The following is a 144,179-nucleotide window of genomic DNA, read 5'->3' as shown; positions in this document are numbered from 1 at the left end:
GAGCTGGTAGGAACGTTGGGTTGCTCGGTCAATGACCAGGGTCAACGGCGGCGTGGTGTATTCCGCAAATATGTCCGACTGTGAGGGCGGGCACAAGCCGGCGTGAGTAGGTTAAACGTTGAGTTTTATAAGGGCACCACGGGGTGACCAGCCCCTCCCCACCCAGCCCCCCACCCCTCCCAACCCCACCCAGCCCCACCCTCCCCACCCAGCCCCTCCCCAACCACCCCTCCCCACCCAGCCCCACCCTCCCCACCCAGCCCCTCCCCACCCTCCCCTCCCCACCCAGCCCCTCCCCACCCAGCCCCTCCCTGCACGACGGACACAATAATCCCCTGTGGGCTGGTGTAACCAGGAGGTTCCTACCAGTAAAAACATCATGACATGACACAGCTTGAATACGCTTTAACTGGGGAGAGTAAAATTATATATCGGTGCCTAGGAAAACCTAGACCTGACCCTTTCTCTACCATTGGTAAACCTATTCGTAAGAAAATATTATTGTGGGGTGTACAGGGGGGGTTGGGGTAGTCTGCCCTGGGCCCCCTACAAAAGAGGGTGCCACAGTGGGAATGGCTTCTGTCGTTCATGAATAATAGGGCCTCACGTGGAATTTGCCTCCAGAAAACCCTGCGCAAGCCCTGGCTATGTGCATGTGTGTGATATTGAGTTTGAGCAGACCTATCTTTAAGCAATGAAAATAAGTGTCCCTTTGCATGGGGATGCAACGTTCGTGTCGGGCAATGAGCACACACCCTGTGAATGTCACGTGCACTCGTCCCTGCGCAGTGTCCACTGCCACACAACATCTTCTTGGTTCTTTCGGTAAAGTCACGTAGAAGGGAAATAATAAAATAATAAAAATAAAACAAAATAAAATAATTCTCACGACGAGAAGACAGAGTCTGACTCTGTCTTCTCGACAGACCTGAAAGAACCAAGAAGATGATTCCCTGCAGTCACGAAAGCTTTAAATCGAAATGTAACTGCCACACAACATTCACACGAAGCACACATGTCGCACGAGGCCAGTCTGGTGCCACTAGCAAGTGTCGCACGTCACGTCAGTGCAACGTCAACGGGAGAGTGAAGTCAATAAGCTTCACCGTCCAGAGGTCATCCGACCCACACACCCACACACGAGGGTTTCGAGGCTGTACTAAATAATTGTGTTATCACCACTGCAGCGATAGAACTCGCTGCTGCCACCTATTGTCATGCTCGAGTTGCCCAGATAGTGTGAGCGTGATGAATGCATTGATTCACCCCCTGTGGCGATGAGACAAACTGTCACGATTATGGCTCGTGATTAAATTAATTAGTTAATCAATGCGACTTTTTTGTTGTTGTTGTTGTTGTTGTCCCATTTGTACCATCTCGTTTGTACTTGTGACAACGAACCGAGTTATAAGAGCCTGTTTTTTTCTTCTTGGTTCTTTCGGTAAAGTCACGTAGAAGGGAAGTAATAAAATAATAAAAATAAAACATAATAAAATAATTCTCACGACGTTTCGGCCACAACGCAAGCAGCCGTCCTCAGGTGAAACCAGGTCTGTCGAGGTTTCACCTGAGGACGGCTGCTTGCGTTGTGGCCGAAACGTCGTGAGAATTATTTTATTGTGTTTTATTTTTATTATTCTACGTGACTTTACCGAAAGAACCAAGAAGATGAATCCCTGCAGTCACGAAAGCTTTAAATCGAAATTTAAGAGCCTGTTGTGTTACACGATGTGAAATCTCACCACCGTCGGTGTGAAATCTGACCACCGTCGCGATCGCCTTTAAGTGGGCACGGATCTCGGCAAGACGACAAGGAGGGCGAGGAAAATGGAATGGACAGTTCGGTATACAATTTATTTGGTGGTGATGCTGCCGTTGGCTGTGGTGCACAAGCACAAATAACAGCAACAAAAACTCACACTTGTCGATCAGACTGCTTTTAAAAATGCTGTATGTGCTACGAAGGACCATTGCCGATTGTATATTTCACCTCTTAAGGCAGTGTTTTTGATGCATGTCTCACGTTTTTAGTTATGCATACAGATCTATTCGCAATTAATTACAGGGACCTCTAATGTACAATGTCATTTGATCAACCAAGCCTAATGCACATAGTCACATATCATTGTCACATACCATAAATAATGGCTTCTTACATGTTTAATTATATGGATGCATCATGAACGGAATAAAGCATTATTTTACGGATGAGTCTTACCTGCCCAATGATTATGACTGTGCGTTGAAAAGTATCCCAAACCAGTTATTGATTGAAGGGTGGGATCCAGGAAGCTGAAATCAAGGTCAATACTGATTTATTTATTTTTCTGCTAAAATTAGCAATCGGTCAACATCTTTCCCATTCTGTTTGGCTGCCCTTTTGTACGCTTTGGATATGGTTCAGTTGTTACACAGACCCGGGTAACAAAGCAAAGTACCGTCCATGAACAGAAGTTTTTGACTCAGGTGGGTTCGTTCACATGTGGTGTGTGAGCTTTACCATACAAAATCCAAATAAAAATGTAAAATACAATTATAGAAAAGTCATGCCAGTTTAAAGTATGAGACATTGCACGTGACCCGTTGGAATGCACCAAGTAGTCAATCCCCGAGGACATCCAAAGTCTCACCCCTGAGACAAAGGTGAATGACGAGGCCAGAGAAAATGGCTAGGACGGCAGCCTAGAGGTCATGGACTGGACTCGAGCAATCGAGACTGCCCCTAACGTTCCACAACCACGTGGTCTACAGCAGAGCCGGCCCAGCCACTAAGCGACCCTTGCAATTGCAAAGGGCCCCGTGGCCAGCAGAGGGCCCCCTAGAGTCACTGCTAGCTAGTTGGTGAAACAAATCATACATCAAAGGGGCCTCCAACCAAATTTTGCTTAGGGCCCCCAAAGGTCTAGGGCCGGTTCTGGTCTACAGCTAACTACCCATACGTGCAGACACAAAAGTCAAGAAAGGGCTGAATGTGCAGCTTCCTGTCAGCATCTCATAGGCGTATGACCTACACATGCACCTCCAAGAACTGCAGCCATTCAAAATCCACGTAACCGAGGCATTTTTACGTGAAATAAATGAGCATGTTATGGTGTCATTAAAAGTCAGAGTAATGAAAAAGTTACGTTTTAACTTTGCTCTCTGCTATGCTGGTATTATTTCAACTCATGTAGCTGCATAATTTTACAGGGTCATTAGAAGCACTTAACTAGCTACACATTTACTGCACTGCATGTGCACACGTCGAGAATGCAAAATGAACTGATTTACTACCAAACACGTTTGGATTTTACATCGTGTCAAAGCACAATGGTAATTGCCATTGCAATGTAAACAGCCTCTCTCTGAGATAGCCACTCTGCTGTACAGTGCTTTGACAAAATGGAAGGCTTTTATGGCCTGTGGATGCAAGAGCCAGGTTATTCGAGTTATGTAATTCGGGAGAAGAAAAAAAACCCCATGGAATCATTCTGAGGGCCTCACACCCCTCATTTGATTGGCTGAGTGAACCGCTGAGCACGCGAGGAGGTGGGGCCCGATGAAGTGATGCTTTGAAGCCTGCAAGTAGAGAGAGCAGTGTATTTTTTTATTTTCAAGTTCCATTTTATTCTTGTGCACGACTGTTATGCCTTCAGGAGCTCAATGCAAATATCGAGGTTTGCTAGCCTCGACAAGAGGGCTTCGGGAAAGAGTTTGCGTAGTTTTGCTGTTCCTCCTCCACTGAAGAGGCGCATACTAAAGTGGTTCACTATATCGTCCAAAAGTTTGGGTTGCATGGCCGCAGTCGCACGACTGTGGCCATGCCTTTAATGAACCATTCATGAAGGAGATGTGCCCATCAGCCTTTTAACATTCTTATTCCGTTGATGGTTCCACCAGTCGAGGGCGAGGAATGTCAAAAGCCACGAGATGCGGTGATGTTTGGGTCTCAAATGAGGCGTTAATTCTGGACGTCCATGTTGTTCCACTCTTTTCAAGTGGAATGTTGAGCTGAGACACCATGACACCCACACTCTCATGGATCCTTCATACACCCATCACTCTACCATGTGCTTGGGTAGTGATTCCTTATTTTTAGCCTATGAGCACAAACAGCACACTTGGGAACATAGTGAGGTAGTATATCAAGATGACCTATGCAACACTGAAAATTTGATATTTGGTAATGATACGACCCAACATACGTCAACATTGTGCATATTATAAGTCATCTGCATGCAGCAGTGGAGCAAAGGTTCGCACATTTCACTCTGAGCCTGGCAAGCTGAGATTCCATGCCCAGCCACGGCGAGCCATATCTGAACTGAGCCTCCATGGTAAAGTATGGTCAAAAAAAACCCCCCCATGACTCTGGGGGAGCCTTTAGTGGTGGATTTACAATGGGCTGTACGTTATTATTCATATTCTAAGTAATACATGTCGATACATTTTGATGTATTGCCATTACTCCTGGGTGACACCAAATACCATACGAAAATAAATGTCCACTGACACTTCAGTGATGGATTAAGAATGTGTGCATTTGTCAATACGATACAAAATGTACTTTTCCATAGGTCAATAACTGACCTAGATTTATAATGACAATGTCAGCAAGAAATGTTTAGTGCGGTCAAAGTATCAATTTTGGAGGAAATTCCTTTGCATGACTTTTACACGGTGTATGTCGACCGAATGCCACGGTGAGGCTCATGGAAACCACAGGGCAACCCCCCCCCCCCCTGCTTTCATACAATGCCCCTTGTCCCCTAAGTAAATCTCAAGTGTCCAATTAATTATTGAAAAGGCTTCACTGAAAATGCCGTATGTTTTTAGTCCATAGGCTGATAGAGTAAATAACAAAAACATTGCGTATGGACAGATCTTTCATCAATTCATTTTCATAATTATACTGCATGTGTATTGTCACCATGGTGGCGGAGTGATGCCCAATGGTAAAATGAGACCGCACAAAGTTTCTGCGCAGCGCAGAGCACATGGTGGACCGATGCCCAATTACACGGGCTCACCGCATTCTCCACTTGTCCACGTGCTCTGCTAGTGGTGTGACGTTACGCTCCCTCGCCGAGTCCAGATTCAAGAGGTTTTACTCGACAGACGGTTTGAATGCACGTCGCGAATTAGGTCTGAGGGGGACTATGCCTTGTTAGCCCTAATTAGCAGCCGCCTATGAATAAAAAATGAAGCAAGGCATTCCAGTGACTCTTGGTTGAAGTTAAACTCACTGGCAGTATTCACTTTAACCCCCTTGTCTACTTTTCAGTGTTAATAGGGACGTTGGGACACAACACTCAAAACGAATTGCACAACGTACACAGACGACTATCATGACGCTCCAATATGCATATCTCGACTCATAATGAAAACTGAAAACAGGCAGTAAGCAAGACGCTAATCAGAGAATGTGGTATAATAATTAATATAAATATATAGCTGTGTAATGTGAACGGCAATAACGGGTTGGATGCCTCATCCTATTAAAAAAAAACATTGGGTAAACACGTGAACACATACAGGCATGCATACATACGTACACACTACCCCAACATTCCATTGACTGCATACATAAAGTACTTGCCACGTATTAACAGATCAAATTCATCCGTGTAGCACGGAAATAATGTACAAATGCAGATTCAATCGATCGTCGCAGTGAATCATGAGCGTATAAACAAATATGGAGGGCAGACGGTAGTGGCGGCGGCGGCGGCGATGTTGACATCAGACCAAAAAAGGCAACAGCAACAGACCCGTGCAGTTATTATTCAAGCGGTGGGTGGTGGTTGCTAACGATCAGCTTCTCTAAAATTGTAAAAAATAAATAAAAAGGCGCTCTATTTTAACAAAGCGACGCTGTTGCAGAAGTGTGCATTTCTGCTCACTGGCCCAATTCAACGTACAATTTGTCTCACATGCTGCTGGAAGGCGACCTCTTGCTGAGAGCGTGTGCCCTGTCAACATTGACGTGGCGTGGGGGAGAGGGCAGGGGCTGGGGGAGGTGGGTTATGTTTCTCAGCGGCAAAAAATAGGCCTCGAGAAATTACGGCTCAAAAAACTCCGCGCAACTGCCGGGGGATGTGCGCCAGCGAGCGAGCGAGCGAAGCTGGTTTTATTTTATATTTGAAGCTTTCGTGACTGCAAGGATTCATACTCTTAGGTTTTTTTCGGTAAAGTCACGTAGGTAAAAAATTAAATAAAAATATTTTGTTATTTTCATAAACATTTTAATTCATTTTTTACCTACGTGACTTTACCGAAAAAACCTCAGAGTATGAATAAAAATATTTTTTTTATTTACCTACGTGACTTTACCGAAAAAAACTAAGAGTATGGTTTTATTTTCCAAGTTAATCCAATCTGCCGTGCGTCCTCGCAGCAAACGTTCAACTTGTGACCGCGTCTTCAGCCACGAAAAAAAAATCACGCCATCCATCTGCGTACATTTTCTGTTTTTAACCCCCTGATGACGCTCATCTCATTTGACACGTTTGACCATCGGAGCCCAAGTGCGCTGCGAACCCGGCGACCCGGGTTCGATTCCCGCTCACGGTCAACACCAGTGACGATTATCTGAACCGGTCCCTAGGCCTCCCCTAGGTCGACTCAGCCTCAACTTAGTACCCGGTGCGATGCGTAAACATCGCCACTGGAGAGACAAAGGAGGTCGGGCGTGGTGCTGACCACCCACCCTCTCGTGTGCTGTGCCGGCCTTCATATGTGCTCGCTAACAGCACTTGCCCCAACAGTCTGTTAAGGGCTATACGGGGGATCTTTGTCTTTGTAGCGGTTAGAGCGCTGCGCTGCGAACCCGGCGGCCCGAGTTCAATTCCCGCTCACGGACAACACCGGTGACGTTTCATCTGAACGGGTTGTGGGTCTCCCCTAGGTCGACTGGGCCTCAAATGAGTACCTGGTGAGGTGTGTAAACATCGCCACTTGGGAGACAAAGCCGGCCGGACGTGGTGCTGGCCATCCACCCCCTCGTGCGCCATACCGGCCTTCATAGGTGCTCGCTAACAGCACTTGCCCCTACAGTCTGTTCACGCTCTACGGGGGATCTTTGTCTTTGTCTGTGTGCGTCGCATGGCATGTGACACCACAGCGTCGCCAGCAGTCTCGGTACACTTTGGCCCATTCGAATTGCGATGACCCACGTTCTGCCCGTCTGTTTTCCCAGACGAACGCGAAAGAGCCCAGGGCATGAGATGGAGGAGCGAGAGCTGCTTCGCAACTGGCAATGAGGCATGGGCACTATAGGGGCTTGGCCACCCCCCGTCTAAATCTGTATTTACAGCTGCACTTGCTACACTCGAGAGGCCAGTTTAAACACAGGTGGTTGGTCAACTTCAAACCGAGGATCACAGTGGTGCAAGCTTTAGCGGTCTGACCCCTGAACCCACCCGGCCACCCTCGTGAAAGTGTTTTTTTGCAATCAGATCCTTTGTAATATGAGTATTTGAATGACAAATTGCACTGCCTTTAACTGATAGTGTTTTGCACTTGCATTGTTTTATATCTATCCTGTTTTAAAATAATTCACGCACACTTTGTCAATCCACTGCTGAATGGAGGTGTTCCTCCCCAAACAGTGTCAGTCTAACTTAGGGTTTGAACTTTGCGTTGTATTTGCTAATAACTGGGCGATTATTGATAACGGTAAATAGCGTAGAAAAATTATATCATGTGCATGATAAATTCCATGAGAATTTTAAGTTAATTTAAATTTTTACATAAAGGTAAAACAAAAAGGATGCACTGTTGTGCATTCAAGGCAAGGCCACTGTTGTTACGACGGCGACTGCCATTTTGTCGAGCAATCAATAACGGGGCGACCGTCTTAGACGAGCGCAAGCACAAGACTTTGTTACGAAAACAGAGAATCTCATTGCCGCGTGCCCTTGAAACTTGTTTTTTAACGTTATACCTAAAGTTATGAGTGGAGTTAAACAATATCTGCGATACACAATGAACCTGCTGTGGGAAGGGGGTGGCTGGCACGGCTCCACAGATCTTCGTGGGGACCCAACCGTGTGACCCACACCCCACGGAACTCGTTGCATAAGCAAAGAAAAAAATATTGCCGTGGTCACTATAAATACCGAGCGCACGAAACGGCATGTTCCATCTTCATCAAGCGTAACCCGGGGCAAGTCAAATTTCGATTTAAAGCTTTCGTGACTGCAGGGATTCATCTTCTTGGTTCTTTCGGTAAAGTCACGTAGAAGGGAAGTAATAAAATAATAAAAATAAAACATAATAAAATCATTCTCACGACGTTTCGGCCACAACGCAAGCAGCCGTCCTCAGGTGAAGACCAGGTCTGTCGGGGAGACAGACGTGACTTTACCGAAAGAACCAAGAAGACCGGGGAAAGTCCTCACAGAGCTGATCACAGCAATCCCAGGGCAATCACACACACAAACTGCCCCTCAACTTTCGGAGGGCATGCCACGTGCAAACCGATGGAGCTGCCAAGCCTCAAGTTCGGGATTAATTCAACCGGCTTAGTGGGCCCCCAGCTCCATGAGCCACACTGCTCCATAATCTGCGATGCAAAAGCCCTCTGCCGCACCGTGCTTGTTCAAACGGCCGCAAACCCGTTGGCTTGATTTATTTGTTCACGGAACACTTTAAAATTGTTTTGTGGGCTGGGAGAGATAAGCCGCTATTACTTCGAGGATTAAATCACGCCTCTGCCAATGTTCACGCTGCACACTGTACCAAAGCTGGCTCCGTGGTTATCGTCCCGTTGCGCCCCAACGGAAATCGAGGGGAGATTTTTCGACTTGAGAGAGGCCGTTGTCCTCGGAGTACCGGCCAAAGCAGCAATTGCCAACTCAAGCTGAATTTTTGTTGGGAATTGGGCGCCATGGTGGCTCGGAGATGTTGACTAGTTCGCCTGGTATGTACAGGAGGTTGTGGGTTCGATCCCGACCCTGACGCCTGTGTGTTTGGAGTTTGCGGTGTCTCTCTCCCGCGTGGTCGCGTGGGTTTTTCTTCGGGTCCTCCGGTTTTTCCCTCCACATTTAAAAACACACGTTAATTTGGCTGCTATATTTTTCCACATGATAAGCCACTTCATTGAGCTACCATTTGTGGCCAGGTCGCTTCTGAAAAAGAGCTATATAGCTCAGTGGACCTTACCTGGTAAAATAAACACATCTTAGTTTACATAGTTTAGTTTAAATTTCGATGTAAAGCTTTCGTGACTGCAGGGATTCATCTTCTTGGTTCTTTCGGTAAAGTCACGTAGAAGGGAAGTAATAAAATAATAAAAATAAAACAATAAAAAAAAATTTATTTTATTATTTTTATTATTTTATTACTTCCCTTCTACGTGACTTTACAGAAAGAACCAAGAAGATAGTTTAGTTTAATTTCTTCTCCAGTATCGTCAATACAGTAATTAACAATCGTTCCTTTTGATTTGGCACGTAACAATTTACCGTCCTTACTGAATCCTCTGTTGGATGAAGGATGCCCCGTGCCTTTGCATTCATTGATGTTGTGTCGCCATACTTCACCGTGTTGGTCAAGGGATAGACCCAGGACCAGTTCAGATATTACTCACCATTGGTGAGTCACCACTCACTGCTGAAACTCGGGTTACTGGGCTCATAGCACAGTGGCACAAGCTACTGCAACCACCACCACTCCGCGTCATCGTAAAAAAAAATACTTGGGTTGGCAGTTTACCGGTCAAACTAGAAATTTCCAATGAAAGATAATTTCTTCCACTATTAGTGTCAGTACAGTAATTAACAACCATTCCTACGAAAGATGATTTCTTCCACTATTAGTGTCAGTACAGTAATTAACAACCATTACGTTTGAATTTGCAGGTAATTTACAGTCCTCACTTAATCATATGTTGTATAAAGTTACGCCCCATGCCTTGTATTAATCGAGGTTGTGTGACCATACTTCACCACGTTGGTCAAGGGATAGTTCCAGGACCATTTCGCTCAGTGGCACAGGCCACTGAACCACTCCACCTCCACAGACACAAAGGTCATGGTTTAAAAATAATAATTTTAAAACTGGGGTTGGCAGTGACAAAAGTAGGAATTACATGTTTGCTGTTCTTCATTTTGTAGGCAGCGTTGAATGTGCACATTGTTTTCTTTTTTAGAAATTTGCAAACAGCAACCCCGCTCAATAAACCTATTCTGCTGATTGACATTTGGCAAATCCCAAGGTCAGGCGAAAGAGAACGGTACACGTTTAAACAAACCCTGGCAGTCTGTTGCACACACGAGAATACATTTTGAAAGACGGATTAAACAAAGATAAGTGTCCTTAAAACAATCTTCAGCAAGAGACCTTGAATGTGTGGAAGTCGGAGGGCAATCATTTACCCATGTAACCTTATTTGCTGTAGCGATGGAATTCGCTGCTGAAGATGCATTGCATGCTTTCCAATGATGGCAATACAGTGCCACGATTCTGCATACAATCCTGCTCTTTGATCACATTAGCCATGATACATCATCCACTGAACTACGACAATTATCTGCACTCTGCATTGACTTACATATCGATGCCAGCTGCTTCTTGTTCACATTATGCTAATTAAGCCGTGCAATTATTAAAATTAAGTCCAGTACTTTATGCAGCGAAGATCTCGGACATTCCATCTCATTGGGGGGGGGGCATGCTTCGGTGACCGGAAAAGTATCGCTGGCCGCCAATTAATTTTGTTTTAAACATGAAACTAAAACCTGTGTGCACGTGTATCCCAGTACATAGAGCAGTGTGTGCAGTTTGACTCTCCAAAACCAAACGCAGCAACAACTCACTTGATGTATTCCGTGACGAGCACTGCTTTGTAGCCATCTCTGTAAGTGGGTTCGGCATTCTGGTCCTCCATCCCCCCTCCACCCCCCCCCCCCATATCCCCCCTCCCCCATCACCAATCGCCCTCACCTCCATCTCATATCTCCCCCCTCCTCCATCTCCCCCCCTTCTCCATCCACTATCTCCCTTCTCCATCCCACTCCGCTCCCACTCCCCCATCTCCCCCCCCCATCCGTCACCACCCCGCCATTGCAAGTGCATTTAATACACTTTAAATACTAAATACTTACTGGTTTAGACATACATGATACAACACCTTCTTGGTTCTTTCGGTAAAGTCACGTAGAATGGAAATAATAAAATAATAAAAATACAACATAATAAAATAATTTCATTATGTTTTATTTTTATTATTTTAAAATAATAAAAATAAAACATAAGAAAGTAATTTTATGTTTTATTTTTATTCTTTTATTATTTTTATTATTTTATTATTTCCATTCTACGTGACTTTACCGAAAGAACCAAGAAGATGAATCCCTGCAGTCACGAAAGCTTTAAATCGAAATGATACAACACATTTTTGTGAATTTTATTATTTTTTAAAAATTACTATACAACAGGTGTTCAGTAAATAATTTTCATATAATGATACTTTAATTTTTTATATATATAATTAATTAAATATGGGCTTAAAAACTCCGGCTAGCCGGGGTTTTCGTGTGAAAAGGGCTTCGGACGAGGTAAGTACAGCTAACTCAACTTCATGGTTTATTCGCAGATAATGTGCAAACACGTCGAGACCATACTTATAGAGGCTTCACCCCAGAATGCACCCCGAACTCTCTCTCTTGGGCACCTTATATATCCCGTACCCCCCTTTCTAGCAGGTTCTCCTCTCCTCCTCCAATCGCCTTTTGCCTTGTCCAACGGTTTTCAACCGTCCCTCATTCATTAAATTAGTAATCTTCCCACCTCTTCCCTTTGCACCAATCTGATTTGAAGGCTCCGATGCCTTCCGATCAGATTGGTGTGACGGCGTCACCGACCAAGGCGGTTGTCAGTGGCTCTGCTACTTTTAAACTTGGCCTGCCTGTGAAGTCGTTAAGACTTCTGGCAGACTACCCCATACACAGACATCGGGTTGGCCGCCAGGCCTAAACCTTAAAACATGTATAGCCACTTGTGCATGGGTGATTAATTCAAATTCTAATGATGTTCTTGAAGGAAGTGCTGGAAAGCTTAAATTCGCACACTTATAGTCGAATCGATGCTCATGAGTAGAGACATCCACATGCAAAAAAATATTTATTTTACTGATTTATCCATTAAAGCCACATTTTTTCAGGAGAGTTCCAGCATTGGTTTATTTTAAGACCTTTCCGCCAATTAATGAGTGTTTATACGTGGACAGAGACTGGAGCACCCGGAGAACACCCTACGCATGCGAGGGTAGAACACTCAATGCCCGAACAGATAGAAACAGGTGGCGATTGGTTCCACTTGCTGTACTGCCTTCTCCTGGCGAGCCAGGGTATGGCAACCTCGACACCCACAGGAAGGGAGTCTCACAACATTCGTACAATTCGCCTACCAAAAAACACCACAATCCACCACAGCAACACTGTAGTTAATCACAATTACTACAATTTTTACCACGACGCAAGTCAACCACCACCATTTCCTCGGGTGACAATAGCATCACGACTATTATATGAAGTCCTATCGTGATAAATTCTTGGAGCAATTAACTGGTACGGTAGAAATTTAATTTAAAACACATTCCTGCGGAGGGAGCTGGTAGGAACGTTGGGATGCTCGGTCAATGGCCAGGGTCAACGGCGGCGTGGTGTATTCCACAAATATGGCCGACTGTGAGGACGGGCACAAGCCGGCATGAGTAGGTTAAACGTTGAGTTTTATAAGGGCACCACGGGGTGACCAGCCCCTCCCCACCCAGCCCCTCTCCACCCAGCCCCTCTCCACCCAGCCCCAACCCTCCCATTTTTGGATGCACGACGGACGGACGGACACAATAATCCCCTGTGGGCTGGTGTAACCAGGAGGTTCCTACCAGTAATATGATCAGAATTACCGCTGCCAATGGGATTAACAAGGGCGATTCTAAGCACTGTTGTATTTCCCATGAGAAAGCCAGCAAAGCAGACCACGGTTGTCGGAGTACAGGGACTCCTCTACTTGTGATCGAGTTAGATTCCAGACGTCTGTTCGTAAGTTGATTTGTTCGTAAGTCAAACTTTTTACTTCTGTCGATTCCAAACATGTTGTACGGCATTTACACTAAACACGGGGAATGGCTTTAAGATTTGTATAATCTCCTGTAGATGTACATGCCACTGGTTCTTCATATGTAGATGCCAACACTGTTATCTGTTGCGCAACGTTTGAACTTACGACTCTCGGTCCGAACAGGCAACTGGACATACGGACAGTTTTGTTCGTATCTCTGAAAATTCGAAAGTCGAATGTTCGTAAGTCTCTGTAATAACTTACACTGCTGAATGAAGGCGTCCCCATGTGGTGGTGTTGTCCGGACTGTTTGACTGTACTATGCTGGTCAGTGTGGGATAGTAAAGGGGACCGGTTCAGATTATCCGCCTGCCACTGTTAGCCGTGGCCATAAATCAAACTCGGCTCACCAGTATACAAACAACTGCAAGCAGCATTGCTCCCCTTCCAATCAGAGACCAGCAGTTTACGATTATTCTTCAAACACATGATGTACGTACAACACAAAACCAGGATATACGATAATGTGCCAATGAATTATTTTAGACAAATAAAACAATCAGAGGCTATATATCCTTTGTAAATCGGTATTTTTTTTATTGTAATTTTTTTTGTTTATGTACAGGGCAAAAAATAGTAGGCTGTAAAGTGTGCATTGAATTTCCACTCTGTTACTTACATCGGTCACATTCTTCAGTCAAAGCACCAGTATAATGTTCACGAAAGCGGAGGATGTTAACCTTAGGGCACCACTTTCAGTTTCCATTATACATCTCAACCTCTACAGCAACATACCTCTCAATTCCTCATCTTATACATGTACATTTTAATACCTGTTAAAAGACAACACCATTTAAAAACGTATCATTTTAAACCTACAAACCTATAAATGCGTAAAACTGAACGATTATTTTTTCTTTGAGTTTTTCCGATTGGTATTAATTACTTGAAGTGTCTGGTTGTGTTACATTGGAACTGTAGAAGAGGTCTCTGTTAGCAAGATACACCAATGCTAAATATCCTTCCGAGTTCTACGGATTAACAAGGCCGTGAACAAAACATTAAAATCACCAGAATGTGCTATACAAATCAATTTTATGGCCTTTTAGAGTTCAATATATGAGTAATATATTGATGTTTAATCTAAAAATGCATGTAAAAAAAAACATTGCATTAAGGGGAATATGGTGGACGTTAAACCTGACCCACTTTGCCCGACATTACTTGGTAAGTTTAACTCAATCCAAGAAGAATAGTTGATATTAGGTTAAAAAATGTAGTCGGATTTTACAAGATTTTTGTTTTAACACCACAGCAGTTATGGATTATATTTTTTGTTAAGAATAACATCTCTTGGAAGACTGTCACAGGTTAATAACCAACACTGATTCTTTACACGGTGATTGGTAACGTCTGATAACGGAGTGAATTATTATACCCAGACTATGTCATGGAAGACACAAACTATAAACATTTTACAATCTACCACTAGATAACTTTAAAACGTCATGCCGAACGTATAATGAGAATGCACTCTTTCCTGCCAAGAGTAGGCATCCCGCAGACAAACACAGGAACCAGTGACGAAAAGCCACGAAACGTGATTGCATCTGCCGCTGTGGAATTTTGTTGCAATGACTCGGGCACGGGGCGATCTGTCGCCTTCTCGCCAAAACTCTGATTTTTATCCTCCTCCAGCGCTAAACCGTCGTGTACATCGGCGTTTTCCCGCAAGAAAAACCCCTCGACACACTTTATTGCATTGTTTTCTCTTGACGGTTCCAAATCCGTGCGTGGTGGATTTTTGTTTTGTTTTATTCGTCATTGGTTACACCGAAACATGAGTTTTACGCGTTGAAATTATCCACGCACAAAACACGCGCAGACTAATACATTCAAACACACGTGATAAACCCCACATGATATACTTTCACATGTTTGGCAACGATGCAGCGATCATGAACACTTACAGACATTTGCATTTTATGCTTAACTATATTCTACATCGAACTTTAGTGGTGCAATACGAGAATATAGACGTGCCCAGGTGGACAATTAGGTTCTAAGTAATGATCCATAACATGTGGATTCTTCCATTGGTTCAGCTCACAACAATGCATAGAAATGCAGCTTCTATGGGATGGCACGTCGACTAGGATAGAATCTTCTGAACAGTCAACACTTTGTGATCGACCATAACACTGAATACAACTGTAGAAATGTGCAGTCACTAACGAGAATATCTATATATATATAACACCTGAAAGGGTACGAAGTTCCACAGCTTATTTCGAACACCAGTGCCATTGATCAATAACTGCTGCCAAATGCTGACGTGGTCGCAAATTGGGGAAGAATCCATATTGTTTTGTCATGGGAAATATTCATTCATCTTTACCGTCATTCGTATGAATATCCCCGCTCCATCATCCATCCTTTGCACAGCAGCATCCGATTACAAAGGAAAAGTTCAGCATCACGATAACACGGATCTATGTCGTACAAAATAAAAAATAAAAACCGCGACAATTATTTGTCTCATCTCGGGCACAAGAAATGCCCCCCGCACAGGAAAGGTTAATTTGTTTATTTTTTTTGTTTGCCGAGAGAAACGGCACGGGAATATCGATGCGCTCGTTACATGATGGTTTCGCAGAGCACCACCTTCTCGTCCGTGGGAGTCAGCGCGATCGGAGGGGTCGTCTCCACGTCCTGGATGCTCTGCGGGGCCGGCTCTGTCGGGGACATGTACTCCATGTGGTGGCAGCCCCAGACCGGGGTTGTCAGAATTCGCCAGCGCTGCAGACGGAATGGAGACAGAATCAGAATCTTTTATTCATCCTGGAGAAATCCGATGAGCTATGAAGCTGCTTTTCACGGATGTCCAGTAGGGGATGGGTCAGAAAGTTACAACAACAACAAACAATACAAATAAACGATAGAAGTGCCAGGTATAGGAAAGGAAAGCAAATCACTAAAAATGTAAACATCAAATAGATAAAGTATATACGTTCGAATTGGGCAAGGTAGAAAAACAACAGCAAAAGCAGTCCCAGACCACACCAAGGCAATACGCAGTCCCTCAATAAAATAGCACACTCAAATTAAAATTGGTAGAGGTTGGTAAGTAGGGGAGAGGGTGGTTGTAAGTATGTTGAACTTTCGCACTGTACGTAGCCAGCCGTACTAATCGGGAGGTGCTGGAGAAGAACAACAGAGAGGAGTGGATCGGAAGTCAATCACCAGATGTCCTCACGCCTGCACCATCTGCTCATCCTCCTTGCTGGTATTTAGTAATCGTTCATCATTGTTGTATAATTTAAATGGCCACAAGACTGTGAGGTGGCCAGAACATGCCAGTAAAGCAATGGATCGAATCCATCTATGGTGAGATTTGAGCGTTATCACCTCGTATGATAATCACCGCAGGAGCAAGAAACATCAAACGTGCAGTCTGCTTCAATGCGGACGTTAAAGATCCTCCGATATCCTTCACAAGAGTGTCTCATTATGTGCCAGCGTCAGGGTCCAAATTTCCACGTTAGAAACTACCCGCAAATTACTCAATTGCGATCATACATAGCAAATATCGCCGCTACTGGCAGACTAATGCCGCAGGTCAACTCTTACTAATGAGACTATATATCTCCATGCCCTCTCTTGCCAGTATCAATATGATGAAACAATTGAGACGATATCCTCGTCTTTTAAGCTCTCACCTGGTTAAACAAAATAAACACAACTTGCGTGGGTTGTTCTAGGTACTCTTGGCTTCCTTTATCACAGGCAAAAACACCCGCGTGAAAAACTGCCCGAGAACACCAGGTATTGTACGTACGCTTCTAAGCTGCACAGTGGTCAAGTGACTGACGTCAGTAAAGCAACGAGTTCTTGAATCTATCTATGCGGAGCTTTGAGCGTTACCCCCTCATGTGTGCAGGGCCTATCTCCAGATTATGCCAAATGTTTCCCACAGATTTAGTCAGCGCAGTGCTCTGACCCAAGCCACTTGGGCGTGTCTAATTATTACCGCACCGCTTGCTTTCAGATACGCTTCTGCGGCCGTCTGGAACGCTCTTCCCTCCGATATTAGAAAGCCACTGGAGCGATGCACTTTTAAATCATCTAGGTTGAAAACTCATTTTGTGACAACTGCTTTTTGTGCTTAGTTTGTTGTCCTTCCCCCGCACCTCCGATTAGCACGGTTGGCTACGTATGGTGTGAAAGAAGTTCAACATACATACATTGTCGCTCTTTAACCGTGTCTCGGAAATCACCGGCTCTAACATCCTGCAGGAACTTTCCACTAAACAGGTGGGAGGGGGGAGGTGGTGGGACGTTGTGGCAGCAGCAGCAGCAATGCAGGTGGGTTTGGAGCAGGGATCTCACCTCCAGTAGGTTGCCCTTGGTACGTGCCAGGCGATAGATTGCCACGACCGGGATGCACAGCATGGACGAGAGGGCCATGCACCAGCCCAGCGCCTCGCCCCACCAGGGGTACACATACTCCTTGTTGTACGTCAGCGGCTTATAATTCAGGAGGTTGAACAAGAAGATGCCCTGTCCGGTGGAAGCATTCGAAATGGGAAATACAAACAAGGAAACACCGTGGTGAATCAATACATGCAAACAGTGGTTGGGTAAATCTCAACTAGTTCAATACATTATTCTTGGATGTTAGCTCTGTGTACTCATGCACGCGTCCTTTATTTATTTATGCCAAGTGAAAGGCCACTTATACCACGAGCCTCTTTTCCATTGGTAAATATTACAATTATTTAATTGAAATTTTCTATGATCATTATTTTTTTAAGCTTAAAATTAAAACAAAAGTATGTTGTACCTTCAATGAGCACGAAACAAACATCTGAATTGATATCACGAAACATTGCTGGATAGGTTCAACACAATGAGAGGTCTTGGTGTAGGTGTGCCAGTCAATTCTGGGGGAAGAGGTTGGCCATACTTCGCCATGTGGGTCACTGCTGGTTAATGAAGGGAACAAATGTTGTCTGGCTTTTCGCTGGTATAGGTGCCGCTCTATCCAAAATAGATACTCAGGTCTACAAAGCACTGAAGCCTCTTCGCATATTGAAGAAGCTAATACAAATGATTACATATTCAAATGTAATTAAACTATTTAAATTAAACCAAAACTAGTTACTATTTTATCAGGTAAGGCCCACTGAGCTATGTAGCTCTTTGTCAGAAGCGACGTGGCCACAAATGATAGCTCAACGAAGTGGCTTATCGCGTGGAAATTTAAAGCAGCCAAATACTCTCAACGCACGTTGATTCTAAAAGTGTAGGGAAAAACCAGAAGACTCGGAGAAAAATGCATGCAACCACTGCGGGGAGAACATGCAAACTCCAAATACGTGATCCAACCCACAACCACCTGTATACCAGGCAAAGGAGTTAACATTTCGCCTGAGAGATGTTAACATCTCAAATTTCACCTACCGTGCAAACACACGGTGTCACGAAGGCCCAGCACCAACGCATCCAGGGGAATGGGCGGTAGCCAATCATCAGAGCGATGTTATCCATGAAGCGATCCCCACCTGCTCAACACACAAAGACAAAGATCCCCCGAATAGCCTTTAACAGATTGCTGGGGCAAGTGCTGTTAGTGCCCACCTATGCATGCCGACACAACACACAAGGGGCTGGGTGGCCAGTACCACACATAGCCACCTTTGTCTCCCCGGTACCGATGTTTCCACTGTACATGGTACTTATTTAAGGCTGAGTCGACCTGCAAATAGGCCTGTCGATGTGTATATTTCTAATACATTCACTAAATAATTTCAGGCAGAGCTTTATCGAGGTAAGAACCCAATGAGAAAGCATATCTTTTATATATAAAGGAGACCTAAGTTAATATAGATACACCATGTGAATGCAGATTTACGTAAAGAACATAAACAACACGAATATTACTATTATACAACAACATTCCAATTGAACAAACAATGCAACATTAAGCCAAATGAAAATAATTTTATCGTATGAAAGCAAAATAAAAGGATGAAATCCAATCAAGAAATTAATACCCTCGCAATAATATTAAATACAATTTTATACGTAAATAAGGTTTTAACATGTGGAGTGGGGTTATTGTAAATGAGAAATCGTAGAGTTCCTGATCAATAAATATATTCACCCATCTCTCTCCAGCATCGAGTGCCCTATCGGCTCACATCAGCCTCTCCATCTCAAACACTCTTCTCCCTCCCATCCAGGCTCACAAAAACATCACTGAATGAGGTGCAAACACAAATGCAAATATTTAAGGACGTTTTGGCACCGCCGTCAATCGACCACACCAAGACCGCAGGTCAGTGGCGGTTTTTTAATCTTCGTGCCTTTGCGTTCACACCGTGCGATCCCACTGAAGATTACGTAGCAGGGATAGTTTGCGGACAGATCAGATCGAATAATTGGTACCTTTGGTATCCGCGACGTTAATTCCCAGACCGCAAGGCTGTCGTGAAGGCACTGTTTCTCACAGACGCATCTCGTCTGTAGTAGGTTTAGTCTGGGGCAATGTTACTTGGTGGCTTCACCCAATTTTTGTACTTTGCGAGTGATTTTTCGAAATTGGACCATTACACCGGCACACATTTTTTTTTTTTAACGCCACACTACCTTTAACATCCGCTCATGAAGCACGCGGTGCGTATTTGTGATTCATACACCCGCGGTGTTAACACACCCACAGTAATAAACCAGGGCGGCCACTGGGCTCTAGCCGTACCGTAGACCCAGGCAACGACGATGCACTCCCATCCCGCTTGCCACAGCAGGGTCATGCCGCTCGCAGAGTAGTAGTCAAACAGCTGAAACACGTACATGCCGCCCTGCGGGACACACACACACACACACAAGGCCGACGTAAGCGTCTTGTCACGGCAAAGCGCCGCGCTGTGTGAGGTCACGTAAAACATGGCCGCTCCGCTTTGTGAAACGTCCCAGCGCGTAAACACGGGCTTTTGCAGCGTGGGTTTATGGCAGCGTAACGATTCGGAATATCCCGTTGGTGAATGTTTCTTTATTTTGCTTCTACGCTGTGTTGTTATTGCGCAGGCAAATATTGAAAACAAATATCTGCTATGGCAAGTGACCGGTTAGCACCGGTGCGATAACGCTGCGACGATGGTGGCACATTTTATCCCTTGTCGTTCCGGTCAGTGCGTTTCATTGCGTAACTTAACTAAACACACGATGTGAAGTGTGGCAAAGGCGCTTAAATGGGAAACTAATTTGAGGCTGGTGAATGTCACACACTGACAGCTGAATTGGCGCGGGGCCACACCAAAGATTGCTTTCACCGACGCTCACAATAGAGCACTTGTGTTGGCTCCAACATTCACGCACAACCGGCAACAGCAGCGAGCGTTCACACGGGCCGGGTTCGCCCGTTTGGAATTTCCACGGAGTTGACGAACATTCTGGCATGCAACGTTGACTGCTGAGGAGGGCAAGTGGGCTTGGGAAGAGACCAATGACCGAGTGGCAGCCAAAGGATGGAGCATGCCCGAAAGCCGTCCACTGGGGAGGTGGAGCAATGAAATCAGGTGGTGTGCAGGAGCTAGTCGGATTATTTCATTGGCACACCTCTAACGATTAATCATACACATATACACCGGACACAATGAATAACAACAACCCTTCAGGTGGGCTTGGTCAGGATACATCACTTTAAGGGACGATGGTTGACGGTCAAGAGTAATGATGGAGAGACAGCCAATGGAGTGAACACGCTCAAGGGGATGTCCACCGCAGAGACGGAGCGAAGAAAGCGGCTCGCGGCTCAGGAGCTGGACGGGAATGTTGCAACGTAAACGGCGCGAGAGACGGCGACGGCTTGGGGAGACGGTCATCCACCGGGTGGACAGGTCGTGGCCGCTGGTGATAGTGACGGTGGTTCACCTCGGTGACCATGGAGATGGCGATGAGGAAGGAGGTGAAGCAGCAGACGCCCACGAAGACCTCGCGGCGGTAGCCGCCCGTGAGCGCGGCGGGGAAGAGGTCGGAAATTCCCGTCACGAAGCCTTCGACGCCGACAAACTGTGGGGCAGACCGAGCGTCGGGCAAAACGCGCGTGCTGATAAGGGTACAGTAGAACATAGACCATCACGCGAACCCCGGTCATCCTCGCAGCAGCTTTCGGCTCGCCGTCGAACAAAGACGATCACCGCATCGCGCGCTTTCGGATGCGCTTCTGCGGCCGTCTGGAACACTCTTCCTTCCGATATTAGGATTGAAAGATAATTTATTTAAAACTCCTTACGTTGAGTTTGTTATCCTTCCACCCGTACCTTCAATGAGCACAGTTGGCTACGTACAGTGCGAAATAACTTCAACATACATCTATATATATAAAATCGCAAATCTGTCTGTCTGTCTGTGTGTCGCCGGACCATACGCAGTTTCATTGGACGAAATGTGAGGGATTTGCTTGACACGATTGGTCCGTTTGGTTTTCCACGGCGGTTGCCCCTGGCAACGGGTAGCGACGCATTCGCTGCGGGGTGGACGCCATTTTTAATTCCCGTTAAAAATATGCGCGCGCATTAACACGCGACTCTGAGATAAATTCATCAAAGTTTCACGTCCTCTTCACTCCCCCCCCCCCACCCCAATGTGTGCAATTACTATTATAGGGTCGGTAGATAATACAATTATAGCGATTAGACAGTATTATTGTAGCGCGGGGGGGGGGGGGGTAACGGCCCCAGTACCCAGCCTCAGCCGGGTGGGCAATTTAGGCGAGGCCGGAAGCTCTGCACGGTACTAGGCCTCGACACCCCACCACACTATAGGCCGTACATATTACTGCACAGCGGCCGAGGAGATCGTGGCTGGGGGGGGGGGGGGGGCAGGGGTAGCAGCCCATCTGTGTATATATGTAAGGTTATTAAGAAATATATTTTTCACCCGGGCAACGCCGGGTACTTCTGCTAGTAGGCTATGCAATAATTCACCACAACGGGATCAAAATTACAACTGCAGCCACTGCCACCATCTGTGCTGTCACCGTCCACCCACGCTGTGGCCCAGGCCCTCACCTGGCTGTCCAGCCCCAGCAGAATGAGCATGAAGAAGAAGAGAGCAGCCCAGAGTGGAGCCACGGGCATGAGGGACACGGCCTTGGGGTACGCGATGAAGGCCAGGCCTGGACCTGCAGTAGGCCACACACCAGCACAGCAGCCACCACCAAAAAAACACACAATTATATATCTTTTCTTTCTCCCCCCCCCCCCCCCCCCAATATTGTTGTAATCACGCTCTCGGCATGGGGTTGTGAGTTGAAGGCATTTTCATTTTCAACACTTCACCTTCCAGTGTGTGGACCTGCACGACGCCGTATAAAACAATAACCCTGCAAAATCACATCGCAGAACGAATTCTCAAGTCACTTCAATCGAAAAAAGAAACTATATTTTTTATTTTGTTTTACCAGGTAAGGCCCACTCAATTAGATAGCTCTTTTTCAGAAGCGACCTGGCCACAAATAATGATTTCTCAACGAGGTAGCTTATCAGGTGGAAAATGCATACTGATTCCAAATATGGTGGGGGATAACCAGAGGACGTGGAGAAAAATGCCACACGACCACAGAGAGAACGTGCAAACTCCAAGTCGGGATCGAATCCACGACCTCCTGCATACCGAGCGAGGTAATTAACATCTCGCCATCCATAGCTGGAATAAGCCAAATTAAGTACAATAAAAAAAATAGCTCGTGTTCTTTTTCATGCGCGAGTGACCAGGCTGAGACCATGAACTCACTGCACACCCGATGACCTAGTCTAACCACAGGTAGCTGAACAACCGACTTGAACCCAGGGACTCGGCAGTGCCCGCTCAGTGCTCTGGCCCCTTGAGGTGCCAGCCAGCCAACTCAGAACACACGCACGCTTTACTGCAGTGGCAAGAGTACATCAAGTGCCCTCTCAGTTGTGCAACCTTCCCATGAACCTCAAAGACACTGGAGTTGTGTTCCTATCAACGGAATGTTAATAAAGATTTCCCCACATGCGTTGCACGAGACATTTATTGTGAAGGCAGCTATCACCCATTTACAAGCATGTACACACATACCACGTGCTCGCACGTGTACCATACATATCAGTCTATATATGTCAGCTTACGTCACACGCACATGACTGAAATGCAAATGTATGGATTTTATTTTTTAGGGCCCATTGTCAATCTGCAGTTGAATTAATGCCTCCCCGTGCCGTGTCAGTCGCCGTAATCCCCCGTGTTGGTCAGTGCGCGTTGGTGAAGGCAGAGGCAGCCGGCACCGGTTCAGATATCACTTCGCCTCTGATGTTACCCGTCGCCGGCAAATCAAGTTGTTGGCGCGATGGCCTAATCGCCGAGACCGCCGCTCCGCCCCCTGCAGTGCGGCGAGTAATATATCTGACCGTCACAAATCCGCCCTGACCAATTTACCGCCCCCAACCCAGTTCTTGGAAAATGGTGTCCGGCACATATCCACAGCGTCCGCAATGGCTCCAAAAGGACAGCACGTTCACTAAAGACGTACAGGTGCAGCCCTGCGATCCCTTGCCCATCCCACTGCTGGCAAAAGGGCCTCAACGCGAGGAAGTGCTAGAAAAACCCCCCACTATACTGATGGGTATTTGGCCTTCTCATCCACACTAGCCAGGCATCTTGGAAGAGGTGGAAGCATCCACACTTCGCCTCGCCACGCGCAGAAGTGAATAAGGAAATGTTCCCATTGATTCAACTGTGGTGATGGGGAGTTCATATCGAACGAGCGACCTTCGGATTGCGGGTCCAGTGTGCCGATCAATACTGCTGCAAAAAACGAGATCTTTCAAATAGGAAACTATTAACTTAAGAAGCCATCACATGAGTTCCTGTTCATTAGTACCTCCTCGTTATGCATTCATCTTAAGAATTTCATTTGGGAAAGGCCGGCTTGTCTTATATCATCAGCCGCATCATAATTTACAGCACTCTATTCTTAAATCGCTGACTTCAACAACACATTTACCTACGTTCAAAATAGTTTGTGGGCAGTTATTTTGCCCTGCAAGTTAACTGTGCATGGTGCAACTGTCAATTAATAAACACGTTCATATGTTCGACCTCCTTTCGCAGATCCTTCTAAAATACCCAAGCATCCAGCGAGGTCACAAATGGTCACATTATACTCCACGCAAATATAGACTTGCTAATTGCGGGAGGTGTGTGATGCTTGTAGATGGAATCTCCGAGTCCCATTGGACGATGGTTTTATGTATCACGTAAGCCAGTTTCCAATAATTCATCATTCACGACCCCGACAGCTCATGGCTCCAGTCTATGGTCCGCATGAGGACCCAGCACACTTTTATTGTAAAACTGCAATGCGAGACGCAGATTCAACTATTCCATCAGCAGCATACATTTTGTCTGCAAGGGGGATTCCAGTTGTGAATTCGCACCATGTCAATGCATTTCCACGCCCATGATCGGAATGGGAATTTGGGATTCCAACACAACCACGGGAAAAAGCTCAAATTCCACGAGCAGTTACTGTGGATGCGTTCCATGCCACTCTGTGGGCTGGTCTGTAACTTCGCTCGAACCCTGTTGTCCCGAACGTACGTGGCGCAATTACCATAGCCCTGTTCCACGATAAGATGTCCCACCTGATAACAAAAAGCACGCCACATTTGCTCCGCTTTATCGAATTTGCCCTTCGCCATAAAGTTCAAGGTACAGCACTTGTCACTTTTGACGACTTGAGCGGCGAATTTCTGCGACGGGCCCCTCGCTCATTGGCACCGTATCTGCCCGCGCGCAGCCAGGCATGCTTTTTGAGTTGGTTAATCATCCGCTCGCTAAAAGTTTGTGAAAATAGTCGCAGGCAAGGGATTTGGTGCTCCTTTCTTTTTGTTAAGCGAGTTACTGAAAATTGTAAGCGCAAAGTCAATCATTCAATTAATGGCCGATGAGACGTCGCTAATCATGCAATTAATCAAATAACATTTTGTTCCATCCCCTCGCGCGTGATTAGAATTAACAACACATCTCCTCCTCCGCTGTGCAATCGAGTTTGTTGGATATTTTGTCAAAATTACAAAACATCATAAAAATGCCGTAAATTTGGTGCAGTGTAGCAACGCCTTCTTCATGAACTGAGCGATTGCAATGTTCACGTAATATTAATTACGTAAAACGAGACCCGTTATGTAACAAAACTGGCGTCCTGTGAGCATTGTATCGTGGTACGGCGTGCGCGCACACACACACTGTCCTGGAAGGCGTTGACGAAAGGCAGGCAATTAAGGGTTATTATTACTACGTTCAATTAGCAGAGTAACGGCGACTTCCGCAGGCTTTGGGGGGGGAGGGGCCCAATGGAGGTGGGGGGGGAAAGAGTTTCAAAGCCTCCGAGTGCTGCGCGAGTTGGTGGTGACAGACGGGGTGACTCAATTCGCTCAAAAAAGGACCTCCCGGAAATGTTTCCAACCACGGGACGCCGCGGGCTAAATGGAGTCAATGTGACCTGTTGGAGCGATCGTGCTCCACCGCAGAGAACTCTCACAAGCACGCGCGGCACTGTGTCAGCCACCACGCCATTGTGAGCCCCCCGCAATCTCGGTTCTCATCGCGCCGCCCAAAACACTTCATGTTCAATGAAGCAACGAAGGCAATGCAGCCGAGCCCAAGCCAATAGAAACCGTTACAGCTCTCGGCTCGGTCAACCAAGGCCGTTTGTCCAAGTTCCCAGTCAACCTTCGCTTTGCGGAAGGTCGCTCACTCTCCTCCACTTACCCCCACAGTCAGGAGCTCCCTGCCCTCAGGCACCCATGCTGTTGACTGCCTGCCCCTTGCTCCGGTGGAAGCCGCGGGGGGGGGGGGGGGGTTACCCACACTTTACCCCGCCACACGTGACCCGCCCATTGGGTGTGGCGTCCCCATTTACACTCGCTGGGTGGACAGAGGCGACTCCTGGATCGCATTGCAAATGGAGTGCGATCGCCGGTACGCCACGGGGCAACATCCCAAATTGTGCTGCGATTTAAAGAAATCCAAAATTTGGTATCGTCACCAAGTCGGAGCTGCACTACGGCTGGGCTTCAGGACAAGGGAGTGGAACGTGACTCCGCACCTGACTCGGCCACTTGGGAGATGTCAACGCCCTGCTCGGCCGCCATGAACCCCAAGGTGGAAAAGACGACGAAGCCAGCAAAGAAGCTCGTGCCACTGTTGACGAGCGCCAGAATGAACGTGTCCCTGGAGAAAAGAACACAGAACGAGGCCAGTGTCGCTGGGTCAAATGGCGGTTGGGGCGTGGGGGGGGGGGCAATGTTTCTCCTGCAATGTGGCCCGGAGGCCGGACTTCCAATCGCCCCTTTCCCAACTGCTACGTCCGAGAGCCAAGCCAACGCCGGACCCTCGTGCAACTGGTGGCTTTGCACTGGTGATATTCGCCATGCCGAGCCGGAACTCAGCTGCGGTCCACTGGCCCTCCTCGAGAAATCGGATTCTGTCTTGGAGGTCAAAGAAGGGCCAGGGCCGCGGGGGGCTAATGATGCGATCATCGTGCGCGATTGTCAGTCGGCGTACCGTGAGGATACGGCATCGCCGCATCGTCTACACGCGCCTCGACTCGTTCGTTGCGTGTAACGTCAGCGGCGGGCACGGCTTGGTTTTTGCGGTGTGAAGAAACAACGCGGTGTCTCGTGCGCCGGGCTGGCTGGGCTAGGCCCCAGGGCAAATCGCTGGCGCGGTGGAAGAGTTTCAAGAGAGCTCTCCGGAGCACTCGCTCTGTCTGGTGCTGCGGATGTGTGTCTGTGTGGTGCGTCGGGTGCTCAGGCCATTCTTCCAACACGCTGGCATCGTTCTTACTTATCGTGGTCACTTCATTAGTGTCATGCGGGCACAGGAATCAGGTAGCACACAAAAGGGCTGCTCGGGCAAGACCGAGAAGCACAATGGATTTTTTTGTTTTTCAAGTTACCGTTGTAAAGCTCTTGAAGCACTCTTCAGAAATGTAACTAATGGGACAATGGATAACTTCAAAGGAAAACTAGTAAGTTAACTCATTGCAGTTGATTGTTTTCATAATTAACCTCTAACAAATTGGAAGCATTTCTCTTCAATGTAGCACTGCACAATGAAAAAAGCAAGTAAGCACTCCTTCAAATTTGTTTCATTACCTCTAAAGAGGATAATTAATAGCAAAAGAATAAATCTACATAGGTTGCGTCTGTCACCAAAATAAATCAACAGATGTTAATAATGATTCTAACGGTTTCCTTTGTATAATTTAATGTTTAGGTTATTTATATAAATGAGAAGCGTATGTCGACATGAGCAGTCAACACACACACACACACACATTCTACACACGATTAAAAAATGCAAACATTTCTAGACAACAGTACTCTTACATTTCTTAGGATAAAGTGTGAAAATAAGGCCCCTAGTGTTCATTGTTGAGGCCCAAGGCGAAAGAGAGTTACACTAAGGCACCTTCATGATGCTTAGTGTTGAACGGGCCTTTTTTTTCAAACAAGTTTTTAAAAAGTCAGACCAAGGCACCTTTAGGATTCCAAGAGTGGAGTGCAAACGCCCCAAAATACCAGAAAGTGATTATCATTGGCGGCGCAGTAATTTGAAACCACCTAGTAAACAAATTATAGTAAAATTACGGATTTATTTGTAAATTAACATTGAAATAAGCAGACGCGTAAATAAGCAGACGTGCTATGTTGTGAGTGCAGGAACACAATGTTGCGTCAGGCAATCGGGGCTTCGGCCAATCGTCGCGGCGGGCAAGCTGTGGTTAGCGCAGTCGCTCGCTCACCTATAGCAGTTGTTGTTGAAGCGGTTGTAGCTGCCGAGGGCGGACAGCGCGCCCAGACCGATGGCGTACGAAAAGAATATCTGAGTGCCCGCGTCTATCCATACCTACACGGGTCACGCAACGGGCGTTTGTGAGCGAGTGTCAGCACACCAAAAAAAAAACACACGGACAACGATGTTGCAGTACTGAAAATCATGGGGTTTACGCGAATTCGCTTGCTGCAAGTGCGGTTGGGCACAAAGGTGCCAGTCGAAACGTTTCGAGAATGGATTATCGAAAGTTGTCGACGCGGTTGCATAAAAAGCGCGCGCAGCGTGGACTTGGTTTATTTTGGCCTTGAAGATAACAACACGATGATCGCAAGGTTATGAGAACAAAACCCTATTAATTTATTTACGCCTATTTTGAACACTACGAGTATTATACATTAATGCATTGAGTTTACTTATGTTGGGGGCGGGGGGGGTTAACTGTGGTATTTTAAACACAGTAATAAAGAAAACAGGGAGCGAGGAAAGAGGTAGCACAATGGCGGACGCATTGCGCTGTAAAACCAGCGACCCGTAGTGCCACTCCCGGCCATGGCTAAGATTGCCTCCTTCCCCAACTCACATTGACCAGCGTGGGGAAGTATGGTCAAACAACCCCAATGAAATGACACAGCGTGGCATGGCCTTCATCCAGCAGTGTAATGGCGAAAGGGGCTGTATATTATTATTTTAAGTCGAATAGTAAAATAGCTACGCGTCTGTGAGTACCATTCAGATTCCAACCTCCAAACTGTTTTGACTGACCCTCGCATACAGTGCTCATGTTGAGGTCAAGGGGTCATGGCCCACACTTGGGGTGCCTCCATCCCTCACTTCCTTCCTTTATTATGTCCCCACTTACAATGTCTGTGTGTGTGTACGTTAGTTAGGGCGATTGTGTAGGTGCTCGCTAACAGCATTTGCCCCTACAGTCTGTTAAGGCTATATGGTGAAGCTTTGTCTTTTTTAGTTAGGGCAACTGAGCGATGATGGAGTGTGGCATTGCATTATATTTGCAATGCTTTACTTTGTGCAGATACCCAAAAGTTGTATTAATACCTGTCCAGTGACGTACTCGTGTGAATTTCATCACTTTAGATTACTTTTTTAACACAAAATAACTGATAACTAAACATTTATGTAATTCCATTCAAAATTAGGTTACTGTTTCTGACAGCAGTGATTCATTGCAAATGTTAAGGCACTTCAGAATCAGAATCTGTATTTATACTGGAGGAAATCCGATGACATATGAAGCTCGTTTTGACAACTGTTCAGTAGGGGCGGGTCAGAGATTTACAACAACAACAAACAATACAAAAACACGACAGGAGTACAGTACACAACACTCTAGTACTCCGTCATCTGTAAACTGCTGCGTGATGCATTTATAGTCTACATGGAAACCTCGTGTGCATGCAAACCTGAATATTTTAATTATGAAAAGGTCAGATTAGTCAGATGCAGGGCTTAAAGTATTAGTGAGTCAGCCATAGACACCTGTTTTCTTTCGTGCATGGGTGCATTGGCCTGTTGCCCCGGCTAGCCACGATGGAAAGTGGCAGTCACAAACATGGAATAACACTTACACCCACACAGTCACGAAAATAACACAACGCGTTTTTATTTAATTTCAAATGCTGTGCTATTAGATTTAATGGCAGTGTATTGTTCCATTTTACATTGCAGTTATATTATTCCAAAGTGATGTTTTATTCCATTCATCTGCAGTCAAATTTTGATTTAAAGCTTTCGTGACTGCAGGGATTCATATTCTTGGTTCTTTCGGTAAAGTCACATAGAAAGAACCAATAATACAATCTGCAGTCGTTACTTTATTTAGTGGTGGTGAATTTATTTTTCCAATTCAATTACTTCCATGAGCCACAGCCCACTGTTTCCTCGATACATATTCATTGACCTCCCAAATCGCTGCAAGTCTAAACACCGCATCAATTTCAATCAAGAATTTACATGAACTTCACATCAACACAATCATTATTGAAGCTTGTTATTTTTGTGCGTAGGACGGTTGAGTCCAATAAGTGTGAAGTAGTTTTTGTGTTCAATGAAGACAAGCAGAGCATATTACAAAGTGCTGTCCTGACGGCACTTGTAGGGTTTCGTTAAAATGATACCGTGGAGGGCACGGAGCTGTTCTCTATTCCCGGTCATGCCAATGGCAATATGCCCAAGAGCTAGATGCCAATGTCGAGCTCTGTTAGCCACGAAAGGGATTCAGGAGGCTTTGTGGAGTTCTGCTACTCCTCTGTTGACAGAGAGCAGCCTGCAGCGGTTTTCCAATACGATCCATAGCTTGGGTTGCATGGCCACAGTCGCACCGTGCCCTGTCCATAATTTTCCATTTATGACGGCGATGTGTGCATCGACCATTGGACTAATCATGGGTACAACACTAATTACCACAGCCCATCTCTCTTCAATGAGACGCTCCTGAAAACCTGTACGCAGGTTAACAGCCAAATCGCTGTGGCATTAACTAGCCGTAAAGATCATGGGACCTCCTTTGCCAGTACCAAAATATACTAATAGGGTTTTTCCCCTTTTTTTCTGGCAACAAAATTTACACCTTTTGCACAGTTCAAAGACAACGCACTATCAGAGTAATGAGAGCTCGGGGTGAGCAGCTACATCATGGGACCTCCTTTGCCAGTACGCCTTTTGGCGTCATCTGGTCGAACACCATATGAAACTAGGCTCTAAAGAAAGCTGTCTCTGGTGTGGACCAATCAGTTTCAAGGACAATGCATACATTATCAGAGTATTGTTTTTTGTTTGCATTTGACTGCAAGTATTGTGGTTAATGTAAACATGATTCCTTGCAAAAGGTGTCAGTTTTGTTGCCAGAAAAAAGGGGAAAACCCCTATTAGTATAGCCGTGAAGAGTATGTGCTGTCAATGATTTGTGATGGCCACGAAAAATGATGACAACAGTGGTGGTGATGGTGATGATGATGCTCACCTGTGGCTGCCCGAGCTTGCTCCAGTCGGGTTTTAGGTAATACATAATGCCATCATAGGATCCTGGGAGCGTCATCCCATTGATGAAGAGGATGATGAGAACCAGGTATGGGAAGGTCGCGGTGAAATAGACAACCTGCAAGCGAGAGCACCGAGTTACGCAACTCCGATCCTTGCTGTGCATCTCAAGCGAGATTTTCACTACATTAGATGTATCCCCAGGAGTGCACTAATGCACACACAGTCTTGACAGCATTTTACAAATTAAAAATTAAAGTAATCCATATTTCTAAATACCAGTGTAAAATAACATTTTTTTAAATACTACCACAGACTTTGTAATGATATAGATATGTGCTCTGTACTTAACAGCATGCAGTAAATTCACTTAAACGTCAGGTTATTATTATTATTGACGCGCAGAAACGCTGATGGGAGTTGGTAACATTTCTGATGATTTTAGTTTTTTTGCAATGAAATGGATGCCCATCGTGATCTTATTAGGTGTGCTTTTGTTGGGAGGCCCATGGGGTATGGCCGCTAATATTGGGGGGGGGGGGGTTCAGAGTGGAACGTAGAGAACTCATCTGTTCTAATTCGGGGGGGGGGGGGGCCCGCGGCAACCAACCGCACCGCGGCACGCGCGGCAGAGTCTTGAGCAAACGCGGTCGCTGCAAACGAAGGCACCTTTTGCAGAGTTTAAATCGACCGACAAGAGCCGCCCAGTTTAACACGTAGGCCTACGCAACCAATATCATCCATAATACAGTTGTTTTTATGGGGGGGGTTTAGATCGCGTAAAAATATAAATGTGTCGTTAAACCCGTCACGTAAACGGAATGTGCCAATTCGTTACTAGTACAGCACACGGGGGTGTTGGAAAGCCAAGCTACCCGTTAGCCAAGCCAAAGACGACCCATTGGCTTTTGTCTGCAATGTCATTTATCGTCGTGAACTGCTTCACGGTCGTGGCGACGCATTCAAATGGCGGGGGGGGGGGGGACATTGTGGTGACCTACATGGCAGCGTACTTAGGAGGTGCTTTAGGCATTAACCCAATACCAGTATTAACCACTGTATGCCAGCCCAAGATCTCATGGTGGTGGAATTACAACCGGGATAGGTGGCCCTGATAATATTTTCGAAGTGGTAGTGACCCTAAAAAACCTGGTCCCATTATCAAACACGGACTGTGATCCCACGTAGTTTTAACTGACAGCAGGCAGCATGGTGATAGCCCCCTAGACGTATGTGACAAGCGTGTTGATTGCGTGTGTGTGAGTGTGTGAGTGAAGGGGGGTGGGGGGGGGGGAGAAGAGGGTTACGTCTTGAGTGCAGAAAGAACATTAATGCTAGAATCCTCAAAAGGAGCTAGATGCCGTGCAAAGCAGAGGCTGTGTGTGGCACAAGGCACCCCCGTAAGCAACCCTATGATGAGCACTCGTGTAAAAGCACAGCCGATGAGCAACCACTAAGTGTTTTTGACCCCCCCCAGCCCCACCAGGCCCTCCCCCCCCCGCCCACCCCACAGGATCAACGGTACACACAAGAGGCATCGTGTGATATCCAATAGCGTTGCAGTTACTAAAGCATACAGGATGTAGATGCAGCACCTCAACAATTAAACGCAAGCCGAAAGCGGAGGAAGTCCGTCTCAAAGTTGAGCGCGTGAGCAGGAGTCAGCCATGTTACACGGATTCCAATCCGCTACGTGACTGGCCCACTGCTCAGAGCTTAAAAATACAAAAACAAAAAAATACAACACACAAGACAAAAAAAACAGTATTTTTTCTTTTCTCTCTCTTTTTTATCTCTCGTTCTCTCTTTCTCTCTCTCTCTTTTTTTTAACAGCCCTCCAAGGCATTCGATGCAGCAGGACAGCATGCAACAACTCTCTCGCGAGCGAGTCACCTTTCCCGTGGACTTGACGCCCTTCCACACGCAGAAGTACACGAGAAGCCAAACGGTGACGAGGCACAGCAGGAGCTCCCAGGACACGGAGCCCGCGTCGCCGAGCCCGTTGGAGATCCGCAAGACCTTGCGCCTGAGAGAAGCGCAAGCGGCGTGCGTCAAGGATGGGCCTTCCTTTCCACGGAAAGCAAATCGATACTGTTTCTACGACATCCCTACCGACACGCATACATTAGCCCCTCTCGGCCAGCAACGGCTGACTTAACCGTGTTTTGTCGCTCGCACCGATCGCTCAGGCGGGCGTACAGACGAGCTCCGGTGCAAGGAGGTAAATGGTTCTGCCCCAGTCTTCGGGAACATACAGTACGGGGGGAGATTAGCCGAGATCCGACGGAACCGAACAAAAAGCGATTTAGGAGTTCATGGAAACGAAGACAATACATTTCTTCCAAAATATGTTTAAAAAAACATCTAAAACATAGACTGCCATTGGCCCTCACGAGACACTACTACCCCATGCCAAATGCAATTAATTCTTGCCCTCACTAGATGCTATTAGCTCTCTCTCTCTCACTTGGTGCTACTAACCCTTGCTAGAGACTGCTACATCCGGCTATTGCTAGACACTCTTCGCTCATGTTGAATGCTATTAACTCTAAATAGACGCGACTAGCCCATGCGAGCCACCACTAGCCCTAGCCCTCGATAGACACTTTTATCACTCACTTGGTAACGTCAGCCCACCCTGTTCAGCAATCACGCAATGGGTTCAGCTGCGGTTCTGATCGATGCCTCTACACCACCTTGATTACATTACGCCTAATGGTGTTTGTGCACTAGTGTTGATTTTTTTTCCCGCCGGCTATCATCTGGGAAATTTAGCAGCAGCGCATGGCCGTGATCCTTAATGTCCCCTCAAGAAGGACCCTGAAACGCCACCCCCCCCCCCCCACTTTACGCCTTGGCGTGACATCACCGTCAGCCTCCGCAAGGCTGCGGCAAAACCACCTCACAGAAGTGAATAACGATGCAGGAAAACAGGCCCGTTTATGGCAAGTAGAAAACTGAGAGTGTTCACGGCCACACACGCACGTCCGGTTACTTCCATTGCCGGTACGTAATGGCCTACGAGGGGCGCCGCAAAGAGTTTAGAGAAACTGATTTTAAACGCACGTACAAATTTGAAAAAAAGTTTCACCGGGAAAACAAAATCCGGTTCCGAGCCGTACAAATTTCAGGTTGATTGACACGCGACTAGCAGTATTTGCAGGGAATATTGAAAATGTGGACACCCCTCTTGTGGAAAAATGTGATCTATTTAAGCGAATTCGGGAGCAGTTCTGTGACATCATCTTCCGTGGCCGTCAATCTGCCACAGGGTGGGCTTGATGCACCGCTATCGCTGCCGAGCTGCAAACTGAAACGCCTCCGCCTCGTGCCACGACGGTGCCGTAGAGAACGAGGTTCAGGATTAAAAAGGCGAGAGAAAAGGAGGGAAGTGACCCTTGCGGACAAGCCGCGCTCACACCTTCGGCCCTCGTCGCAGCAGTTACCACACGGGACTCCCCATTAAGCCTGGCATTATACATTAGCGCCGTTTTATTTTTGGCACGGTACCTCAATTCCCGAAAACCTTTTGACCTTCCCTCATATAAGCAGCTGTAAATGACAGGGAATGAATTCCACCACTTCTCCTCCCTCCACTCCCTCAACCACCACCCCCTCACCCCTCCCCCCCCACCACTATTCCAGCGCGCCGGCGGAGGCACGGCTAACGACGTCGGCGCGAGACTCGAGGGAACGCGATCGCTCCATCGATTGCAGCGGCACGCCGCACACGTAGCGGCCAGCCCTGTACGCGTGACCTTTTTTAAAGGGGGGGGAGGCATACAAACTCGGGGATGGGGAGGAGGGGCCCCGACACAGTCAATGTTAAAACGAAACATTAAGCAAACGTTAAACTGTAAGCATAATGAGCAACGATACGATCTGCTTTTTGTCTACGGTGCATTCTGCTGCTGTGGCTCTCACTCTCCTTCGTGTCCACGTGAGGAAAGGCTGCAACGCTCCATCAACCTCTTGATTCGACTAATTCAGAGTATTTTGGCTGCTATAAATGTCCACGTGATAAGCCACTCTGTTGAGCTACCATTTGTGGCCAGGTCGCTTCTGAAAAACAGCTATATAGCTCAGTGGGCCTTACCTGCTAAAATAAAATAGTTGAATTTTTTTATAGTTTATACTTTTATGAAATTTTGTCCAGGCCCCTCTAGCTGTTGCAGACAGCCTGTATGTCAAATTAAACAGGAGATCAGTAATTACCAGAGCTGCAAATGGTGGGTGCAAGAATTCAGAAGAGGACACTAAATAAACCTCCAGCACCGCCCCCCGCCCCACCCTCGACGCTACAGGGCCACGGCGCGTTCAACGTTCAGCATGTTCCAGGTTTCCTGTCGCTTGACGTCGAGTATGAAGTGAGACTTGATGGGCGGTGAGCCTTCGAAGACACGAAATGTTCCAACTCTTAATTCTAGATTTGAAGCTTTCGTGACTACAAGGATTCATACTCTTGGGTTTTTTCGGTAAAGACACGTAGGTAAAAAAAAATAATAATAAAATAATAATAAATGAAAATAACAGCCAAATTTACTGTATCAATTGGCTGTGACGGTCCCACCTGAAGACGGAGACTTGTGTTGCCTCCGAAACGTCGTTATTTAATCGAGTTATTTTAAATTATTATTTTATTATTATTATTTTCCTACGTGACTTTACCGAAAAAACCTAAGAGTATGTTCCAACTCTGACCGCGAGGGCCAGTTTTCCCAAGCCTCATTACCAGGGTCCTCCCATGCCCGGGAGTTACACAGGTTGCCAAGCTGTGCACTTCCATACACATTTACTGCATTGTCACCTTCAAGACAATGGGATGTTTTTCAACAGAGCAATGTCCTTCAGAATGTGTTCACGGACTTATTGTACGTCTTGTACCCTGCCTGACATCGGTAAAAATTAAGACAAATGACGCCTTGTGGTTTTTCATCTCCGGCCGCGTTGGAATTTACTGCACTGATTACACGGATCCCACACAGCGGCAAGGAGCAGCGATAGGCTGCCTCCGCTTCCTGTAAATGGGTCAGGAATTGCTTAATCAAAAAAACATTGTCCTACAACTCTCCTGGGTGTCTTAATCGGTGATTCATGTTTAGATTAATGCAGGAATGCACACGTGCTTTCCTGTACGTGCACTTGCTCATGCACAGTGACCACACATGAACGTGTCAAACATGCCCATTGACCAATTTGTTTTGGCTCCGATGAATTGACACCACATGGGGGAGGCCTGTGATGTAGGGCTCAGCACGGCAGCCATTTGTGTACAGAGAGGAACCACAGCGCTAGACCAGCAGGAACATTGACTTTCTGGGTTCCTCTATTCTATATATGTTCTCTGTGTATTCTCAGTGTCCATTAGGACACACTAGTCCTGTGGAACATTTTTTAGCCTGGTGTCGAGACCTGCAACAGCAAATGTTCGCGCTTTGTAAGTTTAACATTGATGAAGATGACGGCGACGACAGTGAAAGTGCGCTTGGGCAGGTCACGCCGCAAGATGGGCAGATGGCCAAAGGTCAAGAATAATAGGGGGGGGGGGGCAGTCAAGGAATGGAACGTTCTGAGACTTCGATCCCACTGAGCAGATGGAGTGATGGAAATCAGCTCACGTGCGAGGTGCTTGGTAGATGATTGCATCGCAGGATCGTGAAAGATGTCAAGAGCCTTTGGGAGGCCTTCATACAACAGTGGATTGATAATGGCAGATGATGATGGTGGTGGTAATGATGGACGAGATTAAACGCGGTGACCGCGTAGAATAAGAGGGTTAGGCGAAAGAGATTAAAATGGCTCAGAGACCTCTAGCACCCACTCAGGAGTGCAGCAGGGACATGCACGCTCCGTGGAACCGTTCACCGCAGGAGCGCCAATCCCATCGGTGTTTATTCCGGGCTGAGCCTCTCAGCTTAGGCACTCTATGGGAGGCTGCTCTGACTGCACAGCAAGCACAAGCCGTGGTTCTCTACGATTAGAGCATGCGTTGACACTCGCTTGGGTGGGAGACCACACTTTGAGGGTGACAACAATTGAATGACAAAGATTATTGACCGAAGATGGAGACTGTGATAACCAAATATAATGATGAACAGTGGAGGGGTGTTTCGATTTAAAGCTTTCGTGACTGCAGGGATTCATCTTCTTGGTTCTTTCGGTAAAGTCACGTAGAAGGGCAGTAATAAAATAATAAAAATAAAACATAATAAAATATTTTATTATATTATTTTATGTTTTATTTGTATTCTTTTATTACTTCCCTTCTACGTGACTTTACCGAAAGAACCAAGAAGATGAGTGGAGGGGTGGCGCAGTGGTTTGCGCACCACCCTATGAATCTAACGAGTTTGATTGCTCACCATGGCTAATGTCAGTGGTGGGTAATATCTGAACCAGTCCTGGGTCCTCCCTTTACGAACTTGAGAAGTTTGGTTGACGAAGACCTTGTACACTGTTATTGTCATTATTGACAAACAATTATTATGTTTTTCGTTTTACTGGGTATATAACTATTTCATCATGTTTCAATGCACGTGAATGAATTACTCGCAAAATATATGCCGATGCCATGTTTAGGATCATGCAGTGAACAAAATAGTAATAAAACAGCAGACGAAAAACACGAAAAAATACATAACACGGCTGCACACCCAAGCGAGACGGCAAAACGGACGGAAAGAGGTCAAAAGACTTACTCCCAAAACTCGACGACGGGGGAGGTCAAGGCCCCCTGGTTCATGCACTCGCTCTGGTTGGTCGTTCCGTTCGTGCCGTTCAGCAGCAGGCAGTGGCCCGCCCCCTCGCTGCACGTCGCCGTGTTCCAGGCGTTGCCGCAGGTGGCCCAGGGCAGCGTGGTGGCGAAGCAGTGGATGAAGTAGTACAGGCCCCAGGTGAGCACCAGGATGTAGTAGGTGTTGCAGAAGAAGACGATCACCATGGAGGAGAGGCCCAGGCCTGCAACGGAACGACATCACGACAACGATGCATGCCGCCCCCCCCCCCCACTACCGCACACGAGCGCCGATGATTCTAGTTTGAGGGGAAGTCAAAGCCCAGAGTGAAACTCTATTTGGCTTATCTTGTAGATCAGTGGTTTTTAACCTTTACTGCGCAGCCTTGCACCCCCCCCCTTTGGTTCTCAATCGTAATTTTTTTTTAATATATATAAATATATAGGTTTGATAAAACAAAGCAATTTGTACTTACGTGCCCGCGCTTAATTTGTGTTTCGATGATTTACCTTCTAAATAAATCTGGCCATGTCTCGCACCCCCAGAACGGGCATCTCGCACCCCAGGTTAAGAACTGCTGTTGTACACAGATAGATACACTCTCACGCTGCTCCCCTTTGGAATTCCCTTGCGTCATCTCTATTCACAAACTCTTATTGTGACCTTGCTCATTTCAAGAAATGTATTAACTCTTACGTATGTTATACCTTTTAAAAAAAATGCAACGATAAACACCCTTCAAAACTATTGCTCTTTCGTCCTGCCATACGGAAGAAGAAACAAGATGAGGATACCTTCATTGCCGCTGCTTGTTGGAGGTCACTTGGCGTTTTTGGGGGCTGTGCTTAACAATCGCGATTTTAATTATATTTATTGAAAGCTGCGTGCCCCTGGGCTGTCCGCCAAACAATTTGAATTGCTCTTCTTGGTTCTTTCGGTAAAGTCACGTAGAAGGGAAGTAATAAAATAATAAAAATAAAACACAATAAAATACAATTCTCACGACGTTTCGACCACAACGCAAGCAGCCGTCCTCATGTGAAGACCAGGTCTGTCGGGGAGACAGCGTCTGAATGAACACCACCAAAACGTCGTGAGAATTATTTTATTATTCTTTTTTTTATTTTATTACTTCACTTCTACGTGACTTTACCGAAAGAACCAAGAAGATGAATCCCTGCAGTCACGAAAGCTTTAAATCGAAATTTGAATTGCTGTTCATCAGTAGAAAGACGTAAAAAACACGGCACGATTGCACACTGACGCACTCAAACGTATGGGCGTAATATCGTGTTGATGTCACTGAAGTGCTATGGCGACATGCTTGACCGTAAACTTTGACTTTAAAAGTCTTGTTTCTCATGAGTGAAGCGTAAAACTCACGCGAGACAGCCAGAGGAAACACTGAAGGCATTTACAAAATAGGATCTGCGTTTTACATTATGGTTTCTTTCACTGCGGTCCCTGGCCCCGAGCCACTCGGTGTAAGCGTAGCTCGCGTAAACACGGGGTAGTCGACAAATCCGTAGAAGTGCATGTCGCACGTGCGTGGTGGGGCAAAGCGTCGGTATTACCACCTCTTCCGAGGCAGCTGGCCAGCGTGGTAGAGTATTTATAAGAGTTCGTGTTCGAGAAACGTTCCCTCGAGTGGAATCCCTTCCGCCAGCAGTGGCACAAACATGCAGTTGCAGGGCTGCACCTATACCCCTATTTACATTTTACCCTGAGCTTGAAAATCAAAACACAAAATGTGGAAATGCATTTAAAAATAAGTCCAATCCAATTGACAGAATGCTTACCCATTACACACCAAGTGGACACAAACGGCCGCCTGTTCCAAATTCAAATGCGCTGCACAAACAGACTCGGCGGGTTGACCTCTTCGCGAAAGCCAAGCCTTCTCGCCAAAACTGCATCGCGAGCCTCACAATTGGACCCATTCAAGTCCCGTGCGCATGGCCCCGTAACACGAGCCTCCGCTAAATGAACACAATCAAGGAAGACTCTTTGACTACGTTTCCAAATTATTAATTTAGTTTTTTTAAACGTCGTCTATGAGAATTATCAATTTGATACCAATAAATTTGATACCTTTATGACGTGTAAACAAACGCCGCTTATCTGACGGCAGGGCTGTAAAATTGGCACGTTCGGCACGTACTCCGGTGACGCGTCGGCAGTGAATGACCCATTTCACCGATGTTTTGATGGCGGTGTTGGATCAGCCTGTGCTTTTCCAGATCGCATAGGGAGCGGGTATATATATTACGCAACATTACCACATCAGCACTTCAATAACATGCGCCTTACCATCTCCCTGTTATTTTTCAAAGAAAAGTTAGAACCCCATGTGCTGCTTTTTTTAAATCTCCTACCTAACCTCTTGTTTTCAACTTGTAAAAAAATATTTTAAAACACGTGATGAATGCCTGCCTACCTATGCCGACCTACAAAATCATCCAGAATGCCGACCTCTCATCGTATCGGGATACCGTGCTTGGATGGGTGACCACTCTGCAGGTCATATTGACATATTCTTAGGTTTTTTTGGTAAAGTCACGTAGGTAAAACATTTTAATTCATAAAAGTAAAATAAAAATAAAATAAAAATCACGACGTTTCGGAGGCAACACAAGATTCCGTCTTCAGGTGGAACCGTCACAGCACGATAGCTGTATCAAGTGAGAGTGACATATTGACATAGGCAGCTCTGCTTTGGGGCTGTGTATGGGGCAGTAGAGGGCAGTGTAGGATAATCCATTGTACAGTCCTGCACTGTGATTCTATGCTCCAAAGTCTATGGCTCCCCGCATTTACCAACCCACACTCACCGGCATGGTTAGGTATGGTCAAATAAACTTTGCAATCTGCAATCTCTTTTTGTGGGGGATTGACAAAGCAGGTTGTACAAATAATTGTGCCACATATTTTACACCAGCTGTAAAATGGTAATGGAACTTCCTGCAAAATATTTAGACGCTTCAGAGACAAATGAATGTTTCCATCTCTATTCGTGTGCCCGCAAGCCAAATGAGAGGGAGGGGAAAAAGGGACACGTGGCTTAAGGGGACCTCAAGCTCAGGGGGAAGCCACCAAAAATTTAGATTTTTTTTCTCAATTTTCATGAACATTTCTTGAGTACATTTGAACTCCTGTGTAAATAATGTCCTTGTATCTCCAGAAAATTGGCTTCCATTTAATAATGAAATCGACTAATAGAATCAAATTAAAAATTGCAATATAAAAATACGCTCAATCGTGCACTTCGTAATTATTATAACACTTGCCTTTGACAAAGGCCACAGGAAATTAGGAATGGATGGGGCGCTCAGCCACAACATTATTGTGTACAAGGGCCCCCGAAATCATCTCGGCAGGCCTGCTGGTGTGCAACGTGTTCAATGTCATACCCTGAAAGATGGGGGAGATATTCCACACCCCGATGCTGCCTTGTTTCATGAACTGTCCAAGAGCGATCTCCATGAAAAACACGGGGATTCCTCCGAAGAGAGCTATCAGAATGTACGGGATGAGAAAGACCCCTGCAATGGCACAACAAAAGAGACACGAAACAAGCCATTAATTCACTTACACCATCAGAGCAATGCACTCCTCATCAAAAATAATGTGGGCGATTCCCACAAATTAGGCGACCTCACATTGAATATTTCACGAGCATCCTGATAACGCATATGTGGTACCATGTTGAAGATGTACACATCTGTAGTTTTTGACAAGATGGCTTGTTTATGGAATGTCAGTGGTTTTGACAAACACATAAACGAATGCACCATCACCATCCCAGTGCGGATGAATCACATTGATTGAGAACAACTGACACGCCGAGCGGTAACCTACGAGCATTGCTTCTTTATCAAATTAATTTTCTTCTCTGAACCGAGTCATTATTGGTTTGCAAAACTATGCCCAAGCAAAACATACAAATTATAACCCGCAGCTTCAAATGCATCTCGAAATGCACGTCTGAGATCACGGACCTGCCCTGTTAAGGAAGCAATGGAAAGTTGTGGTGACATCAACAGAAACGGCCGGGATGATGCTCGGCTATTGTTGATTTTCCTCTTCACACTTTTTCGCCGATTTACATCACATTTTCCATTGCCGCAACGCATTTACCGCACTGCGTGAAACAAGAGGCCGTCGTCACTGCAACAGGCTCGTGGAGGATACAAAGGAGCCGTCAATAGGGTTTGCATTGTGTGTACGTTGAACTTCTCTCGCACCATACAAAGCCAACTGTGCTCATCGGAGGTGCGGGGGAAGGACAACAGACTAAACGCAAAAAACGGAGAACGCGATGGTAAACGCTTGCACATATTCACTCTGGTTGTGCTTGTCATTTTTGTTTTGCATTACTAAGTCTCGGACAAGTAGCAATAAAACACTCGATTATAAAAAAAAAATGTGCTGTTCCTTGTCAATCGACTGCTGAATGAAGGCCTCCCCATGCTGTCTCGGTCTTAGGGGTTTGTTTGACCATACTTCACCACGTTGGCCAGTGCACGGTGGTAAAGCGGAGTTGAGGGGGTGCAAGAATATTTCAGATATCCCTCGCCACTGGTGGTGTTTATCGGTTGTTAACCATGGCCAGGAATTGAACTATTTTGACCAATACTTGTAATTCTATAAACGGTTTAAAACAAAAAAGATCCCATGCAGCCTGTTGCCATGGCGGTTTGTGGTATACCAGCATCACAGCCTCCAGAGGGGAGGGTAGGACATTTGATTTGGCCTGCGAGCTCTCTGCAAGCATCAAGGGGCCCTATCACGCCGATGCCCATCGCTGGTGTACCCTTGCAGAAAATTATCTGTAGGGTCGAGGGCTCCATTGGGCGAGTTGCAAATCACCGCACCGCTGTTGCGATTCAGGGCCAAAAAAAACCCAAGAGGTCATCGGAGGTCGCGGCTCCACCACAACACGGGGGAAGAAGAGGACAAAAACAAAACCCCGGTTTCGCACTCAGCATATTATCGACAACACATGCATGACCTCAAATGAGCTCTTGCGAGCGAGCGAGCGAGCGGCGGTGAGGAGCGCAGAGGCGTGAGCGTCCACCACCCCGAGCATTCCGCTCACACGCCGCTACAGATCGAACGAAGATACTCCAGCACCCCGCACTGCGCCACTCCGCCCCCCGCCCCGCCACCCCCTTCAACTACAACGAGATCCCAGGACCGTGAACTCGTTTGTTTGCTCCCGTCCCGAAACGACGCCGCGTCGTCCACAGGCGTGAACCACACCAGAGCCGTGGGGAGCAGCGGCGTGGGCGGCAGTTGCGACGTTTACGTTGCCGACCCGTAAATCCCGCCGCCGCCTTATCCCGACGCCGATGACAGAACGAGCCACCGTTCAACTCTTTAACGGGGGTGATGGCACCGCAATTGCCTTGCACCGGGCTGGGTTGCGCTTGCAATGAGTCGATGGCTCGCTGGCGGCTGGATGCAAGTCGCGGAACGAACCCGCCAGGTGCTCTGGGCTAACTGACCGATGCGTACCGCTGGACACGTGGAATTCTACACTGTCCACGCTGCTGCCGTGTGTCTGACATTCTTACACAACCCGCATCGCCGACTGCCCGTGTGGCAGCTGTTGCTGCTGCCCTGTGGTTAAATATAACGACGGGCATCATTCTGCCCATCGCGCCCGGTATGGCTCCCTCTGTGGCTTTGGGCGGCTTGAATGGCTAAGTCTTGACCCAGTGACCCGTAACCCTCTCTTGTCTCCTCAACCCTCGCCCCCACCCCCTCCTCCATCCCCCCCCCCCCGTCCTGCCCCCAGTGTTGCCAAATGAAAGCGAAAATGTCACCAAACGAACCCATGCAAGGTCACTAGATATCGCTAACCCTCCAACAATTGTAAGAATGTCACTCGGCAATTTGCCAAATATTACACAGAAGTAAACTTGACACACGATCCCTCAACGCATATCTGGAACCGCTGCTTAACCATGCACAGTGCCCTCTTTCCCAGAAAGTCACGTGATTTAACAGAAATTAAGTGGCTAGGATCTCGCGGTAAAATTGCTGAGTTGGCAGCGCTGCCGCCTTCGGCCGCCCTCCAATAGACAGCGTGTGCCCACCGATGTTCGATGTTGGTAGCAACTGTGGCGACCGCACGGAGCCGACCCATGGCTGCCTTCTGGCACCGCTAGCAGCTGAAGTCGGCGCGCTCATCAACGATCGAACCTGGGCGGGCGGGCGGGGACGACGACGCTCGACCTCATGCCACGAGTGCAAATGGCCAACGGCAATCTGACAAAATCAGCTTTTCCCCATTACAGCAAGAAACATGCGCTTGGGGGGGGTGGTGGTGGGAAGGACGGGTCTGTCAGCTGTCCATCACGACGGCCCCAGCGTCCAATGCATTACTGTGGCAAACTGGAAAGTCAGCGCCTTATTTGGGCCCTTTGCGGCAGCCGCAGCGGTCAACTGTTGCACTTGAGCTTGACGACCGGGATGCAGTCTCACCAGCGGGATAGCGTCGGCACCTGTTGTCCAACAAAGTGCTCGATTTCAGCCTCCCCACCGTCAATTTTGTGTTTCAGTCCCGTGGGGGATGTTTATTTCTTTCTTGATGGACGGACGGACAGTCGCTGCCATGGTGTAACGGTTTGTACACGGGACCTGCAATCCCGGAGGTTGCCGGCTCAATTCGATCTCCCCAGCGTGCAAAGTCGGTTGAAACAATGGAAATTTCTTAAATTCCATCACCCACACCGCCCCCCCCCCCACGCTGCCTCTGTCCAACCAGAAGTTAAAGATGGGAACAGCAGAAGAATCGACTTTGCCGTACAGTGCTCCCGTCTCTCTTCCAAGATGTTTCAGCTCCCTCTCGTGGAGGCCCTTCCACCAACAGTTGTGTGAGCGAGTAGTGGCAGGGCTGCACACCTTTAACTTTCTTTCGTTTTCTTTATCGACATCCAGGTTTGTGCGGCCTGACACGGACTCAAAGCCCCGGTCCACCGAGCGTAAAACGCCTCCTCTCATAGCATCGCTCGAGCAATTCCAACGGATGCTAAATGGCACCGGTAAATAAGCCGTGAAAGCCACCCCTTTGTGCACTCTTGCCTTAGCACCTCCTGTCCCCGCTCGCATAAAATACGCCGTTAAAAACCCAAGTTGATTTAGGAACGGGGTGCTTACCCCTAAGGGAGCTGCTGAAAATGTTACCAAAAAATTAAAACGTTGTGCGTGTTAAAGCAAAATAATCCAGGAGATGTGTCAGTAAGATATTAATCTGAATCTTCATTTGTGATGGGCTATTTGATATATTTAAGTAATCGATCACTCTAACGATTATGGATTTGACTCTTGGACTCTAATATTATCAAACACAAAAATTGTTGAGAGGAAGAAAAAAAAAGTCTCACCTTTGTTGCAACGTGTGACGCTGGACGGGAGGTGATGGGCGGGGCTTGGTGACATCACTGACCAATCAAATTCACTTCTATTAATTTCATATATATTCCTGAGGTTACTATTGCATGTAAATGTTTTATGGCAGGCTTTCATTTATTGCGTACCACACACTGAGTGCCTTGGCATTTCAGCCAGGTCACATCCGCTTAATAATTAAATATACTATGCAATATTTAGAAGCTGCCCGGATGACTTAAGTTGCACGCAAACGCATAAAACTAACAAAAAAATCTTCACTAATTGGAAGTTTGCAAAGCTGCCAAGCAGCGTTTGTAACCCGTCCCCCCACTGCCCCCCCCTGAAAAAAATCTCACAAAACAGAATTTTTAAACCACCCTTCAGAATTGAGCCATGGCAATTATAGAAAAAGGTTCTTCTCTTCGCCAGCTGCATATTGATTAGAAAGCAGTAAATGTACTTAGCCTTTAGAAGAGGGCAGGACGCGGCCTCGACACTGCCTTGTGCGCACGACGCGGGCGCTACACGAGAATGCATTCCACGCCGGCGGGGTAGAACGAGCCACTGACGGACATTTCGCCGTTACATTAAATGTTGAGTCAATTTGAAAATAAAAATCGCGTCTTTGTGTCTAATCCAAAATGGTAGCATGAATATAGTTGCATAAATACTGCACCGTTATACCATAGCGGGGAGGGGGAGGGTAATCAGCGGGACAGTGGCAAGTGCAATGCACTATGAACGTAGAAAGACTATGTTCAATTCCCGGCCACTGCTAACGTCGGTGTCGAATGATGGTCGAACTGATCCTGTGTGCCTGCCCCCACCATCACCAACACGTATTGACCAGCACGATAAAGTGTGGAGAGAAAGAAAAACATAACCAACACGATGTGAGAGGCCTTCATCCAGCATTGGATTTAAAGAGGTCCATCAGTCATCATTCAGTGTATTATTGTAACGCTAAAGAACTATTGACCAAAAAACTGAATAGACTATGCTAGCAGTGCTGCACAAGCACAACATATAACAAAACATCATCACGTCCGTCATTAACACTGCCTTATGACAGAGAAAATGTATAGTAGGCCGATGTTATTAATATGTGTTTCTTATTTAATAGTACATTTTTAAAAAGATGTACCAACCACATCGTGTTGGTTATGTATAGCCTTTGCAGACTTTTGGGGCAAGTGCTGTTCACAAACACTTATTAAGGCCATCAACAGTACACAAGGGGGTGGGTGGCCAGCTCCACAAAGACAAAGATCCCCCGTATAGCCTTTGCCAAACTGTTGGGGCAAGTGCTGTTAGCGAGCACCTATGAAGGCCGGCACGGCACACGAGCGAGTGGGTGGCCAGCACCACACCAGGCCGCCTTTGTCTCCCTAGTGGCGAAGTTTACACACCGCACTAGGCACTCAGTTGTGTTTGAGTTGACCTAGGGGAGGCACAAAACCGGTTCAGATAATCGTCACAGGTGTTGGCCGTGAGCGGGAATCGAACCCGAGTGGTCAGGTTTGTGGCACAGCATGCTAACCCCTACACTACCGTTCACCACAGCCCCACAGACACACACACAACGTACAAACACACACGCAGTGCACACGTGTGTACACCATACCGCTGACTTGCACATGCACGCATTTAGACACGGCCCAAGCAAGCAATCTACAGCTCACTCCTGGACAGAAGATACATTTATAGCGGGGTTTTTTTATGTAAGTAATGTAAATGTGTAATTGTCTCTTGATAGCACGCATCCCAAACAGATCCCTCGTACACAAGCACACATGGTGATCTGATGATAATTTGAGCCAATGTTGAACTGATAGCGCTCGAGCATTGATGCGGTTTTAATGATCTGGTACTTCACGTTGTACATTAAATTAGTATGTAATATTGCACAAATACTTGCGCCCCTTCCGTTGTGTATTTTAAAATAATTTTCCTTCCGCAACGTCAGAAGTATAGCATGGAAGAGTAGGCCAATACCCTCTAGATGAGCTCTCTCTAGCTTACTCCAGTAGAGGCCCTGCTACCAGCAGTGACACATCTTGACCTTTTACCCCCATTATATACACTAAACCCCTACATGCATCCTTGTAAATAGCTCAGTTCTCCCTTGCAAGAGGGACACTGATTAGCCAATGCGCACTAGTTACAAACGAAGGACATAAACCACGTGCCATCACGTCGGTCAAATCTTTTAGAGAGGCAGCGATAAAATGCAACAAGGGACGACGGCACGCCGGAAATTTCTCAAAAGCTGGCCAGAATATAGCCGAGTTTGTCGGCTGACAGAAGGCTTCCCCCATTGCTGAGATCATGCGCTCAAATCCCTGCCAAGATCAGCTCATCATCTCCAACATCCCTTCAGGGTCGGTACAGTGACCAACACTCGGTGTTGGCTGCACCATATGGTGGCTCATTAACAGTTGCCGTCTCACGTAAATCCTGGACGCCGCCTGTTTGGATATGGTCTTTCAACCACTGGCTCAGGACCAACGATGGAGATGACCATTGCCCAACGTTTGTTACACGCGGCGCCAATCTGTTACATGTTGATGCAGGCGCCGCGCAGCGTGCCGCGACGAGGCGCGCGTGACCGCGATAAACATATCAAATGTACACCGACCGTCCTCGCGAGAACTCATCTTCCATCCTTCCCTTAACGAAGTCCAGTCTCAAGGAGAGCAACCCGGCCCTTCTGGCTTGACGAATGCTGGCCACGTCTCTGGGCTTACCGGCTGGGAATCTCTTACGGCGGCAGGAAAATCTCGAGCCCCTGCTGTGGACCCATGGGGCACGCACTATTCTTAACCCGACACCGGTGCGGAACGTTACTGGCGCCTGGCCGGTCCCAGCAGTGGCAGCTTCTTGTCGTCTGTCGCCACCTTTACAGTAGGCAGCGAGAGGACCGATGACAGCCGCTTTTGGCGGTCGCACACTCGATGTTTTGGGGCATTATGGCTGACGCGGTCACTTTCCTCATGCTCGTCTTTTTTTTTTAACAGACAAGGGCTTCATCTTCTTGGTTCTTTCGGTAAAGTCACGTAGAATGGAAATAATAAAATAATAAAAATAAAACATTATAAAATAATTCTCACGACGTTTCGGCCACAACGCAAGCAGACCTGCTCTCCACCTGAGGACCTGAGGACGGCTGCTTGCGTTGTGGCCGAAACGTCGTGAGAATTATTTTATTATGTTTAATTTTTATTATTTTATTATTTCCATTCTACGTGACTTTACCGAAAGAAACAAGAAAATGAATCCCTGCAGTCACGAAAGCTTTAAATCGAAAATTAAAGACAAGGGCTTGACGACGACATAAGTGATTGGTGCCTGTGAAAGATGTGGCACTATTTGAGCGTATTGGCACAAGACAGAGAGGAATGACGAAATGTGCAGTGGACACCTACGGGGATATCTGCCCATGGGTCGTGATGACGATGATGACGAATCTTTTGGTTTCTGTGCTATTTTTTTATGGGGTTAAAGAGAACCGTTGATGGTTTGGTTTTGATACAACCTGCGCAATGTGGCGCAACGCTATGCACCGCACGTGACTTTGCGAGCGTACGCAAGTCCAAGACAGAGATGCGCCCCACACGGCAATTTACTTTTGCCACGCGGCAGATTTCGTGCCTTCGTTTCTCTAACCACATCGGATGTGAGAGCCACGAGAGAACGAATTGAATGTAAGGTGGTGGGGGGGGGGTAGTTTTTTGGGTTAGATCGCTTAAATATAAATGTTGTCGATACAATTGAACAGTTACTGCTGAAGTAGTGACTCATGGGCACATTTTGTTTACGTGACAAGCCTTGCTGTGTCTGGTGGTGGTGGGTTAACGACACATTTATATTTATGCGATCTAACTCAAAAACAATCTTCATTATGAATATTGTTCGCGATAACCAACGTGTTAAACTGGCGCTAAAGTTGCCCTTCAAATAGAGTTCAGAATTTTTACCCACTGACCAATTTAATACTTTGAATATAGTATGCAGAGTTAGAATTGGCTATCCTTGCACGTGCTATGGCAGACTTAAATTGTTCATTCTAGATTTGAAGTTTTCGTGACTGCAAGGATCCATACTCTTTGGTTCTTTCGGTAAAGTCACATAGATGAAAAATAAAAATAATAAAATGAAAATAACTAAATTAAATTGTTGCCCACTTCAACAATCTTCGTGTTTAAATAAAATAAAAATGGTATCCAATATTTGTTATTGTTTCAAACCTATTATATAATAATTGAATGCCTTTACATAAATATGAGTATAATGCGTTCGTGTCATGCATTGCTTATCTAACATGTAGGATGTGCTGTCCGTTGTTGTATTTTAATTGCTGGCTCATTGTAAGGAAAATTAAATTAACACAAATAGATGGCCGTTATTAATAACCCAGGTGAGAGCCCATGGCGACCACAAGTTAATGTTTTCCAATTCACAAATTGTGCTTCTTACTCAGCAGGTTTGTCCATTAATAAACACTTCCTGGCCGCCATCGGAGATGGTGTTGAACGGCGCTTGTATTTTTTCAGCTATTGCATGATCCAGAGAGAGTCACGGTTAATGTATTTATGTATAACTTCTTTCGCACCATAAATAGTCAACTGTGCTAACCAGAGGTACGGGAAACAACAACAAACTAAACAACACGCACACAAAAATGTTGCCCTTGAAAATAGAGTTTACATTTTACAACAAAAAACCGGTGCCGTCGCATTTCAGGAAGAGGTGGCAGGCAGGAGAGGGGAAATTCTGAACAATCGACACATTTGGCGAAATAAAATCACCACATTTTACAGATGTCCCCAGAGCTCTGGTGGCAGCTGCTGTGGTTCCCGTGACGGCAAATCGAGCCGTAGCAGATGGATGAGGTTCCGTCAATCACTGAACATGGGCAGTTAAACCCTGGGGACAAGCTCATAAAACCAGCATGGCCACCAAATCGACCAGTGTGTGTCTCCGGGTGGCTCAGCTGCTGGTTCACTCCAGATGTGTTTTCGGAGGGAGTGGGACGCGTGTCTGCTCGGAAATGGTGTCCAATGTTTTCGCCCCCACGTTGCTCGGAGCTGAAGAAGCTGCCCAAGCACAGGGACATCGTGCCGGGCAACGATAACGCAACCGGTGGGAGACAAATCGTGCCAATTTGTTTGTTCGTGCCAAATTTTCTGTAACTTCAGATGACCTCCCGTGGTGTTAAAATCAAATTGTCACGCAATTAATACATTAGAACGTATTCAGAGTGTGGACAAATATATTAATACTGCCCCATTGGGTGTCTTGAACGCCGTTTTTATTCTGTGTAATACACGAGCTAAAATTCTGAGAAATGGTGGCTCCTTCTCCACTGCTATCCACGCATTCTAGACTGCCCCCCACCCACACAGCTGTCCACGTTCCATTTAAATGTTTTAAGCCAAGGTTTCCTCCCGCTAATCCCTGTGCCAACAACTGTTTATATCTCTCCAGATGCCTCGATCCATCAATATATTTTTTTCCCATCACCCTGCACTCTCCCGAAATCCAAACCCTAACCTTCCTTTCACCTAAACAACAAAAGCCCTCTTCTTGGTTCTTTCGGTAAAGTCACGTAGAATGGAAATAATAAAATAATAAAATAAAACATAATAAAATAATTCTCACGACGTTTCGGCCACAACGCAAGCAGTCATTCAGACGCTGTCTCCCCGACAGACCTGGTCTTCACCTGAGGACGGCTGCTTGCTTTGTGGCCGAAACGTCGTGAGAATTATTTTATTATGTTTTATTTTATTATTTTATTATTTCCATTCTACGTGACTTTACCGAAAGAATCAAGAAGATGAATCCCTGCAGTCACGAAAGCTTTAAATCGAAACAAAAGCCCTCTTCCGTAGCCACGAAGAAGAACGCGCGTTCGTATATGCACTACGCAGGGTCATTTAGCCCCTTCTAAAATATGGTTTTGTATTGTAAATTACATTTCGTTTGATTACATCGCATGGCGGTCGTGAGAGATAGTGGGCCTGGCAGTTCATTGGGTCGGTTTTTACGCACCCAGCGGTGGATTGAGCACGACCACCGCTGCCGCCGCCGGTTATGACAATGATCCATCGCATTGTTCGACTCAATGACGGTCACAGTAGCCAGGTAAGGGCTCAATTGAGAATTTCATCAATCTGCCTCCGCACGGGGGAAACGTGACGGGCGATGGCTACGCGATTAACATATGAATGGGCAGAGCAGCACGGCTCTGTACAGTGCACGGGACACGTGCGGCGATGTGATCGGGGACGTGGGGAAGGGTAAGAGCGGCAGGATTGGCTACCCTTGCAAGTCCGTGAACATCCCCCCCGGCTCACGCAGACGCGGCTCCGACGACAACCTCATCAGTAAGGACGGCACGTGCGGCGGACCTGGCTCCCCTTGCCACGTAGAAAAGCAGGGATTTGATCTGGCTCCAAACCCACGGTCCAGTCCCCGTGACCCGATCACGTTCCACGGGGGGGGGGGGGGGTTGATCCAACTCGCTCGCCTCCTGCGTGAACGTCTCACGCCGCTACACGCCTGACGCTCGCCGATGGAGCAAGCAATTCGACACGGAGAGCGCCGGCGAATTCGAGTGAATGTAATATCGGCTGCACCACCACCACCCCCCACCCCCCCCCACGTCAATCCGTCAATGAATCGTCGCGCGTGGAGCAATCATCGGGCGCGTGCGGCGCGTTGACGGTGATTTGCCATCCGCCCGTTCAACGGCGCGGGCGGATGAACGGACGAGCGGGCGGGGAGCACGTGGAGGAAGACCGTTCAGCCGCACGTGGTGGTGGTGGTGTTGTTGGTGGTGTTGGTGGTGGTGATGGTGGTGTTGGTGGTGATGGTGATGATGTTGGTGGTGATGTTGGTGGTGATGGTGGTGTTGGTGGTGATGGTGGTGTTGGGGATGTTGTTGCTGGTGTATCGCGAGGCCTGTGACAGTCACTAAACAACGCCAGGGCGACATGCGCACGCACTCAGCGCCGCGCGCGTTGCACCGTTAGCAGCAGCAGCAGCAGAGCGGGCGGCATTGCTGGTGATCGTGCGCCGCCATGGCAAAAATCGATGGTCGTGAACAGCCCAAACGATGGGGGTGGTGGTGGGTGGTGGGTGGGCGGACAATCGTTGTCTTTCGGTGTGTGTGTGTGAGCGCACCTCCGCCATTCTTGTAGCACAGGTAAGGAAAGCGCCAGACGTTGCCCAGACCCACGGCGAAGCCCACACACGACATGATGAAGTCCATCTGCCGGGTCCACGTCTCCCGCTCTCTGTACTCGCCCCTGGGCTGGGGACTCACGCCACCCGCCTCTGCGCAGCCATCGTGATCCCCCTTGGCACCACCACCACCGCCGCCTGCCGCTGCCACCACCATGACCCGCGTGTGGTCTCCGGCATCGACCACGGCGCCATCGTCGCTTGAGCCATCGCAGGGACTCTCCGGGCAGAGTTGAAACTGTCTCATCTTCATCTTCACACGACCAACACCACCGCAGCAGCTGCAGCCACGTGCCCTTCGTTCACCTCTTTCTTTCCTCGACACCCAAAATAACGCAACAGAATAGAGACTTATTCTCCCACCGCTTCCAAACGCACCCAAACCCACCCCCCGGCTTCTCAGCACACGCGGTTTGGATGAACCAAACACCCCCTCGGTCGGGACGGGCTACCGAGCACCACCACCACCACCACCTCCACCACTCAGCCCGACCCGACCGCGGTGCGTTTGGTTCTGTTTTGTCGTAAAGAGAAGACTCGTTCTTATTTTAGGTGTCGCGGCCGAAGGGAATCAGAAGCAATCTACAAAACACTTAAATGAGAGCCTGAAGAATCGCATGGGATCCGAGAAAAGGAGCCGAGGCGGGCGGGGACGCGCACTGACGAAGTTCGCCTTCAAGCTCTCATCGCCACTGCTTCGCGCTGCAGCCAGATCGCTGTGTCGTCTCTTCTCTCTCTCTCTCCTCTCTCTCTGTTCTCTCTCTGCTCTGTTCTCTCTCTCAGCTCTTCTCTCCACGCCTCTCGTCTCGCTGCTGCGTTTGCGCTCTCCCCGCGTGCGGCGCAGCCTCTATTTATACTCGCGTAACGGTGACCACGTGGTGGTCAATCGTGGAGCCCTCCCTCCTCCTCCACTCCTCCCTCCCTCCTCCTCTCGCTCGCTCTCTCCAGCCCTGCTTAGGGTCTCTGGGTTGGTGGGAGGATGACGCGGTGGGGTGCATTGGGGGGTGGGAGGAGGTGAAGAGGCTGAGCGGGAGGGAGGGAGGAGGTGGGAGGGGAGTAGCAGCAGCAGCAGGAGGATGAAGAGGGGGGCAGTGGGGACGCGTCTTTTTTTGGCCCGGGTGGATGGGAGGAACCTCTCCATCTGCGGGGGTTGGGGGGGGGTACCGGTGGGCGGGTGTCATGGTCATGGGGTTGATGATGTTGCGGAGGTTCGGCAGGAGGAGGAGGAGCAGGGGAGAGAGGGAGGCAGGGAGGGAGGGAAGGGGGAGATGGATGATGAGAGGGGGTGGGGGTTGGGGTGTAGCGGCCGTTTTAAGATCCTTTGCTCCTACCCGTGTCGTGACGTAGCGAGCGTGCGTACGTGCAGCAACGTGCGTACGAACGCGCTCGGGAACCGAGACTGAGCGCGGAGGTGGGAGGGGTGATGGTGGTGGGGGGGGAGTGGTGATGGTGATGGTTGTGGTGGGGGGGTGACCGAACAAAGTCTCTCTTTGCGCGGCGGCCGCCGCATTTGCATTTTGGACGTTGCTCCCGATGTGCCCGCACACGCACCTCGACGTTGTGACCACCGTGCGAATGAACACGCGAAACGGATGCGCTCCCCCCCCCCCCTGTCCATCGTCTCCGTCGGCACCTTTATCTGTGCGCCCTGTATCTGTGCGCCCTGTATCTGTGCACCCTGTATCTCATCCTCGACGCCAGCAGCAAATCGCGCGCGCCATTGGCTACTGCGCAGAGCAATTTCGCGTCCCCATCTATCCTCATTGCACCCCCCCGACACCCCTTTCTCTCTCTCTCCGCATTACGCAAGGACTAATCTTCGCTTGAGATGAAGAGCAGTTGCTGCTCACCCCCCCCCATCCGTTTGCATTTGACAATCGTTGCTGTGTGCGCCACGCGGACGGAGGAAGGCGGCACGTGAGCGGATTCATAATTCACGTTGCAAAAGCGACGTCGCAATGCGCTTCTTTTGCGTGCGCGCGTGTTTGAAATATTAATTATAAATGATAAAGATGACGAGGCAATAGCCACGCCGTGTCGGGCTCTGTGTGTGGGGGGGGGGGGCTGTGTGTGTGTGGGGGGGGGGGCTGGTTCTTAACCATACTTTATCACGCTTGTGAGTGCGCGTTAGTGAAAAGGCATGACGACCTCCAGCACCGGTTCAGACGTTCGTCGTCGCTGCTGCTGTTGCGTTCGCCGTGGCTGGGACGCGAACTCGGGCGAGCGGGTTTCACAGCGCAATGCGCTAACCGCCTATAGCAGTCGCTCCACCCCCGTCCATTGACGTGGACCCGGGTGGGGGGTTTCGTTTCCATGCGCACGCCTTCGTGAACTGCAGCGCGTTCGAATGCGACGCAGGCACAGGAATGCACTTCTCCTGATTACCGCCCATTGCCTCCCCAATCACGAGCGAAGCACTGACGTCAGCTGAGCGGATCTTCATTCAAAATTACGATATGGCCACAAATTAAATTACATCCCACAAATCGTGATTTTTTTTTAAAAAAAATTTGAATGCTACCTCGACGAGTGCGTCCGCGCATCGCGTTCATTTGCAGGATCGTGACTTGTGAAGGCATTTCATCGAACTGTGGATTGACCATGGCTGACGGTGGTTATTTGACACATTTTTTTTTTGGAATTGAAAATCGCGCTTGGAATTCCTGTCGCGGGTTTTGTTCATATTTTTTTTTCACGTTGAAGACACGTGTTTCATATAGTGTTTTGCCATTTTTTTGCTGCATTTCACTGCGGCCGTTCAATGATTTGCCTCTTGAGCCCAGCAGAGCGCACGCAATTGTGTGTTGGAGACCTAAGGCTGTGCCGAATAACCCGCTCACATTCAAGCAGTTGGCTAACGACGGTTACTTATCCCGCACTGATGCATCCTAATAACGATGATGATGATGAAACCGTACAATAGCGAGGTCGTCTGGCCCTGCTGCCGTTCGTGGAGGTGGTGGTCGTCGTGGCAAGGTGGTGCGGATAAATAACCTCTGGAACGATGATGTCACCGTGTTGTTTTTTGTTGTCGCTGTTTGAAGACGTAGCTCTCTCGTTTCGGGCTCTGCGGAGGTTATAACTCGGATCTCGGAAGCTCAGCAGGCTTGAGCCTGGATAGTGCTCGCATGGGTACTCACTAGTTGTTCGTAACTTCCTGTTAATCGGCTATGGGGCCACGTGGCGGGCAGCAGTTTGCAGTGTAGAATACATCAATCGTCTATGCTGCCCCACCTTCACCAACGTGGTGAAGTATGGTCAAGTTACAAAGACAAAGATCACCCGTGTACCCTTACTAGACTGTTGGGTCAAGTGCTGTTAGCGAGCACCCACGAAGGCCGGCACGGCACACGAGGGGGTGGGTGGCCAACGCCACGCCCGCCCGCCTTTGTCTCCCCAGTGGCGATGTGTTATTATTTTTACACCGCACCAGGTACTCATTTGAGGCTGAGTCGATCTAGGGGAGGCCCAGGACCGGTTCAAATACTCGTCACTGGTGTTGGCCGTGAGCCGGAATCGAACTCGGGTCGCCGAGTGCGTAGCTGCAGCGCGCTAACAAATAGATCCCTTCAAGACCAACACAGCGTCTGGAGCCCCATACACAGCGGGGAATAAACACGACGCGTTCTCCATTACGAACAACACGAGTCTCTTTGTTGGTCTCTGGTGGTGGCGTGGTCCGGCCTCTCGGCGTTTGCCGTGAGTCGGTGGTGGCGGAGTGGTCACCTTTCGATTTCCGCTCACGACCAAACATCGGCGAATATTTGAACCGTTGCTGGGTCTCCCCTGGGTTGACTTAGCCTTTGATCAGCACCTGATGCGATTTGTAGGCATCAGCACTGTTACTGTCCCCCCCCCCACCCCCCTCGGTGCTGGCCAACAGCACTTGCTGTTTGTGTTCGAGGCTACATGGGGGGTCTTTGTCTTTGTTAGAGTTTCTTGGAAGCGGATTTGCCGTGGCCCTGATTAAAGCCACGGCACGTGTTGACTTGAGCCGTAATCACGTGCGACGCTACACCCACCCAAGCCATGCATCAGCATCGGTGATTGTAACCAACACACACACACAGGGTATTTCAACTCATCATTGCTATGTATTGTAGCGAGCCTTTCACAAAACTGCCATACAATGAAATGTACTTGACCGAATGTGTGTGTATAGGGGGGGAGGGCGTGGTATTATGGGTTAGCACACTGGCATTGAAATCCAGGACCTACCCGCCCTCCCCCATCCTTCCGGTTTGAATCGATTTTCCGGCGCGGCAGCTGAAACTCTGGTTCTGTTCACCCAGTTGGTATAAATGCGCCACACCAGAGTCGACTGGCAGGTCGCCTGTGGTGGGGTACCGTATGAGTCAGAGTTCAACTTTAACAGGACAAGGCGTAGATCAACACCGGACGTTGAATACAGGTGTGTGGTGGAGGGTGTGGCGAATCCCTGCATGGAAGGGTCGCGATGGGGCATCCTTGATATTTGCCGGAGGAAAACCAACGCATTTTTTTTATGTAAAGCTTTAAATTTCGGGATCACCACTCCCCTACCCGCGCCTTCACTCACCCACCTTAGTAAGTCTGTGTATGGAGGATGTTCGCAATTTCGTGGAAGGAATAAGATAAACAATTTAGAATTTTGGAATGGTACGTGGCAGTAAAGGGGAGGTTGTGATGGGTCGGACACGTGTGCAGGATGGAGGTCGCGTTACTGAGGCCGTCAATGGGAGTACCTACCCAGTAGTCGGCAACCAAACGTGCATATCTAAAGCCATTAGATTGTAAGATAATTATCTGAAGGTCAGGTGGTGACCCTTCATCAAATATAATACAATGGGAATCTATATAGCGTCTAGATTGAACATTTAAAGACGCTGTTCAGAAACAGTGGGCATATTTGATTGATTGTTTGGACACGGTCAGTCATAGCCAGAGAAAATTAACCCGTAAAAACAAAGTTTTTCACTATAAATCCTTTATATGCGTGTTAAATGGGCCACAACCCAGCCCACATTGGTCTTTGAAACGGGCGGCTAGAGTCCTCTCGTCCTCTGGCTTGAGATGGCTGCCACCTATGGGTCAGATGATTGCCTGCCACCATTAAGCAATTGGTTATTAAATCTAATTTTTTTACCTAAAAAGTGTAACATTTTGGAAAAAAATTTTCCCGAAAAGAAATTGTCACGCACAACGAGTCTGTGTGCAAAATGTCAGCTCGATTGGATCACGGGAAGTGGGTTAAAAAAACGACCGAAAGATTTGCACGGTCGTAAGCGCGCAAGCAAGCAAGTGAACTTAATCTAAAGGATTTTAAAAAGACGTTAGTTCTTGAGCCTGGGACTTTAACAGAGGCGGGGAGTCGACAGCACGAATATCTGAGAAGGGAGTTCCAGACCATGGGGGGGGGGGGAGCAGCAAAGGAGAATTAAAAACTTGGGAAGAACGGAATCCAGCACGAGGGAGCGATGATGAGATCTGGTGTCACGATTGGCGTTGGCCGTGATTTTATCTTGACATCATAACCTGACTTGTAACATTCATGGATTGTTTGAGTCATGGGTTTCCAATGATTTTTTTTTTTCAGTGGGTGACAGGTGAATAAGCAATCGTACACACGCGTGTCCTAGAGAGTCTTACACCACCGTCCATTCGGGTCAGCGGGTCTGGATGTCTGCCAGTAAAAATGTTGTGACGGATTGTCGAATGTCAAACGAAAGGTCTCCACGATCTGGGATACTCGCTGCACCGAGACGTCACCTTAACCACCATAGCAGCTGCACATGGAAAATAAAACACTTCCCACGAGAAACATGACCTCGTCACGAGGCTGCCTGGCCATGTAAAGGGATCCAGTTCTGTGCGACCTCCGGGACCCATCTGGCTCGAGTGGATTGCAAGACGCGCATTGTCGGGGTCTCTCTAATGGGGCTCGCTGAAACTGAAACTCTCAGTTCATTACCTAACCAAGGTTTTGGTTCACTTCTGGATGACACCTCATGCAGTATAGTCTCCATGCAGCTGTCACCTTGCAAAGAGGCGATAATGATCGTCGTCATCATCGTCACCATCATTGCACAATAACGAATCTATAATTCAGCTTGTATTGTTTTTCTACAATGATGATTTGTTGTGGATGGTGACTGCTTTAGTGAATGCATAATGACAACTGCCTTGTTGATGATGATGATGATGATGATGGCAGCAATTGCGATTCGATAATTCTATCACGATCATTGCAGATTATTGGATGACGATAGTTTATATATATTCTTTGGGTCTTTCGGTAAAGTCACGTAGATATGTTTAAAGAAAATAACAAAAAACTAAGACGTTTCGATCGCAACACAAGCGGTCGTCATCAGCACGTCATCAGGACCGCTTGTGTTGCGATCGATACGTCGTAGTTTTTTGTTATTTTGTTTGAACCTATCTACGTGACTTTGCCAAAAGATCCAAAGAATATGAATTCCTGCAGTCACGAAAGCTTTAAGTCAAGATAGTTTATATGATCATGAAAATTGAATCATAAAGAATGGATGAGAATAGTAATGACGTCACATGTAACCATTTGTGATTTTGCACAAACGCGCATAACGTTAGCTCTGGACCTTTTCACCAATTCCCATGCTTTGCCCAGCCCTACTCTGTCCCTCATCGCCATATAGTCCCCTCGCTCCCATTCAAGGAATGTCCTCACGTGGCCCTGATGTAAGGTCTATTCATAGCATCAGCAGCCGGCACAGAGAGGTCCGGGGGTATTGCTACACAAAGCTCACCCATGAATCCCTTCACTGAGATGCTGCACAAGGTGCGCAGCTCCTCATCGCAGGTCACCGAGCACGTGGCCATAGCTGGTAGGGTAGGAGAAAGGAAGAGTTTGGGGATGGAATTTCATGTTTGAGTGAACACTGCAAAGGCAGTAGAGGAGAAAAAAAATCAGACGCACCACTTGAGTGGTTAACTCATTCACAATATCCTATTGCACTGCAGCTGATGACCGATTCACTTGGAATGCGCGTTATCTGACCAGATCTCTGTGGCTACGCTGGCTTGCGCCTGAATTGTACTTGGATGGGTGAACCGCCACGCACAGCAGATTTATGTAGGCTTGCGGGGGTTACGGTTTTGCATCAGGAGGCAGTGCTGTGCAGCAAAGTATGGACGAATAACCCGCCCGGTCCACACAGTGTGGAAGCCACCATCTAACAGTGGAGTGGCAATGAGACTCTATACATGTTCATGTCCACATTACGTTGGTGTGGCAGGCACTAGGTATATACGAACGAAGCTCTGACCTTTCTGTCACTAGGTGCAGCATGGGAGTCGGTCTGTTTTTTTTTAGTTTGGTGTGATCTTACAATACACTTGGAATTTATAAACCAAACTAAATTCAAAAGCGTGACCTACTTTGCATACTTCATTGAAGCAAATTCCACGTAACGGCAGTTTGCATTCATAACCGCATCTGTCTCCTCTAACTTAACCATCACAATTGTTTTAATTTTTTTCCCATTTGGAGACCCATTGATCAGTGTCAGTGATAATGCACCGGAGACGAAGCCTTGACCCTGGCACCGCTTGTAAACCCAAGACGCAGTTTAATGCTCATCACGATTGCTTTACATTACACATCCTGAGTCTTAATTCACCGGTAAGTGATGAATCGAATCCCCTCTGCGTCCATCTCATCAGAGATAGTTTTCCGAATTTCATTTTATTTTGCGGTGTATTATAAATTTAACAATAAGAAATGGGGTGCACGGAGTGTTTGGCGCAGTGCTTTGCGCAGTGCGCTATGAACCCAGCGGTTTTTGTTGGTTCGATTCCGACTTAACAACTTCACATGAGAGGGCGAGTCCTGGGCACGCAACCCAGGGCCTCTGACCAACCTGTGTTGATCACAGCGTGGCAACGTTTCGGTCATACAACTCCCATGACCGACGCGACGCAGGGATTGACCTTCGTCGGGCAAGTTGATTGACAAAGGTGCAGGTGCAGTAAATGAATGCTAAACTATTGTTAATTTATTGTATTAAGTATATCACTGGATATGCGAATACAGCGACCAGGGCCGTACATAGTGGGAGATGCAGGGCCCGGAGAAAATCCTACTTCATGTGGGCCTCCCCGACGCCTTCAAACTAAACCGGCAATATTACAATTGACACCGTGACGTTGAAGCGTGCCCCCCCCCCCCCCCCCAAAGTGCGGGGCCCGGGGCAGTCGTCCCTCGGGACGGCTCTGACAGCCACTGACCAACTTCAGCCGGAATGCGCCCAATCCCATAGCACATCGGAAGCTGAGCAAAGTACAGAAGTGCCCGGATTGTGCTCGGATAGGCTACCATTAAACACAAGCGCGGGCTTAGTTATCGCTGTGGGCAGTAGAGGGCAGTGCATAAAAAAAACAATCCAATCTCATGCCCCATCTCCCTTAACCAACCCACACGAACATCGTGGTGAAGTATGGTTATGCCCGGGGGAGAGGGGGGGCTCACCCACGAGTGAACTGACAAATTAGCCGTGGACGTATGTGTACGCCGGCGAATATAACGGGATAGAACGCATTTCATATTCGGACGTGCGTTTGTGACCTCTGCTTCTATAAACTAACCGCAGGCACAGCCGCCTTCTTCACCGTGCCTCGGTAGCCTGCGCGTATTCGCATCGCTTGGCTTTTCGTCGTCGTGCCAAGTGTCCACAGCGACGACAACTTTGTGTGCGGCGAGGTGCGGGGCACTTTTCTCGTTCGAATAACGGTGGCTGAACACGCAAGGAAGGTCCCGCATTCCTTTGACCCCCAAGCTCTCTCTCTTTCTCTCTACGCCTGGACACTCACGTCCCCGTTGATGGATCTGTGCTTAAAATACACACGTATACAGTGCCACGCATTGCAGCCGAGTCTATCCCCCTTCATCTGTGACGGTGGCCAGTGCCGCAAAGAGCTTGCGCAAAGACAAAGATCCCCCGTGTAGACATTAAGAGACTGTTGGGGCAAGTGCTTGTCAGCGAGCACCTATGAAGGCCGGCACGGCACACGAGGGGCTGGGTGGCCATCAACACGCCCGGTCGCCTTTGTCTCCCCAGTGGCGATGTTTACACACCGCACCAGGTACTCAAGTCGACCTAGGGGAGGCCCAGAACCGCTTCAGATAATCGTCACTGGTGTTGGTCGTGAGCGGGAATCGAACTCGGGTCGCAAGATTAATTTCTTTAGAACTGCTGTTTGTGTGTACAGTAGCTTCGTGTTGTCCTTCCCCCGCACCTCCGATGAGCACGGTTGCCTATGTACGGTGCGAAAGAAGTTCAACAGTTTCGCATACATATCGCAGCGCGCTAACCGCTGCACTACCGCCACAAAGCAGCCCTGACCACCTGCACACACTGTGACAAACACTGCAACAGGGAGGGCATTCATTACGTGGGGTTGGCAACGCAATGTCTTGTTTTTTTCACAAAGGGTAGGAGGAGGTGGAGGAGAGGATTGTTAAAGAAAGCCGCAATATCTGCCGGCGTAGTAAGCAAGGGGGCTCGTCCACATGCATCGCTGTCCGTGCAGCATTTCACGACAACAACGTTTCACTTCAAGGTCAGAATGCAAACGGGAAGCACGGAGGGTTTTTCGTCGGCTAAGAACGAACGGGCAAAGCTTGAAGCCCAAACGCGTCTCACGTCCCCAGGCAACCCTGGCGTGGATGGATACACGGCGCAGCGTTGGCTTGAGTCGAATTAGCTTGATACGTATTCAGTCGCGGTCGTTGAAAGCGTTTGCTTTTATGTTTTTGGAGATTTTTACGATAATTACGACAAATTATGTACCCGAGAAACACTCGTCGTGTTTCGAGACCTTTCTTTGTTCAGAAGGATCCTGCTTGCCATATCGGGATTTTTGGGCAATTTCATTCGTGTTTGGCGTCTTCACGTAGCAGGGAAATGAAGACCCCCTGAGAGTATACTCTTAGGTTTTTTCGGTAAAGTCACGTAGGTAAAAAATAAAATTAAAAGTTAATAAAAGTAATAATGGCAATAAAATAAAATAATAAATCACGACGTTTCGGAGGCAACACATGTCTCCGTCTTCAGGTGGGACCGTCACAGCCAATTCATGCAGTAAATTTGGCTGTGACGGTCCCACCTAATGACGGAGACTTGTGTTGCCTCCGAAACGTCGTGATTTATTATTTTATTTTATTTCCATTATTACTTTTATTAACTTTTAATTTTATTTTTTACCTATGTGACTTTACCGAAAAAACCTAATAGTATGAATCCTTGCAGTCACGAAAGCTTCAAATCTAGAACCCCCTAAGAGCACCCACGATGTTTACCCCTCCGTAATGCCACACCAACAGCAATCTGGAAATCCCTGGCGGTCACTAATATAAGTTCCGAACCATGCTCAGAGATCGGGTGCATTCAGGACGATTTGGTTGGCCGGATAGTTGCAACGATGGGCATAAAAAAAAAAGACGTGGGCTTTGCTAGGGGATTGACGCGAGCATGCAAACTGCTACTCACACAGATGAATGTCTGCTCTGGCACAGATCCAGGCATTATTGCACCCCTGCCATCCATGCGGTCGGCAATCCACAGGCGACAGACTCGTGGTCGATGGTATCGTAAAAAAAAAGTACAGACATCAACATGGATAAAATTTATAAGATCACGTTGCCATATTGACGCACAACGTAATCGCAATTTAAATGGCTTTAGCAACGAGGTAGTCAGTCGATGCCAGTGCAGCAATTTGTTCTTGAATCTGCGTGCGTGAAGTTTTCAGTGTCGGCCCACTACGGCAATGTAAATGGCCAAACATCCAAATGCAGGGCCCTCCTGGAAAGATTATAACCTTGAGAAATCGATGAGGCCTTTCTGGGAAATTGGTCATATTTCACTATAATCGGTTATACAACTGGCTATTCGACTGTAGTCAAAGTGTGTGCATTCAAAAGGAAAACCAATTCCGTGTCCCAGACAACAAATATTTTCTCACCTCTGGCAGCGAGTCAATCGCAGATGTCATTGGTTTGACGCAAATGCACGCAGATAGGCTAGCACGTGACGTTGTTTTAATGGAAGAGGATTTTTTAAAATGCGTATTCCCTGCCAGGCATTAACATCTTGGCAACCGACGCTGAACGTCCTCTCAAGGCTAAATTTGCCCTGCCGTACTTTTAATGCATGACAGCACTTGGCACGGAACGCATGATGTAGCGAAATTCGAATTAAATGTCTCTTCCTGCGTCACGACCCATCATCAGCTTCGGCAACAGATGATCAAACAAGAGAAGGCTGCCACCTAGCGTAACGCGGTTTCTCCACAGCGTCGTACATACTATAATAAACGTCCATAATACAGGTTTTTTTATGGGTTAGATTGCGTAAATATGTCAATGTGTCGTTAAACCCGCCACCACCCGACACAGCCAATTTAGTAAGGTTTGTCACGTAAACAAAACGTGCCAATTCGTCACTAGTACAGCACACCGGTGTGTTGCAGAGGCAAGCCACAACATTTACAATCTGAGTACGACGTTTCGCCAGTAAGTACAACTAGCTTCATCAGGCGACAGCCAGATTTGTGGAGAAGCCCCTCTGTTTCGTTCCCTATATAGAGGCGTAGATGTGGTGACGCCACTTGTGCGCTCTTCTTGTGCAAAGTGGGGAGGGGGGCGGGATTAATGAGTCAACGTACATGATGCATGTGCATTATGCGAGCCCATTGATCTTGTCCTTCCTGTCCATTGTGTGCACTAAAATAGCCGTAGCAACGGTAATCCCTATTGAAGTATGGTGCCCTGTATAGGCATGCATTTAAACAATGTTTTATTTAATTATTCGCTTCCAAGCTGCACTAAGTCGGTAGCTATCCGAACGGTTACAATTATTTTTTATTTCTTTCAATTTCGATAGATTATCTAATTAGGCTTGGCCAGCAGTAACTTGTTTTGGAGAGAACTTCAACATTATCAAAATCAATTGAGTGTCCTTGTTGGCACGTGTGTTCTGCTACTGCTGACAGTTGCATTTGGGAGAATTTTATATTTCTTTGATGTTTTTTTAGTCTCGTGCCGATCATTCGTCCTGTTTGCCCAACATAGCATTTTCCACAAGTATAATTAATCCGGTACACACCTTATGTTGATAGCTTCAGTAATACATCTTTTGTACCACATATTAATTTCTGTATTTTAATTACCGTGTCAAATCTGACTCGGATGTTTTGTTTTTCCAAACATCTGGCTAGTTTATCAGTTACTCCCGCAATGTACGGTATTTTAATGGTTTTAATTACTTGGGCAGTTTCAATGCTCGTGTTATTTTATTTGGTTTGGCATTCAATGCCCTGTTGATTTGTGCATCATTGCAACCGTTAAATTGCAGCGCTTCTTTAACATGTTTAATTTCACTTCTCAGACTATCACTATCCGACACTTTCTTAGCCCGATGAATGAGAGTCTTGATGATAGCGGATTTCTTTGCGGGGTGATGGTGTGACTCTGAATTCAGATATGCGTAAGTGTGCGTTTTCTTTCGGTAAACGTTGTGTTATTTTTCCATTTTGAACCCGTCCGAGCAGAATATCCAGAAATGGTAGAGTTCTGTCAGCTTCCACTTCCATGGCGAACTGGATGGATGGGTTTTGCGAGTTGAGATGATTTAAAAAATCGGTAAGTGTATCTTTGCCGTGTGACCAGACCACCAATGTGCCATCCACATATCTAAACCAAGCAGAGAGTTTAACGACACATTTATATATTTACGCCATCTAACCCAAAAAACTGTATTATGGATGATAATGGTCGTGAAAGCCTACGTGTTAAAGAATAATATATGTATATGGCTATAGGGTGATCCATAAGTGGCCAGCTTAAACAAAACCAGGGCATTATACAATAAGATTACATTCTGTATCGCACCACCAATCTAGTTACACAAATTAATCTTGACTATTTTTATTTAACCATGTAAGACCCACTGAACTACACCGCATAGCTCATTTTCAGAAGCGACCTGGTCACAAATGATGGCTCAACGAATCGGCTGATCATGGCGAAATTTATAGCAGCCAAATACTCGAGAACATCCAAACTCCAAACATACAGGCGCCAGGGTCGAATCCACGACCCCCTTTATACCAGGCAAGGCAGTAAACTTCTCGCCACCATGGGCGCCAATGTGGCGTGATCTTTGAACTCTCTCATCTGTAAGATGATAATAACTTGAACTTATGAGGCTATGCTTTCACAGAATGTATGTTTATGTGCTCGTGTCTTTCTCACGTTGTGCCCTTGGAGTGTGCTGTGCATTTATACTTCTAATAAAATATTGCTTTGCAAAGAAAAAATCCAATTTGGACGCAATACATTAAAGTAGGTATTTGCGCTGATCTGCAACAGGAATGCTATTCCTAGCCCCTGTGTAATTGTTGTTCAACGTGTTAATGAAAAGCCTCATCAACTGAAGTTGGATTTGTACCCATGGAAACTAAAGCCAGACGAGAGTGCTTTTGCACTAACCCACTAGTCACCCCCCGTCTGCATAGTCTTGCAGCTCAGTTCCCGTTGCACAGCAATTAAACTACGTCTAGAAAATCAATTATTTCTCTATTTTTAAAGTCTTTGCAGAAGGAGATCGCATCTTGGAGCCAATTCGGTGCGAGCACATGTGCTCAACAATCTCCTAAGTGCTTCTTCACGCTTATCAATTCATACTTTACTCGGCGAACATCTTCCTTGGCATTAAAGGGTGTATTCATTAACGACCTGTCTCGGAAGGAGGTGTTTGTTCAAAGAATGGTACCCAGCATAGGCCGATCTTTTTTACATGCAGATGCTGAAGCTTATGGAAATGTCAGAAACTCGTTTTACGTGACGGTTTTTAGTATTTTGTTGCCCTATGCTTTGTTGTTATTTTATGTTGGATGGGTGTATAATTAACTTTGATTGCGTTCACCGTCAGACAGGTAAGCATGTAATTATAGTTCTTAATAACGTCAATTATTTACAGAGGAAAGCCTTACTATCTCTTTGTCAAGACTGTCATGCATTGGGATGTTTGGTTAATTCTATTAATGAATGTTTGGCCTCATGCGGAGGAAACTGGAGAATCCGGAGAAACCCCACGGTGATCATCCACCGTGGACGAACACCTACAACACCTGGCAAGCCTCGGTGATCATCCATCCACGTACTAACCCGGCTCAGCTTCCGAGTTTCGATTAGATGTGCGCACTCATGGTGGGTTGATCTTCGAGAAGGCCGCGGTGTAAAACGTTTCTTTTTTTTTTTTCAGAGAGACTGGAAACGGTTAAATAATTACCAAAAAAAAATGTTGACAACACCATGGTCACGGGTGAAGACAATTTCAGTTATGCGACCAAATGAAGGCGAGGCATGTGCATATCTGTCCATCGTACTGCCCGACAGCACAATTTAATAACCATTTAATAATGCCGCTGAACCGAAGCTGCCAACTGCTTATACAATTACAAGTGCATTACCATTGGAGTAATCATTCTCAACCGCAACCAAGAGTCACCTGCAGGGCTACCTTTAATTAATGGTTCTGTAAAAGGATGTCAACTGCAGCATCCCAAAATGGGCGTCGCAGTGGTGAGATAGTAACTACCTCGCCTGGTATGCAGGGGGTCGTTGGTTCGATCTCAACCCTGGCGCGTGTATATTTGGAGTGTGCCTGTCTCTCTCGCCATGGTGGCGTGGATTTTTCTCCGGGTCCTCCAGTTATTCCCTACACATTTCGAAACGTGCGTTTAGAGTATTTGGCTGCTGTATATTTCCACGTGATGATAAGCCACTTCGTTGAGCTGTCATTTGTGGCCAGATCGCTTCTAAAAAAAAAGTTATCTAGCTCGGTGAGCCTTACCTGGTAAATAAAAAAGTGTTAATTTACCTTTTAAGACAGTCTTGCCTCAGCAGCAGACCATGCTTTCCCACCTGATGATGGACGCTTTTGTTGCGCCCGAAACGTCGTGATTTATAACATTTTATACCTACGTGACTTTACCGAAAGAACCAAAGAGTATGGTGTTAAGTTAGTTTATAATGGAAGTGTGTACATTACAAGAGGAGCAAATGCCAGGCTGCGGACGTTGGCCGTGTCCTGTTCACTGGGGGAGCCAGTGGGGGGGGGGGGGGGTGGCAATGATCCGATCGAAATCCCTAATTTCGATGGGATGATTGGGGTTTATTAGTAATAAATCGGCATTTTGCGACCCCCACTGCCACTGTGTAGCATATTATTACGTGCCAGGGACTCTATGAGATGATAGGACAATAGTCTGAGTCCATAATTGGCAATAAGTAACGGCAAAGCAGTTATAAGTGACTCAGAATTGTGCGCAGTTGCGTATACAGTACACGACTTCCCTGAAGGCATTCACCTTCAGCGAGCGCGATGCCGATCACACGCGGTTCGAATTCGACCCTCGATCGATGGCTGCGTCATCGCCGCACACGCGTCGAATAAAAAGCAAGGGACAAGTCCTTACTTACTCACAACTCCTATCATACTGGTAGGAACCTCCTGGTTACACCAGCCCACAGGGGATTATTGTGTCCGTCGTGCAGGGAGGGGCTGGTTGGGGAGGGAGGGGCTGGGTGGGGAGGGTGGGGAGGGGCTGGATGGGGAGGGTGGGGAGGGGCTGGGTGGGGTGGGTAGGGAGGGGCTGGGTGGGGAATGTGGGGCTGGGTGGGGGGTGGGAGGGGTGGGGCTGGGTGGGGAGGGGCTGGTCACCCCGTGGTGCCCTTATAAAACTCAACGTTTAACCTACTCACTCCGGCTTGTGCCCGCCCTCACAGTCGGGCATATTTGCAGAATACACCACGCCGCCGTTGACCCTGGCCATTGACCGAGCAACCCAACGTTCCTACCAGCTCCCTCCGCAGGAATGTGTTTTTTCATTGCTGGAGGGGTTGCCCCCCCCCCTACCTGAATATCCTGGCTCCGTCATTGGCCCTGTTTGCGAATGCTTCACGGTGGTAATTGGGTAAACTGCACTTGGGATCTGCGAATTTCGTCACCCACTTTGTTCAGCTACTGGCGACCGACTCGGTACCCGAGCCTTCCTCATCGTGCGCCGCCGCGCCACGCGGTGTGCGTAAAGGTCCCATCGTCGGCACGATCAACATTTATCTCAACCTTGCTGAAGGGACGAGACAAACGCAGGCTCACACATAACCCGATAGTTTTGTCAAAAATGCTGCGGGTGTTGACTCCTTTAAGTGACCGCTCCAAAAAATGTTTGCTAGAGATATTTGGACACCGACGCACCCACAGCGGTCAAGGCCCTCCATCACTCCAGCGGTAGAGTCAGTCAGGGTGGGTATACTCGTGGCTTGTGGCAGAGGTCGCAAACGGGTTTTGATTCCTTACCCGTACCTGGCCGGGTAGGGTACGGGTCTCGGGTACCTGATTGCGACCTCTGGGATGAAGCCATGTTGCAGGTGCGGGTGGGTTGATTCTAGGAACTTGAATTGTGAGAAGAGACAAGACGTTGGGAAATGAGTGACAAACGGACTCACCAGTGACTCACGGCCTACCCGTACCCGTACCCCGCCGCACCAGGGTCGCAAACGGGTACCCGTACCCGGCCGGGTACGGGTACCCGGCCGGGTACGGGTAGCTGGGTATCGGGTAGGGTACGGGTATCGGGTACCCGGTTGCGAGCTCTGGCTTGTGGTCAAACGGCATTGGAACAGCGCGAGGCAGCAGCTAACCTCAACAGCCCCGGCGAGCAATGTTGCGGCCGTTGACTGGCTTCACCATCGGTACCGTATTGGTGGTCACATTTTACACTATGTGGGTCATGGGGGAGGGGCAATGCGTGCGGATGCCACGTCCTGATGTTCAGTCTCAAAGGTAAAAAAAAGCCATTGCGATCGTAATCATAGCGATACAAGGGTTAACGCCCCATGCTATTTGGCATGTTACGATGGACCTCTCCAACCATGCAGAGGCGCAATGATTTGTCACGATTCAAGGGCACAAGTAGTGCAACAAAAAGTATTTTTTGTTCCGTCTGCGGCGTGGAAAAGTAGACCAAATTACCCGTCTCTCGAGGAGCTCTCTAGAACGCTATCCTAGCGGAGGGCCTTCCACCATCAGTGGCATGAGCAAGTCACTTGCAGGGTTGCACCTTTACTTTTGCCATCTCGTGTCGTATTGTTTCTTTTATTCGTTTGCTGTCGGTCTCTATGTGACACATTAGGAATGGATCACTCTTTTAATTATATCCTTGTGCAACAAGGGAGTAAAGTGTGGTTCTGTGAAAGTCCTGATGTGCTGTGCAGTGCATCAATGCACGTGTGTACAGCAGCATGTGATGACTGAGTTGGGCCTGTAGGTGGCTGGCAGGGTTAATGAATAACCGCACGTGTAAACCAGTCACGTGGTTAATGGCGACTCGGAATAATTGCTGCGTGTAACACGTGCTGTTGCATTTTACAGAGTGACGGTGCTGTTCTTCACAATATTAATATTAACCACAATAAATGTGTTTGCCCTTGATTTGGAGCACCTGCCCACGTCCTTCATTTCGAGTGTGCAACATCTGCGCGAAACGGTAAGTGTAGCGTATCGTTAGCATACACCATATGTCATCCACTCTTCCGCGCCCAAGTCAACGCGTGCATGACGGGTGTAATAATAGATTTTTAATCGGCGAATCGAAGCATCGCTACATGTCCGGTAGTTTAGCGTACTACCAATCTGCCTCCGGTTAAAAAATAAACACATGCATAGCACTCGGTGTAAAGTACACTTGGTAAGAAGTTGTAAGAAGTGACCGGCAGTGTTGCGTATGTGTGTGTGTTTGCACGAGTGTACAGGTACACACAGGTGAGTTTGTATGGGAAGCGGGTAAAGGCCACATTGAAAAGGAGAGGTGTGTCTGCTGAAGGTGAATGCGAAAGAATGTTCAACAAAAGCAATTCATAAAAAAAAACGTTTTTTTTGGAAAATGTTACATATATGTTATTCTTTTACCTCCAGGGTTTGTATTTCATTTTCCAAAAAATTGCAAATATTTTTTACGGGGTACTTGGCTATAACAAACCACGGGTCAGACAATGCATGGCAAAAATCAAAACATTCATGAGTGGCTGATTCAATGGGGATCAACGTGCTCATGAACGATTGGAGTCTGACCGCCACCACAATCAGAACCCAGCAGAAGCGTCTGGAGCTTCTCTGACCGCACCTTCACGGCCAAACGTCGATTCCCAAGCCCCCCCCCACCCTTCCCCCGCACGGCATCGTTTGTAATCGACGCATGGCACGCTGTAAAAACTTTAGGTCTCCCAATAAAAGGACCAAAAAAAACGCCATAATTGATGCACTTACTTTCATGAGGGTTTTTAATGGGTGACACGTTGGTGGCGAGACCCCGTACTGTGACGTATATTATCATTCACAGAAGCCCTCTGCGCAAATTAGCCATTCGTGGGCGTTTATCCATTGCAGGAGCCCACGTATGTCAGTTACTGTCGGGGTTGCTTCTCTTTGTGGCTGTGGTGTCTAAAGGTCATGATAGGCGTGGGCAATAATTGAGCGATTCTTGATGGAATTTGTCTGCTTGTTGGATTTTTTATTGTAAAAAAAAGCAATTGCCCAAATCTGGTCAAAACCGATTGCTGCTCCTCCCACTAGACGACTGGGATGTCAACTTTCGATAACACCACAGAGTTCACAAGGTCGTGTGCCCTGCAGAACAACGATTGCTGATCAACCAATCGCTGGTTGATCAACCATTCGCCATGATTTCTCAAAGTAAACTAAATTCCAGTGACGACTGCCGGCGACAATTGCCCCAAAAGTGCCCGAGTGTGCCATGGCCGCAACGGACAGCTTAACCCGAATCGACGCACGCAAAGGCAGCCTATACAACGACCCCGACCAGGGAGTGGCACGTTCAGCTTCATCCCTCTGTGCCCCGGCACAGCTGGGAGGGCCTGTGGGCTGCTCAGCTGACCAAAGCCGCGCGCAACGGCAGAGGTCTCTGCCCCCCCCCCCCCACCAGCCCCCGCTACTGGCAGGTGTTGTACACGTTGATTTGCTTGTTGATGGCATAGACGATCCCGCGCAGCTTGTCCTCGAGACCGCGCAGCCTGTGCGCCTTGCGCTCCAGCTCCACCGCGTTCCTATCGTAGGCCACTTCCAGCTCTGCAAACACATGGGGGCGAGAAACCACGGCTACCCTTAGACATCTTAAAAACTGAGCTTTTTTTTTTTGCCAGGTAAGGCCCACTGAGCTATATAGTTTTTTTTTTCAGAAGCGACCTGGCCACAACTGATAGCTCAACGAAGTGGCTTATCATCACGTGGACATTTATAGCTGTCAAATACTTCAAATGCATGCTTCTAAATGTGGAGGGGAAACCCGGAGGACCCGAAAAAAGATCCACGCAACCACGGGGAGAACATGCATACTCCAAGTATACAGGTGTCAGGGTCGGGACCGAACCCACGACCTCCAGCATACCAGGTGAGGTAGTTAATATCTCGCGACCGTGGTGCCTCTTAAGAATCACGATTTCTCAGGACAACGTCCTATTTTTGAGGACATTGTCCTGAGAAATTTGGAAGTTTCCCCAAGAAATTAAAAGTCGAAGTTTTGGTCTGTTGCATAACAATATAACAATTACTCAAGACAATGCATTTACATGTGGTTCCCCCCTCCCCCCACTTCTGATATTGCCAGATATTTTTATTCTCATGAAATGACTCTTGTACTTGTACTTAAGAGACCGCTGTGGGTGCGTCGGTGTACTTAAGAGGCGGAACCCCGATCTCAGTATTAATAGCCCTAAGCACAGAAAGCCAGACTAATGATAGTTCCCCCGTTACCACTACGAGCCAGACTCCGGGGCCCAGGTAAGGCCTGTTTTTATTCCAGGATCACCAAAGGAGTATGTCTCCCCATATTTCATGATTCCCCCCCCCCCATCCAGGGTCTGCAGGCTTAGCCTCTCCTGCTTCATCGCCCTACCCAGACTAAGGGCTGCATTCCTATGATCACTGTAAGGCAGGCTCGATGGTCCAGCAAAGGCCCATTTACATTCCAGTACCAGCAGGAGAGCACGGATCCGTGTCTCCACACTTCATGATGTTGCCGCAGCTCTGTTGGGCTCAGCCCCTCCCTCCCTTTCGTGGGGGAACAAAAACATAACACCACGTTCTTGGCCGAACTCGATTATTGACTGGAATTTTCTGTCGGTTTTCATCCCCCCAAAAAAGGTGCACAAATTAAGTGAGGAAACCCACCGACGGGCGCGTCTTACCCGCGTTGATCTTGTGACATCGCCATTGGTATTGGGGGCAGCCCAAGAGATATTGAGAAAGCGGGCCGCTACAGATTTGATGTTGGGCTCGGTTTGGTGAGGTTGGTAAGATAACTAGGCCCAAGTCCCAGTTACCTGGTTCACGAAATAAACCCACTCACCTCACAGCCTTCTTCTTCTAAGCTAACAGTCGAATTATGACATGGGGGCAACTGCTCCGTGTATGGATTTTCTATCTCCAGTTAATAAAGTGTCCTCACTTCTCGTCCCACTGCATCCTTGCAAACGCCTTCTGTCCTCCACCGTTGAGTCATCTCCATATCCCTTCTAATTGTGATTTCTTAGTTTATTTTCGACACGTGGCCAATCCATCATTGAGGTAGGTGCGGTGACTGAGAATGGAATTCTGCTCATGTGTACTAGAACCGGTGGAGCAGGCTAGCTGGGAGAATTGCAGTCTCCTCCTCCCCCTCCCCCGCGAATCAGAGGTGACCCTGCGCGTTATTGGCGACCCTTGGACTCTTAAATCATAAAGTCTTAACTTTGCCTTCGCATGCACTTACCTGCACTCTGTCACGTACCGCTTATTCAGCCATTGCTTACGAGGATGGGTTTTTTTTGTTGTTACCACCACCAAAGTAACGTCGTCACCTGCTAAAAATCACGACAACGCTGAACGTTGGGCCCAGGCACACTCAAGCTTTAGACCGTTTGCGAAATTTGTGCGCGGTACAAGCTGCATCATTATTGTTGTTGTTGTTGTCACGCCTGTTGCAACAACGATATCGCTCCTCGAGCGTGACTCTATCAAAACCCGTGGATTATAATCCTCGGGGCTAAATATTTCCACTTAGGGTGCAGAAGGTGTGAAATGCACGGTGAGCGTTTAATCCAGCCTCAAACATCAATTGTGCAATGATTCACCCCCCCCCCTACTCACAGTGATTTGTCGAAGTGTCACGATTCCAGATTGCACTTTGATTCAAAGCATAGAGTCATTATTATTGTTTTACTTGTTACCATGCCGTTTACATTCTCTCAGTTTTTGTTTGAAACATTCGCCTACATTTAACAGTAATGTGTGTCATTTGTCTAAATCATCAACAGTTAATAATTATCAACCCATCTGATTCAATCATGTCAATGAATCATTACTTACAAAACTGATAATTGTGTAATATATCTTGATTTGAAGCTTTCGTGACTGCAGGAATCCATACTCTTTGGTTCTTTTGGTAAAGTCAAGTAGGTAGAAAAATCATCTATGCTAGTCGAGAAGTGGAGTTGGTGGAGCAGTGGTTAAGCAAGCACATTGTGCTATGAACCCAGCCAACAGCTATCGTCATTGGCAAGTGATATCTCAACCGACTCGGATACCAACCTTCACCAACCCATATGGACCAAGTTGGTGAAGCATGGCCAAACCACTCTCCGCAAGGCACACATTGCGTGGGGGAGGCCTTCATCCAACAGTGGATTGACAAAGGGCAGTAAACAAAAATAACTGGAGCCTAACCCATGCCGAGCGAAGTCACTAACAAAACAAGCGCAAACAGAGCCAGTGGCTACTGTTCACATATAACATTTACGCTAACTAAACTTTCAAAGCTTTGGAAACAATGGATGCTTTACATGATGGTTGCTCCATAATCGTTACACAGCACACTCAAGGTGCCCTAGAAACGCATGACTGTTTCGACCTTGTGATCAGCTGTTTGATTGTCAAATTAACCGACAGAAAAAGTGGGCAGGCACTCACAGGAGACTAATAAATGCCCTCAGCGTGCCTACACGGCAAAGTGTGGCCTGCCAGTTCACCGTCTCAGCGGTTTACAAGCTGGGGGGAAAAAATCAAGCCCCATAAACACGTGGCCTCATAGGGTTCGGTTTATTGCGAAAGCCTGCTCTTCAGATACCACAGTGGCTTGCAAACTGCCTAATTAGAGCAAACACCGTGACCACTTTTGAGTTACCTCCATGAACTCTAAGTCGGACGATTCTACAAACAACGTTGGAGTTTGCACTCAATGAACCCCCAATATCCTGTGCTCGAATCTGGGCAATCGACTGTGATTGATTGAACCTGGGTTCTCAAGTTGCAGCGAGGTGATGGTCTCTGCCCGGTATCAAATACTTCACGAATAAAACATTACATTTTGTTCTGCATTTCCAAAGGTATTGACAAACGTTAAACGTTTCGAGCAGGTATACGTGGGAAAGTGCTGCCCCCTATTGTGACAGAGGTCACGAACACATCTCAGGAGTAGTTCTTCAATGGACCATTCTATAAACACGGAGGGCTGCGCTGAGAGAGATCCGGATGGAAATTCCGTCTCATGGCCTGGCACCGACAGAAAAATTGGAATACAACTGTGGACAAAGGCAAACATTTTCGTTTAAGTAAAACTAATTGTGGGCCTAAAAGAGCGAACGTCTTAAATCAGTGTATATTACCTTTGCTGATATACGAATGATAAGTATGGAAAATAGTAAAGAAAATGGCACAAAAGTAAGTTGAAAAGTGCGCAAAAAAAGTTTGCAGACAGGTGCAGCCAAGGGAGGGAATGTGCCCGCGAGGGCGTCCACCGCAGAGATGGAGCGATGAAATCTCCCTGTGTGCGGGAGCTCCATGGATTGGTGTGTTGCAATATGAGAGAGCGTGATGATTTGAAGAGACCATCAACCAGCAGTGGATAGATCATGGCTGATGATGACGACAACGACTGGGTCAGTGTGTTTTGAGCATCGTTGCTACATTGGAAGGTGGCCACTGGTCAGTGCGTCCGACAGCGTGCGGGGTGCAATCCGCAGCGCCGAGCGCGTTCGATGACAAGTCCCGCATTCAACGTCTGCTCTGTGCCGCGAGACAGTTCGACGATGATGATCGCGACCGCGAATGGGGGGGGGGGGGGGGGTTACCGGCGAGGCGCGCCAAGCGGGCCTGCGCTCCGGCCAGCACGGCCCGCGCCTGCTCCCGGAGCTGCTCGACGCGACGCCGCGCCTCCTCCGCCCCGCGCCCCTTCTTCCCGAAGAGATCCTGCAGCGCCCGGAAGCGGTCCCGCAGCTCCCCGTCGTGCATCTGCGGAGGACGGCCGGGGGAATCGAGGCTCGCGTCAACTCGTCGTGGCGAGCGCCGTCAGCGCCTACGATATGTCCGTGTGGTGGTGTGCGTTGAGCTTCTTTTGCACCGGGCGTAGACAACCGTGCTAATCGGAGGTACGGAGCGGGGAGGAGGACAACCAACTAAGCACAAAAGGCAGTTCTAAATAAATGAGTTAACAATAGATTGTTTAGAAGTATACAGCTCCAGTGGCTTCCTAATATCAGAAGGAAGAGCGTTCCAGACGACCGCAAGAAGCGCATCTGAAAGCACGCGACGGTTAGCCAAAAGCCGCTGCGAAGATGACCGGAGCTTGCGTGATGGTTTATGCTCCTTCATGAGGTCAGCCAGGTATTGTGGTTCACACGTGGCAAGCGCTTTGTGCGTAATGAGCGCAACCTTTATAAGTATCCAGCATGGCACGCGAGAGGTCAGTGCGGACAGCACCACGTGGAGCCGTGTCACACGCCGAGTTTATTAAATCGAGGGGAAGAGAGCGGTGGTGAAGCGGTGTGCGCACTGCGCTGTGCGCGCGGTGACCCTGAAGTTAAATCCCAAGCCACTTCTAACATCACTTGGGTGAGTGATGTCTGAACTGGTTCTGGAGCCCTCCTTTCGCTCACCAACACTGACCTGCGTGTCTAAGTGAGGTAAAACAGCAATGATTGGGTAGGCGGTGATCCAGCAGTGGATTGACAATGGGGCAGTGCATTAAAATAACGCTCGCATCATACCAAGTGCAGCAATACAAAAAATACACGAATAAAGCCAGTTATTACATACTCTAAGTTTTTTCGGTAAAGTCACGTAGGTAAAAAATGAAATTAAAATTAATAAAAATAAAAGAATAAAAATCACGACGTTTCGGAGGCAACACAAGCCTCCGTCTTCAGGTGAAACCGTCACAGCAAAATATCTGTATCAAGATATATCCTTGCAGTCACGAAAGCTTCAAATCTAGAATCAGTTATGACATGTCTACAAGTTGAAGCACAGATTAACAAAGAGCTCGCAAACTTTGACTGGAACCTGAACATCAGTTCCTCCGTCATGGTTACAGCACATATACGGCGTCCTCTAACAACAGCCCCCATGATCGACACGGCATGAGGAGCCCTTCACCTTCATCCAGCACTGGACGAGGGCTTTGTATTACAAGTGTCCATTACGTCTAGGTGGAGGAAGTGTTGTGCCGAGCCAGCACTAAAACAATACCGAGATTGCTCCATGCGCAGCGCGGCATTCGTAACCGGTGTCGCGTTAGAATTGTAATTGCAAGCATATATCTGCACGCTTTGTTCGCGATGATAAATTCCCGGAGGGGAGACCGGGGAACGGATGAGTATATTCCCCGCTCACGCTGTACTCTCCGCATCATTAACAAACGTCGTTGAACGTTTGTTCTTCTTGCGTCACGTTCGGACCCCCCCCCCCCTCCCCACGTGCATGGATGACTGAAGGCCATGTTCTCTGCGCCCCACACACCTGTTTAATCATTACTGGATTCCCAATCGGCAACCTTTTCACAAGTAATAATGCGATGGTGCAAGCCGCCCGATGTCAATCCACTGCTGCGTGAAGGCCTCCACACGCAGAGGTCGCAACCGGGTACCCGATACCCGTACCGTACCCGATACCCGGCTACCCGTACCCGTCTGGGTACGGGTATGGGTACCCATTTTCGACCCTGGTGCGGCCGGGTACGGGTACGGGTAAGGAATCAAAACCCGTTTGCGACCTCTGCTCCACACGCAGTGTCAACCGTTTGGGTTGTTTCAAGATACTTGCTTCAACCCCACGGGTCAGTGCGGGTTGTGAACATGCCGGGAACATAGACGTCGAGAATACAGTACAACAATGGATTTTGCTGCGCTGCCCACCACGTGACCCCGTATCCAGCCACTGTCAAGGCACTATCCAGGCTCAGCGTTGCTTAGCTTCCGAGACGTGACAAGGTGGGTTTGTCATTCCTGGTGACTTGGTCACGGGCATAAAAACAAACAACGTGACGCCAATTACGGCCGTTAAACGGGGCACTAACTCTGCTTTGGGAAATCGGCAATGCTACAGAAGAAATGCTACCACAATCACCGGGCCAGATGGACAGACCCAGTCGAAATAGATTTCACTCGAACGGTTATTAATCCGATCTTAATTTTGGAGCTTTCGTGACTGCAGGAATTATTCCTTGGTTCTTTCGGTTAAGTCACGTCTAAAAATAAAATAATAAATTAAATAATAGCATATTACAACGTCTCGATTGCAACACAAGCAATCATCATCAGGCATAAAAGAAATAGCAACAAAAATCTAACTAGAAAACTATAGACAGACATACAAGCAGACAGACATCACAAGGACACACAGAGAGAGGACACATATCGGCACAAAGAGGTTATTAATCCGCCCCCACTCCTCCCCCACAAAGCATCTCGTGCCAGTCTCGGCGGCACCGCGGGCCCCTGACCTGCTTGGCCTCGTCGGCCCGCTGCTTGGCCAGGCCGGCCGCTTTGTCGGCCTTGCCCGCCGCGAGGCTGTTGGCCGCCGTCTTCATCTTGAGGGCGTCGACGTCGCGCTCGAGGCTCAGCAGGCGCGCCGTCGCGTCCTGCAGCCGCTGCCCAGCGGCCGCCGTCTCCGACTCGGTCTGCGGAGGGGGGCGGAGGGGGGGGGGGCGATCACAAAGAACCCCCGTATAGCCTTAACAGACTGTTAGGGCAAGTGCGGCACGGCAGGTGAAGGTGGTGGGGGGGGGGGGGGTGGTTAGCACCACGCCCGGCCGCGTTTGTCTCCCCGGTGGCGATGTTTACGCATCGCACCAGGTACTGATTTGCGGCTGAGTCGACCTACGGGAAGCCCAGGAACGGTTACGATAATCGTCAGCGGTATTGGCCGTGAGCGGGAATCGAACTCGTGTCGCTGGGTTCGAAACGCTGCGTAGCGCTGATCGCTACGCGAAGACGATGGGGCGGGGGAGGGGGGGCAGGGTTCATTACCTCACTGAGAAATCCGTGGGTCATTTGCAAGCCACAGCAACCGCGGTGCGCGTTTGAGCCGGACTTGACGGATGACTCGTCAGAGTGCTTCAATGGGGAGTCGCTTGGCAACGTCGCCCCCCCCCCCCCCTCGCTGGCAGACTGACGCCCAACTGCTGGCCCGTTGCAGTGTCCACCTCGTGATGCAAAGGGGTGGCTGCCGCCGGGGGGAAGCGGGGGGGGGGGGAACGGGGGGAGAGAAGCGGGGGGGGGGATGCGGGGGGGTAAGGGGGGGTAAGCGGGAGGGGAAGGGGGAGGGAAACAGGGGGGGAAACGGGGGGGGGGAGCGGGGAGCAGGGGGGGGAAGCGGGGGGGGGAAGGGGGGGGAGAAACGGGGGGGGTAAGGGGGGGAAGCGGGGGGGAAGGGGGAGGGAAGCAGGGGGGGGAAGCAGGGGGGGGGAGCGGGGGGGGGGAGCGGGGGGGGGGAGCGGGGGGGGGAGAAGCGGGGGGGGGGGGAAGCGGGGGGGGGTGGAGCGGGGAGGGGGGTCCCTGCCTCGAGATATGCTGCATTGGTAGCACGGCCAGAGAGAAGTATCCTGGATGTGATGCGCCGGGTGCGAAAATGTTCTTCCAGGTCGGCGGCCTGGAGAGTTGAAGTTGCAGGCCTGTGATGTGTTACTCGAGACAATTGCTGACGGAATTGTCTCTTCTACAAGGAAGCCCTAGAGAGCCCCTCTGGAGGGTATTTGACCCTACACTGAGCAAGAGGAGGGAGTACCGACACTTTACTCCATCGCACGCAACCTCCCAATGTACTGTGGCGCACTCATTTATACGACTGATCTATAAACTAAACTCTATAAGCTCTTTTTCAGAAGCGACCTGGCCACGAATGATAGCTCAACGAAACGACTTATCACGTGGAAATTTTGAGCAGCCTAATACTCTAAATGCATGTTTCTAAACGTGGAGGGAAAAACTCCAAATATACAGCAGGCTTCGGGGTCGGGCTCGAACCCACGACCTCCTGTATACCAGGCGAGGAAGCAATAAACATCTGTCCACCGTGGTTGCCCCTGAAATTTCGTGGAGCCCTGAAATGTCCCTCTCACGCCAGTGCTGGCCAGGAAGGTCTCTAACCAGAGGCAACTCGAGACGGCCTCTCCGGAGGGTTCCTTTGCCCTTCCCCTCCACGGCCGGCCACATCTCGCAAGCAGCTGGAGATCCAGACAGGTCCCCCGGGACGTTAACGACGGACGAGGAAAAAAAACCCCACGGGGGACATCGGCACCTACCGAGGCCAGCGTGTCCTGCGTGTCGTGCAGGTCGGCCCGGGCCTGCTGGATGGCGACCTCCGCCCCGGCCTGCGCCTCCCTGGCCCCCGCCAGCGCCTTGCGCACCGTCTCTGCGGCGCTCTTGGCGTTTTCGGCGCGTGCCCTGCGACAGAGCGGAACGTGGTGCAAGTTGGTCTCGCGATCAAGCGCCCAGGCAGTGCAAATGCAGCTACAAACCCACAGGTCGGAGAGGCTCGGGGCATCGGGCTGATTTAAGAATCGTTGTGAAATTAGCTAAAGATGTATATTCAATAAAATGATGCTCACTCCCGTAGACACGAGAAGTCTGAGAGGCGTAAACGTTCAAGCTTGGCCTAAAATGCAAGGGTTTTTCTTATTATCATCATCATCATTACGTGGTATGTGCTACTTGTAAGGCTGCAGACTCTCCAACCCTTCATGTCTCCCGGGTTGATAAAATCAGAACTACTCTGTAGACATGCAGGAATTGTTGTCTTCTGAATGACTCATCCCCCATCATAGGTATGTAGAATTTCCACCTTTTCCTCTGGGCTACAGGCAGGAAAAATTAGCAACTCCCCAAAAGGAGACTGTGGTGGCAGAGGTAGTGATGTTGATAGTGGTGGTGATGGTGGTAATGATGGTGACAGTGGTAGTAAAAGTGGTAGCAGCAACAGTAGCAATGTTGGTGGTAATAGTGACACTATCGTTGGCGACAGCGGTGGCGTTGATTGTGGTGACGGTGGCAGCAGTGGCAGTTACAGCGCTGCTGCTGCTGGTGATGATGGCGGTAGTGACAGTGGCGATGACGACCTCGGTGGCGTTGCCGGCGCTCTAGTTCTAGCTCCCAGCGGCGTTGACAAGAGTAACCGGCGGTCGCGCCCCGCGTACTTGGCCCTCTTGGCGTCCTGCAGGAGGCGCTCGGCCTCGTTGATGCTGCCCGCCGTGCGGGCCAGGATGGCGTCGACGTTGGCCAGGCTGCTCACGCGCTCCTTGATCTCGTCAGCGAGGCGGCCGATCTGCTGCGGCGATGCCGGCACGCCGAGACGCAGCACCCGCTCTGCCACCAGCTCAATGCTGTCGGGGCTCGCGCCCTCCTCTGTCGCACGCACAAAGACAAAGATCCCCCGTATAGCCTTGACAGACTGTTAGGGCAAGTTCGGTTAGCGAGCACCTATGAAGGCCGGCAAGGCACACGAGGGGGTGGGTGGCCAGCACCACGCCCGACCGCCTTTGTCTCCCCCAGTGGCGATATTTACACACCACACCAGGTACTCATTTGAGGCAATGTGCCAGCCGCAACTCGTCGTGTCTGGCACGTTGCGGTCTCGCGGTGGGTGACTGAGTGGCTGTAAAGTAGGGACACTGTCAGTATGAAACTCGCTCTCACGGAAATGGGCGTCATTAAACCGGGAGGCTGCATCGCCAAGGAATTAACGGAGCGAACGCTGGGCCGGTATCCCAATGAGTTGACAGTTTTATGGTCACTCTGAAGGCGTAACTTTTGACATTCGTGAAGCACATAGCGTTACATATTTCCTTAAGCCTCGTTTGCACCATCTATAAAACGTTGCAATTGGATGCTACATAAATCCAACTCTCTTCGTGTTGCATTGCACCGAACTCCAATTCTTTCCAATGTAACAAATGAACTGGTGATGTTGCCTCTGCGTTGGCAGTCGGGCACGAGCACAATTAACAAAGAGTCGAGGCCTTACAAGAACAAAATATAATAGGCATCGTTTCAGGCAATGGCAAAATATGTTTTGTGATATGATCATAATTGTGTATGCAATATGAATGAGAGGCCATTGCCCAAAATGTCACTTATTTATTCTTCCTTTCAAGGCCACAGTGTTGGAGATGATTGTGCATAGTTTTTCATATCCGCTACCCTGTCAGCCGAGGCCCCCTAGTGTGCAAACCTGTCGGATACAGCTCCGTCAACTTAAACTCTACCGATCGTATCCGGATTCAAGTAAAACAACATCCATTTGGCCTAGACGGCGGTATTCGTAGCGGTTACGGTAACACGAAAACTCGTAACAGGGTGGGCCGCGGGAAGGCGACTGTCTCTCTCACGCAAAAAGTAAAGATAAGCCGCAGTACGATCGCGTCCATGCAACCCCAACTATGGAGGTTCAGCGCTTCCCACAGGGACCCGGGCCTCGACCAATCCGCATTACCCGTGAGGAACTCCTTGATCTGCTTGATGAGCTCCCGCAGGCCCTGCACCGCGCCCTCCACCTGCGCGCGGGTGCCGTTGGCTCTCTGCAGGGTGCCCTGAGCCTCCTCCTTGGCCTTTCCTGCCCTGCTCTTCACGTCCATGACCTGCAGAGACATACAGGAGCACAATTGTTTCCGCCATTAAGGTCCTTTAAATATCCAGGAAATCCTCGCCGAGTCTATCACGAGGATCATTGTCAGCATAGTTACTCCAGAAGGGAGTAACTCCATCCAAATATGCCTCTGGTTTCGTATGGCCCTCTCTTACGTTCTTATCAACAGCTGATTAATACTAATAGCTATCATTGGTTCATATCGAATGTTCCTCCAGGTGTGACCCGACCCATCGCCCAGCCTAGCCAGGAGGCCTGGCTGTTTGTCTGCATCGAGGGTGATGATCCGCGAGCATCAGGTTGTTCATGGGCATGCCCTTGGGTGAACCCATGCATTGTCTGTCGGGTTTTGCTTCGAATATATTTTCGACAAGGCAAGCCGTAGGAGCTACACGCCCGAACAGGCCCAGACTTCGTCTGAGAGTCGGCGAATCGCCGATACACCGCCACCGAATCTCAGCGGTGGCAGCTCAGCGCTCGGACCTCCGGCGCTGCCCCGGCCGCCTCTAGCAGGGGGCAACGCGTTCGCACGCCCGCACCTGCTGGTGCAGCTTGTCGAGGTCCCCCAGGGCCTTCTGCATCTCGCGGTCGGCGATGGTGGAGCGCTCGAGGGCGTTGGAGGCCACGGTGGCGACGCCGCCGCAGTTCATGCCCCCGCAGTGCGGGCGGCCGTCCTCGTCCCTGCAGCCGACGCCGCCGCACGCGCTCTCCGCGCACGGCACGTCCCTCGTCACTCCGCACACCTGGCCCAGCGGGTGGGGAGGGAGGGGGGTGAAGGGAATCAGCGGGATGAGCGGAGAAAGTGAGGACGAGGGGGAGACAAGCGGACGAGGGGAGACACCGGGACAAGGGTTCAGGGGTCAGTGACTTCCGAACTGCCGTGCGTTCAACGCACTGCTAACGCTGTTGGGCCTTTCGCATTTAACTCGAGATCCAACAGGATCACACGAACGAGCAATACAGCTTACAATATCTAAAACACACATTCTAAAATGCAAGTGTGTTTTTTGAGGGGACCATGACCTGACAAGGAGAACATGACTTGTCCTGGATAACAAACAAAGATGTTTAGTGGAGCGACTGGTTAGTTGTGATTGCTCGCTTGAGACACCTTTTGCCAGATGGTTAAATTAATATTTTTTTCAACTCATCATCATCATAACTATGACGTTCTTAGTTTGTTATCCTTCACCCGCAACCTCTGATTAGCAAGGTTGCCTACGTAAGGTGCGAAAGAAGTTCAACATACATCCACCAAAACCTCCAATTAGCACCTCCGATCAGCACGGTTGACTACATACGGTGTGAAAGAGGTTCAACATGCAGCACACACATCCGTCTTCAGGTGAAGAATGAAAATATTTAATTATGTTTTATTTTTATTATTTTATTACTTCCCTTCTACGTGACTTTACCGAAAGAACCAAGAAGATGAATCCATTGAATTGTTTGTTTTCATCGTCACATCACTGTGGACATATATTGAGAGGTATTTGTCCGCAATTCCACGTCGAACTCAAGAACCAAATGTGTCACGGGGGTGATGCCCCACACGATCACCTTCCTGTGTACATGGCTGTGGCGATGGAGCCAAAGGTGCCACCAAAGCCAGCTGTGTCTAAATAAAATGATGCACTGCTAGCAGGCAGGCAGCACGCCTCGTGAGGATACTATGAATGTGAGAGTGGGAGTCTCGGCTGCTCGTTCATCATTCAGCGAATTATATATTTACTCATTAATTCTGTTTAAAGCACGTGTCACGCGTCAGCAGTAAGGCAGGGAGGTAAGTTCTGACATTCGAAATGCAAGATTAAGCCGACGCTACGCAGTCATTCATTCATACGCTCATTATGTGTGAAACAAACGTTGCCCGTCAGCAGTGAGGGGGTGAAACGGGTGTTTAAAGAATCAACCACTGCTGCACGTTATCCGACTCGTTCATTCTGTGAAATTGCCCCGCCAGCAAGAATGCAGTAACGACACAGCGAGCGTCGCTCTTGACCGCTCACCGTTTCAATGTCAGTTTGCCTCGAATGCTCCAGGCTGAATGACTGTGCTGAATTAAAATCGATTACCAATACGTTATAAATGGTGCTCTGTTATTTATTTATTGTACGTTAAAAAAAATATCAGCTATAAACAAGGGCTGGAAATGGGAACAAACCACTGGGGCAATTCATTCATTCGCTCCCCAACCAACCCCCGCCCCCCATTTCCCCTCCCCTACATCTTTGACTGTACCGCCCAAGAATATGCGACTGCTGAATGAGTGCTACTGGAATAGTTCACTCCTTAGGTCGTGTAAAAAAAAAATTCCTTTAAAAAAAATTTTAGCACAAGAAGCAGATAGGTAGGCACGTAGGTAGGCCAGTCATTCAGTGGGCAATTAGGCAGGTAGTTACATCTAGGCAGTTTAGTTTGTTGTCCTTCCCCGCACCTCCGATTAGCACGGTTGGCTATGTACGGTGCAAAAGAAGTTCAACGTTCACACATAGGCAGGCAGGTACAAAGAGAGCAGGCAAGCGGCCAGCGAGGAGCGAGCGTGGCCGACTGAGCGGTGAACAAGGGGGACGGGATGAGGGACCTTCTCGTTGAGCTCGTTGAGCTCCAGCTGGCGCGCCTCCCAGCCCAGCTCCTGCAGCGCGTCGGCGTTGGCTTCCAGCCGCTGCTCTAGCTCGGCGCGCTTGGCGGCCATGAACTTCTCGGCGCGCTGGCGCGTGGCCTCGGAACGAGCCACGGGCCCTGCTGGGCTGGTGGCCGCGGCGCTCGCCTTCCGCTCCGCCTCGCGGGACTGCTGGTACGAGTCCTTGACGCTGCCGTAGGCGCCTACGCGCGCGCGAGGGAGCAGGCAACGGGAGGACAACGCGGCCGCACGGGGTTAGGCCACCTTGGGCTGCCGCTCTCAGGACGGGATTCGTCACGATACCGATTGGCGGTGGAATCTTACTCGGACGAACCGTTAGCGTCATTTATATTCTCTACAATAATGTTAATGAATGTGGTGGGTTACGCATTATATTATTTTGCATCGAACTAGGATCCCCCAATACACCAGCATTGACTCAAGCAAGCCTAAAATGTTGATGAGACATTGAATTCAAAAACTAGTCCAGAGTGTGCAAGTACTGAATGCTGATGATATGTACGGTAATTAGATCATCACTCTCAGAAGGCCGTGCGACCGATGGGTTACATAAAAAAAAATTGAAATGTATTTACCGGAACACTCAATAAATAGGACTTAATGTCTGCTTATCTATTAGCGCATTGAAACCATTGTCGTCAGACGCGATCCGAGCGAGTGAGCGAGTGTGCGTGTGTCTTGCGGAGAGCGGCGCCCGTGCCTCGGAAGTTGGAGTGCTTGATGGTGTCGATCTGGTGTCCGAGCTCGCCGGCGCGCGTGCTCGCCTCCCTCGCGTCGCGGTCGAGCTCCGACAGCAGCACGTTGGCGTCGCCGTTCTGCTTCGCCGCCCCTCCAATGCCGGCCTCGAGCTGCGCCAGGCGACCCGTCATGGCCTCCACCTGCCGCCTGCGGGCGCCCCCAGCGCGGGCCGCAAATCCTCCAGGGTTAATTTGGTCGGCGTTCAATGACTGAATGAAATCCACGGATTAGGGCTGGGCTACAATTCCGCAGGTCGTCGTATACTAGACTAACGTCAACAACACAAACTTTCCGAAGAAATGAACACTGATCAGCGTCGAAAAGCCCTTTTACCAGTAAATACATCTACACATGTATACGTATTGTTTCCACCTATCCATCTTAACCATTTCTAAAAAGCGTCGCCCCGAGCCCGTTGCGCGTACCCGACATCGTCGATGAGCCCCGAGAGCCTCTCGACGGCCGCGGCCGACGCGTTTCGAGCGGCCAGCAGCTCGCGCACCCCCGCCAGCTTCTCCTCCACCTCGGCCATCCTGCGCGCGTACGGCCCAGCGTCGGCGCCGCCCGTCAGCAGCCTCATCGCCCGCTCGCTCAGGCTGCCGGCGCGACGGCCCAGCTCGGAGATGGCCGCCTCCCAGTCGGGGAAACAAGGCTGGTGGCACGGCTCGCACGCCGGGAAGGCGCCCGAGAAGCCGCGAGCGCAGCGGTCGCAGCGCCGCCCCGCCACGCCGGGGCGACACGCGCACTGCCCCGTCGCGCGCTCGCACTGCCGCGTGAGCACGCCGCTCGCCTCGCAGTCGCATGCTGCAGCACGTGGCAGGGGGCGGGGCGGGGGGCACGTGGTTAGAACCTAAGACTAAACGTCACGGTGGCGAGATGTTAACTACTTCGCCTGGTGCACAGGAGGTCGTGGGTTTGATCCCGACCCTGACAACTGTTCTCTCTCTCTCTCCGAGGGGTCGTGTGGATGTTTCTTCGGGTCCTCTGGTTTTTCCCTGCACATTTAGAATCAAAGTCGCGCATTTACAGTATTTGGCTGCTTTATATTTCCATGCGATAAGCCACTTCGTTGAGCTATCATTTGTGGCCAGGTCGCTTCTGAAAAAGAGTTATACAGCTCAATGAGCCTTATCTGGTAAAATAAAAATAGTTTAGTTTATAGTTTAGTTTAGTCAAACTCAAGAAACGCTCCCAAACGCACTAATCGCTGTCGAATATGCTGTCCGCTGCCAATTGCACTGACCATTAGCGGTGTGAATTATTCCCGAACCGAAACAAACAGTGGACCGGTGCTCATCTCTACAGACATTCCATAAACGGTGGGGAAAATTCTACATTCACATGGACAACCATACTCTTGACACCATTTTATCTACCCTGAAGAGACAATAGGCTAATTAGAGCCGGACAGAAATTGTGAGTCAAGCATTCTAACCGTATAGCGAAACCCATATTCCAAAGGATTATGAACTCCTTTCACACCGGCGACAAATCCCCTCACGGCTATGTCGCGTTTGCTCACCACTGCATTTTACGCGAGGCTCTCCCCAGTGATTCTCCTGACATTCGTTGCAGGTCAGGCCGCCGAACCCAGCCAGGCAGTGGCACTGACCGTTGAACTGCACAGCGCACACACCGACAGACAGACACAGCATGAGCCGACAAGATTTATACAACGTGTAATAATATTGGCAGTCACCCTGCAACGTAGTCACATATCCAGGAAAGACCCACTGAGTCTCAAGACCATTTTTCAGGCGGTTCCTGCATTGGAAAGTTTGACCCTTGCCCTTAACGAGTGTTTTGCACGTGGGTGGGATGCGGAGCTCCTGGAGAAGCCACCACGTGCACGATGGGACAACACCCAGAGGTCAACACGTTTAAGTCCTAGAACAAAATACCAGATGATGCCCTCTCTAAAGTCCCCTTCGAACCTGAGAGCTGCGGCAAAACTATCCCACCTGCCCCCCGTCGTGTACGACCCTGGCCCATCTCCGACATTACCCGCGGCAAATTTACGATCGCCCGTCCGCCCACTCTAACCTCGCTGCAAGATGGCCCAGCGGAGTGCGCGGGGTCACAGCCGCAGGGGCGGCACCCGGCGCCCTGGCCCAGCCCCCAGTGGTTGGGGGCACAGCGGTCGCACGCCAGGCCCTGGACGTTGGGCAGGCAGCGGCACTGGCCGCTGCGGGCGTCGCAGGCGCAGGCCCCGTCCGTCAGGCCGCAGCTGGAGCGCTCCGTGCCGGCCGTGACGCACGTGCACTCTGGCCCATCGCACCGGCACCGAAGGCAACCACTTTGGTTAGAAAACTAAATTGCTGAATGTTGAAAAAATATATATAGGTAAAAAAATGTTTTACATCTAGCAAATATGCTGTTCGTCTGTCGGTCTGTAAATGATGCGTCCCAAAGGGCAATGTGTTTCACTAAACGCTGCTATAAAGTTAACAGCCACATGGCAGTCAAATCATATTTTTTATTTCTCAGAACTAGAATGTTGCGATATAAAGTGAAAGAACACATAAACATTGTGGGATTTTTGTATGTGTGTGTGACGTCCACTCGCTGCACTTCAGAACCCAATTTAATCATGAACAGCTGAAAGCCCGATCCTACCCCAAGCTTCCATCGATGCCGGCTCGGTGTCCCCGACACCGATGCTACCTACGCCAGCTCAGCTCCTCCGCTACCGAAGCGCTCGTTGTCCGTGGGGGCGGAGAGGTTCGCGTCGCTTACTCTGGCACCGCCGCTGCGAGGTGGCGTCACCGTAGAATCCGGTGCGACAGTTCTGGCACGAGGACCCCTCCGTGTCGCGCAGGCAGCGTAGGCAGCGCCCCGTGTGGCCGTCGCAGGACGCAGCGTCCGTGGGGTCGATGTTGCCGTTGCACTGGCATGGCTGGCATCGTCCGCCCGCCACGCGCAGGTCCCCGTAGTGACCCGGGGCGCATTGGTCGCAGCGAGCGCCTTCGGGCGGAGAGGGGGGTGGCCACCCAGGAGAGGAGAGTGGGCGTTCGGGCCGCTAGCTCCAGAGGCAACAACAACCGCTGTACTGTGCAACATCGGCACCGTCGCAGGAGGGCCGTCAAATAATAAGAGACTACCAACAGCTCAACGGGCCTTTCCTGCTGAAATCTCGTCAATCTGATCTCACTGCCACACATAATTGAGCGGAATCAGCATGGCTTGTCACAACCAGTACTTTTTTTGTTTACTACGCAATATGATGTCACATATCTTCCATGACGGATATATCCCGTATCTAGAATTAACTTCCCGTGGTGTATATTTTGTCATTTCCATAGATGTTCACAAATCAAGCTTTTCACACGCAGTAATGTTTCCTTAATCTCGTGAACATTTGCTTATTTGTAAAGTGTTACGAATCGCAGATTTTCTGATGATCGGGTCATTAAAATGACCATTGGAAATTAATGCTTGGAATATTGTGTTTCTATATATATAGAAAAAAAGACAGACAAACAAACGAAGGCATCCGTTTGAGGGACACCAATGAAATCACATCAGAGTCCGTACACCTAAGGGGCAGTTATCGAAGGTCGACCGAGATCAATGAGGCCATGAACAGGTGACTACAGCAGGTTGGAATGCTTTTGGAAAACTGAAGTTGATAGGAATACAATCACAACACGTTCAACATCGCCCAATGAAGCTGGATGTAATTTCCCAGCGAAACGTCGTACAACTCAAATTGTAAATGTTTTGGATTTACGCTCCAACATTCCGGTGGGCTGAAGTAGTAAACTAATTGGCACGTTTTGTTTACGTGACAAACCTTACTGGTTGGCCGTGTCGGGTGGTAGTGGCTTAGGGACACATTTATACTTACGCAATCTAACCAATATTGGTCGCGAAAGCCTACGTGTCAAACTGAACCGCAATACAAACCGTAACAAAAACCATTCAATACATGCATCGCAACCTCAGGAATCCACTTCGATCGAGGAATCAATTTGGCGTTGTCACACGCCTGCCACTGCGAACGGACGCGCGGTCGGCACGTGCGCGTGGACCCGCGTGTCAAAGCCGTACCGGTGAAGCCGGGGAGACACGCGCACGCCACGGCTCTGGAGCGCGGGTCGTGGCTGCAGCCGCTGGCAAAGTGGCGCCCGCTGCCTGGGCCCTCGGGGCACTGGCACGGGCGGCACTGCTCCCCGGAGCCGGGGCTCCCGTAGTAGCCACTGGCGCATCTGCAACACCACCATCACCAACCACGGTGCCAGCGTCAGCACCGGCGCAACACTATTCCACCACCAGAATAGGACATTCAATGCAACCACAATGTCACTATCAACACCGTCAACAACTATATCAACACCACAATGCCAAGATAAAGAGCAACACTATCACCATCAACACCACCACCATCATTATAATACCACCATTAATAACAATAACAATATGAACACAAATTTTTAAAAACACCATCGAAATCCTCAATGACATTCACCCACCATTCCTGGGGCTGAAGACCAGCTCCTGACCGCTCGCGGGAAGCCACATTGAGTCATGCGCCGCGCCAGCCGACCACCGTCGACTCATCTCAGACGAACCAGCTTTCGCATCTCCGATTAGCACGGTTGGCTACGTACGGCGCGAAAGAAGTTCAACATACACACACACACACGAGAGACGAACACACGAACCAGACCGAGGCTCCGCGGGCGGAACGCGGCTAACCTGTCGCAGCTATCGCCGGCCGTGTGGCCGCGGCACGAGAGGCACGCGCCCGTGCGGGGGTTGCACTCGTCCGAGTGTCCGTGGCAGCGGCACGCACGGCACTCTGGGAAGCCCCAGTGTCCCGCCTCGCAGCGGTCGCACTGGCGGCCGAAGGCCCCGGGCCGGCAGGCGCACTGCCCCGAGACGGCGTCGCAGATCGCGCTGGTGGAGCCGCGCTGGTCGCAGTGGCACTCTGCGGGCGGGCGGGCGGGGGATGGAGCGAAGGGAGCGGGGTGGGGCACACGCGTGGGTTCACGTAAGTGGAACTTTGTCGCCGGGTTTCTATGAAGATGCGTTGGAAGCGGAGCCTAGGAGCGAATGGCCGAAAGAAGAATGCGAATTTATTGAAAATAGCATCTGTAAAAAGAAATCGTGCCAACGAAAAAGAATCGACACAGATTGAAATTTTTTTTTTACAACTAAACAAATAAAACGCAGTTGGGAAGACGGAGCAGTGGGGCGCCACGCCACTCACAAGGTGACAACAACCACCACATAGCGGCCCACGCTCACCGCGAGGGCACTCCAGTTTACGACGAAACATCAAGGACGCAACAACTGTGCCTGGCGGGGTGCACATAATGCGGTGGCGGGAATGGGCCGCCGATGAGAGTGAAGATTGCGCGGAGAGGGCGGAGGAGAGGCGGGAACACCGTGGGAGAGCGCTGGGAGTACTGGGAAGAGGGGAACGCCTCTCCTCACCCCGGCACCCTGACGGTCCAAAGCCGAAGGTCCCCGGGGCGCACTGGTCGCACCGACGTCCGGCGACGTTGGGTTTGCAGCGGCACTGCCCGCCCACGGGGTTGCACTCGGTGCTACTGGAGCCCTGCGTGTTGCACTGGCACGCTGTGGGGAGAGAGGGGGAGAAAGGAAGAACGCTCGCTGAGTGCAACGCACTCCCTGCCGTCCTGCTGCGGTCTGTACGGACGGACGAAGTTAAACACCGAGATTTGTTACGAAACAATCCCGTTTGCTCGCAACAATGTTGCTGTTGTTGTTGTTGTTGTCTTTGTGTTGGTGCGTTCAGCCCCAGCGACTGGACTCCCTCTCATCATCCTCTCTCCTTTAATCCTCATTATTTCTTTGCTGCCATCAGCAATTTAATGACAGAGTAAGAAGTCGCGGGGAGAGGGGGGGCATCACCGAATATGGGGTGCACCCATATCCACACCCTCAACGTAAAGACCACGCACAGGCCACCACTGCCAGCTCAACACGGCTGATGACGACGCCAATGATCTCGCCACGGCGTGCCCATCACCTCCCGGTCCAGCGGCACACCGTCATCAGCTGTGCAATGGAACCGACGATCGGCACCACAGCGATCGGGCGCTGAAACAATCGCGCGTGCCAGCTCTAGCCGCTAACGTCTCTCGCGGTGGCGGCGGTGGCGGCGGCGGCATCGCCGGCGGGGGCCGGTGCCGTGTGTCCGCACGTACGCAGCGAGCCGTTGTGGACGAGCGCCGACACGCTGCGCAGCAGCCCCGCGCACACGTCCGTCACGGGCGCCTTGCTCACGGCCCTGCCCGCGTCGCTGCAGCGGTAGCGCTCGAAGCTGGTGCGGCGCGCCGTCGACGCCGGGTCGCCCGCGATGAACATCTCCAGCGAAGAGTGGCGCGGCAGCAGCACCAACTGGGGCGGGGGGAGCGGGGAGGCCGGCGAGCGGGGCGAGAGAGGTGGGAGATGGGGGGGAGGACGCAGCAGCAGCAACGTAGCCTTGTCACGGTCGTCATCATCGTGACGATGGCATTGTAAATGGGTCAGTAAAGTAACAGGGCTCCCGATTAGGCATGCAATGGTCCACCCCCCACCTCCCTTCTGCAAGCGATTTGAAATAATGTTAGAGATTATATTTGACAAGGGATTGTGTTTTTTGTCTTATTATTACTCTTTTTTTTACGTCTCGTTTGTACGGTTTTGTTAGCTCCATTTGTACCATTTGCAAGTCATTAACATAAATCATGAATAATCATTTGTTATCGACACGTTTCTATGCACGCCCCCTGCGTGCACAAATCAATTTTAGTCAATTAATCGATGGATCGATCCTTGTTTACCCTCAATATCAACAACAACGACGATCCAGCCCTGAGAATCAAAAAAAAACATTTCACTGTCCAGGACAATTGCTGCCCCCTCCCCTCCCCCCTTGGAAGGGACCTCAGACGCAGTTCTTTGACATCTCCTTCTGCGAGCCATTCTCTGGCATGCGGCGACGCCCTGCCCTACGAGGGGTTTCCAAGTCTCGTGAAGTGACGTCGATAGCACGATTGTAATTCGATTGAAAAAATAAGTAATATTTTAAAAAAACTTTTTTTTAAACACGCTTTTATGAAATGTACTGGTAATGGCAGAACTCCACGACTCCAGGAAGTGGCCCCGAAGCTTGCCATAACGTAAGGCACCGTAGCCAATTACAGCCAACGTCAGTTGACCGTGTACAATTAGACCCAAGCCGAAACATAACATATAAGAAAGATTGTTTAAAAATATATATTTTTTTATTATAGAATATGGTATTGTCATCAGTATGACAAAAGTATACCAAGTTTGCAGTCGATCCCACATTGGGAAGTGGGTTAAAATTTAGTTACAAGATTTGAGGATACAACAACAACAACAACAACGGACAGAGTGAGTTAAATGAAAGCGTGTAAATAATAATAAAAACCAAACGACCCAATAACAATTTCACTACGAGGGAAAGGAGATGCGCAAACACACGAGACCACCGCTCGGCACACCGCCCGCCCGCCCTCACCGAGTCGACCAGGACGTGCGCATTGGCCACGCTGCCCCCGGAGCGGTAGCTCTTGAAGTCGACGCGGACGCCGTAGCGGAGGCCCTTCTCCAGGCACACGGGCTGCGGCACCACCACGTACCTGCGGTGGTGCGGCGTGGACACGGGGGGGGGGGGTAGACGGGAGGGGTTAGAGGAGAGCCACGGCGCCAGGGGTGCAGGGGTGGGGGGACGTGGGGTGGCGACGTCCGGAGGGCGAGCCCCCTCAACTGGAGGCCCGTGCCCGCGACCGCCCGCACGCGCCGACCGTTCTCTGCCGCGCGCGTCAAAGCCGGTCCAGGGTTTGCTCCGTATTGGATCCACGGCTGCTGGAAACGATGCACTCCCAGCAGTTGCCAATGCGGGCTGGTGGCACCGAGAGAAACACTTTTGTTCATTGCCTGGAGGCAGACGGATACATATCGACGGAAACGTAATGCCGTCTGCTTAATTGTTTTAGATGAAAAAATAAGAAGGGGCTTTACCCTTTCTGGCAATAGAACGCCAAATAGATACCGATTGCGAGGCAACAAGTCTGCATTAACCAGACATACTTGTGGTAGAACATGCAGACAAAACATGCTCTGATAACACCATTTAACACGATTTTTGTCCCTGTGTAGTAAGTGTTATTTTTTATTGCTTATGCCTAAAAAGTATAGAAAATGGCTATTTTTCGCCACAAACTTTGCTTTTGTGACCAGGAGTTTATGTGAAGGAATAACACAAATGCACACGTTTTGTCATTGAAAATAGATAAATTACAAAATATCACTGTCCTGGTCGCAAAAGCAAAGTGTGTGGGGAACAATAGCCATTTTCTGTACTTTTGAGGCTTGAAGCAATTCGGAAATAACACTCACTACCCAGGAACAAAACACATGTTTTTGTTACACAGCGTAATGTATGCATTGTCTTTGAAACCGATTGGCCTACACTAGAGACAGCCTTCTGTGTGGCCTTGTCCCACCGGTATGAGACCAGAGAACGCCAAAAAGGCGAACACTACAATGTAAATGCAAGTATCGGGTTGAGCAGTTATAACTATGCGAACATCTTCTTAACATCAATGTTTATTGCCAAAAATAATCCTACTCTATATTTTTTCATCTTTTTCATACTGCCAAAAAAGGTCCCGTAGATGATTTCTTTTGGTGGTTTACAACGCCCACGGCTCGTCAAGGCGCGCGTTGGGTGACCCGCACGTCACGTGACCCCCCCCCCGATCCCTCGTCAGCCACTCGCCTGGAGCTGGGCGGCAGCGTGACGGACACGAGGTCGTCGGACGGGATGGTGTTGCCGCAGGTGCTGCTCGCCGCAATGGCACCCGGTCGCTCCACGGTGACCACCACCTCCTCCCACTCCTCGGGCAGCTGCTCCACGCAGCGGTCGAGAGAGAGGAAGGCAGAGGTCGCAAACGGGTTTTGATTCCTTACCCCCTGTACCCGTACCCGGCCGCACCAGGGTCGCAAATGGGTACCCGTACCCGGCCGGGTACGGGTACCCGTTCCCTACCCGTTCCCTACCTGAAATGAGTGACAAACGGTTACTCAGCCTACCCGTACCCGTACCCGGCCACACCAGGGTCGCAAACGGGTACCCGTACCCGTTCCTGGCCGGGTACGGGTAGCCGGGTATCGGGTAGGGTACGGGTATCGGGTACCCTGTTGCGACCTCTGGAGGAAGGTGCCCCCCCGTTCGTGAGCGAAAGCACGGCTTTTTTTGCGTGTTTATTTATGCGACAATCCCAATACTTGGAATTACGCGAGGAGATGGACACGTCTACCGAGAAATGTGCCATTCGTGTACATCGTGGTGGTGTTGTTGCTGTTCACACGGCATTGACTGCTGCTTCCTCGGACTTGTTGGAAAAAACTTAGCGTTAAACTCTCTAACGCATTTCAAAGCTGTCGCTTTTCCCTCCTGCCACAGGAAAGAAGAATGACTAGGAGACAGAAAGAGTGCTGCTGGATCATGTGATTGATGGTCTGGCTCTGGGGCCCGCAGTCACCAATGAGTGTCCGCGTGTGGAAACGCGTGGGGAGTCATAGCGTAGCGATGGGCGCGTTGCGTTACAAACCCGGCAGAGATCCAAGCTCAATTACCGCTCACGGCCTACGCCAGTGACGATTGTCTGAAACGGTCCTGGGCCTCCCCTGGGTCAACTCAGCCTCAAAATGAGTACCTGGTGCGAAGGATACCTGGTGCGAAGGAACTTGGTCCTTCCTATGCCTCTATGTAAGGAACGAAACAGGTGGACTTCTCCATATATCTGGCTGTCGCCTGACGAAGCTGGTTGTAATTACTGGCGAAACGTCGTACTCAGATTGTAAATGTTGTGGCTTGGCTATCCAACACGCCGATGTGCTGTACTAGTGACAAATTGGCACGTTCTGTTTACGTGACAACCCTTATTAGTTGACTGTGTCGGGTGGTGGCGGGTTTAACGACACAACATTTATATATTTACGCGATCGAACCCAAAAAAAAACAACCTGCGTTATGAACTTGCCCTTGTGTCTTTGTGGGAATGCGCACCTGCGGCTCGTAGCGCAGCACCAGGTCGTACTCCATGGAGAAGGGCACGGAGACGCTGAAGTCGAGGCGGCCGCCCTCGGGCACACGGCACATCCCCCGTCCGGTCCAGCTCGCCGCGGCGCGCTCGCGCGGAGGCTCCCGCACCACCGCCGTCACGCCCTGCGTGCAGCGCGGGCAACGAGCTCACGGTCATCGTCGTCCACGTAGCATGACTCTAATTTAATGACACCATGTGCACGTGCGTACGTGGTTATCGAGCAAAGCTGGACTTGCATTGCAGAGGTCGCCGGTTCGATTCGGTCTGTTGAAACGACGCGGTAAGTTTCGTCTAAATCCCTCTTCCTCCGTCCACCGGTCGATATAAACAGGACGCGCCGCGGTGAGTCGATCGGCAAGGCCCGTGCAGTGGGAGACAAGGCCGCTACTGCCACTGCTGCCGAGACGTCTGGCCAGTGCGGAAGAGTAGACCAAAATACCCTCTTGGAGGAGGCTCTCCAAGATGCTCCCTCCTCTAGTGGAGGCCCTTCCACCGACAGCGGAGCCAAACGTCTCCCTGACAGCTCCGTGACATGTTCCCGGGGTGTACCGCGTGTTGATCGGTGAGACACCGATCTTGCCGGACTACTCGCGGGTACAGCCCGACAAAGAGAACCGTCTGGCGCGATCGCAACCAAAAAAAAGGCAGCAGCGGCAATGCTTCTCTGTTACGTTCGTCATTTCGGAATTTAATTCGGGAGGTGAACGACGCTTACGGGCGAGCGCGTGGCCTCCTCCGCCTCGTACGTGTGGTAATCGAGCGCCGCCACAAAATACCCGGGCTCCACCTGCCCGCACGTGCGTCCAGTCATGTGACTTCGGCAGCGGCACTGCCCGGTGCTCATCGAACACCTGCGGGGGGCACAGGGGGTCACAGGTCACCGGGGTCAGGTCCTGCCGAGAGAATCCATTTGTGGCGACACTGGCAGCTCCTTTCTTTTATCCCAGGGTAAAAGTCCGTGTTTTCTGATTGTAATTTTTTTGTGTCGCCTTCTTCCGTCAATGCATGTTCATGCCGAGGTTGGTGAGCCGTCTTGCTTCAGGAGTAGCCTGGTTCATGTCTGAGGTACGTAAGACACTTTGAGATGACGTGGAATTTAAGTGCATTGTGAATGAAAATCCTTATCCTTGATGTCCTTACATGGAGTGTGCAAACACAGAGACTAGTATTTGTTTGTAGCTGGTCGCTTGGCATGTTGTGTCTTTGCTCATCAATTGTCGCCTATATCAGCAGCCGGTAGAGTGTGCAAAACATCAGGACTGGGGAGGCAAAGGCATGTGGTGCATCGTACCTAAGACTTGAATATGTGCTGGCTAACAGCACTTGCCTCAACAGCCCGTGTGGTCTACACAGAGGATCCTGGTCTTTGTGTGCGTGTGTGCATATGTATGGATTGCAATGGACCACCGCTCACTTGTTGTCGATGGCTCCTCCGTCATCGCACTCGCACACCCTGCACCCACTCAGGTTGTGGCCCAGGCCCCAGTGTCCCGGCTGAACGTTGTAACAGAGAGAGGAGAAGGGCGGAAAAAGGGGGCGGGGGGGAAACAATAACAAAAATCATAACAATTCCACAGAGAGCTGTTGCCAACTTCTTCCTTCACTTTACAACCGGTGGTCGATTCTCCGCTGGATAACGCCGTGCCGGGTAATGATGCTCGTTGACCATACTTCACCGTGGTTTGTCTGTGTGGGTTGATGAAGGGGGAGGCCCAACATCGCATGCCACTGATTGTCAGCCGTGGCCAGGAGTCCTACTCAAGTCTTTGGTTTAACACGTCGGAGGCTTTCACGACCAATATCATCCGTAATATAGGTTTTTTTGGGGGGTTAGATCGCGTAAATATAAATGTGTCGTGAAACCCGCCACCACCCGACGCAGCCAATTGGTAAGGTTTGTCACGAAAACAGAACGTGCCAAATCGTTACTGGTCCAGTACACCGGTGCGTCTTTGGGTTCATAACACTGCGTCACTGATACAGCAATCTCAATATGGCACTTCATTTTTGTACATGTCATATTCTATTCTTGCATATGGCAATGATTGACATTTAGGAACCAATGCCAATGTCGGGGGCTGCTAGCCACGAGAGGGTTTTGGTAGAGAGTTCATGTGGTGTTGCTCTATTTTGGTCTCGAATGAGGTGTTAATAATTTTGTTATCAGCTTAATATATGTATAGCAATTCAGTAAAGCGAACATCTGAATCAGAATCTTTATTTATCCACGTAAAAATCGTCCTTGCAAATATATATATCTTTCAAAATAGGCTTCAGTCTCCATCAGAAATTTTATGAAGGAAAAAAATTGCCAGCCATTGTCCCATTCTATTTCAGATGCTATTGAATCTGAGAGCGTATATTAAAAACAACCCTACACTGCAGCTACATGAGCAATGGAGACATTGAGAGTGGGTCTTATTGCAGGTCAGCAAATAACCTTTACCTTCACACAATACTTTCTCTCTTCGTCCTGGGCTGGAGCAGTTACACCAGCCCACACTCACACGAACGTGTAAATCCAAATCAGACAAATTATCTTGAGACATCGCAATTATTTGATATCATCACATGGAGGCTGACTTATTTATTGCATAAAAAACCTTTTTTTCACAGCACTGATTCTTTGTATTCAATTAATTAAACACCCTGTGCTTGATATATGTTGTATAAGATTAACATGATAATTCACATCACTTTGTCAATTCAATGCTGGATGAAGGCCTCTCCATTACGGTGGCGAGATGTTCACTACCTCGCCTGGAATACATGAGGTCGCGGGTTCGATCCCGACCCTGACGCCTCGATATTTGGAGTTTTAATTTACTCCCTGTGGCCGCGTGGATTTTTCTCTGGGTGCTCCGATTTTTCCCTCCACGTTTAGAATCTACATCACGCGTTTAGAGTATTTGGCTGGGGTTGGCCCCAAGACCGATTAATATTTAATGCTGTGCTAAAACACCAAGTTGCAGCAATGCTGAGCAATTACTCAAACATTTTTTAAGCCGATCATTTTATAAATACTTTATATCTCGATTACATATACAGCTCTTATGTCAATTCATTGCTGTACTGACAAAACGGCTGACCGTACTTCACTGCCGCTGTTTCAGTGCAGCTTTCTGAATGCCAGGGACGTAGAAGTGAAGGCACACAAGTACAGTACAGTAGAACAACGGACGTTGCTGCAATGCCCTCTCGTAACGGCAAAATATCACGGCCCCACAGCCACCGATGACAGCTTGCGGCGCATATATTTTGTTTCAATGGCACGTTCCACCCGAGTAATCACTCGCGATGGAACATCTCGTGTTTTGTCGAGGCTCTTTCAAATTGCCGCACGCAAGAGCCGTAGTGGTCACCGGGCACCATGCTTTAGCTTCAAAGTATGATCTGTGTTTTGATTTCGTGTGCTGATCTTAAAGGTGCATTGAAAAATGTTGACACTCCGACTGATGCTCCTGCTGCTGTTGTGGAGTGACTCATGCAGCCAGCTATGTGTGCAGAGTTTGGTAGTACGTGTTGTTTACGTCGTTTATTGTGAAAATTCGGTCACAGTTCCTATGATCACTGTTTCATTGCTTTTATGGCTTTATTTTGGTGATTTTTTTAAAGTTTTTCGGTTTGGCCATGTTTGTTTGTTGTAGCACAGAGTGAGACTGATGGCCTTAATCTAAGTTGTCTTGTGGTTGTTGTTGTTAGTTGTTTGACTTACATCCCACTGGGATTTTTGCACACAGTATTGGTGTACGGTGATTTTTCTGCAATATTTTGCTGTCTTTTCTTGGATTTTCTGTTTGCACAATGTTTTCTTGTTCATGTTTTTGTTTTTTTTGTTTGTTGCGGTTGCACCCGATTCAAGAGCCGAATGGCTCACAGGGCTATACCTAATAAATGAAAAATGAAACTTGAGCTTCCGAGATCCGACAAGACCGGCCCACCAGCGATGGAGACGAACCACGAACCCGTTCATTCCCCCATTGCCGCTCGAGAGGGATGTGAGCCGACGCGTGACTTCACTCCGTTGACATGCGCGTAAAAATAGCAGGGCCGGTGGCCGGCACAAATCGGCGGCGGCTAAAAACGAGCCGTCTGGCAGTTGCAGGCCCTCCCATCGCACGGGACTCGCAAGAGGGGGCCTCACGGTGGGTAGCAGTCGCCCACTTTCAGCCAACGTACGAGCGAGTAGCTTGGGGCTCGAAGTTCCTATTTAAGGGCTGCACGCTGGATTGTTGGTACGTGTGGCTGTGCAAATTGCCACGCAGTAAAACGCAGCGTCCTGGCGATTAGGTGTGATGTTAATTAAGACCGAATCCCTTCGAGGGCATGACGCGTATTATGTGCAGCTCTGCCGTTTTGGCGTACCTGCTTAAACTTTAATGGGAAAATGAGCTCACTCTGGGAGAAATAGATATACATTTTAAAATATGAATATAGCATGGTGTATAGAATACAGTGGGTATGATGACATTGAGAATGTTTTTCATAGATTTACAGTCATCATTATAGATAAATAATGAAACGAGTTTAGCCTTATTTCCGTTCAACTATTAGATTAGTTTGTTTTTGTAATTTCCCCCCAATTGTATTGCGATCGCGCTAACGGCGTCGCGTCACGAGAGAGAGAACGCATGTTCGGGTACAAGCGTGCGAAAAAAGCTAAAAAAAAAAGATCAAACCACGTAACTAATTCAAAAAATCATTTCAAACGCTCTCTCATCTACACTAGAGGGCGACACTTTCCCACACGCCCTGCCAATACAGATGCGGCATGGCCAGGGTCGGCAACCTGCTGCTCCAGAGCCGCATGTGGCTCTGTAAGGACTGCAGTGAGGCTCATGAAATTTGAACAAAAATTGTCTCTTCTTGTTATTTTCGTTGCCGACCGCTGACCATGGAAGTTCGGTTTGCCATGGAAGTCCAGTTCACCATGGAAGTTCGGTTTGCCATGGAAGTCCAGTTCACCATGGAAGTCAAGTTCACCATGGAAGTCCAGTTCAACATGGAAGTCCAGTTCACCATGGAAGTTCGGTTTGCCATGGAAGTCCAGTTCACCATGGAAGTCAAGTTCACCATGGAAGTCCAGTTCAACATGGAAGTCAAGTTCACCATGGAAGTTCGGTTTGCCATTGAAGTCCAGTTCACCATGGAAGTCAAGTTCACCATGGAATTTCGGTTTGCCATGGAGGTCCAGTTCACCATGGAAGTCCAGTTCACCATGGAAGTCAAGTTCACCATGGAAGTCAAGTTCACCATGGAAGTCAAGTTCACCATGGAAGTCAAGTTCACCATGGAAGTCCAGTTCACCATGGAAGTCCAGTTCACCATGGAAGTCAAGTTCACCATGGAAGTCAAGTTCACCATGGAAGTCCAGTTCACCATGGAAGTCCAGTTCACCATGGGTAGGGGTCGGCAACCAGCGGGCTCACTGAGGGACCGCTTCGTGGTGTTATTTACTAAGGACAACCGTTTCGTACTCACACGCATTGAGGCTCTTGAAATATTGAGTTTTTTTAACTGAATAAAAAAAATGGATCTTCTTGTTATTTCGTTTGCTGACCCCTGGGCATGGCAGTCACGCTACATTTTGCCAAATTTAAGTGCGAAATCAAACTTTTAAAGAGTTTATTTTTTTGTTCGGTCATTGGTGACGAGGGTGAAGATCATGAAGGCACTGGACGTGTGAAGCAGGCCTGGACGCGAGTACGGCTTCTCAGCGGTGCCGGCTCTGACCTCCGAGCGATCCGGCAAACCTCAGGCCGAAACTTTTTAGAAATGCTTCCATTATGGTTTATCGTCTAAAATCTGAAGCTTCAATTCATTTTGATGATTTGGCCGAATTGTCAGCTTCCTCGAGGCTCTCTGGAGGAGTGAGACGAGTTTCTCGATTCAAGCGCTCGCAGAGACTGCTTCTCGGGCAGTTTTTTTCATTCGCAGCAAGCACGGCATTTTTTTTTTAGCAATTTCGCAGTTTTTCCGACCGACGTATAAATTGAGGCCACGGTCCGCGCTAATTCAGACTTTTCTGAGATTGACTCCGGTTCACTCGGGGCGCCTAAGCACGAAGCCGGCACAGCTGAGAACATGGGTTCAAATAGGGGCGGCTGCAAGTGATTAAACTGGGTCCTCGAATACACCGCTGTGATCGTGTCAGCACAAGTCAGCGATGACCGTACATTAAATATGGTTTTTCACTTAACTTGAAAACTCAAAAAACTGCAGTTTTTGTTGTCAAGTGACAAATATGCCTCTCCTACAGCAGAGCACAGCAGAGCACAGCACCCTGCCCTCGTGTGTGGATAAGAGGTTGTTTAAAGGAAATTGAGAAGTAGTTATGTGATATCTCCATCTGCAGATTGTTCTCGAACGCGGGGTGATGCAAAGCTCTGCCAGAATTCCAAGTGGATTCTCTGTTCTATGACACGACACTTTAAGATGTTTTCTTGTTCATGTTTGTGTTGTTTGTTTGTTGCGGTTGCACCCGATTCAAGAGCCGAATGGATCACAGGGCTTGTACCTAATAAATGAAACTTGAACTTGAAAACTTGACACCGACATCACAATTTGGAAGAAAAAAAATTGGGATGAGAGGCCAAAAGAAGCGTGTATTTTTCTACGATAAAAGAACCAGCTGAAGACACTCCGACGTGTTTCCGTGTCGTACGGTGCGACGTCCCACGTTTCGGCCCATCCGAGATATACATACAGCACAACAGCAGCAAGCCGAAGACTTGCTACACCAACATTTCAACCGCTTTGAGGGAGGGGGGGGGGGGGGCCTCTTTTCTGCTGTCCCCACGCGTCCTCACCAGGCACTGGTCGCAACGCCGCCCGGTCACCAGGCGCTTGCAGAAGCAGTCCCCCGTGGCGGAGTCGCACGCCGCGCGTCCCGGCAGCGTCCCCAGGGGGTTGCACTGGCAGGCTGTGCAGTTACACGCGGGCACGCAGAGACAAAGATCACCCTCGTAGATTTGAAGCTTTCGTGACTGCAAGGATTCATATTCTTAGGTTTTTTCGGTAAAGTCACGTGGGTTAAACGTTTTACCTACGTGACTTTACCGAAAAAACCTAACAATATCACCCTCGTAGCCTTCACAGACCCTTTTGGGGTGAGTGCCGTTAGTGGAGCAGCAGCGCCGGGGCTGAACGATTTGGGGGAAATATCTAATTACGATTGTTATGACAGATATTGCGATTGCGATTTGATTTGCGATTAAATTTTTTTAAGTCAAGCTTCAGTTCAATATTCAGATTTTAAGCATGTGATGGAGCATTACCACATGATACCATCAAAATATTAACTGCTCTATATATTCTAATGTAAGGATGAGAACTTAAAAGATATGAATTGCTTCCAACATGTCTTTATTAAAATGTTTTAATTGCAATAGAACAATCAAACATAGAACAATTGTTAAGTTAAATTAAAAAAATAAAAATAAAAACAATTCCAACAAGAAGGTAATAGGATTTTCAAATCGCAAAAAATTGCAGCCTTTGCGATTTGCTAATCGCATTGATTCAAATTGCGATTTCGATTTAAAATCGATTAATCGTCCAGCCCTAAGCAGCACCTATGAAGGCTGATACGGCACACGAGGGGGCGGGTGGATGGGTGAGTGGCCAGCACCACCCACGGTCCACCATCGTTTCCCCAGCGGCGATGTTTACACACACCACACCAGGTACCCATTTGAGGCTGAGTCGACCTCGGGAAGGCCCAGGATTAGTTTCGATAATCGTCACTGGCGTCGGCCCTGTGCAAGAATCGAACTTACGCGCTCACGCGCTCACGTAGTCAGCCATGGACTGGGATTCCATGCAGCCCACAGAATGACGCAAACACAATCTATCGATAAAGTGATATTGAATTCATCTTATCATTAATACTGCATAGTCGCTTACTCTTATCGTGCCCGATTTGCCGAGACACACAAAAACGTGCTGCCATTTGTCATGTGCAGCCTGTGACCAAATCAAGCGGAATGCGCTCGGTCCCGTCAGATCTCAGGAGCCAAGCAGGCTGGAGCCTGGATAGCAGAGGTGGGACAAAGTCATTGTTATGCAAGTCCAAGTCGAGTCGCAAGTCATCAAATTCATGACTCGAGTCTGACTCGAGTCCAAGTCACATGACTCGAGTCCACATCTCATAGGTGGGACAAAGTCATTGTTATGCAAGTCCAAGTCGAGTCGCAAGTCATCAAATTCATGACTCGAGTCTGACTCGAGTCCAAGTCACATGACTCGAGTCCACACCTCATAGGTGGGACAAAGTCATTGTTATGCAAGTCCAAGTCGAGTCGCAAGTCATCAAATTCATGACTCGAGTCTGACTCGAGTCCAAGTCACATGACTCGAGTCCACATCTCATAGGTGGGACAAAGTCATTGTTATGCAAGTCCAAGTCGAGTCGCAAGTCATCAAATTCATGACTCGAGTCTGACTCGAGTCCAAGTCACATGACTCGAGTCCACACCTCATAGGTGGGACAAAGTCATTGTTATGCAAGTCCAAGTCGAGTCGCAAGTCATCAAATTCATGACTCGAGTCTGACTCGAGTCCAAGTCACATGACTCGAGTCCACATCTCATAGGTGGGACAAAGTCATTGTTATGCAAGTCCAAGTCGAGTCGCAAGTCATCAAATTCATGACTCGAGTCTGACTCGAGTCCAAGTCACATGACTCGAGTCCACATCTCATAGGTGGGACAAAGTCATTGTTATGCAAGTCCAAGTCGAGTCGCAAGTCATCAAATTCATGACTCGAGTCTGACTCGAGTCCAAGTCACATGACTCGAGTCCACACCTCTGCTGGATAGTGTTTGAATGGGCGAGCACCACGCAGCCTTGCCATAGGGCTTGCGTGGCTATGTAGCGGGCAGCAGAGGACAGCGCAGACAAATCAATCGTTGTGCTGCGCTTCTATGCTGCCGCGTCTGTGCTGCTGACCTTCACCGACTCACACTGGCAGCGTGCGGAAGGCTGCCACTAGAGATGAGCATCACCCTTCTGTGACGTTTCCACAGGGAGACACACTTGGACTTGACAGAATTGTATTCATATTAAAACAAATTTTATTACAATAGCAACTTATAGATCTTCTTGGTTCTTTCGGTAAAGTCACGTAGAAGGGAAGTAATAAAATAATAAAAATAAAACATAATAAAACAATTGTTTTATTATGTTTTATTTTTATTATTAATAATAAAATAATAAACATAAAACATAATAAAACAATTGTTTTATTATGTTTTATTTTTATTATTTTATTACTTCCCTTCTACGTGACTTTACCGAAAGAACCAAGAAGATGAATCCCTGCAGTCACGAAAGCTTTAAATCGAAATTCAACTTATAGATTTTGCGTTGTCAGTCCAATGCTGCATGGATTTCCTCCCCCAAGTCACTTAGGGCATCTTCTTGGTTCTTTCGGTAAAGTCACGTAGAAGGGAAATAATAAAGTAATAAAAATATTATGTGTCTGAATGGCACTGTCTTAACGACAGACCTATTCTTCACTTGAGGACGGCTGCTTGCGTTGTGGCCGAAACGTCGTGAGAATTATTTTATTATGTTTTATTTTTATTATTTAATTATTTCCCTTCTACGTGACTTTACCGACAGAACCAAAAAATATGAATTCCTGCAGTCACGAAAGTTTTAAGTCAAAATTTAAGTTCAGATATCACACGCCCCTGATGGAAGCTGTGGCCGAGAATCGAACTCAGGTCGTCGGGTTCGCGGCACAGCACCCTCCACCCCACGCACTGAACAGCTTCATTAATTCCAAACGTCAATGCGCTCGACTTCAAAAGAAACTTAACATTTGGTGGGTGAAAATCTCCTGAGTGTCAAATTGTTGAAGAGTTTAACCTGCACGGCCCATCACTTTGAGGTTTTCATTTCGTCATGTGTTTTTAATTAGCATTTTTGATGAGGGAGTGGGGGTGCACAGAGGGAAATCATTAGCGGATTTTGTGAGTTTATAAATAATGCATTTCCTGATGGATCATCACGACAAATGTGCGGCTGTGTGCGCGCGGGAATGCATGGGGGACCTGTGTTTACGTACCACATGGGTCTCGCTCCACAAACCTTCTGACCTCTACACGGACACCATCGTATGCTTTTGCAATGTTTGCGTCTTATTGCAATATTGCATTTGATGTAATTCTGCACAACTCCAATCCCAGATGTGGCAGCCTCTGATTCCGCTTCAGCGGCCAAATTCCCAGCGCGGTGACGCAAACGACACAACCGATCACCGTCTTCGGCTCGTAACGGGCTGCAGCCACCCGCGGCCACCGCCAAAGCTGACCCTCTTCAACATTGCCCCCCTTTAATAACGCGTCGTCCGTACGCCGGCCAAACCCGATTGATATTTGCCCCGCGAGCTCAAGGAGCCCGTGGGGCCCTTGCGACCCGAAGTTTCTGGAAACGTAAATAAAGGCAGGCCAAAGCTTCTCTTTCTCAATAACCGCAAGCAGACAGACGCTGCCCGCTGACCTTCTCTACCGAGCTCGTAACTGGCGCTCGGCGCAGACGTAGGAGACCGTGCGTCGCGAGAAAGCCGGCTTTACGAAGGTGTTGTCCTGTTTTTTTGGGGCTGAAAAAGCCAATAATTGAAATGCCCTCGACGTGTTTTTTTTTTGCGAGCACACATTGTGCAGTCCGCGCTGCAATAAGGTAGCGACTTGGCTGTTGTCTTCAGACAGGGGTTCAACGCAGTGCACCGGGAAATTCACTCCACATTTGACAGTTTCTCAAGTGAATAGGAATAGAGTTGTGGAGTTTGGTTGGCAGGGCCTCGTTTGTTGCCCGACTAAGTGTGAGTGTTCGGGCACTCGCCTTGGGTGTGGAAACCCACACTCCTACGACGCACACCCACGCCTCGATTTCAGGGCAGTGCCATTCTATCTATTTACCAGTTTCCTTTGTGTTGCTGCGTCGGCAGAGGTGCACAAAGCATGACCAACAAAAATAACTCGACATGTTCATCAGGCGCACTGCCTCTCAGTGACTAGGATACAATTGTGAGGCGACGTTTAAGGCAATGACCCCTTCTCCGTAGCACATCAACAGAGAGGTCCAGAGACATTGAGTGGATAAGATTCATTGCCATAAACGTCGCCGGTTGCATCTTTTTTCATTGTACGTGAAGTTTATTTTGATCTGTTCCACGGACCGGTACCGTTAGGCCAGTTGCCCGGCTATTTTGCACACGGGAGTTCCGTTGTAATGCATGAGCTCAGCAGCAACAAATAAGAAACACAGTCAATATTGCAGAGAAGGTGTCTCTCTACTCCATCTCCTTAAGGCCACAGTCTCGCAGCGGCTTTTGTTGACTGCCCATCGAACAAAGACGGCCACTGAGTCGCACGCTTTCAGATGCACTTCTGGAGCCGTCTGGAACGTTCTTCCTCCTTCCGATATTAGGAAGCCACTGGAGCGATGCACTTTTATATCTCGATTAAAAACTCGTTTCTTTAGAGCTGCTCTTTGCGTTAAGTTTGACGTCCTTCACCCGCACATCATATCACAGTTGGCTACGTTTGGTGCGAAAGAAATTCAACATACATACGTCATTGGCCACATAATGCATTGAGTTTTTGTGTTATTTAATATAATAAATTATCATGTTTATTCATTATTAAATGAAGGGATAATTATCCCGTCATTTAAAACCACGGGGCATATTTGAAGTGATCGATTGTAAAAAAAGAAAAATATATATATATGCATCAAAATATACTGCAAACATATCGGCATCATTATCTAAACGTGTCCACGATAGAATGGTCGTCTGGGGAACTTTTCCGGGTCCGCTCCACTGGTATCTGTGACCGAGGAGTCGTTTCAAAAAATGTATCGTGAGTAGGCCAGTCAATCAATCCAAGCTCCGTAATGCACGGCCACATTCATCAAAGTCTGAGAGGGGAGCGTGCATAGGCACGGAGTAAAGTTAAACTAAATCAAGCGAAACAGAAGAGAAAATAAAAAAATTTTAGTCCGGTCTTGAAAGGACCCGATTGTCATTACTGAGCGGACTTCAGCCGGCAGAGACTGCTCCAGATCACTGGGTGGGCTCCAGATGAACAACTCCGTTCTGCTGTCCTAAGCCGAGTGGATCTCACACCCAGCAGCAGCAGCAGGTCCATGGAAGTTGAGCGTAGGTTTCGTGATGATACATTGGGGTGGATGGCATCGCTCAAGTAGGTTGGTTGTCTTTGCTATAAGAGCGAATACTGCGACCTTGAACATGATTCTTTTTTGCACTGGTGACCAATGCAGCTCCTTAATGAGCTTTGAAGAGCTCGCGAGAGGGGAGGCCACATGAATGACTCTGGCTAGGAGGATATTCTGGACACGTTGGAGACATTTTCTAACGGGGGCCAAAATTACAAAATATGTATGATTTCTGACCAAATAACCAAGCTAATTCGGCCTATCAGCCCCAGGACTGCTAATCCACGTGACCATTTGCAGGAGACAGCACTGTGAACTTTTCATATCGGTTGCTGCCAGGTCTGCCCTTACAAGAGAGAATCGCTTCTCTCACTGGAATTTAATCTGATGCCCGCGCACCGTGATTATCAACTTCACCAAATTGTAATAATCATGCAGCACTTTCATCCGGCCATCAAAGGGTAAAAACGCATCTTTAAAGGAGCCGGGCCGGAGGGAAAGAATAGGTTTTTTTAGAAGTTGCTGCGCTGACATGAGGCATGCAGAGACGATTTAAAATAGAGCAAATTAAATTCCTGCCGCATTTAGCCAGGAGCTGTCTCTCTCTCTGCGAGCAGTTGCTGACACATGAAGCCGGACGTTCATTTCCAGCCACTCCCCATACAGTGTGTGTCTCATCCCTTGCCCCTTCCCTGATCGTTTTTATTCCAGGGAAACTGTTTGTTATTGTTTTTAATGTACAGAAATGTACTTTGGAGCCCGCTGTCCCCAGGAGAGGCGTGCGAGCGGCAATGGCTTTGAGAATCTTTTGGATCAGAGCTAACCCCCGTCTTGGCTCGGTCGCGAGCTGTGAACAGGAAGGAATTGTGAATGCGTCCAATTTCACCAACAAAAAAAAACCCGGCCGGCCAGCCGGCGAGGGGCATCAAACCGAACCTCGGGGAAAAAATTCCCCAGCGCTGTTCATTTACCGCGGCAGCGCCGCGTTTCACCGAGGATTACCACCGGTCGGTCGAGCAACTCCAGTGGCCGGCTTGGCAAGTCGTCGCGAAAAAAAAGAAAAACCCCAAGCTATTAGGCGCACTTAAGCGAACTATAATCTATACCTTGTGCTCACTTTCTCCCCCACACCTTCCTGAAAGCTGCAACCAAAGTCCGCACTCCCACCCCCCCCCACCCTCCCTGCCCCAGATACATCCTGTATGATTTATTTTTTAATCCCTGAGGATGAGGCCGTGGAATGGTTGGGGGGGGCTGGGGCTGGCTCTGGTTCACCGCCGGTACGCAGCGTTGTATATCAAGAGGTCGGTGCTCAACCGTATTTTCATCATGAGGTCAAATGTGCCCGGTGTCGTGTCCGCGTAGTTTCCTGCAATTATATCAAATGTGCCCAAAGTTTTTTTTTATATAATAATAAGTGCACGAAACACGCTGTGGCATACGAATCAGAAGCAGGCACACGAGTGAGGATAATAGAACAGAAGCTAAAAAAAAGGTGTGCAAAGAAACACGGAGAGAAGCGTGCTTCGGATTAGACGGAGCGGCAGTAAGGAGGGTGCATGAATCGGATAACTAATACAAATTCACGGCCATCGCATTGCCCCTTGAAATGAAGTGGCCAGAAAAGATGATGGACTTTGGACGAGACTGGCGAAAGAACGGCAGCCAAAGGAGAGAAGACGCTCCGACGAGGAGGCCCACCGCAGAGGTGGAGCGTGAATGGCAACTCGTGGGCACACGTGCAAGTAGGAACTGCTGCATCGCAGGACCGTGACGGATAGCAGTGGATAGACCGTGGCAGATGACAATAACAGCGATAACGATCTACAGTTGTTCGCTGTTAAAACACAATTTTGCACGCGGGTTTAGACAGAGCGCAGAGTTTGTGCATCGCTCGAAAAAGCTCCGGGACACAACGGAGAGACTGCGCAGACGCCAGCGTGTGACAGCACACAGAGCGGCAACGCGTAACGTTTACAATTTCGATTTAATATACGCTCCAAGCGTGGTGGTGTTTCATTCAGACGCTGTCTCCCCGACAGACCTGGTCTTCACCTGATGACGGCTGCTTGCGTTGTGGCCGAAACGTCGTGAGAATTATTTTATCATGTTTTATTTTTATTATTTTATTACTTCCCTTCTACGTGACTTTACCGAAAGAACCAAGAAGAAAAAAACGTTTACAATGTCCATGGTGCAGCAGCAGCAGCAGCAGCTAGCGCCGCCGCTGACTTCCATCCTGGGTACTGCGGGGGGTGTCGCTTCGTTATCACGAATAAGTGACCTCCGATGGAATTGGGAGTAAGCCAGAGGCTAAGCCAAGCGTGCTTCGAGGCATCGGCGATCATTTAATATTGAGCTGCAACTGAAGCCTGGCCGCCGGGCCTCGCGAGTGGGCCGGGGGCGAACTTGGGGCCACTCGCCGTGCCGCGGTGGCTGTGACGAACGCCGCCAAACACAGACGACCCGCAGAGGCTTTCGTGGGCAAAACATCGTTATGGTTGTAGGTTTTTACCCTTTCAACTGGTACAAAACTGACACCTTTATACAAGGCATCATGTTTGCAATAACCACAACACAAGCAGTCAAAATGCAAACAAAAAGAAACAACTCTGAACATGGTAATGATATGCACCGTCCTTGAAGTTGATTGGTCCACACCCGAGACAGCTTTCCTTAGAGCCTAGTCTCCATTGGTGTTAGACCAGATGGAGACTAGGCTCTAAGGAAAGCTGTCTCGGGTGTGGACCAATCAACTTCAAGGACAGTGCATATCATTATCAGAGTTGTTTCTTTTTGTTTGCATTTTGACTGCTTGTGTTGTGGTTATTGCAAACATGATGCCTTGTATAAAGGTGTCAGTTTAAAGGGTAAAAACCTACTACTATATTTTGCCACTGGTAAAGGAGGTCTCATCGTTATGGTTATTAATGTGATTACAATACATCAGCATTCTTCATGCACGAGGCGAACCCTTCGTCAAGCCGCTGCTGGAGCAAGCCCTCCCCAACGCCGCATCGTTCGTGTGGGTCAGTTGACCGTACTTCACCACGCTGGCGAGTGCGGATGGCGAATGTGTGCACTGCCTGCCCTCTGTCGCCCACCATGTAGCCCCACGATGGATTGACTCACCGCTGACTCACCACTGACTCACCACTGACTCACCACTGACTCACCACTAACTCACCGCTGACTCATCGCTGACTCACCGCTGACTCACCGCTGACTCACCACTGACTCACTCACCGCTGACTCACCGCTGACTCACCGCTGACTCACCACTGACTCACCACTAACTCACCGCTGACTCACCACTGACTCATCACTGACTCACCACTGACTCACCACTAACTCACCGCTGACTCACCGCTGACTCACCACTGACTCACCCCTGACTCACCACTGACTCACCACTAACTCACCGCTGACTCACCACTGACTCACCACTGACTCACCACTGACTCACCACTGACTCATCACTGACTCACCACTGACTCACCACTGACTCACCACTGACTCAGCTGGTAGACTCCAAGGAAAACCAATAGACTTAATCTGCCCTCTCCCCAACTATGATTCCTCTGGACAGAGGGAAGGTGGAGGGTTTGACCCAATTGCCTTAATTATAACAGCAATGAGGATGTATGCATTATTATAAACACGTAGTTTCACTGCTAACATACGTTCCATTCTAATGGACGATAAACAGCATCTGTAGTGCATTAAAATGTAATGCACCATAGACGTGTCAAGTCGAAACAGCACCGTGTTGAGAAGCTGGAGTCGAGAGGGCGGGCAGAAAGAGCACCGTGTAACCCAAGGCGACAATTCGAACCTGTCGTATCCAATCCCCTCAGCTACAGCCCCCCAAAACAGTCAATCTAAGCTGCCTAATGGGATATTCCTTCGTCTGCAGCTCATCCACACAAGGGACCACCGCTTTATTCCTACACGTAGTCATAAAAGCACTCTTTAGTTGACTAAAAACAAGCTATATATAGGGCCATAGAGCTTGGGCAATTTTTTGATGCTAGCGCACTGCATGACTGCTGCCTTCCTGCTTGCCTGTGGTTCCTCGTGCCTCCGAGTCGTTCTCTCTCCTCGACAGTGAGCCGATCCCGTCCGTGTTGCAAGTTGAAATGATTATTAATAGTCTCGACTCTGGCCTATGACCTCCACTCCCGTGTCCCTCTCTCGCAACTCCGGCCCTATCAATCACGGCATCGTACGTACGTGCGCTGATAAATCGTTCAGTCGGGCGCCACGGTGGTGAGATTCTGACTACCTCGCCTGGTATGCGGGAGGATGTGGGTTCGATCCCGACCCCGATGCCTGCATATCTAGAGTTTGCGTGTCTCTCTCTCCGTGGTCGCATGGATTTTTCTCCGGGTCCTCCGGTTTTTCCCCACCACATTTAGAATCAACATCACGCGCTTAGAATTTGGTTTATAGCAAACAAGAGTATTTGGTTGCTATAAATGTCCACGCGATAAGCCACTTCGTTGAGTTATCATTTGTAGCCAGGTATCTTCTGAAAAAAAGAACTATATAGCTCAGTGAGCCTTACCTGATAAAATAAAAAAAATATATCTTTTTCATAATTTTAAATGCCGGTTAAATGACGGAATGGCCCACGCGCAGAGCCCCCCACGTGGATCGCAGGGAGTAGGGTGGGGGTCACGTGGGGAGGCGTCAAACTCACGGCGGCAGCCGAGCGGGTCGTCGCCGTTGAGGCCGAAGAATCCCGCCTTGCAGCGGTCGCAGCGCGGGCCCTCCGCGTTGGGCTTGCAGCGGCAGTGGCCGGCGCGCAGGCCCAGCGCCGCGTCCGTGTGGCCGTCGCAGAGCCCCCCGTTCAACGTCCCGTCGGGCTCGCAGTCGCACGCTGTAGGGAGATGCGACGGTCCGGCACAGAGAGGTGTGGAGAAGACTGCATGAGGTGTTTATACCGGATGGATTTTTTTTTATATATATATGACGTTTTTCAAGTGCGGTCTCCCGGGTTAGGCTGCGTGTTCAGCATTTATTCCTCCCGAGCCTTCGCTTATTGCCGCGCGCCGCTGCGTGACATCTGCAGGACTCGAAGGAGTTGCAGACGCCCCCGCAGTCGCGCGCGCGTGGCAAAAGCTTGGCAGAATAAAATTGCTCGTCGCGTGGCACAACTCTAAAGACGGTACGTGGATTAGGGGCCGGCTGCGTAGTCTTGCGTGCTGTACTGTTAGCTTGAGCTTGGAGCCACCAGATTATCGTGGCAGTGAAAGGCTTTATGTGCCCAATGTTAGGCAAAATACAGTAATTTTGTACGATGAAAAACAACTTGCATTCACACAGCAGCTAAATGCACGTATGGCAGATGGTGGTGATTCACTTTTTCGAAACGAAAAGCCATGGTGTTTCTCCAATGAAGAAAGCTATCGGAATTGGATATTTGTTTACGTGGCATCTGGAATGGACCCTGCCTCACAAGACGGTTCAATGTTACTCGCAGAGGCAGTTAAGAATGTATGTACGTTCGTTCGTTGAACTTCTTTCGCACCATACGCAGCCAACCATGCTAATCGGAGGTGTGGGGAGAAGGACGGCAAAATAAACACAAAAAGTTCAGCAATGAGCAAAAACCAGTGGCTGACCACATTCAACAACATTCTTATTCATCATTAAGACGAGCACCACGCAGCGGATATGCCCGTGCGCGGCTGCAACCGGCGTGCGAACCCAGGATCTCAGCAGCGCCGGCTCTGCGCTCCGACAGCGTTAGCCGTGCGGACCCGCGCCATTCGATGGGAGGGAGGGAGGGAGGGAGAGACGGTGTCACTTACGCAAGCAGGCGTCGGCGTCGCCGGCATCTCGGCGCGGGTCGCGGTAGAAGAAGGTGTTGCAGAGTTCGCAGTTGCGCCCCATGGTGTTGTGGCGGCAGTCCTCGCACACCCCACCACTCACGTTGCCCGACGCCTTGTACACGGCCACGTCGAAGTGGCACTTGTCCGAGTGGCTGTTGCAGTTGCACTCTGACCGGCGGAGAAGCCACGGAACACGCACGCACGCACGGTGGGACGCACGGTGGTGGGACACGCGGCGGTGGGACACGCGGCGGTGGGACGCGTGGCGGTGGGACGCGGGGTAGTGGGACGCGTGGTGGTGGGACGCGCGGTGGTGGGATGCGCGGTGGTGGGACGCGCGGTGGTGGGACGCGTGGTGGTGGGACGCGTGGTGGTGGGACGCGTGGTGGTGGGACGCGCGGCCGGGAGTGCGCGCTGCACACGGCGTCTCAAGGAGCTGAACGCTGACGACTCGGAGGCCACTTAATGGCTCGAGGTGGTTTGACTGAATTTTTGTGTTGTGGACCTCGTCTGGCTGCTTTCTTGCCACGTGTAATTGTTTTTTTTGTATTTGTATGTATGTGCGTTAATTAACTGGTCGATAACCCGTTGGTCTGCAAAGGAAAATAAGAGACTGTCGCGATTTTCATTCTATTTTCACAATCCACCTCTGCTCGGAGCACTAAACATAATAAAATTCCAAGATAATATGTATTGTGAGAATTTTTTGTACATATTACCTAGCATAATAATAAAGCCCGTTATTTATTCAGGAATGTCTCTCTGAGGTCTCATGACTATTTTAGTGGGATCATTAATTGAAATGTTTGGCCAATACCCTTCATTAGCTTTTGACTTGCGGGAGAGAAGCACGGTACCTGGAAAATCCCCAGACATAGGGAGGGGGGGGGGCTAACACTAAAAGCTCTGTATAAAACATTCAAGAGTAAATGGCCAGAATTTCCATCTACTGGAAACGTCACAGCCCATTGAGTTTGGAAATTTCGCACATCTGCATGATCCGCCAACCCTTGCCTTGGATCGCAGGCGTGCTCCATCGCGCACGGATATCATTTGTCCTCTGCACATTTTTTTTATTCTTACAGCGGTGCATTTTTGCTCGCTGAAAAAAAAAAAGAAAAACCAACTTGCAATTAAAATATTAAATTCTCCCCAAGCGCGTTGCCACGCGGCCATACACCGCACGCAATTATGCAGCTTTAAGCAAAACACTAATTCTTTCACACCTCACCTGGCACGCCGACCACGGCCGACTAATGCGCCGCAGCCCTTGCAGGTGCGCCCTGGAAACTTTGAAGGACGTATCGATTGCGCGTGATTAATGCGCAGCTTACGATCGGATGTGGTACAATCGCCGCACACGGGGTTTCCCCACCCCCCTTTTGTGCCACCGATCCCACCCGTGTAGGGGCGATTTGTACCCTTGCCTCCAACACATTGACCCCGAGACGCGGCATTTGTTATGCCGCGTGCTCCCGGTTAGGAAAATGCCAACGCAGCAATCACGGACGCTCGCAACATGTTTTCGTGCCGGGGGTTTACGCGTGCAATTTGCTGGGGGATTTCATTTTTTTTTTTCAACTAGAATGAATGACACACTGTGGGGAATGCCGCCTCGTAAACTGAGCAGATTTTTTCTTTTTTATGGAGCTGAACGGTTCCTTATTGCCATGTCTGGGAAACATTACTTGACGCTCGTGCCTCTGTTATAGCCGCCCATCCAAGCACAACTTTCGCGCGTTGTCAAGAATACTACAAAGCCCCCTACAGATAATCATTTACATTTGTAAGGCGCAACCATCTGTAGACCCCAATGCGTTGTGTATGTTAATCAGGTAATAAAAAGAACCAGGTTAAACGGCCGGAAATAGGAGAGAAAGGCCAATGTGAAGAGGTTTCAAGACAGACTTAAATAGTTCTCAACCAATGGCGAGAAAACCCAGTGCAGAGTCTGCCAATGCCGACGTCCAGATGTGGACAGTTTTTTTAAGCAATACTGGCAAATAAATATATTCTAAACAAAGTATTTTCATTAAAAAAAAAACTATTATATTAATCTGCATACCAGCGCACTGGTCGTCAACGTTAGAAAACATGTGAACGCAAGGACACGCTCACGTGCCCGGGAGTAAGGAATCTTCACGAATCGACGAGCGACACTTGCGGAAAACGTAAACATCTTCTTGGTTCTTTCGGTAAAGTCACGGAGAAGGGAAATAATAAAATAATACAAATAAAACATAATAAAATACAATTCTCACGACGTTTCGGCCACAACGCAAGCAGCCGTCCTCCTTGCGTTGTGGCTTGCGTTGTGGCCGAAACGTCGTGAGAATTGTATTTATTATGTTTTATTTTTATTATTTTTTTATTTCCCTTCTACGTGACTTTACCGAAAGAACCAAGAAGATGAATCCCTGCAGTCACGAAAGCTTTAAATCGAAACGTAAACATATTATAAACGACTCGTACGGCCGCCACCAAATGGCCATCGTGACTTATCTCGGCCGGCAGAGCAAGAGCGGCGAAGCTCCGATATTTTGTCGACATCTTGAGTTCAGATCCCGGTCGAAGGTCAATCGAGAGCCGTCATCCTTTGAACGCGGGTGACTACGCCTACTTAAAGTAATTGGCACAAATTGGTGTCTTGTACTTTTGCACTCGTGCGACTGCCGTCCCTCGGCCGGCCTCCAGGGCGAGTCTGCGTAGAAATCCTCGCACTGCTCGCAGTTGAGCCCCCGCGTGCGATGCTTGCACACGCACCGCCCGTGAACCTACGCGCACACACACACACAGGGACGCCGCGGTGGCTAGGTGTTAACTACCTCGCCCGGTATACAGGAGGTCGTGGGTTCCATCCCGACCCTGACGACGCCTGCTGCTGCTGTATATTTGAAGTCTGCGTGTCTCTCTCTGTCATCATCATCATCACGGTGGCTAGGAGATGTTTACTACCTCGCCTGGTATACAGGAGGTCGTGGGTTCCATCCGGACCCTGATGCCTGTGGTATATTTGGCGTTTGCGTGTTCTCTCTCTCCCCATGGTCACGTGGATTATTTTCTGGGTCCCCCGGTTTTTCCCTCCATATTTAGAGACATGCATTTAGACTAGTGTTTGGCTGCTATAAATTCCCACGTGATAAGCCACTTGGTTGAGTTATCATTTATGGGCAGCTCGCTTCTGAAAATGAGCTTTAGAGCTTCGTGGGTCTTACCTGGTCAAATAAAAATGTAATAGTTTGGTTTAGAGACAAAAACAAGTAACCCTTATCCCATTTGCACATTAGAGCCCTGAAAGAACCGGCCCAGCATGGCATGGCTGTTTGTTTCCACTGGCATTTTACCAAGCCGAGCCATGCAACATTGGCCTCACGGGACATAATAGCGTCGTTTGCATGCACTCTGAAGTTACGAACTTTGGGTGACATCAGTGGCACAGTTCCGCTTGTGCAATGGAAAAAATAATCCGTGCCATCCTGGCTCAGCACGACTCAGATGTGCAAAGTAAAAATAGAGGTAAAAGATTGCCTTATAGTGATGCATATGCCATACGTCGATACGTCTACTTTTTCCAATAGCACTCATCCCTTTTGCCAGATCTCCGCCCGCCTAGCCTCGTCCCAATCATCACCCCTACCCTGAGTACGTGTGCAAGTGTGTGTGTCACAACATCATTGAGAGACGCTATCACAACTCGAAGCTTTACATAGCAACATTCAAACATCCACAGTCCTCAGAGCACTGCGGTCTGAAGCCAGCCAGGCACTTTCCCAGCCACGTGACTAACATAGTCACGTGGCCCACGTGGCTTGAGCAGGCCTTACTCCCAAAGTGGATTGACCGTGGCTGATGATTCTATTCCATGGCCATATGTTCAGGAGCCAAATGTGGAGCTCTCCCAGGCACGATGAGAGGGCTTCAGGAGGGGAGTTCGTGTCGCTTTGCTGTTCCTTCTCCACTGAAGGGGCGTAGACAACAGCGGTTCACTATAGGGCCCAGAGATTGTGTTGCATGGCTGCTCGTCTCTAATGGCTGACGACGATGACTATACACGATGCATTGCACAAACGAAATTATTCGCTTTGTAGCAAGCACCACGTCTGTGATTTTTCTTCGTTACCATCTCCATTATAGATCATCATTAGCAACAGGAATTCCCTTTTAAGAACCCCCCTCCCCATGTGTAGACATGCCCGCTCCGTATATACGAGATCAAAAACATGTGTTGTGCGTGTGCACGCACGCGCGCAAAGACAAACACACCTATTGGCACTAAACGTCGCTACAAAGTTATGAAAACAAGCAATTATGAGGTCACCTATTTCCATCAACAGTTTTCAGCATTTAAATGCCCCATAAATAATAACGTCGCCCACGAGGGTAGCCACTGTTGTCTGCTGCCACCTAACACGTGTTCTCTGGCCGCAGAAAACTGTTTTGTACAATGTGCGATTAATGGGTGGAATTCCCCGACTCCACCAAGGATAGAAGCAAACCATTGTGCCCGGATACCTGAGCTCCGCACGAGTGCGAGCCAAAAAGAAAATCGAACGGAGGGCCAGTTTCCTTTTCCGTAAACTTTGCTCAAGCTCCGATCCCATGGCGCCTGTTTTGATGGAGGCGAATTTCCCTCAGATGATGTACACATTTTTTTGTTTCCGATATTTTCCAAATCGCTTCTCTTCAGTGAAATACAGTCGCCTTTTCTTGTTGTTGATGTTATAAAAGAGCTGTCCATTACTGCATTGCTCTTCAAACGGCTGTCGTAAAGGCATTGTGAAATGTAAAGTTAAAGGTGCAGCATCTGCAATTGTCTGCTCACATCACTGGAAGGCAGAAGGTGCCTGTCCACGGGAGGGGGCTCCAGAGAGCCCCCCCTTCGTATTTATTCTGCCCGACTCCTCGTATTTTCAACCGCGGAGCAATGCATGGCGCGTTGGTGGCATCTACATCTGCAGAACATGAAGAACCGGTGGTATCTACATCTACAGGAGTTTGTACAACTTTTAAAGCCATTCTCCGTGTTTCGTGTAAATGCCGTAACAACGTGTTTGGAATCGACAGGGGTAAAGTTGGACTTAGGAACAAAATCGACTTATGCACAGACCTCTGGAACCTAACTCGTTCGTAAGTAGAGGAGTCCCTGTACACACCTTTGTACCCCACCACACGCAACTTGCTGGTCGACTAACTCTGTAACTGTGGTCTAACCACAGGCGGAACGGAGAGGGGGGGGTGGGGGAAGATTCTTAAAAAAAAAACTTTCCAATATTTAATCTTCCGCATCTGGAGATCAAACCGACTTCCACTGGATTGCACCGCAGTGTGCGATCGATTACAGACAGCATCAGCCATGCATGGCACTGCACCGAATATGACAGCACTGCGTGTGCTTTGATGATTGTGCTGCTGCAAAGGTCAGACGACGCTTGGAAAAGCTGGGATATGTTTACTGGAAATCCGACGCGAAATATAACGATTCCAGAAAACCCTCCGGTGTGTCTCTGTTGCCGTCTCGATAGTTTCCTGCATTCGTAGGCTGTGTCAATAAGGCTGCACCTCAACGACTGGCTTCACCTGTACAAATAGTAGGGACTCAAACCCAACGCTCCACGTCATCAAGTCAGCTAAGAACGGTGACCTGAGTAGCGGTGACACGTTTAAAAAACACAAACAAGATGTAAAGGAGCAGCCCTGCAATTGCTTGCTCACGCCACTCGCTGGCGGAAGAACCTCCACTGGAGGAAGCTCTAGAGAGGACCCTCTATTATACGGCGCGTTGACCTACTCTTCCACGTGGGCCAGACGTCTTGGTGACTGGTCGACAGGTTAAATTTCGATTCAAAGCTTCTTTCGTGACTGCAGGGATTCATCTTCTTGGTTCTTTCGGTAAAGTCACGTAGAAGGGAAGTAATAAAATAATAAAAATAAAACATAATAAAATAATTCTCACGACGTTTCAGCCACAACGCAAGCAGCCGTCCGCAGGTGAAGACCACCACTACCATCACCACCACTACCATTCAGACGCTGTCTCCCCGAGAGACCTGGTATTCTCCTGAGGACGGCTGCTTGCGTTGTGGCCGAAACGTCGTGAGAATGATTTTATTATGTTTTATTTTTATTATTTTATTACTTCCCTTCTACGTGACTTTACCGAAAGAACCAAGAAGATGGTCGACAGGTTATTCACCTGAAGTAAACTCCAACGAGAACCACGTGAACGTTGACGGCTGCCCTGGCACCGGGAAGCGAACGGCGAATAGCTCGCTCTCCGCCAGGCGAAATAGCGCGTTCACCAGCGCGACGCTGCTCTGGCAGGCGAAATCAAAATGATTTCGCTCCAGCATCGAGCCAGGCATCCTTGAACCATACTCTTAGTTTTTTCGGTAAAGTCACGTAGGTAAAAAATAAAATTAAAATTAATAAAAATAAAATAATAAGAAAATCACGACGTTTCGGAGGCAACACAAGTCTCCGTCATCAGGTGGGACCATCACAGCCAGATTTACAGCAAATCAGCAAATCTGGCTGTGACGGTCCCACCTGATGACGGAGACTTGTGTTGCCTCCGAAACGTGATTTTATTTTTTTTCCTACGTGACTTTACCGAAAAAACTAAGAGTATGGATCCTTGCAGTCACGAAAGCTTCAAATCTAGAATCCTTGAACCTCTCGTCACAGTCCCACCGAGCGGTTTGCAATGCTGCCGACGGATGTGAGCGTTTCTCGTTGTTCCGAGCAATAAGGCGCGTCGCGTACGCCGGCCGCACGAATCCGCGAGTTGACGGCCGGTGGCCAATACCGCACAGAAACACGCCACGCAAGCACAGCCAAAGCGCGGCCCTGGCACCCTCTGGTAACGACGAGAAGACTCGTCAAGACAGAGGAGCGCGTGCAGGCCTGGAAACTAATGGGAGTGCAAATACGGAAACAGCCCGATTTACGTCTCCCCCGTTTTACGTCGTTTCGCAAGTACGTCGTCACTTTGTTATTTATACCAACACCACCACCACTACCACCACTACCACTACCACCACCACTACCACCAACACCACCACCACTACCACCACCACTACCACTACCACCACCACCATCACCGCCATCACCATCACCACCACTACCACCACCACCACCATCACCACCACCACCACCACTACCACCATCACCACTACCACCACCATCACCACCACCATCACCACCACCACCACCATCACCACCACCACCACTACAACCACCACTACCACCACCACTACCACCACCACCACTACAACCACCACTACCACCACCACTACCAACACCACTACCACCACCACTACCACCAACACCACCACCACTACCACCACCACTATCACCACCACCATCACCACCATCACCACCACTACACCACCACCATCACCATCACCACCACCACTCCCAATGCCTGTCTCGCTCGGCAACCTGCCCTCCTCCATCCTGCGCGTGTGCCTCATTCATTCTACCCTCCTTCCTTTTGCGGATTTCGTCAACGAGAGATTTTTCGACGTTATATTCTGAACATTCTCATAGTTTACCCTATCCGCATGAATCTTCATTTAAAGTTTGGAAGATTTTTTTTCTTACTGTGTTGTGTCCGACCCGTATAAGCAGCATGAGCATTGCTCCTGCCTCGAATACCCATAATTTAACACCACAATTGACCTCTCTTCTTCTGTTTATTTTTACAGGAAAACCTCTCGGATTTTCAACAGCAACAAAGATCCAGTCGAGCCGTGACCAGTTTCTTTTTTTAAAGACTGCTTTGCTTCACGCCGAAGCAAACCAAAACACCCACTCAAAAGTGCGCACAGATGGGTTTTTCGAATCCACAAGCTCCACTCTCATCTCTTCTGTCCTCTTGGAAACAAGCACCTATCAGGGTTGGCACAGAGCGTGATTTGGTCGTGACTTCCAGCAAAAGACCCGCTCATCTTTATCACCCCAGTACCCGAGTGATGTAGCCACACCCTGCAATGTACTCATTTGAGGTTGGGTTCACCTTGGGGAGGTCACAATTTGCTTCTAATATTTCGCCATGAGCAGAAATCGAACTAAGTTGGCCATGATTACAGCGCAATGTGCTAACCGCCACTCAGCACTGCCGTACACCCACACGCACCACACAGACGTGCAGCACGCGAAAAGCGTTGCTACCAACAAAACAATACAGCAGTGCAATGAAGAAGAGATTACTTCCTGTGTTCCTGCGTGGCCCAGGAGATATACGAACACGTGTCTCTGTGTGCGCGCATCCATAGAGAGCAGTCGCACAATGGTCAACACACCGAACTACTGACTCGGTTTCCCAAGTTTGATTCTCAGCCACGGCTAACGTAAGTGGTGAGTGATATCAGAACTGGGCACGGGCCCTCCCCTGGGTCGACTCAGCCTCAAATAAACACTCTGAGATGTATTCTTAGGTTTTTTCGGTAAAGTCACGTAGGTAAAAAATTAAAATTAATAAAAGTAAAATAAAAATTTAATAAAAATCACGACGTTTCGGAGGCAACACAAGCTTCCGTCTTCAGGTGGAACCGTCACAGCACGATAGCTGTATCAAGTGAGAAGCTTGTGTTGCCTCCGAAACGTCGTGATTTTTATTTTATTTTTATTTTACTTTCATTAATTTAAATTTTTTACCTACGTGACTTTACCGAAAAAACCTAAGAATATGAATCCTTGCAGTCACGAAAGCTTCAAATCTAGAACTCTGAGATGTATGCAAACAAACGTTGCCCTGGCCGTGCCTTGTCCAGTACAGTTCCCATTTAAGATCGTCTGTCTGTGTGTCCCAAAGCGTTTGCGAAAATGAGGACATTGTCATCGGTTTAACATTGTTTGGCCTCATACTCAACTAAAGTAGGTGCAAAGGGCACATCGCTTTTTGAGTAGTGGGTGGAGAGGTGACCTCCTGCCAAGCCAGCCTTTAACACTTCACATGGCCTCTAGAGTGCAACCCATGGCCTGGCAGAAGCGCCGTGTTGACATCACCATCACTGAGCGGGGAATGGCGGCCTATGTTATACAGTAATTTGTGCATAAGTACATAAACGTGTGTTATCACGTATCTGTATGTGTGCGATAATGTAGCGGTTAGCAAGCTGCGCGACCAAACCGGTGACCCGAGTTCGATTTCGGCTCATGACCAATAATAGTGGTGAGTCCTTGAACCAGTTCTGGGTCTCCCGTAGGTCAAGTCAGCCTTAAATGAGGAACCTGGTGCGGCGTGTAAACATCACCACTCGGGAGACAAAGGCGGCCGAGCCTGGTGCTGGCCATCCACCCCCTCTTGTGCCATGCCGGCCAATTCGTCACTAGTACAGCACACCGGTGTGTTGGAGAGCAAATCCACAACATTTACCATCTGAGTACGACATTTCGCCAGCAATTACAACTAGCATCACCATCCGGTATTGCTGTACTAGTAACGAATTGGCACGTTCTGTTTACGTGACAAACCTTACTAATTGGCTGCGTCGGGTGGTGGCAGGTTTAACGACACATTTATATATTTTCGCGATCTAACCCAAAACACCCTGTGTTATGGACGATATCGGTCGCGAAAGCCTACGGTGTTGAAACGACGCATACGTGTTTGCGCGTGTACATGGGGCGGGGAACAACAAGCACGCGTTGCCGTACCATGCCGTCGTGTGAGCGCTGCGAGGGCGCGATGGGCGCGCACTCGCTGGCGTGGCCGTAGCAGAAGCAGGAGCCGCGCACCACCAGCTCGTAGAGTGAGTAGTAGTACTTCTGCTTGATCTCGGAGCGCGAGTCCAGTAGGTTGTCGCCCAGCGTGTGCAGACGCGTCAGGTTGATGCGCAGGTTCGTGATCTTCAGCAGGTCTGGGGAGGGTGGTGGTGGCGGGGGGGGGGGGGGGGGCGGACGCGTGACAGACGTTATCACGGTGCTGCTGCTCTTGTTAGTGTCGTTGGTGTTGTTGGTGGTGTTTGTTGTTGTTTACTGAGCTTCACCAATGTTGTTCCTCCACCTGTCATTTACTTGTTCTACTTATTTATCCAACAAAGCCATGCTGAGTTGCAGGACACTTTTCAGGAAGGTCCTGCGTTGTTGTTTTTTTTATTTCAAAGATGTTTTCAGCCAATTAACGATGAGTGTTTATTGTACACGGTGGGAGGAAACCGCGGGAGAACCTGGAGAAAACCCACACGCGCGAGGGGGCAACACTCTATCCCCGTACAGATGGAAACGGATGGCGATTGGTCCACTCGCCAGACCGCCTCGTTCTCCCGACGAGCCAGGGTGTGGCACCCCAAGGCCCTCGACGTCCACGGGAAGGGAGTTTCACAAAAGAATGCGCGCCATTTACCAACCATCGCCTGTCACAGTGCCGGACCTACAGGCGTCGTCATGAAGATTCCATTCAGAAGTCACGCAGAGCGGCGCATCGCCCCGTGTAGGAGGATGGCTCGCGCAAACTCCAGTCATCATCCTTGCAGCAGCAGTGGCATTTCGCTAAAGTCCAGGGGTGGGGAACGTCCGGCCCGCGGGCCGTAAAAGGCTCGCGAAATCATTTGGCAGTTCCAGCTATCACATTAGGGGTGAGTTAATTAAATGTTTGACCGAATGTAACAGGCTGATCTTTAAGTTGATACTTGTGTATGGCCCGCGAATGATGTTATTAATGTCCAAATGGCCCTTGGCAGAAAAAAGGTTCCCCACCCCTGGCCGCTAAACCATCGTAACAAAGACGGTCGAGGCGTCGCGGCGCTCTCCGATGCGCTTCTGCGGCCGTCTGGAACGTTCTTCCTTCCGATATGAGGAAGCCACTGGGAGCTGTGCACTTTTAAATCATCTATACTGAAAACTCATTGCTTTGGAACTGCTTTTTGTGTTTAGTTTTCTGTCTTTCCCCCCGCCGCAACTTCGATTAGCACGGTTGGCTACGTATGGTGCAAAAGAAGTTCAACGTACATACATAGCGCGTTCGGCTACGTACGTAAAATACATACTATGTACTCATTCTGCGGTCCCTTCAGGTGACCTCCTGTCCACACTAGGAGTGGGGAGGGGCTACACTCTCCCACAATTTTCCTTTTCTTGAGATGTTCATCATGCATCAGTCAATACGAATTATTGTTTAATTTAAATATTTTGAAATGTAGCTCTCAGATTTTACAATGTAGCCAAAAGAAGTAAAAAGAAAACGAGCTTCTCAGTCCTCGGGTTTTTTTTCTTCCATACTTCACCAAGCTCCTCGGTGCAAGTTGGCCAAAGGGAAGGGCAGGATTTGTTCAGACATCACTCGCCCCCGGGAATCGAACTCAGGTGACCAGTTTCACATCACAGTGCGCTTACCACTGTGCTACTGCTGTACACCCCATTCCAGGTTTAGCCTTCCTATGTTTACCCCATGCTTGAATTGTAAAACAGATGTGTCTCCATGGGCTCTCATCTGCTAAAATAAAGGATACTCGTTGACTAACGACTGGGCCACACAGCTCAACTGCACACACGTACGTAGAGACGTGCCTAAACCTTAAACAGGCACACACACACACATTTGCAAATGCAGATACATGAATATGTATGCCGGGCCGTCCAGAGGGCGAATTTTCCCTGGGCCCCACGCAAAAGAGGGCCCCACAATGGGCCTGTGGATGGTGGAATAAGAGGGCCCTACGTGGCATATTCTGCCCCGGACATCTCGGAACCTCTGAGCGGCCCTGCCTGTACGTACACACACGCACGCACGCACGCACCTTCGATTAGCACGGTTGGCTGCGTGCGGTGCGAAAGAAGTTCAATATCCATAGATACACAGCGACAGCCTGGTGCTGCGTTGCCTGCAAGACCTCGGAGAGGCAAGCCTGACTATGTCAGCAAAACGCGTAAAACTGCATGCCTGCATCCCGTAATTGCTCCCTTGGTGTATGTGCTGAGCAGCATCAGGACTCAGCTATTAAGAAATTGGAGCTAATTCACAACACATTCTCGCACTTGGCACACACACTCAGTGCATGATGAATAGCAATAATAACATTTAAACATAATATTGGAGATTGCGTTGTTACTTCAGGCGAGCCCTTGCTGAAGCACACAGAGCTCATTCAAGTGGAGTTCACATTTCCCCGGTAACCTCACTCCTCAATTCCTCCACCCCATTGTCGAGGAATCACCGTCGCATCTAATCCGAACTGTGGCCGACCACCACGCCACAGGAGCACCCCTCATGCCACCGCTTGCCTCACACTGCTCGACGGTAGAACTCCCTCCTCCCAACTTGTCTCTGCTCAAGTACTCAAACCCTCGTGCCTATTGCAACCTTCAATGGGGCCGTTTGCTGCTCACCACTTTGGCGTTTTGGGCCTCTGGGCCTGCGTTCGACAACTGCGAGTTTTTTTTTTTCTAAGAACAATTATTTTTTGGGCAGCTTGGTGTGGGTGGACTAATCGGCCAGAGACCCTGACATACACATGGCAAGCAGCAACATCATGTCTTGCGATCGCCGGTTATCTCTCTCGTTCTCGATGGAGACAGTGAAGACTTAACAACTGCAATTTGTGGCATTGTGCCCAACACATTGTCTCGGGGGCCGCTGTTTTAGGTATAAAAATTACCGACTTTTGCTCACTTTCGTAACCGACTGCACTACGTTTTGAATTATTGAATTAAAGCTCTGCTCGCATACACCGTGGATGCAATCAGGTACGCCGGGGCAATCTGCGTGTCGCTTAACCACAGTGCAGAGGTCTTGGCTACCACCCCTGTCGCGAGTTGAACGGACGGCGAGAAATGGAGCGCGTGGATCGGTATCGCTAATAAGCGCAATGTCGGGTTAACTCCCGCTCATAGGCAATGATTGGTGTTCGATAATGATTAGAAACACATGCATATAACCAATTCGCCCAGAATGCACCTAATCAGATTTTGAGCCTGGTTAATACTTGGATGGTCCACCAAGAATACCTTCAAATACCAGGAGTTGTAGGCTTAGAATGTGTTGGTGGCCGGTAGATAGCAGGACAGTGATGGATTCTTGAATCTATCTGTTACTTCCTCGTGTGTGTGTGGGCTTCTACGTTCTTTGGCTCCCAACCACAAACCAAACACGTATTCATAGAAGAGGATAAATAGTCTGTGCAGGTTCCTCTCTGACAAAAGTATCTTGAGACTCGAATCAGGCTTTGCCTGGGTAACTAATGGGACGTTATTTTTATTTTTTGAATTAGTGAAGAGCTTAATTATGGGAATAACGTAATCAAGGCGCGTGTTTATAATAATCATATTTCCAATGGCGTATTGGATGCGGTCATGTGAGCTGCAAGTAATTAGGCGAGTGGGCAAGCCTTCTAAATTCCTTCTGAAGGAAATCATGAATTCCAGTATCGTCCAAGCAACAGGGTTGCATTGGGCCACGGGGCGAACCAGGCATTCTCCCAGTAATCTGTCCCTGGAGTTGGTAGCCACTGCATTCTCGACCCAAACCCAAAAATCTCAACTTCAATCAGCCAACTCGTGGGACAAATGCCTGGGGGAGCGCGGGGGGGGGGGTTGCCCAGCGGCCCGGTACAACCCTGCCCAGCCGCTCGTAATGAAAACGTCGGCGAGGAATGAGAGTCGGGGGGCAACTGACAGCGCACGGACTCGAGACGTCACTGCAGCAGCAGACGCCCTCCCTACCCTCCTCGAACCCACAACGGACGCAATCAATCGTTATTCTCATTTCTCAATCCGTCACTGGCAGGACGTTAAAGATATGCTGCCCCCCCCCCATCCCTTCCCGTGACACTTGCGCACACGTGCGCAAGTGTGTATTCTGGGCGTGAAAGGCGATGCGTGCCTGCCTCGCGGTGTCAATTTGGCGGCAGCCAAAATAGGCTCTTCGCCGGAGCCCCTGGCCGGCTCCGACTGACCCCTGTTGTTTTATGGAAGAGACTCCCAGGCTCGGTCCGGCGCACTCAGCACATTGCGGGGGTAGGAAATCGCTAAAGCATGTGAGTGAGTTGCGTGAGTACGCGCGTGTCTGCTCGTGGGTAGGGAGCGGGAGTGCGGCTAGCGGTCAGCGCGCCGCGCTACGAAACCCGGCGGCACCGAGTTCGATTCCCGCTCACGGCCAACACCAGTGACGAATATCTGAACCGGGCCTCCCCTAGGTCGACTCAGCCTCAAATTATTGCCCGGTGCAGTGTGTTAACATCGCCACTGGGGGGCGTGGTTTCCGGGCACCCACCCCCTCGTGTGCCGTGCCGAGGTTCTTTGTCTGCACGCTGTCTGATCGTCCCACGACGCGCGGTGCTGAAAACCTCACCGCGAGAGCCGTTCACTGTCGCCCCAGGGCGTCTGCGAGCGTGCGGGGCACCGCACCCGACTCCACGTAATAAGTAGGCGGGAGGCACCAGTCTTGTTGTCGCTCTTATTAAGGCCATGGCGCCTGTTGTCGATTCGTCAGATGTTCTCTTTAACGCTGTACAGGAAAACTCCTGTGGAATTTCAGTCTCAGTTCCAACCCCCCCCCTCCCCTTCCTCCCCCCCACCCTGGCCTGCCACCCGGCAAAGACCCACTCAAGTTTTCTCCCACGCATTACCCATATTTTATTTCTTTTCTAACTATTTCCAATTCTCAATGCCAAAAAATGAACTCAGAAGAATGAGTAGTGAGTAAAAAAAAAACAGCCATAACCATAACACAGTGAAAATTTTCAGACAGTTTTTTGACCAAGGTGAAAGGTCATATGTTGTACATAGTTCTTCGTCAATACCATAGGCTCATGGTTCCTTTCAGTCAAAATCATCATGTATACGAATATCAGACGTGTACGAATAAAATCACCAATATAATTGCCGTTACTGACAAATTGACTCACAAATGGATAAAGTAAATTTATTATAATGTAGGTATTTACCATTATTTACCACCTGTTGGCATTTGCGAGAAATATCAGTGTTTAACTCGTAAAAAAATCTATTACATGCCAGCAAAAAATAAAACTTCACCGAAACAATGTTCACATTCACCTTGTATCGTGTGGCTGTAGGGATCGGTGATCTTTATGGCAGGGTCCAGGACTTTAAAGATGACCTGCGGACAGGAATAAATCACAGAGAGTGAGAGAGAGAGAAAGAGAGAGAGAGAGAGAAAGAGAGAGAAGGCGCTTGTCAATCAGGGTACCCCAGTGTGGTCCAAGAGACCCTTTTGTGAGGGGGCCAACGGTCCGTGGAGCAGGAATCAGCGGGGGCGAGCCGGGGACTCGTCGCTACACAATACGAGAGGACAAACAGGCGCGCGCCGTGGGCTTGCCTGTGGACCGCAGCATCCTTCGGTAATAAGCCCGCACATAATGGGTGAGTTTCCAGCAGGGAAAAAGTCTGTGTTTGTTGAATTAAAAAGGGTAAGGAGACATCCGCTCCTGGCAGTCATCTATGAAATCCATAGTCGCGTATCCTAAGCCAGCCCCCGTCTGAACTTTATGTTCTCTCTGTTTTTTAATTCCACTTAAAACAATAATCGAATTCTCCTGGATATATAAGGAATGCTCCGGAAAATAAATGCACCCCAATCTTAAGCCCGGTGTCAGCAAGGTTATACAAATCTGGTCACACGCACACAAAGGCACGCGCACATGCAAAGACAAAGATCCCCCGTATAGCCTTAACAGACTGTAGGGGCAAGTGCTGTTAGCGAGCACCTATGAAGGCCGGAACGGTACACGAGGGGGTGGGTGGCCAGCACCACGCCCGACCGCCTTTGTCTCCCCAGTGGCGATGTTTACACCGCACCAGGTACTCATTTCAGGCTGAGTCGATCTAGGGGAGGCCCAGAACCGGTTCAGATAATCGTCACTGGTGTTGGCCGTAAGCGGGAATCGAACCTGGGTCGCCAGGTTCAGAGTGCAGCGCGCTAACCGCTACACTCCCGCTCCCCGTACATACATGCACGCACATACACGCACACGTACACACACACGCACGCACACACACACGCATGTGCAGCTCCTGAATAATAAGACGCTCCCCCAACTCTTTCTTTACAATCTAGTCACGGATCTTAACATCCGGAGAATATGGTATTCTTTTTGAAGAACCCATCCCTGTAATATGTTTCCAAGCTACTAGTTTATAGTTGACGTATTGGTCTCTCTCTCTCTCTCTGTTCACTTGCTTAACATAAACCCATGCATGTAAGTGATATTGCACAATTGACTATATCTGACAATACACAATAGCAATTACGACTGCCTGAGTAAATCTGAATGATATTCCTCAAGGGCTCGGTGGGTAGAATGTGGCACAAATATCGCTGAGATTGTGATAATAAACATACAGATGTGACAATTAAGTTGTAGAATTCGGACCCAAAAATAAATCCATTATAATCATCGTCGTCATCGTCGTCATCGTTGATCATACCACGCCTCCGATGCAGTGAATCTTGAGGCACCAGCACAGTGTAATTGAGAAGATGATAATATCCAGAGAATCACTCAGTCAGGAAGGGATTGCACACCAAATTATGGCCCACAGATTGAATGATTTTACACACAGGGTACAGTCGGCCTGCAATTTCACATTTGCTTTAAGTGTTCTGATAAACAAGTCAAAATATATAAGATACCCATTATCAGCAAAACAAGAGGCAAACTCCGCTCGCGTTCGCCACTGATATAAGAAACCACTGACTAAAAACGAGCTGTACAAATGACCAAACAGATGGGAGTCTGAAAGAACAAATTTGAAGAAAATTACAACGTATTCAGCACCAGAACATAACTTCACACGTGTAGCCATAACAGAACACGGATCTCTTTCCAGACAGATATTATTTATACTTTATGATTCTTTCGGTAAAGTCAAGTAGGTATAAAATAAATCACGACGTTTCGGGCGCAACACAAGCGTCCGTCATCAGGTGGGACAGCATGGTCTGCTGCTGAGGCAGACTGTTTTAAAAGGTTTGAAATGGGTGTAGCCCAAGGGTCATAAAGAAGTGGCCGGGGCAAGTGATGTTAATGTGAGAAATTAGCAAGTAACTGTAAGATAGGAGAGCGGCCTCCTAGACAAGTGCACGGAAGTGGCTATGTTAATGTGAGAGATTAGCATGGTAATGTCAAATCGAAGAGTGGTGCAATCCATTTTTTTAAACTCTGTAAATCCGTCGGGAGCCACGGTGGATCGGACGGGACGGGCCAGAACGTGCCACGTCGTCTGCCGGATCGGTTCCACTCTCAGCGGCGATCCCCAGGTCTGGCGGATCGGCACAAACAACGGCAAGGGGATGGCGCGGAGCGGCGATGGCTCCCAGGGCGACGGCTCCTGTGGGCGGTCGTCAATCACCCCCAACCCCCCTACACCAGCCACGACAGCCGTGGCTCGACACGTGTTTCCACTCTCGTGCCCGTCGTGCGAGGGGGCTGCAGACGTCACGAGCGCCCGGCGTGAGCAGGTAAGGAGACGCAACTGAAAGGAACGCACGAGGCTTCCGCAGGATCGCAGTGATCGTTAGCCTCACTTGTGATGGTGGTGGTGGTGATGGTGTTTACAATTGCCATGCATTACAGGTAACGCATGGCAATTACAACTTTACGCATGTCCCCCATACCCCACTGCCTCTCATCCACGCTGCGCCCATCAGACAGCCTCACTCACCATCACACTCCACCTTGTTCTGCCTTATCTACCCCTGCAACATCAGCTCCAGCCCCTGTCCCTCCATCCATTCCATCACGTTCCTCACTGAACGCCGTCGGATTGCATCTGAAATCGCCCTGGAAAGGGCGCTCCATAAATGCGAAATGGAATAGAATAAATGCACCGGCACGGTGGCAGCTGCTGTAGTCGGCATCCGAGGCTCATTCGGCGGAGGGAAAGTCCCAAGGCTGCCGCAGGTTGGCATAGTGATCGTCAGCCTCGCTGATGATGGTGGCGAGGATGACAATTGCTATGCACTAACAATTGCGCATCTGTGCATGGATTCAGCGACGGTATTTGATCGTCACGCTCATGTTACGCGCACTGAGTCGTGCGTGTATGGACAGAGTGTTTAGAATGAATGCAAATTACACAGAAATGTTCGATTGATGCTCAGACGGCATTTTATAAACGAGACAAAAAAAATGTCCATTCTTGAATTGAATCAAGACTTCTACAATGCAAGGAGGTGCAAGGTGACCTGCTTAATCCTAATATATAAATATATAATCAGCGAACCCAAAAAGTACTCTTTTTCTGAAAAAGTCCTGCAATGATGACGACAATCCCGCTGATGCTGCTGCAGATGAAGAAGACGACGACGATGAGCAAGATGCTGCGGAAGTCAAAAGACACGGCGGTCGAAACATCGCGACGAAGGCTTGCGAGCAAACCGAACCCACGCTTGGCTGGGTCACACGCACACACGCTCAGACTACCCCCCCCCCCCAGCCACGATCGAGGTATCTAATCGGAACACGAACGCCGAGCGAATACAGGGCACTAATTAATACACGCGTGCACACCCACGATCCCTGGCCAACAGACCGTGGCCAACGCTCGGGTTGAATGGTTTCACGGACCAATAAAGAAAAACAATCGCCGGAATGAACGAGGGGCAATAACGTAACACGCGCGCGTTCAGACTAAACCAAAAAGCCCTGCAAATAAATGTGAACATATTTAGACGCGATAAGCTCTTGCGGAAACACAATAAAGCATCATTTCCCGATGCAAATTACGGGCCAAAAACGCGAAAGGGCAGGTTACAGACCCTGAGGCTTAGAGCTCCCGTTAAAGCAAAGCGCACAGTGGGGAATAGAAGGAAAGCATCCGGGTTTTGACAGCACAATTACGCGAACGTTTATTTGGACAAAAAAAAAAAGTCAACGAGGATTAATCAAGAAGCGGCCATTATTTGAGTGGCGCTGGCAGCGCTGGATGGCCGCAAACGGCTTCTAGTTCCGCCTCTCACCGAGCTGCGAGGCGCGTGCGGTGGTGATGTGGGCAATGGTTGCGGTGCACCGTGCTATGATGATGTACGCTGCGTTGGGGATGTTAGGCACGGGGAAAATGTTTTAGACATTGGTGGGGGCAAGACACCGTCAAGTAGCCAAGATGTCACCCGGCGCAGGCAATAAATGAGTTGGGAGGTGATGGCTACGCACGCCTGTAACTCAGCGAGTCAAGTTGGTGGATCACACAAATGTTTAGAAACCCCCTTCCTGTGGGCGTCAAGAAGGTGCTGTACCCCGGCTTACCAGGAGAAGGCGGTATGAAAAAGTGCGGATTAATATCATATCTCCCTTCCGTATTGGATCGAGTGTTGCTCCCTCGCATGCGTGGGTTTTCGCTGGGTGCTCCGGTTTGTCTCCAACATATGTAAACACTCATTAATTGGCTGGAAGCATCTAAATATATGAAGGACTCCAGAGCATGGGAAATTGTTGGCACTGGGCTTCTGGCTTGTTTGCAGTTCCTCAGCGAATGTGAGACGCTTTATAAAACTAAACATTATTATTAATATGGAGGTGGCACAGGATATGATATTGTTATTACCACCCACCCAAAAGTTTGAGTGGCAACTTCCCCCACAACACCCCCGATGCAGAGAGAGAGACCTTAGTTTCAGCCGCGTCTGTCCAAAAAGTACTTCACACACCCGGAACACCACATCAAGTATATCCCTCGCTATGGCTGCGGCTACTCAGTAGTCAAGTGACGACTGCTCCAGACTTACCAGTCACCTGGAGACAAAGTGATCAATTAAACCCTTTCCCGTTCCGAGACGTCTGTAAGTTGCAGGGTGGGGGTGTCCCCCGTTCACCGCTGAATCTTGGAACGCGCAAGCGGTTCAGCGTTAATTTTATTTAAAAGCGGCGTAGCGCCGTTATTTTTAAAGACGTTGTACTCACCGCAGAGAGTTGTAGCGACACGCGCGCACTCTACGATAGCTGGCGCCAAAAACTGTGCCAGACGGCCTCCCGCATGGCCTTGTGGGAGCTTCGGTACCGATAAAGTTATATAAAACAAACAAATTCCGGTACGTGTACATCATCGGAACAGAATGGGAAGAGAAACGGATGACGTGCACGTACGTCGTCGGAACGGGAGAGGGTTAAGCAAAATATAAAACTGACAAATGAACGCGCGGTGGGAAGGGGGGGGGGGGGTTCGGTACAGACCTCGCCCTCGGTGGACGGCTCGATGTCGGAGTAGCGTGACTCGCACACCACGTCGTCCACGCGCTGCAGCGTTCGCGTCGCGATGCCCGGGAACGCCGCGTCGCAGTCGTACGCAAAGTAGCGGTACGGCTTCCACGAACGGCCGAAGTTCGACGAGCGCTCCACCAGCATGGCGGCCGGCCTGAACGTCTGCGCGGGAACACGAGCACAAAGACACAAAGATCCCCCGTGTAGCCTTCAACAGGCCGTTGGGGCGAGTGTTGTTAGCGAGCAGCACCTACGCGGGTCGGCACGGCACAAGATGGGGTGGGTGGCAAGCGCCACATCCGGCCGCCTTTTTCTCCCCAGTGGCGATGTTTACACATCACACGTGAAATGCATTTGAGGCTGAGTTTAACTAGGGGAGGCCCAGGACCGGTTCAGATATTCGCCATAACCACTGCGCACCACGAGCACACACGCACACATGCGCGCACTCGTGCGTGTGCGGTCGGAGATTAATGTCAGCTGGGTCTCTGTCCGGGTCAGTGACTGAGAAGGATTTCCACCTGTTCTGATTTTCCCAGGGTGGTCTTTTTCTAGAACTAAGTCGGAAAATCTTCCCGGGAACATTAAAAGTCCATGCTTTGTCAGTTGTGGAAAAATGAGGAAGCTGTCCTTGAAAAATCGATTATTCTTAGTGGGACACAAAAGGTGTGGGGTTTTTGTCAGTTTGGTAATAATACACCACCAAGACAATGCATTTCGTATCCCCGCTCTTCCCGTATCGTGAAATATTCTTTTGTTACGTGAAATCGCCTGGATTTGTTTCTACCTCAGGAGGTGGCAACCAGAAAATATGTTCGCGCACAGTAAACCACATCGAGTGTACGCCGTCACCGTGGCAACCCACAACACCTCTACCGGCCCCCACGATCCGACAGCAGCTCGAGTCGAGGGCCTGGTGACACAGGCTTTTGGTGGCACAGCCTCTGCGGATTGCGAGTGGCACTGGACCCGTGTGAAGTCGTGCGCCCCCCCCACCTTGAAGGTCATGATGAGATGAGTGAAGTGAAACTCTGCTTCCAGGTCCAGCTGTATGGTGACCTTCTCGACGCCTGCACACCAAGACGGCAAGATCGAGAACAGGAGATAAAGTCACGTGCTTTTGTGTCGGGACGTTTGTCAAACCACTCCAAGGCACCTTCAGATAAAGCTATACATTACTCATCATCATCACGGTTAAATATGAAGCTTGCGGCTTTCAACCATTTGCCACGATTCATCTTTTCATGAGCCTTACAATAAGCCTATACGTTGCACATCATCAATGCTGCGATGGGAGATTAATCACGCAGAATCAATCGTCGACTACGCTGCCGCTCGTCAAAGGTCTTACTTGCGAGCCATAACATCACCATTCAGCAAGCGACGTTCAACTATTCAGCGCGCATCCCCTTCTCATGAGGGCGATCACCCTGAAATATCCCTCGTGCAAAAAAGAGTCGCGTTTCTTAAGGCCTAACTCGAAACCAACAAGAAGGGGTGGGTCAGGTCCAAGAAGTCGCTTCAATGACGGGGGGGGGGGGGGCGCTTGATCAGACGAGAGCTCTGTCACCGCTGCCACGCCACGTGGACTACTGGGGGCGGGGGGGGTCTACGAAGTTCGGTGAGATTCCAGCGATTGTGGCCCAGCGCTAGTGACCTGAGGGGGGGGGGGGGGTGTGGGAGCTACGGCACGCTTTAAAATACCAACAAGCAAAAAAAATCCATAACACAAGTTTTTTTTGGGGTTAGATCGCGTAAATATATAAAAGTGTCGTTAAACCCGCCGCCACCCGACACAACCAATTATCAAGGTTTTTTTTTGGCTCTGTCGGGTGGTGGTGGGTGTAACGACACATTTATATATTTACAGACACAGGCAAAAAACCTCACTAATTGGCTGTGTCGGGTGGCGGCGGGTTAAACTACACTTTTATATATTTACGCGATCTAACCCAAAAAAAATCTCTATTATGGATAATATTAGTCGCGAAAGCATGCGTTGTGTTAAACCAAAAAGGACAGCAACAGGGGCCGGCGGGCGGGCGGGTGGGTGGTCGTGTGACTCGGGGTCAAACTCAAGTCCGACGAGCGCGCATGCTGGTGTTGAGGGGGTTCGCGCTCCGTCCGCACGCCCACCGACCGTTTTCCGCCTGCCACCAGGTCATGCGTCGGCTGGGCGCGAAGGACGTCACGACGTTTTCGATGCGGTGGCTGTTGGGGTTGCGCCCCGGTTGGTACGGCCGCCGCGAGTCGCAGTGGAAGCACTTCTCCTGCTCCTGTTGCAGCGCATGGAGTGGCAGGGCACGTGCGGGTTTCACTGCCGCGCCACACCTCGCAACAAACCCGCCACGCCGGCTCCGCTGACCAGGTCCGTCGCAAGGGGAGGCGACGATTGCAAGAATCGCCGTCGGCTTCCGATTTTCCACATAAAAAAGTTTTCGTCTATCAAACCTATTTTCCTCTTCAAAGCCTGGACTGGTTTCGCCCTACTTGAGCTCATCAGCAGCCAGGCGTGCTTAACGTATACTCGGTAATTGCAATTGCTGGCTGAAGGGCCTCCACAAACAGGGAGCTCTGTAGGGCCTCCAAAGAGGTATTTGGCCTACTCTTTAACACCGGCCAGCCATCTAATTGTAATAATAACAATGCCACTTATGTATCCAGAAAGGCCTCAGTAATTCCAGCCACTATTTATCGTAGGTTGGTGAATGAGAGATTGTGGCTGGGAATCCAACTCTGGTGGTTGGGTCCATGGTGCGTTCATGTAACACACCTTTGCCATCATCACCTTGTTCCTTCTGTAAGATCCCACAGTTGCTGCATAGTGGACACTATCAGCGGTGAGCGATATCCGAACCAATCTCTGCCTACCCCCGTTCACTAACCATGTGGCGCGGGATGAAGTATGGGTCACACTAACCGCCATGACTGACACGGCATGGCGCGGAGGCTTTAATAGATAGCAAGTGGTGGATTGAAAAATGGTCTGTAAATAATCCGTTTAATTAACTTGCAAATCTCCCAATTAAACCTGTCCGATGGATCGTCGCAAGTTGGCAGTGTGGAGAGATGGCGTTTCATGTGTCTGTGCAGTATAGAGGAGCACATATTTGAATGAGTGCATGTGGCAAATACGGCTTGGCAAGATCGCTTAATGGCCAGATGTGTTTATGGAAAAGGAATCCGAATGAAAAGTTATTGTCCGGCACTCCTCTCGCTTGGCTTCGTTGTCAATGCGCACATTGTTACGAAGCCCGCCGAATCGCTCTTGTGATGACTCGGCAGTTTATGACGGCCACTCCGCTAAAAAGACGAGAAGGGGAGTCATTTAAAACAACTTCAGCGTCGCTGCCAAGGACACACATATATTCCATCGTATCGGTTGACGCGGGTACGAAACTAAACATTTCACAAAGCCACGTAGAAGGGAAATAATAAAATAATAAAAATAACATGTTTTATTATTCTCACGACGTTTCGGCCACAATGCAAGCAGCCGTCCTCAGGTGAAGAACAGGTCTGTCGGAAAGACAGCGTCTGAATGAATCATGAATCATTCATTTCGACGTTCAGACGCTGTCTTTCCGACAGACCTGTTCTTCACCTGAGGACGGCTGCTTGCGTTGTGGCCGAAACGTCGTGAGAATTATTTTATTATGTTTTATTTTTATTATTTTATTATTTCCCTCCTACGTGACTTTACCGAAAGAACCAAGAAGATGAATCCCTGCAGTCACGAAAGCTTCAAATCGAAATTTCACAAAGCGTGACCCACGGAGGACCTCTGTTAGAAAAAGTGCAGGGCCCGTAGCACATGCTGCTTTTGCTACTAGGATCATCCGGCACTGGCCTGGACACGTGCTTTGGTGGGCACCGCCACCAATGCCAAAAAGGGGGTTGTTATAGGCTGCGTCGGGGACATGGTGTCAGGAGAGGCAGTGGAGAAAAAAACAAGTGTTGTATTGTACTGTGCTCCAACGTCTACGGTCCCCTGCCTTCGTCAACATGCCCTAGCCAGCGTGGTGTGTCGCATGGTGATTCGCAACGCGTGGGAAGGCCTCCATCCAGCAGTGGAAGAACACAAGGGCTGTGCATGCAAATGACGGCGCTAATGGTTATGAATCGGCCTCCGTCGATTATGATTGCACTGCTCCTGTGAGTGATGATGATGATTGAATGATGAATGATTGCTGCTACTGCTGAACAATTATGTAACTGCTGTTGTTTCATTGTAATGCGCAGCTGCAGCTGCTGATGATGAATGCCACTGCCCATTTCTAATTATTTTTACTGCTACAATTGCAATTCTATTGCCTCAGCTGCTAATTTGACCACGGATGATGGTGATGATGATGATGACGCTGCTAATGATGATGACAACCACTGACACCGTCATCAATCCGTCACCATCATCACCACCTAACATCCTGACGACGACCACCATCACCAAGACCAAAGACCAAGATCCCCCGTATAGCCTTTAACAGACTATTGAGTCAAGTGCAGTTAGCGAGTACTAATCAAGGCCCGGTGCAGCACACGAGTGGGTGGCCAGCACCGTGTTCGGCCGCCTTTGTCTCCCCAGTGCTGATGCTTACGCACCGCACCCAGGTTCTCATTTAAGGCTGAGTCGACCAAGGAAAGAAAGGCCCCGTGACCGGTTCAGATCCTCGTCATCGTGAGCGGGAATCGAACTTCTAAGACCACCACCACCACGACGATCACCAACCACCATCATCAGTCCATCACCACCAACGCAGCCACCAGCACCACCACCATCAACCACCACCATCAGTCCATCACCACCACCACAGCCACCACCACCACGATCATCAACCACCACCATCAGTCCATCACCACCACCGTATCCACCAGCACCACCACACGATCATCGCCACCACCACCATCAGTCCATCACCGCGACCACCACAGTAGCCACCAGGAACACCACCACGATCATCAACCACCACCATCAGTCCATCACCACCACCAACCACCACCATCAGTCCATCACCACCACCGCAGCCACCAGCACCACCACCACCAACCACCACCATCAGTCCATCACCACCACCGCAGCCACCAGCACCACCACCACCAACCACCACCATCAGTCCATCACCACCACCACAGTCACCACCACCACGATCATCAACCACCACCATCAGTCCATCACCAGCACCGCCACCACTCGCCTGCAGGTGGCTCACGATGCAGTATCGCTGGCGCGAGACGAGGCCGCACGTGGACGATGCTGAGATCTTGTCCGCCCTGCCGACGAGGAGGTCCCCCGTCACGGGGTAGCAGCTGCCCTGCGCGCATCCGTGCGCCGCGCCCCACGCCTCCTGCGAGGCCACGCAGGCGCCCAGCGCCACGCACAGCAGCACTGGGGGGGGGGGGGGAGCACGGGGGGGGGGGGGGCACGGGGGGGAGGGGGGCACGGGGGGGAGGGGGGCACGGGGGGGGGTACCCACCGCGTGAGCTGATTTCATGAAAAATTTGTGGTGCAATAAATATCAGCTCATATTCAAGATCCTACTCGAAATAATATCATTGCTATACGAATAAATTCTAGATTTGAAGCTTTCGTGACTGCAAGTATTCATATTCTTAGGTTTTTTCGGTAAAGTCGCATAGGTAAAAAATAGAAATTAATAAAAGTAAAATAAATTATGTTTTTTTATTTTATTGTATTAATATCAGCTCATATTCAAATCCTACTAAAACATAAACTAATTACACACCTGGCAAATCATTCGGTTTTCCCCGTATTATTAGACAGGGAAATTGAGTTGTCAGGTCCATACGGCGTACAGCCGTTTCAATACGGGCAACAAAGTCTATTTGTTGGTGTTTCTTCCTTGTGATGGGATTTTGTGGGATGAACGTTGAGATTTTTAAGAGCACGGGGTGACCAACAAGGTCTGAAATGGTCTGTTACAAGGTAGGCGCTGATAAGGGGTTGACAGGTATGTACTGGCAAAGGAGATCCCATGAGGTATGTGATTATCATGCTTTTATAACTGTCGTTGTAATGTTCTTACCCGTCTCTACTGGACATCTGTGAAAAAGAGCTTAATAACTCATCGGATTCCTCCAGTACAGTATACATAAATATTCTTATTGTGATTTTAAACGTACATATAAACCCGATAAATCTCATTCAAATCCTACTAAACTTAAGATAATTAATATACATCTAAACCCCAATTAATGGCAGCTAATATTAAAATCCTAGTAAACATAAGATAATGGATATGCATATAATACAAAAAGCTCATTAAAATCCTAGTAAACATAAGATAATTCATCTTTTTTCAATTTAAAGCTTTCCTGACTACAGGGATTCATATTCTTAGTTCTTTCGGTAAAGTCACGTAGAAGGGAAATAAGATAATTTTACTGGTTTCTTTTGATTATTTCAGTATTTCCCTTCTACGTGACTTTACCAAAAGAACCAAGAACAGGTCCCTGCGGGGTGGGCTGGTAGGAACGAACAAATGAATGGCTATAATAAAATGAAATGGCGGGGGTACGATACGAAGGGAGAGTTTGAGGCCTAGTTCTAGGCTTTAGGCCGCTGTGAGTTAATTTTTAATTTAAATGTTTTAATTAAAAACTATCTCAGGGAATTATAAGGGAATGTTACACTTGTTTAGCCAGGAAAGCCTCACTGAGTCTAAAGGTTTTTGTAGGGTCCTGCCAAGTGTTTGCAGTAGGGGGCGATGCTGCTACACCTAATCGGACATCGGACGGACGGACGATATAATCTATTGTAGGCTGGTTCACTTCGTTCCTACCAGTAATATTGTCTACATCTCTTAACTAGTCTCGCTGCGTCTCATTCTGGTGTCGACATCGACCGCGGCCCCTTCTCTCGTTTCGCGCCCTGTGTGTGTCTCTCTGTGTCTCTCTCTGTGTGTCTCTCTCTCTGTCTCTCTGTGTCTCTGTGTGTGTGTGTCTCTCTCTCTATCTCTCTGTGTCTCTCTGTGTGTGTCTCTCTCTATGTCTCTCTGTGTCTCTCTCTCTGTCTCTCTGTGTGTCTTTCTGTGTGTCTCTCTGTGTCTCTCTCTGTGTGTCTCTCTCTCTGTCTCTCTGTGTCTCTGTGTGTGTGTGTCTCTCTCTCTATCTCTCTGTGTCTCTCTGTGTGTGTCTCTCTCTATGTCTCTCTGTGTCTCTCTCTCTGTCTCTCTGTGTGTCTCTCTGTGTGCCTCTCTCTGTGTCTCTCTCTGTCTCTCTCTGTCTCTCTCTCTCTGTGTCTCTCTGTGTGTGTCTCTCTGTGTGTCTCTCTCTGTGTCTCTCTCTGTGTCTCTCTTTCTGTCTCTCTGTCTCGTCTCGCTGCTTCTCTGCGACTTCTGCCTACGTTCGCTCCACGTGCTCACTTCGTACAGGGTCACTTCACGAATGTCCAATCCACCAAGTGGAACTTCTTCATAAACTTCAGAGAGCCACCACCACCAACAACAACATCAGCGCAACCGCGAATACCAAGGCGGTAGTGGAGGTACCATGACCGCTTCTTTTTACGATCAGAGGAAACAAGAAGATGCTCGGTGTAGTCGGCACTTTGCTTCGTTCATCATTTTGTTTTTTTTTCAATGCTTTGCTTTATGTGCCCCCCTCCCTTTTTGAAATGAAAGATTTCACGAAAGATTATCTCTCTTTTCTCTCCTCTCCCTCTCCTCCCTCTCTCTTCCCCTCTCTTTTTTATGTTTTCTATGTTTTTTTATTATTATTATGACCGCTCTTCTTCACGCCGTGGGTTCCGCGGACTCAGTTGCAAAGCGATAGTCCACAGTGAGGGCTGCACATAAGAAGGAGCTCTAAATAGTCCCTGAAGCTGACAACATTCTATTCTGGTTCGGCGACTGGGTCGGTCTTGCGCAGAACGAACAAAATCATGCAGAATGCGCCACCCCCATCTCGTTGTGTCTGATAAAACTACGAAAAAAAGTCAACGCATCCAACGATAAAAAGGAAAAATATATATATATAACAAGCGATGTTTCGGGCGCCTGCGATTAGCACAACGTACGGTGCGAAAGAAGTTATACATACAATGACCCTTGAATTATTTGGTGATACTGCGTTGATAGTGGGTGATGCATAAGCACAACAAATCTCTACACATTCGTTAATAAGACAGCCTTAGCCAGGAAAAAAGTATTAATATGCGACGTTTCGGGCTATGGCCCTTCGTCATCGCACATAGAGAAATCGTGGATAAGAGTCAGAGACTGCACGATACACCGTAGGGCCTGATGATAATTAAAAATGTGTTATGTTTCCTGATTAACGGGTTTTAAATTGGCATATTAATTATCCATAGACAAACCATTCAATAATCATGAATGTACGACTACTACATAAAACATTTAATACAGGTGTTTTTGGGTTAGATCGTTTAAATATATAAGTGTCGTTAAACCCGCCACCACCCGACACAGCCAATTAGTAAGGTTTGTCACGTTAACAGAGCATGCCAATTCGTTACAAGTACAGCAAAGCCACAACATTTACAATCTGAGTACGACGTTTCGCCAGTAATTACAACAAGCTTCATCAGGCGACAGCCAGATGTGTGGAGAAAACCTCCTGTTTCGTTCCTTAAATAGAGGCGTAGATGTGATGACAACAGTTACGTGCTCTTCTTGCGCGTAATGGGAGGGGGGTATTAATGAATGCATATAAACAGAACATGGATTAATGAAAATGGATGAATTAATCCATGCTCTGTTTACGTGACAAAACTTCTTAATTGGCTGTGTCGGGTGGTGGCGGGTTTAACGACACATTTATATATTGACGCGATCTAACACAAAAAACCTCTATTGTGGATGATATTGATCGCGAAAGCCTACGACGTGTTAAACTGCATAAAATGTTTCTGACACATTGCATTATGGGTAATCATGTTGCAGCGTTGTCACCAAATAATGAAAAATTTAAAAAACCTAATAGATGTATTAGCACTTTATATTGGAACTTCTTTCGCACCGTACGTCGCCAACCGTGCTAATCGGACGAGGTTATGTTGTGACCACACTGCAACAGGGGTTACCTACTCATAAAACGATCTCAATAATAGGTCAAATTCTCTCGACGAACATTTGGAGATGTAGATGATGATGACAATAGCTAACGGTAACTGGCTTGATTCGTTTTCTGTCGGCTTTCGCGTCACACGCCACGGGGAGGCCAATTACTCGGTTAACTGGTGAAAATCGTATGCATATATATGAAGCACAAAATTTAAAGAAATGTTTAGATTGGTTAACTGAACCCAATCAAGAGTAATTTTAGGGAAAAGCATTTTTATTTTCAGATTTTTCTCTATTGAACATTAATAGCTCTCGAGCCATTCCAGAGCACAAATAGAATGTACAGCAGTTACTCTGTGATTGCCTCAGTGGTCTATATGCAGTATTACAAAGTCAAAGACCCCCCGCATAGCCTTAACAAACTGTTGGGGCAAGTACTGTTAGCGAGCACCTATGAAGGCCGGCACGGTACACGAGGGGGTGGGTGGCCAGCACCACGCCCGACCGCCTTTATCTCCCCAGTGGCGACATTTACACACCACAACCAGGCACCCATCTGAGGCTGAGTCGACCTAAGGGAGGCCCAGACGAGTTCAGATATTCCTCACTGGTGTTGGCCGTGAGCGGGAGTCGAACCCGCGTCGCCGGGTTCATAGCGCAGCGCGATAACCACTACACCACCGCTCCCACACACACCAACACACGCAGACACACTCACTCGCGGACACATCGCACACGAGGCTTACCGACTCTGTAGAGCATTGCCTCGTCTTCATTCATTTTTCGTGTTGTAACGAGAGACTTCCAACTCACATCACACGCGCACGAAAACACTTCCCCAATATTACTCCAAAGTTTCAAACTCGCTCTACCCAGACAGCAGCTATGTATCTATTTAAATCGAATAGCCAAATCATTCCCCTGTAGCATCAACGCTGAATTAATTAATTACGCGCTTGATTGCGTTATATAATTTACACGCGTGGTGTGCAACCCGCCCCCCTCTCGACTGAACGAGAGTTGGAGGCCAGCAACTCTCCACGCCGCGTCTGCGTTCTGCGTTCCCTGCTCCCTCCCTCCATCCCTCCCTCCTCCCTCAATCTCCCCTCCCTTCGTCCCTCCTCCTGCTCTGCAGCACGCTTTATTTTTGGGATCAACATTCCATGGACCTTTTCAGCCACAGCTGATG

At 48.9% G+C, this 144,179-nt stretch overlaps 2 protein-coding genes across 2 annotated transcripts; both read right to left on the bottom strand.

Moving 5' to 3' along the window:
- Positions 1-13,620: 13,620 nt before the first annotated feature.
- On the bottom strand, positions 13,621-53,133 carry LOC144721308 (sodium- and chloride-dependent creatine transporter 1-like). The gene is made up of 13 exons (XM_078598834.1): positions 52,239-53,133; positions 41,063-41,194; positions 37,617-37,875; positions 32,812-32,944; positions 30,902-31,036; positions 27,890-27,993; positions 26,189-26,313; positions 22,122-22,234; positions 20,983-21,120; positions 19,808-19,910; positions 18,511-18,611; positions 17,437-17,607; positions 13,621-15,846 (listed from the first exon to the last, which is right to left on the bottom strand). Exons 1-13 carry the CDS (start codon positions 52,549-52,551, stop codon positions 15,685-15,687), a joined length of 1,989 nt encoding a protein of 662 aa, XP_078454960.1. The 5' UTR covers positions 52,552-53,133; the 3' UTR covers positions 13,621-15,684.
- A 16,815-nt stretch (positions 53,134-69,948) lies between these two features.
- On the bottom strand, positions 69,949-143,770 carry LOC144721435 (laminin subunit beta-2-like). The gene is made up of 33 exons (XM_078599048.1): positions 143,737-143,770; positions 139,145-139,335; positions 136,090-136,225; positions 134,946-135,019; positions 133,923-134,111; positions 128,788-128,851; positions 123,451-123,653; positions 116,444-116,564; positions 113,770-113,958; positions 112,656-112,835; positions 102,577-102,689; positions 97,182-97,261; positions 96,483-96,618; positions 95,731-95,889; positions 94,438-94,565; positions 93,175-93,295; positions 91,853-92,045; positions 91,116-91,259; positions 90,375-90,606; positions 89,727-89,884; positions 88,413-88,640; positions 87,720-87,940; positions 87,199-87,295; positions 86,102-86,480; positions 85,639-85,823; positions 84,879-85,120; positions 82,834-83,037; positions 82,142-82,286; positions 80,847-81,054; positions 79,956-80,097; positions 78,156-78,332; positions 75,508-75,667; positions 69,949-71,470 (listed from the first exon to the last, which is right to left on the bottom strand). The coding sequence occupies exons 1-33, from the start codon at positions 143,768-143,770 to the stop codon at positions 71,334-71,336; spliced, it is 5,370 nt and encodes a 1,789-aa protein (XP_078455174.1). The 3' UTR covers positions 69,949-71,333.
- Positions 143,771-144,179: the final 409 nt, after the last annotated feature.

The sequence above is a fragment of the Lampetra planeri genome, chromosome 11 (assembly GCF_965212315.1).
Source record: "Lampetra planeri chromosome 11, kcLamPlan1.2.h2, whole genome shotgun sequence".
NCBI classification, from domain to species: domain Eukaryota; kingdom Metazoa; phylum Chordata; class Hyperoartia; order Petromyzontiformes; family Petromyzontidae; genus Lampetra; species Lampetra planeri.
The sequence above is the reverse complement of the archived record's forward strand: the minus strand, read 5'-3'. Positions and strand labels throughout refer to the sequence as shown.

Excerpts from the sequence above, each read along its gene's own strand:
- LOC144721308 (XM_078598834.1), bottom strand. The coding sequence starts at position 52,551 with ATGAAGATGAGACAGTTTCAACTCTGCCCGGAGAGTCCCTGCGATGGC. Across the intron at positions 32,945-37,616 it reads CCCGTCGTCGAGTTTTGGGA|GCGCAAGGTCTTGCGGATCT; the intron begins GTAAGTCTTTTG and ends CGCTTCTCTCAG. Across the intron at positions 27,994-30,901 it reads GCAAGCTCGGGCAGCCACAG|GTATGGATAGACGCGGGCAC; the intron begins GTGAGCATCATC and ends TGACCCGTGTAG.
- LOC144721435 (XM_078599048.1), bottom strand. The coding sequence starts at position 143,770 with ATGAATGAAGACGAGGCAATGCTCTACAGAGTCG. Across the intron at positions 128,852-133,922 it reads AGCCGTCCACCGAGGGCGAG|GTCATCTTTAAAGTCCTGGA; the intron begins GTCTGTACCGAA and ends TCCTGTCCGCAG. Across the intron at positions 87,941-88,412 it reads CTCGCAGCGGCGGTGCCAGA|AGTGCACGTGCGTCACGGCC; the intron begins GTAAGCGACGCG and ends GCGATGGGCCAG.